Source organism: Elephas maximus, chromosome 2 (assembly GCF_024166365.1).
Source record: "Elephas maximus indicus isolate mEleMax1 chromosome 2, mEleMax1 primary haplotype, whole genome shotgun sequence".
Classification (NCBI taxonomy): Eukaryota; Metazoa; Chordata; class Mammalia; order Proboscidea; family Elephantidae; genus Elephas; species Elephas maximus.
In genome coordinates, this window is record NC_064820.1 from 202,891,996 (window position 1) to 203,036,174 (window position 144,179).

The window sequence follows — 144,179 nt, forward strand, 5'->3', positions numbered from 1 at the left end:
TTTTGGCTCTTCAGCCCTGATGCCAATGGTCCCCCCTGGTGGCCTTCGGATGAGTTACACCACCTTCCTAAAGGGAAGTTACTAGCTGGTCCTCTTCTTGTACAAGGAATCCCCATACCCCATTGCCATCAAGCCAATTCCGATTCACAGTGACCCTATAGCACAGAGTATAACTGCCCCACGAGGATTCCACGGAGTGGCTGGTGGATTCAAACTGCCGACCTTTTGGTTAGCAACCATAGCTCTTAACCACTGTACCACTAGGGCTCCTGTGCTAAAGGATAGTAGGGTCTATCACATAGTATCTCCTCTAATTTCTCCAACAACCTTTTGCAGCAGAGATCCTCATCCCCATTTCACTGAGGAAGAAGCTGAGACTCAGAAAACAGAAGCGACATCTCCAAAATCACCCATCTTGGAAGTGTTGGAGTCCTGGTGATGCAGTGGTTAAGCAGTCGGCTGCTGACCAAAAGATTGGCAGTTCAAATCCACCATCTGCTCCTTGGAAACCATATGGGCAGTCCTACTCTGTCCTGTAGGGTCACTACGAGGTGGAATCAACTCGACGACAATGGTTTTGTTTTGTTTTCAGGTTTTGGAGGTGTCAGGATTAAACTCCAGACTCCTGTCTGAACCCCAGCCCTGTCATCTATACCAGTGGTTTGTAAATCTGACTGATAGCCAAAATCACCTGGTGATCCTTTGCACGCTAGAGATGAGGACTTCAGGATCACCCACATGCTGTGGCTCCTCCCGCTCCCAAGGAAAGGCGACATTCAAAATTGGCAATCATGGGAAGACTGGCCACCCAGAACTGAGGCTAACCTGGAGCAGGAGTGGGCTCTGAAGGCTCCCACCTGCTAAACCAGGTCTTATCCCATTGGATGCTGGATAGTGGGGAGATCCTGCAGACCCCAAGAAAGGGGCTGAGGCTGCGGGGGACACTTGGGGGGCTCAAGGCAACACCTATTTACCATCCGCCCAACAATCCTGAGGTTTTAAATATTTCAATATTTTAATAACTGATACAATTTTTTTTTTTTTTAAAGACCAACATGGAAGCATGCAGGGAACAGAAGAGGAAACAACAGCAATAAAACTTTGAAAGCCGGAAAGCACATACTTGAGTGGTGACTGAGTGTGCATTGACTAAATGGCTGCTGCTTTTCCAAGACACTGTTAAAATGAGAGCAAAGGAATAAAGTTCTTATGAGCCCCTGTCTTAGTTTCCTAGTACTGCTGTAGCAAAAATACAAGTGGATGGATGTAAAAAACAGAAATATATTGCCGCACTGTTTTGGAGGTTAGAAGTCCAATTCGACTAGAAGTCAGGGCATCGGCTCTAGGGGATGGTCCTTCCTTGTTGGTAGCCCTGGGCGTTCCTGGCTTGTAAACAGTTCCTCATGTGGTCTCTTTGCCCTGTGTCTGTGTCTTTTTATAAAACACCAGTCAGAAGGGAATAGGTTTCAGACCTACCCTACACCAGTATGACCTCATTAACCAAACAAAAACATTTCCATATAGGGTCATATTTACAGATACAAGGATTAGAACTTCAATTTCATCCACAACAGCCCCTAACACAAATAAAAGGGGAAACAACAGTTAAAGGTTTCCACAGATGCGTGGAGTATGGGAGTGGTTGAGCTGGGCTGAGGCAGCGCCTCCTGGGATCCTCAAGGCCGCCCAGCCATGGAGGAGTCCTGGTGATCTTCCCAGCTGCCTGGCCAGAGAGACAGTGCCAAGCTGGCCGAACCTAGGAGGAAGGTGTCCGCATTCCATATGTGATCCTCTGGGCAGAGTCAGCCCTGTGGTGGCAGCTGCCAGTCAGCAAGATCCACCCTAACCTCCGGTTGACATTTTAGTTTCTTCCTCATGCATGTGGATATAAGAGCAAGGGCCACCTGATACTTGAGGAGCGCCAGCTTCCTGAAAGGGGAAGAACAAGTCAAAGAGACCCAAAACATGACCCAGAGGGACAGAAGGGCAAATCCAAGTATGGAAAAGAAATTGAAAAAGAAAATTCTAGTTTGAATCCTCAGATTACAGATGGTATTGAGTATTTTATCCTCACATAAAATATCTGCGACTTGCTTCTTCTACTCAATATTGTTTTTGAGGTTGATCATAAATAAATAAAGTCATTAATTTGCTCTAAATTATTTTGCATGTATGTTCCACAATTTATTGAATAACATTTAGGCTGATTTCTTTCTCCACCACCTTCCAGCCCCCCACCATTATAAATATTGCTTAGTAGCCCCGTGCTCTTCGTAAGTTACTGTTAACTTTGCTGGACTTGTTTACAGATACTTACTCTGTTTATAGACACTTATTTGTAAAGTGGAGATATCAGTAGAATTTTCCACATAGGTTTGTGATGAGATTAAATGAATTAATAAATGTAAACCCTTAGAACAGTGCACTGGTTCTCAACGGGGTGATTTTGCACGCAGGGGACAGTTGGCTATGTCTGAAGACATTTTTGGTTGTCACAACTCTGGTGGAGGTGGTGGGCTACCGGCATCTAGTGGGTAGCTGGAGGGCAGGGATACTGCTAAATATCCTATAATGCACAGGACAGACTCTCACAACGAAGAATTCCAGTCCAGTTGTGGTCGAGTCGATTCCTACTGATGGCAACTCCACGTGTATCAGAGTAGAACTGTGCTTCATAGGGTTTTCAGTCGTTGACTTTTTGGAAGTAGATAGCCAGCCTTTCTTCCAAGGCAACTCTGGTGGACTCGAACCTCCAACCTTTGGGTTAGCAGCCAAGCATGTTAACCATCTGCACCACCCAGAGACCCAGCTCTAAATCCTAACAGTGCCAAGATTGAGAAATCCTGCATTACACATAATAAGTACTCAATACTCATTAGTTATTTTTTAAGAGCTGCAATTTAACCATTTGTTAAAAAGCATAAAGTGAAATATTGTTTATAAAGTAACATTCATGAGAATAAACCAAACCTATTGCCATTGAGTTGATTATGGCTCATAGTGAACCATAAGGCAGAGTAGAACTGCCCCTTAGAGTTTCCAAGGAGCGGCTGGTGGATTCAAACTGCCAACCTTTTGGTTAGCAGCTGCGCTCTTAACCACTGTGCTACCAGGGTTCTATTCATGAGAATATTATATATTAAAGACTGTTAAATACTACTAAAGGAAAATGCAGAAATATTCTTAAGAATTTTTTTTTTTATTGCACTTCAGGCGAAAGTTTACAGAGAGAATTAGTCTCTCATTCAAAAAGTTATACACAAATTGTTTCATGACATTGGTTGCAATTCTTGCAGTGTGTCAGCACTCTCCCCCTTTCCACTCCGGGGTCCCCGTTTCCATTAGACCAATTTTGCTTTCCCTTTCTGCCTTCTCATCTCTGTTTTTGGGAGGTGTTGTCCATTTGGTCTCATGTACTTGATTGATCTAAGAAGTACGTTCTTCACACGTGTTATTGTTTGTTTTCTAGGCCTGTCTAATCTTTGGCTGACGGGTGAACTTCTGGAGTGGCTTCAGTTCTGAATTTCTGATGTCTGGGGTCCATAGTCTCGGGGGTTCCTCCAATCTCCGTCAGACCCTAATTTGTGAAATTTTATAAAACAAAAAAATTGAATATAAATGCACTAACCTCTCACTTCTAAAAATAAAATGATTAATAGATGCCAGAATAGTACAAAGAGGGAATTAATAAAAATAAAAAATAAATTAACAAAATACAAGACAAAAGTAACTTCCAAAAATAACTTTTTTTTTTTTTTTTAATGCCAGTAAAGCAGACAAAGGGGTCCTGGTGGCACAGTGGTTAAGTGTTTGCTGCTAACCAAAAGGTCGGCAGTTCGAACCCACCAGCTGCTCCTTGGAAACCCTATGAGGCAGTTCTACCCTGTCCTATAAAGTTGCTATGAGTTAGAATTGAATCGATGGCAACTTTTTTTTTTTTAAGTAGATAAAACTCTGACAAGTCTGACTTTAAGAAGAAAAAAAGCTAGAGACAGAAATAAGCAATATTAGGAATAAGGATAGAGATATAACCACAGATACATAGGAAATTAAAAATTATAAGAATTCTGTTTAAAATAGAGTATTAACTACACCTATCTGATTTCACTCATCCCATTTCTCAAAACCCCGTGAAAACTATAGTAAAAGGATGGGGAGAGGTAAATAAACCCACGAAACAAAAATGGGGAGACCAAAGAGGGACCAATAGGAATAAAATTTTGGAAGCTGGAAAGTAGATACTTACTTGAGCTGTAACTGAGTTAGACTCCAGATAGTATGAACTGAGCCAGGAGTGGAGAAATTTGAGAAACTACTGGATTAAACCCTCAAAATCCAGCCCCTGCATCACAACCTAGGCCAGAGTTGTGGGGATGGATTACCTAATAAGCAAGGTATGCACGAACTCACTTGTACTTATTTACTAATCTGTAGTGCACAATGAAAAACAGGTGAAATTGTGCACTACAGATTAGTTAAGTAAGCATAAGTAAACCAGTGTGTGTGTACCTTGCTTACCGGTTAATCTGCCCCTGCCAGAGGGCCATAAGATCCACCACCAGCAGCAGAGCAGTGATGTCCCGAACCATCCCCACCTACCCTGCTCCACAACTGGGGGTACTGGCAGGCCCTGCAGTGGCAGAATCAACAAAGCCCCATGTCTCCCTTCCCTCCGTGTAGTGGCATAAGTAGACCCAGGCCCAGGGACTTCTGCCTCCTCCCACAAAGTTCACCCAGCAACAGCAGGCAAACCAGCGAAGTACCTTCTGGCCCCACAGAAGGTACCAGCAAGGACTGAGTGAGCCCAGGAGCACCAGATGAACAAAGCATTTGAAGGGCTCCGAAAACTAAAGTGTCATGGGAACAAAAGCCCTCCAAAATAGAACCTACGCATTAAATAGGGTGACTGCCTGCTAAAACAGAAGATTTAAATAGGATCGAGAATCTCCTACACACTAAAAAAATATACAAATGGCCAACAAGTACATTAAAATATGCGCAACATCATTAGCCATGGGGAGAGGTAAGTAAAAGACCAAAAAACCAGAAAGCAACTAATGTTGGCAAGGATGTGTTGAAACTGAAACTCTTACCCATTGCTAAGAGCCCCAGTAGTGCAGTGGTTAAGCACTTACTTGTTAACTGAAAGGTTGGTGGTTCAAACCCACCAGCCACTCTGTGGGAGAAAAATGTGGCAGCTCTGCTTCTGTAAAGATTACTGCCTTGGAAACCCTATGGGGCAGTTCTACTCTGTCCTATAGAGTCACTAGGAGTTAGAATCAACTTGATGGCAATGTGGTTTTTTTCTTTTTGGTATTGAGTTTTAAATCAAACAACCCAAAAGGCTGCCCTAAATCTGGACTTCCAGTCACATGCATCAGTAAGTATCCTTATCTAGAAAACATGTTTGAGGTTGTTTTGTTTTGTTTTGTTCTGTTATTTAAGGCCAAAGCATTCTAATTAATTCAACTGCTTGTCTTTGGGAAGTGGGGCTGGGGTGCAGCCAGGACCTGAGATATCTACTTTCTTCTCCATGCTTTTCAGATTTTTTTTTTAACTGTGACCACAAATCATTTTATAACAACAAAAAGGTGATTTAATCTTAGAAAAAAATAGCATATTTAAAAATATTCCCTAAGGTGAGTCTGCAGGGAGAACATCTTAGCCCTGAAATGGGGGTGGCACCTTTGTCTTCCTCATTCTTAGGTATCCAGCATCTTCTCCTGACTCTGCGGACTAGAGGTGAAACCAGGCTGAGATGAGTGTCTGGAGAAGCAGACACCAGGGGTCTGCATATAGCTTGAGAGTGAATCTCTGCTTCTTTTTGCCATTCAACAACTATTCCTCTGTCTTCCCCGATTTTTCTCTAGGAGCCCCCAACTCTTTCCATGTATATGTTGGGTGAGGTTGGAGATAATCCAGCTTGAGGAGTAGGCACACGATTTATTCCCGGCCAGGGTATGACATTCCTCTGAATATGGTGTTTGGCGTGAGATGGAAATGAGTTAGGCCCAGGATGTTTGTTCAGCTATTGAGGGAATCTCTCTGTTTTCTGCTAGGCAGCCATTTTGTTTCTATTTGGCGCCTGATGATAAAGGAAGTGAGCAGAGCTTAGAGGCATTAGCCCCCAAGTCAAGTCACACCTGAAACTGTAGACTCTTCCTGGCTTTTTAAAGCTATTTAAGCCCACTCATTTCTTTTTTCTTAAAACCACTTGAGTTTTCAATCAACTGTATGCTAATATTGTGGACCCAGAAGCAAAGGACCCAGTGGCATCTGAAATTTTATCTGTTGTACTGGGCCCTACCTGAAGAAAACTGTGGCCTAGAGGCCTCAAACTTAGAGAATGGGAGACAGAAGGCCAGAATGTGCCCATGTCCTTGGCACTGGGCAGGTATGAGGAATTTTGGTCATCAGTGCTGGTCCTTGGCCATCAAGTCTCCTCTCCCAGGGAAGAAGTGTCAGACTATCAGAGCTGAATGATTCTTCAGGACTCCTATTCCAGGCCAACCAAGGAACACTGAGCATGGCTTGGCTTCCCAAGTATCTTTCCTGCTGGGACCTTCTACTTCAAGCATTCTGGCCATTGCAAATAAACCATGAGGCCTGCTCAATTCAGCACTCTCCTGTGAGTTTCAGTTATTGTAGTCAGCCTGATCAACACTTCCTATCTCTAAGGACCCTGGCAACTCCAGTTTCTGGACTCCAAAAATTATGGTCTACATTCTACATCGGCCCTTGGTTGGAATTCTAATGCTCCAGCCATGTCCAAACAATAGATTCCACAGCAAAATCGATGATCATGACTCCACCTGGTTGTTAATCTTCATTTTTCATCTATCCATCCATGTTTCCATTTATTGAGCATCAAATTAGAATTATTTTGATTGCAAGTGACAGAGTTCAACTCAAACTAACTCAAGCAAAAAATGAATTAATTGACTCACACCTGGGATAGGTCCTAGACTCAAAAGAAAATTAATGAGCATCAGGATCTCAGGACCAGGTGCTGCGCAAAAAACGGCAGCATGTGGGCATCTGACCTCTAACTTCACAAGGCGGAAGAAGAATCAAGATCAACATCCCAAGGCTGATTCCTATGAGGCAGAGATCAGACAGATCTCCTCTCTCCAAACTTTTTACCAATTCTGATACCAGCAGTCCCTCCCACAGCACTCTCTACTTCTCTGCTGGGCTTGATAATTTGTTGCAATGGCCACACAGAACTAACAGACCATACTCACAGTTATGAGATTAGGGAAGTAACAGGTTACAATTCAGGATCAGGAATGACTCAGGCTATAGTACTTCAATCAGGGCAGCCTCTCCTCAGCTGCGCCTGCAGACAGGTCTCTCTGCCCCTTGACCCAGCCTCTGCCCTGCTCGGCTGCCATTAAGTGCCCAGAGGCACCCCACTCAACCAATAAGCCCAAAGGTACTCAGCTCTCTCACTCCATGGATCAGCAAGCCTAGCTCTGCTGATAAGAGCCCAGAAGTACCCCCACTCCACCAGGAGGCCTCCTGCCTGAAGACACTCAGCTCTCTCGCTCTGTGGGTTGGCATACCCACTGTAACCGCCTTACTCTGTGGGCTAGGAAGCCCACTGCACTGTCTCGCACCAGTCTTCTGGTTCTGCTGTTGCCAGATCTCACCATCTTGTGCCACCTCTGGTGTTACGGCTCTGTCTGTCTCCTGAGTCTTGGAAGTTCTCAGCACAGGGACCCTGGGTCCAAAGAATGTGCTCTGCTCTCATTTCTTCTTCTTGGTGGTAGTGATGTCTCCCCTTTCTACCTCTGGGATGGCTCATTTTAAGCCTAGTAGGATGGCAAAATGCACTAATTCACTCATTAGGTTCCACACACCTTATTTGCATGGTCCCATCCCCACAAGGGTGCCATACACTTTATTTGTATTATTAACAAGCTCTCCAATCCCCTCGGTGGGCCACAAGCACCTTATTTGTGTAGTCTCACTCAATCATTTGGTGGGAGTTACAAGACCATGGCGAGAAAGGCCATGTAAAAACAATCCATCGCACTGGACACAGAGACTCAGTGTCACCAAGACAGCCTCTCTGAATCATTCTCTCATTTCTCCATGTGGTGGGAAGAAGGTGGCTGGCTGCCATAGATTCATACTGCCCAGTTTAGCACCCTAGTGGAGCAGAAACTCTCTCCCAACATCCACATATCGATTTGATTGGTCCTGCTTGGGTCACATGCTCATTCCTGGGGCTGAGAGGCAAGGCTCTTAATAGAAGGAATTGGGAAAGCCTGTGGGAAAAAAAGATGCAAAAGCAACCCCAAATGGTTGCATGGAGACACAAACACGAGTTAGACAACTGTCCCCACCCATGAGCAGCTCATAGCCTAATGGGAGAGGTGGAGAAGTAAATGATAACCACAGTCTGGCAAGTGCTATGACAAAGGGACAAGGGGCTGGGTAGCCTGAAGGAGACAGCAACTTCCAGGGAATCCTTCACAGATGAGGGCTGAGGTGAATCTGACCCCCTTCTTCTGATGACCACCCCAACTTTCCTTGAGAAAACATCTTCCCTGACTCTGAATATCTCTGGTTCATATAGATCTGACCTCTCTCCTAGCTTTAGGATGGAGATAGGGCTCAAGCCAGACTAATGAGACTGCCCTGGGTCTTTTGCTGGAACTATTAGGAAAAGTCCCCCATGCATCTGTCAGTTTGTCGTACTGTTGGGGCTTGTGTGTTGCTGTGATGCTGGAAGCTATGCTACTGTATTCAAATACAAGTAGGGCCACCCATAATGGACAGGTTTCAGCTGAGCTTCCAGACTAAGACAAACTAGGAAGAAGGACTTGGTGATCTACTTCTGAAAAGAATCAGCCAGTGAAAACCTTATGAGCAGCAGTGGAACACTGTCTGATATAGTGCCAGAAGATGAGCTCCTCAGGTTGAAAGGCACTCAAAAAATACAACTGAGAAAGAGCTTCTTCCTCACAAAAGGGTTGACCTTAATGACGTGGACAGAGTCAACCTTTCGGGATCTTCCTTTGCTGATGTGGCATGACTTAAAATAAGAAGAAACAGCTGCAAACATTCAATCGAAACCTGGAATGTATGAATCTAGAAAAATTGGAAACTGTCAAAAGTGAAATGGAATGCATAAAGATCAAGATCCTAGGTATTAGTGAGCTGAAATGGACTGGAGTTGATCATTTTGAATTGGACAATCATATGGTCTACTATGCTGGGAATGACAACTTGAAGAGGAATGGCAGTGCATTCATCATCAAAAAGAACACTTCAAGATCTATCCTTAAGTACAATGCTGTCAGTGAAAGGATAATATCCATATGCCTACAAGGAAGACCAGTTAATACGGCTATTCAAATTTACACACCAACCACTAAAGCCAAAAATGAAGACACTGAAGATTTTTTACCAATTTCTGCAGTCTGAAACTGATCAAACGTGCAATCAGGATGCACTGATAATTACTGGTTATTGGAGTGCGAAAGTTGGAAACTAAGAAGAAGGATGGGTAGTTGGAAAATATGGCCTTGGTGACAGAAATGATGCCAGAGATTGTATGATTGAATTGTGCAAGATCAATGACTTCTTCATTGCAAATATCTTTTTTCACCAACAAAAATGGCAACTATACATATGGACTTCACCGGACAGAATACACAGGAATCAAATCCTCTACATCTGTGGAAAAAGATGATGGAAAAGCTCAATATCATCAGTCAGAACAAGGCCCAGGGCCGACTGCAGATCAGGTCATCAATTGCTCATATGCAAGTTCAAGTTGAAACTGAAGAAAATTAGAACAAGTCCATGAGAGCCAAAGTACGACCTTGAGTATGTGCTACCTGAATTTAGGCACCATCTCAAGAACAGACTTGACGCATTGAACACTAATGACCAAAGACAAGACCAGTTGTGGAATGACATCAAGGACCTTAGCCATGAAGAAAGCAAGAGGTCATTAAAAAGACAGGAAAGAAAAGACCTAAATGGATGTCAGAAGAGACTCTGAAACTTACTCTTAAAATGTAGAGTAGCTACAGCAAAAGGAAAAAATGATGAAGTAAAAGAGCTGAACAGACGGTTTCAAAGAGCGGCTTGAGAAGACAAAGTAAAGTTCTGTGATGACATGCGCAAAGACCTGGGGATAGAAAACCAAAATGGAAGAACACATTCAGCATTTCTCGAGCTGAAAGAACTGAAGAAAAAATTCAAGCCTCAACTTGCAATAGTGAAGGATTCTGTGGGGAAAATATTAAACGATGCAAGAACCATCAAAAGAAGATGGAAGGAATACACAGTCACTATACCAAAAAGAACTGGTAGATGTTCAACCATTTCAGGAGGTAACATACATCAGGAACCAATGATAGTGAGGAAGAAGTCCAAGTTGCACTGAAGACACTGGCGAAAAACAAGACTCCGAGAATTGATGGAATACCAATTTAGATGTTTCAACAAATGGAGGCAGCACTGGAAATGCTCGCTAGCCTATGCCAAAAAATTTGGGAGACAGCTACCTAGTCAACCAACTGGAAGAGATCCATATTTACACCTATTCCTAAGAAAGGTGATCCAACCAAATGTGGAAATTATCAAACAATATCATTAATGTCCCATGCAAGCAAAATTTTGCTGAAGATCATTCAAAAGTGGCTGCAGCAGTATATTGACAGAGAACTGCCTGAAATTCAAGCCAGATTTAGAAGAGGATGTGGAATCAGGGATATCATTGCTTAAGTCAGATGGATCCTGGCTGAAAGCAGAGAATACGAGAAAGACGTTTATCTGTGTTTTATTTGACTATGCTAAAGCATTCGACTGTATGGATCATAACAAATTATGGATAACATTGTGGAGAATGGGAATTCTGGAACGCTTAATTGTGCTCATGAGGAATCTGTACACGGATCAAGAGGCAGTCGTTCAAACAGAACAAGGGGATACTGCATGGTTTAAAGTCAGGAAAGGTGTGTGTCAGGGTTGTACCCTTTCACCATACCTATTCAATGTGTATGCTGAGCAAATAATCTGAGAAGCTGGACTATATGAAGAAGAACAGGGCATCAGGATTGGAGGAAGAATCATTAACAACCTGTGTTACGCAGATGACACAACCTTCCTTGCTGAAAGTGAAGAGAACTAGAAGCACTTACTGATGAAGATCAAAGACTACAGCTTTCTGCCTATGAGAGACACACCTTAGACTTAGAGACAAAAACAAACTAAAATTCAAAGGATGGAAAAAAATATATCAAGCAAACAACAAGCAAAAAAGAGCAGGAGTAGTAATATTAATTTCCGACAAAATAGACTTCAAAGTTAAATCCACCACAAAGGATAAAGAAGGACACTACATAATGATTAAAGAGACAATTGACCAGGAAGATACAACCACATTAAATATTTATGCACCCAATGACAGGGCTGCAAGATACATAAAACAAGCTTTAACAGAACTGAAAAGTGAGATAGACACCTTCAAAATTATAGTAGGAGACTTCAACACACCACTTTCGGAGAAGGACAGGACTTCCAGTAAGAAGCTCAATAGAGACACGGAAGACCTAATTGCTACAATCAACCAACTTGACCTCATAGACTTATACAGAACACTCCACCCAACAGCTGCAAAATATACTTTTTTTTCTAGCACACATGGAACATTCTCTAGAATAGACCACGTATTAGGTCATAAAACAAATCTTTGCAGAATCCAAAACATCGAAATATTACAAAGCATCTTCTCAGACCACAAGGCCATAAAAGTGGAAATCAAAAACAGAAAAATCAGGGAAAAGAAATCAAATACTTGGAAACTGAACAATACCCTGCTCAAAAAAGACTGGGTTATAGAAGACATTGAGGAGGGAATAAAGAAATTCATAGAATGCAACGAGAATGAAAACACTTCCTATCAAAACCTCTGGGACACAGCAAAAGCAGTGCTCAGAAGTCAATTTATATCGATAAATGCACACACACAATAAGAAGAAACAGCCAAAATCAGAGAACTGTCCCTACGACTTGAACAAATAGAAAGCGAGCAACAAAAGAATCCATCAGGCACCAGAAGAAAACAAATAATAAAAATTAGAGCTGAACTAAATGAATTAGAGAACAGAAAAACAATTGAAAGAACTAACAAAGTCAAAAGCTGGTTCTTTGAAAAAAATAACAAAATTGATAAACCATTGGCCAGACCGAGTAAAGAAATACAGGAAAGGAAACAAATAACCTGAATAAGAGACGAGATGGGCCACATCACAACAGACCCAACTGAAATTAAGAGGATCATATCAGATTATTATGAAAAATTGTACTCTAACAAATTTGAAAACCTAGAAGAAATGGATGAATTGCTAGAAAAACACTACCTACCTAAACAAACACAATCAGAAGCAGAACAACTAAATAGACCCATAACAAAAAAAGAGATTGAAAAGGTAATCCAAAAACTCCCAACAAAAAAAGCCCTGGCCCGGACGGCTTCACTGCAGAGTTCTACCAAACTTTCAGAGAAGAGTTAACACCACTACTACTAAAGGTATTTCAAAGCATAGAAAATGATGGAATACTCCCAAACTCATTCTAAGAAGTCAGCACATCCCTGATACAAAAACCAGGTAAAGACACCACAAAAAAACCAAATTACAGACAGATATCCCTCATGAACATAGATGCAAAAATCCTCAACAAAATTCTAGCCAATAGAATTCAACAACATATCAAAAAAATAATCCACCACGACCAAGTGGGATTTATACCAGGTATGCAAGGCTGGTTTAATATTAGAAAAACCATTAATATAATCCACCATATAAATAAAACAAAAGACAAAAACCACATAATCTTATCAATTGATGCAGAAAAGGCATTTGACAAAGTCCAACACCCATTCATGATAAAAACTCTCAGCAAAATAGGAATTGAAGGAAAATTCCTCAACATAATAAAGGGCATCTATACAAAGCCAACAGCAAACATCACTCTAAATGGAGAGAACCTGAAAGCATTTCCCTTGAGAATGGGAACCAGACAAGGATGCCCTTTGTCACCGCTCTTATTCAACATTGTGCTAGAGGTCCTAGCCAGAGCAATTAGGCTAGACTAAGAAATAAAGGGCATCCGGATTGGCAAGGAGGAAGTAAAATTATCTCTATTTGCAGATGACATGATCTTATACACAGAAAACCCTAAGGAATCCTCCAGAAAACTACTGAAACTAATAGAACAGTTTGGCAGAGTCTCAGGTTATAAAATAAACATACAAAAATCACTTGGATTCCTCTACATCAACAAAAAGAACATCGAAGAGGAAATCACCAAATCAATACCATTCACAGTAGCCCCCAAGAAGATAAAATACTTAGGAATAAATCTTACCAAAGATGTAAAAGACCTATACAAAGAAAACTACAAAGTACTAGTGCAGGAAACTAAAAAGGACCTACATAAGCAGAAAAACATACCTTGCTCATGGATAGCAAGACTTAACATAGTAAAAATGTCTATTCTACCAAAAGCCATCTACACATACAATGCGCTTCCAATCCAAATTCCAATGACATTTTTGAATGTGATGGAGAAATAAATCACCAACTTCATATGGAAGGGAAAGAAGCCTCGGATAAGTAAAGCATTACTGAAAAAGAAGAAGAAAGACGGAGGCCTCACTCTACCTGATTTTAGAACCTATTATACAGCCACAGTAGTCAAAACAGCCTGGTACTGGTACAACAGGCGCATAGACCAATGGAAGAGAATTGAGAACCCAGATAAAAATCCATCCACATATGAGCAGCGGATATTTGACAAAGGACCAGTGTCAGCTAATTGGGGAGAAGATAGTCTTTTTAACAAATGGTGCTGGCATAACCGGATATCCATTTGCAAAAAAATGAAACAGGACCCATACCTCACACCATGCACAAAAACTAACTCCAAGTGGATCAAAGACCTAAACATAAAGACTAAAACGATAAAGATCATGGAAGAAAAAATAGGGACAACGTTAGGAGCCCTAGTACAAGGCATAAACAGAATACAAAACATTACCAAAAATGACAAAGAGAAACCAGATAACTGGGAGCTCCTAAAAATCAAACACCTATGCTCATCTAAAGACTTCACCAAAAGAGTAAAAAGACCACCTACAGATTGGGAAAGAATTTTCAGCTATGACATCTCTGACCAGCGCCTGATCTCTAAAATCTATATGATTCTGTTAAAACTCAACCACAAAAAGACAACCCAATCAAAAAGTGGGCAAAGGATACGAACACGCACTTCACTAAAGGAGATATTCAGGCAGCTAACAGATACGTGAGAAAATGCTCTCGATCATCAGCCATTAGAGAAATGCAAATTAAAACTACGATGAGATCCCATCTCATTCCAACAAGGCTGGCATTAATCCAAAAAACACAAAATAATAAATGTTGGAGAGGCTGCGGAGAGATTGGAACTCTTATACACTGCTGGTGGGAATGTAAAATGGTACAACCACTTTGGAAATCTATCTGGTGTTTTCTTAAAAAGTTAGAAATAGAACTACCATACAACCCAGAAATCCCACTCGTCGGAATACACCCTAGAGAAATAAGAGCCTTTACACGAACAGATATATGCACACCCATGTTTACTGCAGCTCTGTTTACAATAGCAAAAAGCTGGAAAAAACCAAGGTGTCCATCAACGGATGAATCGTTACATAAATTATGGTATATTCACAAAATGAAATACTACGCATCGATAAAGAACAGTGACAAATCTGTGAAACATTTCATAACATGGAGGAACCTGGAAGGCATTATGCTGAGTGAAATTAGTCAGATGCAAAAGGACAAATATTGTATAAGACCACTATTATAAGATCTTGAGAAATAGTATAAACTGAGAAGAACACATACCTTTGTGGTTACGGGGAGGGGGAGGGAGGGAGGGTGGGTGGGGGTGTTTTACTGATTAGTTAGTAGATAAGAACTACTTTAGGTGAAGGCAAGGACAATACTCAATACACGGAAGGTCAGGTCAACTGGACTCGACCAAAAGCAGTTTCCGGGATAAACTGAATGCTTCAAAGGTCAGCTGAGCAAGGGCGAGGGTTTGGGGACTATGGCTTAAGGGGACTTCTAAGTCAATTGGCGAAACAATTCTATCATGAAAACATTCTGCATCCCACTTTGAAATGTGGCTTCTGGGGTCTTAAATGCTAACAAGCGGCCATCTAAGATGCATCAATTGGTCTCAACCCACCTGGATCAAAGGAGAATGAAAAACACCAAGGTCACACGATAACTATGAGTCCAAGAGACAGAAAGGGCCGCATGAACCGGAGACTTACATCATCCTGAGATCAGAAGAACTAGATGGTGCCCGGCCACAACCAATGCCTGTCCTGACAAGGAGCACAACAGAGAACCCCTGAGAGAGCAGGAGAACAGTGGGATGCAGACCCCAAATTCTCATGAAAAGACCAGACTTAATGGTCTGACTGAGACTAGAGGAATTCCGGCAGTCATGGTCCCCAAACCTTCTGTTGGTCCAAGATAGGAACCATTCCCGAAGACAACTCATCAGACATGAAAGGGGCTGGACAATGGTTTGGAGAGAGATGCTGATGAAGAGTGAGCTACTTGTATCAGGTGGAGACTTGAGACTGTGTTGGCATCTCCTGTCTGGAGGGGAGATAGGAGGGTAGAGAGGGTTAGAAACTGGCAAAATTGTCACGAAAGGAGAGACTGAAAGGAGGGAGTGGGCAGACTCATTGGGGGGAGAGTAAGGGGGAGTATGGAGTAAGGTGTATAGAAGCTTATATGTGACAGACTGACTTGATTTGTAAACTTTCACTTAAAGCACAATAAAAATTATTAAAAAAAAGAAAAAAAGACTACAGCTTTCAGTATGGATTACACTTTAACATAATGAAAACAAAAATCCTCAGAACTGGAAATAAGCAACATCATTATAAATGGGGAAAAAGACTGAGGTTGTCAAGGATTTCATTTTACTTGGCTCCACAATCAACACCCATGGAAGCAGCAGTCAAGAAATCAAATGACACATTGCATTGGGCAAATTGGCTGCAAAAGACCTCTTGAAAGTGTTGAAAAGCAAAGATGTCACCTTGAAGACTAACATGAGCCTGTCCCAAGCCATGGTGTTTTCAATCGCCTCATATGCATTTGAAAGCTGGATGCTAAATAAGGCGGAATGAAGAATTGATGCCTTTGAATTGTGTCACTGGTGAAGAATATTGAATCTACCACGGGCTGCCTAAAAAATGAATAAACCTGTCTTGGAAGTACAACCAGAATGCCCTTGAGAAGAAAGCATATGTCTCACAAACTTTGGACATGTTATCAGGAGGGATCTGTCTCTGGAGAGCATCATGCTTGGTAAAGCAGAGGGTCAGCAAAAAAGAGGAAGACCCTCAACGAGATGGGCTGACACAGTGGCTGCAACAATGGACTCAAGCACAGCAACAATTATGAGGGTGGCGCAGGACCTGGCAGTGTCTCACTCTGTTGTGCATAGGGTTGGTATGAGTTGGAACCGACTGGGCGGCACCTAACAACAATTAGGAAAAGTACTTTCTCTATTCAAGTGGAGTCGCTGATAGAATCTAAGCCTGCAAGTGTTGTCGGCCACAATTCCTACCTGACCTTGAAGACTATGAGGGTTAAGGTTGGGTATCAACTTAACTCGACCATGATTCTGTGGTTTTGCAGTTGTGATGTAGTTTGGCAGCTCTGTGATGATGTTATCACCTCCATTGAGATCTGATGTAATGTAATTACCTCCAAGATGAAATGTTATGATCAGCCAGTCAGTTGAAAGGGAGCTTCCTTGGGGGTGTAGCCTGCATCCAATATAGGTGGACCTTGTGGCAAAGCTCACTGTCTTTTGCTCGCTCTGGATCCTGCAGCTGGCTCCTGTTCATCTGACCTCGAGTTCTTGGGACTTGAGCTAGTAGCTTACCAGCTGATCTTGGGATTCACCAACTTCTGCAGCCTTTGAGCCAGAGGCCTGCTGCCCTGCCAATCTTGGGCTTGTCAGCCCCTGCAGCTGCATGAGTCAGAAACCTTCAGCCTAATCCACGGATTTGGGACTTTACAGCCTCTACAACTGCGTGAGCCATTTCCTTGATATAAATCTCTCTATATGTATTTATACTCTTCACTGGTTTTGCTTCTGTAGAGAACCCAGCCTAAGATGAAGCCTGTTTGAGGAGGTAAGCAGAAAGGAGAGCCGAGTGGAGGGTGGGGGAATGAGATTGATCCTGATGACACCTATGTTGCCTCAACTTTTCAGTTATGTGACACTCCAAATCTGTCTTGGAAGAAGTGCAGCCAGAATGCTCCTTAGAGGCAAGGATGGCAAGACTGCGTCTTACATAGTTTGGACATGTTGTCAAGAGGGATCAGTCCCTGGAGGAGGACATCATGCTTGGCAGAGTACAGGGTCAACGAAATAGAGGAAGACCCTCAACAAGGTGGTTTGACACAGTGGCTGCAACAATGAGCTCAAGCATAACAAAGATTGTAAGGATGGCTCAGGACAGGGCAGTGTTTCGTTCTGTTGTGCACAGGGTCGCTATGAGTCAGAAGCGACTCGATGGCACCTAACAACAACTTGCAATGGGAGGTCTTGCCTAACATGAGAGGAATTTTGATCTGTATCTGAAAAGGTGAGTAGGCATTTGGTCAGGTTCTCTTCATATATTCTGGAAGACCAGGACATGCACAGGCAGGCCACCATTAGTGCCCTTCTTGTGGTAGCCAGTCTACTCAGTTTGCCCCAAATAAGTCCAACACTCCCCATGTGTGCATTCAGCTCCTTCACAGCTCTCTTGTCCCTCCTCTTGAATGTGGACTGGGGCTGTGACCGCTTTGACCAATAGAATACAGTAGAAGTGAAGGCCTGACTGTCCACTTCTTCCCTCTTGGAGCTCTGAGTCACCATGTAAGAAATCCAGGCTCACCTGCTGGAGAGAGCCCACGCAGAAAGGCCAGGAGGATGAGATACTACAATGAGAGGCTTCACTGGGTAGCACCAATGTGCCAGACTTCCAATCCAGCTACCATTTGAGGCATGGGTATGAAACACCTCAAGTGAGACCAGTAGAAGAAATGTTCAGCTGAACTCCAGAATTGTGATATAATTAAATTGTTTTTTGCCGCCAATACACACACACTCCGCAAATCAAATCACAAAAAGTAGCCCACTCTGGAAGGATGAACTGCAAAAAGGCTGGAGTACAGGTTGCCAGGGCTCAGAACACACATAAGGAGGAAAGGCATCACTTGGCCCCACAGCTTAGTGATACTTTATATTGGACACCTGCTGCATAACCCCAGTGTCCACTAGTCCTGGAGGCTGGATGTTGTGGGGGGATGCCCACAGGCAGCTGGTGCATCTGTATTTGTTCTTATCAACCCTTTAGCTCTACTAGGCTTTTGCACTGCCCTGCCTTTTCCCATTGTTCTCAGCACTAGGGGCCTATGCTGTTACTGGTGATTTCTTGCCAGATAGCAGGCAAGGACCATCACAAGGCCATGTTGGGAGAGGTAAGAACAAAACTCAAATAGCTTTTGTCCCTTAATCTTTTCATTGCCCTTCCAGCCTCCTGCCCCCCTACCCTGGGGAGTAGCCACTCCATTTCCCACACTAGATCAAGACAGGTTTCAGTGAGGGGTGTGTGCCTATCGATTTGTTGCTATTGCTAGTACCTGGAGCTGTTTCACTTTCACTTCTTAAAGGCTGATTTTCTGGGAAGGACCAGTAGCCCTTAGTTTGTCATCTAGGTGAGTGGGAAGCTATTTCTTTTCCCTCACGCCATGCATGCATCTCCAACGGACTCCAAGTATTTCTTGCCCCAATATGGTGGGCTTACTCAGAGCAGAGTGGGTGGCACCTAACAACAATTAGTAAAAGTACTTTCTCTATTCAAGTGGAGACGCATAGGGCGGGGCCTCAACTATCAGTCAACTAGTGTGGTGGGGTAGTGGTTAATACAGTGGCTGCTTAACCAAAAGGTCGGCGGTTTGAATCCACCAGCTGCTCCTTGGTAACCCTACGGGGCAGTTCTACTCTGTCCGACCCCTTGCCCTTGAATCGATTCTGACTCACAACGACCCTATAGGACGGAGTACAACGGCCCCACACAGTTTCCAAAGAGCAGCTGGTGGAGTCGAACTGCTGACCTTTAAGTCAGCAGCCGAGCTCTTAACCACTGCGCCATCAGGGCTCCGGTGCCAATTCTTTCTCTGCTAACCTTAGGTCACCACAGTTGGCCCTGCATACAGTTACTCAGGCTAGGACCGCTCCGCCCAAACTGTCTGTTAATTTACAGGGCTGAATTACTATTAATGGACTGAAACGGCTCACTAATTTTTCTGCATAATTGAGGCAGGAAGAATTAAGCGACTCTTCACGACCGAATTTCTAGTTTTGGGGCACCTTAAGGTGTTTCCACGTGATGGACAGAAAGCCTAAGGAAAAGGGAGAGGTGAAACGAAGGGGGGGGGTGGGGAGATCAAGGAAAAAGAAGGAAAAGAGGAAGCAAAAGTGAACAGTCTGAGACAAAAAGAGAAAAACAAACAAAAAAACCCCAAACCCACTGCCATCCAGTCAATTCCGACTCATAGCGACCCTATGGACAGCGCAGAACTGACCCAGAGTTTCCAAGGAGCGCCTGGTGGATTCAAACTGCTGACCTTTTGGTTAGCAGCGTAGCACTTAACCACTACACCACCAGGGGTCCCAAAAAAAGAAGGTAAATGGAAAACGGAAGAACGGAGAAAACAGAAGCGACCAGAAAGGAGAGCGGGAAGAGGAAACGGAGGGCAGGCGGGGGAGCGCTCCGGGCCGGCTCACCCTCCCCGGCGCGGGGGTGAAGGAGCCTGGAGAAGCGGCATGCGGGTGGCGGCCCCCGTCGGACGCCGAATGGTAGCGTCCGGCCACGGCGACCAATGGGCGACCGGGATGTTGGAGCGGCGGCCGCAGTCGGGGCGCTCGCTGGCTGGGGGACTGCGGCCGCCGCCATGATGCTTGTTTGCTTTCAATGAAAACGAGGGGGGCGCGGAAGAGGAGGCGTCGGCGTCGGTGGCGGCGGCGTCGGCGGCGCGGAGGCGAAGGCGGCGGTGGACGCAGCGAGGGGGGTAAAGCCGGAGGCGGAGAAGACAGGAGGGCATAGTGGCGACTAGTTGAGGCGGCTGAGGCGGGCAGCTGAAGCGGTGGCGCTCGGAAGGGGAACAAAGAGCGGCGGCTGAGGAGCGGCAGTGGCGCTGCAGCAGCGGGCGGGACTGGTATGGTGGTTCCACAGGTCAGACCCCGCTGCACTCAGAGGGAGGAGGCGGCGGCAGCGACGGAGGAAGGCGGCGCACCCCGAGAGGTGAGCGAGACGGCCCGAGGCCTGGCTGGCGCTGCTCCCCGCACTGGCCGCGCAGAGGCACCTGTCCAGTCTTGCCTTCGGGACCGGAGCCGGTGCGCGCCGGTGTCTGTCGAAAGCAACTTTTGTGGGTGGCAGTCCCCCCTGCTTGACCGAGCTGCTGGCTTTGGGGCTCCCCCCTTGACGCGCCGCGGTTGTGATCCCGCCCCTCGCCGGGCCGCGCCCCCGCGTGGATCTGGGGCGGGGGGGCGTTGATTGACGGCGGTGGCGGCGGCGCGCTGAGGGTCGGGGACTGGCGCGTCTGGTTTCGGGACCGGGCTCATGCCACCCGGAGGACGCGAGCCCCTGTCCCAGGACTCGTAGTCAGGGTGGGTGGTAACTTGAGCGGAGTGGCTGCGTTCATCTAGGATTGCGAGCTGGGGAAGTGTGGAACTTCGCACTACGCGGCCGCAGTTACCACAAAGCGGGAAACCAACTGTTACACCCCTCCCCCATCAATTATTTAAAATTAATTCAGTTGGGAGACAGACGTTTTTGGGGATGGGGCACAATGACATTGTTAACGAAACGCTTAGCATCAGTTGAAATTTCTTCCTGTAGTCTGTTGCTGAGGATTCGGAGATGGTCTTCCACGATACTAATTACTGGAAACAGTTTTCTCTAATAACCGGCATCATATCTTTTCGTCTTCTTATTTTTAAACCATAGTCGGTATATTCTTTGGAAACCTTCCTCCCCCCGCCCCGCAACTCTTTCACCTTCCCCAAAGGGCCTGTATTTTCAAGTGTTACTGCAAATGACAGCATTGTGAATGATCATATTGCTTGACCTTCTTGGATTTGTTATTGTGCTGAGCTGAAATTGTTTAAATAATTTGCTTGAATTTGAGTTCCCATGCTTACCTGTTTCCCGGATGGATTGGCTCATTATTGCTAGTGCCGAATTTTCTTGCCTCTTGATGTCTGGGAGTGTGAATTTTGGAGGGGAAGAGAGTGAATTATGAATAAGAGAAAAAAGGTGTGTGACAGGACTTAGTGTTTTTCACGTTACAGTAGAATTTACCGTTACAAAGCAGTTTTGTAAGCTGTAGGAATTGAAGTTTTGTAATATCAGATCAGTATCACAGTCTTCTGAATGTGATAAATTTTAGAATAAAACTTGCTTAATTTTTTTTTAGACTAGTGATGTAGTCCGGTCATCTTGCTTTAGACAAAATATTTGATTACCTACTGTTAAGGAAACTGAGACCTAGGAAGATTAGAGCGACTTGCCCAGGATACTATACTTAAAGAGGGTAGGACTAGGTTTTGTGTATGAGTGCATGAGATTGTGATAAAATTGCTGGAGATTTGTTTTAATGGACACATGTTATTTAAAGCAAGCATCCCAACCAGTGTGCCTTGCATATAGGAATGGGTTACAAGTGTGCTGAAGATACTGATCCCCTCAGCCCTTGTGTGCCAAAGGCTCTAGCTGTGAGCAGCGTTGACCATTTATCTCAGTATATCTTAGATATATTATCCTTTTATGCTGTGCTATGACAGAAAAAATGTTTATGCTTTACAGAACATAAGAAAGCTGAGTATAGTGAGATGCTTAACCATTAACCAAAATACATGCATATTATGAGTTCAATGGGCAAATTACTACAACACCTTCATTTACAGTCAGGACCAAATACTATCAGTTCACTTCGTGTCTGTTCAAAAGTTAAGAGTCTGAGATTTCTCAATAATTGTAGTCTTACTTTGCCACCAAGTTTCATCTACAAATAAGCATTCAAAAGGACTTTCTTAAGCTATGTTGCTGCTGATCAAGACATTTTTAATAATTATACAAGGGTAGAGTTCCAAGAGAAACTTCAGAGTCACACAAGAGAATTTATGTATTTGATCACATCCTCTTTTTTGACCATTTCATTAATCAGCTTATTCACTGGAGAATTAACCAGTCTCAGCTACCTTAACCCTTTCAGGACCACTTTTTGTACCTCTGGGGTTTATTGGGAAGCTGCTGACTCACAAATAATGTGTGCTGCTGGCAGGCAGGGCCCTATGCAACAGTTTGAAAGGAAAAAACAGGTGTGTACTGCAAATTACTGTTTTTACAGGGTATTGTGTGAGGTGGTGCTGAATCATTGAATTTTTGGCAGGAGAAGCATGAATTCTGAAAATTTTTATTTGGTACACATTATGTACCTCTGGATTCCAAGAGTACGATTTGTGGAATGAGGCATAAAACAAAAACTGTAATACCTACCAAAAATCCAGATACACTCAATGATTCATATTGCTCTCTATTATAGATTCATATTGCTCTCTATTATAGATTCATATTGCTCTCTATTTCTCTATTACTGAAAATGCATAGTATCAACAAAAAATTAAAAGGAAAAAATAATTAGGTCATGAAAGGGTTAAGGCATTTATTACTTTGGAAAAATCCAAATATATTCAGCTAAGAACATATTTTATCTAGAAGAGACTTGGATTTCTGGGGATGCAATGCTATTTACACTTTCTTTGTGAGTGGAACTTAATGTATTTAGAAAAGAAGGTTCCCATTTTAATTTCCAAATCCCCTCGCTTTCACAAAATTTTTTACTGATTAACTTTACATACTTTACCCACTATCCGCTTTAGGAAGGTGGCCGTTTTACAATGAAGTATGACTAATAAAAGCATTAATCAAAATACATATATGGAGTTAAGAAATGCTGAGTAAATCAGAAAATTGTAAACATATTGCACCCAGAGCCTGTATGCATTAGAGTACAATGGAATACACCATATTTTGGTATTTGAATAAGTAGTTAAAGAGGAGAAAGTAGTGTTATTTGGATCCAAGATGAAGATTCATTTTGGCTGCTTTAACTTTACCCTTCTCTGAACTTTATCTTCCCCTAATCCATTTATATTTTCTTGATAACATAAGTTGCACGTCAAGGAACAATATATGCTGGACAGTGTTGGACACCGAGAATTCAAAGATGAATTCTCACAGTGTATAGGCTTGATAGCTGTACAAAGTGCTGGGGAGAACAGAAGAGAGAATGGTCAAATTTGTGGAGGATGTGGGAACAGTTTTCAGAAAGTAACACTGGAGTTTGTCAAAATGAAAATGGAAGGTCATTTTAAGCAGAGGGAACAGTGCGTGTACTGAGGTGTCAAGTGTAGGGGTAAGGCCAGAGGTTAGTGTTACTGGAACAGTGGGAATGGCTTGAGATGAGCCTACAAAGGTGTGTCTTGCCTAGATTTTAAAGACCATGCTGCTTGCTAAGCTAAAAGTAGTTTATACCTTTATGCCATAGCAAAGGAGGGAACCGCATATTTTTACTAGGGGAGTAAGGTGATTTAGACATTACTTTTTTTTTTTTTTTTTTTGGCATCAGTGTGGAGGATAGATTGGGGGGCTTAAATGTAAAAATCAAAAGTGACGTTTAAGATAGTGTGGAGTTAGTAACTGAATATATTTAACTTGGATAGTGTCTTGTGTCAGTAGTCTCTTATGTAGGAACTTGAGGGCTCTTCCCTATTGCTCTGTAATACAGAGACATTTAAAATTACAGTGTTTTGGGAGAGATTAAAAGCAGTCAAAGTCATGAAAATTATAGAGTGGTACACACAGAAGTTCAGGCTTTGAAAACTTGTCTTCTTAGTTAGGCTTAGGCAGACTATAGAGGTTGAGCTGGAAAAATTGACCCTATGCCCACCAGATGTCAGAACCACCAAACCTAAAGACTATAAATATCCTGATGATCTGTGAGGATATGGGCTATAAGTGTTTTGTGAAATTTTGCAGGAAGGCTGAGTTTTTTTTCTCCAGTAAATTATTGAAATTTGAATATTAAAACTTTGTTAAAGCCTAAGAGCTTCTCATACATCTGTGAATTTACAATCAGTTCTGTCCTAAAGCAACATATGGGTTCCTAAAAGCCGTGCATTCTGCAAAGTCACACAGTAGAAGCCAGTTTATTGGAAAAATGAGATTGGGCCATAATACTCAAAAACTTTCAGTGACACATTAAACAAAAGGGAACCTAATAAAAATGGGAGCACAGTTTAACACATTTGATAGTTAAGAATGCATAAATACTTCAATAAATGTGGCAGTTTACCTTGAAAAAGTCCTCATTTGCTTGTGGAAGTGGGCATCAGAAGGGTTGCAGGTTGTGAGTTATTTTAAAGTGGTGGCAGGAGGGTTATCTGAAATCAGAAAGTTGTAACACCAGATGTGGATAAATGTGTCTCATAACACACATAGTGAACTGAGGTAGCTGGTAGATATTTGAGGTGTGTGTGTTCTGTGTATTTCTACACAGCTCATTTCAGCTGGGCACCATTTTCTGCCTTCACTTAGTACTTTTCATAGTCGAAGCTGTACATAGAGGAATAATTTGTATTATGCTCAAATTGTTCTGTGATAGATCAGTCATGTTGGAGCAAAATTCATATTTTCAAAACAGTGTTAGAGCATAACTATACTTGAACACAATTTTAAATTAGAGGTGTTTGCTGAACACAAATGTATCAGGTACCGTATATAGATTTGCTACCCTTATGGGGCTATGGTCTGTTGTCTCCTGTGGGTTTACAGTGATGTGGGGAGAAAGACAAATGGACCGTTGAAGTATTCATCAGGTTATATAGCAAATTAGTAATATACAAAACACTTTGGGCATGCTAAGGAAGTAGCAGTTAATTCTGCTTGGGAAACTTGAAGGAGTCATGTCAGAGGACCTTCTGCTGAGTTTCAAACGGTGAATAAGGGTTTGTCAGGCTGATGAGAACGTTCCAGGGAGAAAGAACATATGCAAGGTAAAATTGTATAAAACTAGAGTGGTGAAACATAAGATGTCAAGAATGTGAGGGACAAGGGGAGTGGCCAGAAAGTTTGTGAGTAATCCTAATGATGGGAATCCATTGATAGTTTAGGTGGAGGGAGATGGGGAAATTGTGTGTGTGACACGCTTTTTAGGAAGACACACAGAACAAACATGGAGGTTGGATTAAAGGGCTCAAGAAACTGGGGTTGGAGAGTTCATTTAGTTCATGTGAGAGATGATAAAGGCGTCAGCAGAGGGGATAGAAAAGCATAGGATAAATTTGAAAGATATCAGAATTAGGGACAGACAAGCTCAAGTCCCCAGTGAATTATAAAAATAGGAAGAAGTTGAGTATGATTCAGAAGTTCTTTAGCTTCAGGAAATGTTGGTAAGATTTAACTTGGGAAATAGAGGAAGAAGAGCAGATTTGGGAAGGAAATTGGAAGAGTTTGATTCTGTTAAGTTTGACATGACTGTAGGTTATTTAGGTAGAGGTGTTTAATAGGTATCTTTATAGACCAAAGAGTAGTGGGAATTTGATAGATTTGGTCATGCAATTGGCATTGGACGTAGGGGAATGCATGAGAGTACTTAGCAAGAGCGTGTGGACAAAGGCTTTTCACTCATTTGAGTGAGAAAAACAAAAAAGGTCCCCGTTAGGAAGCAGTTGAAAATTATGGACCCTGCTGAAAAGAATGAAAGTATGCATGTATACAAGTATAAATTTTACCCATGGATTACAGATTAATATAGGATAAGAGGAGAGGACTGAGAGAATCCTATTCTTTAACAGCCAATATTTTGTTTCTGACAAGATTGCAGGTAAAGTGGTCAAAGAGGTAGGAGGAGAACCAAGAGATGGTAACATTACAGATGCTAAGACAGTTAAGAGTGCTGAGAAAGAGGGAGTTTTCAGCAGTGACAAATGGTGCCAGAGTCTGAAAATGGGTTGATAGGATTTGGTTAATACAAGTGACAAATGGTGCCAGAGTCTGAAAATGGGTTGATAGGATAGATTAATACAAGCAGAACAAATTTTTATGGGACCAGGAAAGTAGAAGTCAGATTGTAGATGGGGCTAGGGAGCAAATAAAGGTTAAGATGAAGATGGTTATAGACTGCTCTTTTGAAGAGTTTAGAAGAGAAGGGAAGTTTGAAGAGGAGACAGGGTCAAAAAAGGTAGATACCTGTGTTAGTTACCAGCCTTCTGTTCTCTTTAAGACTTAGGAAATAAATTTGTAAGGTAGTCACTATGAGTCGGAATCGATGGCAACAGGTTTTTTTTTTTTTTTTTTAAATATTAATACGTATTTTCATACTTTCCCCTGATATGTTGATTGAAATGATTAGCTTTTGTTAAATTTTGTGTGTTATCAGAAATAGTGAAGGAAATTCTTCTTTACTGGAGGTGGAGATTATCTGATGTAAAATCATAATATTTGAACCTTTAGTCTTCAGTTACTAGAAGACTAGAATTTGCTTTTCATATTTACTGTTAGGTTTGTGCCTATGCCATACTCGGGAGCCCAAAGTTCAGTTATTTATTTGATGCATTTTAATGTAGAACAATAGCAAGGAGAGATTAAAAGCAGTCAAAATCATGAAGACTATACAGTGTTACACATGAAAGTTCAGGCATTGAGAACGTGTCTTCTGAATTACGCTCAGGCAGACTATAGAGCTTGAGCTGAAAAATCAGCCCTATGCTCACCAGAAGTCAGCTACCAAGCTTTAAAGGTTATAAATATCTTGATGGTCTGAAACAATAGGAATGGCTTGAGATGAGCCTACAAAATAGACTGTCTTTTTTTTTCAGAGTTATTTGCTACAAATATATACGTCATAAAGTAAACATGTGGAGTCTTAAAACAGAAATTAGGCAGTGGATACTGGTGATTCTCTAGTTACATTTGAATGGCCGTGTATAGATGTTTATGTGGGAGATTTTGTGTGGGGAGGTGTGGAGAGATAAACGGGGTGGGGGGGGAAGAGACAAGATATAAGGAGTCCCTGATAATTAAAGATCGAACAGAAGATACAGCCTCTTAAAATTAAGTCAAAGATTTTTATTTGCTCTCAGCTTTCTGAGAGGTAAATTTTTTTCTTCTGTAAGGTTTTGTATAGTTGTAAATAAACACGGCAGCATCATAAAGCAATGTCAGATTGAGCTGCCATATTTTAGATCTGTAGCTTTCCTTGTTTATTTTAATAATTAAAATTAACTGGAAAAAAACTATATAGTTTATTTGGGACATCTAAAGACTTGTCATTTGGTTTCTAGTTTTAGGAAAATTACAGAAACTCAAAGATTTAGAGGTATTGGAGCCCTGATGGCGCAGTAGTTAAGAGCTTGGCTGCTAACTGAAATGTCAGCAGTTATAATCCATCAGCTGTTCCTTGGAAACCCTGTGGAGTAGTTCTGCTCTGTCATACAAGGTTGCTATGAGTTGGAGTCGACTTGATGGTAACGGGTTTAATTTTAGTCACAGAAAGAAAAAGTATTTATTGAATGCTGATGATGTGATGGGCACTGCCTCGTATGTGTTATTTCATTTAATCCCACACCAAAATCATGAGGTAGATATTACAATCTCCATTTTATAAAAGCAGAAATTTAAGCATTAAAGATGAGCGCAAACATGTTGTTGCAGAGCCAGGACTTGATATAGGTCCTTTTGACTCTCTGGTGTGTGTTCTTAATGACATGGTACTCTACTCTCCCCACTTTCTTCATAATACAGTCTCATGGTACAATGGCATGGAATGGAACATAGATTTTTTTTTTTTCATCGTGCTTTAGGTGAAAGTTTACAGCTCAAGTTAGTTTCTCATACAAAAATTTATACACATGTGACCCTAGTTGCCTATCCCTAAATAGTGACACTCTTTCTTTCCACCCCGGATTTCCTGTGTCCATTCAACCAGCTCTTATCCCTTTCTGCCTTCTCATCTTGCCTACAGACAGGAGCTGCCCATTTAGTCTTAGCGTATCTACTTAAACTAAGAAGCACGCTCTTCGTGAGTATTATTTGTTTTATAGTCAAGCCTAATCTTTGTCTGAAGACTTGGCTTTGGGAATGGTTTTAGTTCTGGGTTAACGGAGAATCTGGGGGCCAGGTCTTCTGGGTATCTTCTAGTTTCAGACCATTAATTCTGGTCTTTTTATGTGAATTTGAGTTCTGCACCCCACTTTTCTCCTGCTCTGTTAGGGACTTTTCGGTCATGTTCCCCGTCAGGGTGGTTTGTGATGGTATCCAGGCACCATCTTGTTCTTCTAGTCTCAGGCTGATGGAGCCTCTTTGTGGCCCTGTTTGTCTCTTGGGCTAATATTTTCCTTGTGCCTTTGGTGTTCTTCATTCTCTTCGCTCCAAGTGGGTTGGGACCAATTGATGCATGTTAGATGGCCGCTCGCTAGCTTTTAAGACCCCAGAGTCCCCCACCAAAGTGGGATGCAGAACATTTTCTTAATAAAGTTTGTTATGCCAGTTGACCTAGATGTCCCCCAAAACCATGGTCTCCAGATCCCCACTCCTACTACTCTGTCCCTCTAAGTGTTTGGTTGTGTTCAGGGAACTTCTTAGCTTTTGGCTTAGTCCAGGTGTGCTGACTTCCCCTGTATTGTGTGTTGTCCTTCCCTTTACCTAAGATGATTTTTGTCTAACATTCTGGTTAACGAATTCCCCTCTCACTCCCTCGCTACCCTTGTAACCATCAAGAATGTTTTCTTCTGTGTTTAAACTAACTTTCCTTGAGTTCTTATAATAGTGGTCTCATACAACATTTGTCCTTTTCTAAATGAACAGTTTCAGTCAGGAAACCCTGGTGGCATAGTGGTTAAGTGCTACGTCAGCATAATGCCTTCCAGATTCATCCATGTTGTGAGATGTTTCCCAGATTCATCATTGTTCTTTATCATTGCATAGTATTCCATTGTGTGAATATACCATAATTTATTTATCTGTTTATCTGCTGATGGGCACCTAGGTTGTTTCCATATTTTTGCTGTTGTGAACAGTGCTGCAGTGAACGTGGGTTGCATATATCTATTCGTGTGATGGCTCTTATTTCTCTAGGATATATTCCAAGGAGTGAGATTGCTGGATCATATGGTACTTCTATCTCGAGCTTTGTAAGCAAGCACCAGATCGATTTCCAAAGTGGTTGTACCATTTTACATTCCTACCAGCAGTGTATAAGTGTTCCATTCTCTCCACAATCTCTACAACATTTTTTATTTTGTGTTTTTTGGATTACTGCCAGACTTGTTGGGGTGAGATGGTATCTCATTTTGATTTGCATTTTTCTAATGGGTAATGATCTTGAGCATTTCCTCATGTTATCTGTTAGCCGCCTGAGTGTCTTCTTTGGTGAAGGGCCTGTTCATATCCTTTGTCTACTTTTTAATTGGGTTATTTGTCTTTTTGTTGTTGAATTTTTGCAGTGTCTTGTAGATTTTAGAGATTAGACCCTCATATCGGGTATGTCGTAGCTAAAATTTTTTTCTCAGCTTGTAGGTTGTCCTTTACCTCTTTTGGTAAAGTCTTCTGATGAGCATAAGTGTTTGATTTTTAGAGGCTCCCTGTTACCTAGTTTCTCTTCTGGTGTTTGTGCATTGTTAGTTATGTTTTGTATTCTGTTTATGGCATGTATTAGGGCTCCTAGCGTTGTCCGTATTTTGCCCCCATGATTTTTTTTTTGTTTTAGATTTTATATTTAGGCCTTTGATCCGTTTTGAGTTAGGTTTTGTGCATGGTGTGAGGTATGGGTCTTGTTTCATTTTTTTGCAGATGGATATCCAGTTATGCCAGCACTATTTGTTAAAGAGACTGTCTTTTCCCCATTTAACGGACTGTCAACCTTTGTCAAATGTCAGCTGTTTATAGGCAGATGAATTAATATCTGGATTCTCAATTCTGTTCCATTGGTCTATGTGTCTGTTGTCCCAGTACCAGTACCAGGCTGTTTTGACTTCTGTGGCAGTATAATAGGTTCTGAAATCAGGTAGTGTGAGGCCTCCCACTTTGTTCTTTAATAATGCTTTAGTTCTCCGGGTCCTCTTCCCTTTCCATATGAAGTTGGTGATTTGTTTCTCCATCTCATTGACAAATGTTGTTGGAATTTGAATTGTGATTGCATTGTTTCTGTAGATTGGTTTGAGTAAAGAATTTACATTTTCAGAATGTTGAGTCTTCTTATCCATGAGCATGGTATGTTTTTCCATTTAAGTAGATCTCTTTTGGTTTCTTGAAGTTGTGACTTGTAGCTTTCTTTGTATAGGTCTTTTATGTCTCCGGTTAGATTTATTCCTAAGAATTTTATCTTCTTGGGGGCTATTGTAAATGCTGTTGATTTGGTGATTTCCTCATGGAAGTTCTCCTTGTTGGTGTAGAGAAATCCAACTGATTTTTGTGTGTTTATCTTCTATCTTGATACTTGGCTGAAATCTTCTATTAGTTCCAGTAATTTTCCTGTGGATTCTTTAGGGTTTTCTGTGTATAAGATCATGTCATCTGCAAATAGGGATACTTCTTCCTTACCAATTTGGATGCCCATTATTCCTTTTTCTTGCCTAATTGCTCTGGCTAGGACCTCCAGCACAATGTCAAATAAGAGTGGTGATGAAGGACATCCTTGTCTGGTTCTTGTTCCCAAGGGGAATGCTTTCAGACTCTGTATTTAGCATGATGTTGGCTGTTGGCTTTTTATAAATGCCCTTTATTATGTTGAGGAATTTCCCTTCTGTTTCTACTTTGTTGAAAGTTTTTATCATGAATGGGTGTTGGACTTTGTCAAATGCCTTTTCTGCATCAGTTGATAAAATCATGTAGTTCTTATCTTTTGTTTTATGTATGTGATGGATTGCATTGATTGTTTTTCTAATGTTGAACCATCCCTCCATATCTGATATGAATCCCACTTCGTTATGATGACTTATTTTTTTGATATGTTGTTGAATTTTATTGGCTAAAATTTTGTTGAGGATTTTGGTGTCTGTGTTCATGAGGGATATTGTTCTGTAATTTTTTTTTTTTGTGGTGTCTTTACTTGGTTTTCATATCAGGGTTATGCTGGCTTCATTGAATAAGTTTGGGAGTATTCCATCCTTTTCTATCCTCTGAAACATTTTTAGTAGTAGTGGTGTTAACTCTTCTCTGAAAGCTTCATAAATTCTCTAATGAAGCCGTCAGTTTTTTTTTTTAATCTTTCATTATAGGTTTATTTAGTTGCTCTATGTCTGTTTGTGTTAGTTTAGGTGGGTAGTGTGTTTCTAGAAATTTGTCTATTTCCTCTAGGTTTTCAGATTTGTTGGAGTACAGTTTTTCATAGTATTCCGTTATAATTCTTTTAGTTTCATTTGGGTCTATTGTGATATCACCCATTTCATTTCTTATTTGGGTTATTTGCTTCCTCTCCTGCTTTTCTTTTGTCAGTTTGGCAAATGAGTTATCGATTTTGTTGATCTTTTCAAAGAACCAGCTTTTGGTCCTGTTAACTTTTCAATTGTTTTTCTATTCTCTATTTCATTTTTCTTTCTTCTTCGTCGTGATGTGTTATCATTTATTTCTGCTCTAATTTTTATTATTTCCTTTCTTCTGCCTGTGGGCTTCTTTTGCTGCTATCTTTCTATTTGTTCGAGTTGTAGTCTTAGTTTTGATTTTGGCCTTTTCTTCCTTTTGGATGTGTGCATTTATTGCTATAAATTGACCTCTGAAGACTGCTTTTTCTGTGTCCCAAAGGTTCTGGTAGGATTTGTTGCCATTCTCATTTGATTCTGTGAATTTCTTTATTCAGTCCTTGATTTCTTCCCTGACCATGTAGTTTTTCAGCAAGGTGTTGTTCAGTTTCCATGTATTTGATCTTTTTCCTTGCTTTTTCTGTTACTGATTTCTACTTTTATGGTTTTATGGTCAGAAAAGATGCTTTGTAATATTTCGATGTTTTGGATTTTCTTAAGGCTTGCTTTGTGGCCTGCTATGTGGCCTATTGTGGAGAATGTTCCATGTGCATTGGAAAAGAGAGTATACTAGTCTGCTCTTGGGTGGAGTGTTCTGTATACATCTATGAGATCAAGTTGGTTGATTGTGGCATTTAGATCTTCTGTGTCTTTACTGAGCATCTTTCTGGATGTTCTGTCCTTCACCAAAAGTGGTGTGTCGAAGTCTCCTGCTTTTATTGTGGAGCTGTTTTCTCTTTTCAGTGCTATCAGAGTTTGGATTATGTACTTCAGAGCCCTGTTGTTGGATGCATAAATATTTATTATGGTTATGTCCTCCTGGTGTATTGACCCTTTAATCATTATATAGTGTTCTTCCCAATTCTAAGTGGTGGATTTTGCTTTAAAGTCCGTTTTGTCAGAGATTAACATTGCCACACCTGCTTTGTTTTGATTGTTGTTTGCTTGGTAAATATTTTTCCATCCTTTGAGTTTTTGTTTGTGTCTTTGAGTCTAAGGAGTGTCTCGTATAGGCAGCATGTAGGTGGATAGTGTTTTTTAATCCATTCTGGCATGCTCTGTCTCTTTATTGGTGCATTTAGTCCATTTACATTCAGCATAATTACTGTGAGTTTAGTGCTGTCATTTTGATGTCTTTTTTTGTGTTGTTGAGTGTTTCTTTGTTTCACGTGATTTTCTACGTTGTTTTCCTTTATGTATTCTCTTTTCATCTTTTTCATTGTTGTTGATTTTGTGTTTGCTGTCTTTGTTTTTCTTCTTTTTTATTTGACGTGTAGGATTGTTAGTTTCCTTTATGTTTACCTTGATACTTACCTCTGTTTTTATAAGTTTAAACCAATCTTTTATTTCTCGATATCGCTTTGACTTCCTCTCCATATGAAAGCTCTGCGACTACGTTATCTAGTCCCTCTTACTTGTTTTAATGTTGTCATCTTCTACATATTGACATCTGTTTCCCTGTTTTCAGTGTTTTAGCTTTGATTTATTTTTGTGACTTCCCTATTTGGGTTGATATCTGGTTGTTCTGTCCTATGTTCTAGTCTTGGCTTGTTATCTGATGTTATTGATTTTCTAACTGGAGAACTCCTTGTAGTATTTCTTGTAATTTTGGTTTGGTTTTTACAGATTTCCTAAACTTCTGTTTATCTGGAAATGCCCTAATTTTACCATCATATTTGAAAGACAGTTTTGCTGGATATATGATTCTTGGCTGACAATTTTTTTCCTTCAAGGGTTTATATATGTCATCCCATTGCCGTCTTGCCTGCATGGTTTCTGCTGAGTAGTGAGAGCTTAGTCTTATTGACTCTCCCTTGTAGATGACTTTTCGTTTATCCCTAGGTGCTCATGAAAGTCCCTCTATATCTTTGGTTTTGGCAAGTTTCATTATAATATGTCTTGGTGACTTTCTTTTGGGATCTACCCTTTGTGGGGTTTGTTTGATGTGCTTCTTGGATAGATACGTTCTCGTCTTTAACAACAATATCAGGGAAGTTTTCTGCCAACAAATCTTCAACAATTCTGTCCGTATTTTCTGTTATCCCTTCCCCATTCTAGTACTCCAGTCACTTGTAAGTTATTCTTCTTGATGGAGTCCCACATAATTCTTAGAGTTTGTTCATTTTTAAAATTCTTTTATCTGATTTTTACGCAAATAAGTTGATATCAAGTGCTTTATCTTCAGTCTCATTAATTCTAACTTCCATTGCCTGAATTCTACTCCTGTGACTTCCTGTTGAGTTGTCTAATTCTGAAACTTTGTTGTTAATCTTTTGGATTTCTGTTTGTTGTCTCTCTCTGGATTCTTGCAGCCCTTTAAGTTTGTCATTATGCTCTTGTATAACCTTCTTATGTTCCTCTGTTGCTTAGTTTGTGTTCCTGGCCTTGGTCTGCATTTTGCCTGACTTTCTTCCTGATCTTTTGAAGATCACTGTATAGTAATCTTTTGAATTCTACCTCAGGTAATTCCAAGGCCTTATCTTCCTCCAGGAGGATTCTTGGTTCTTGGTTTTGATCACTTGCTGAAGGCATCATGGTCTGCCTCTTTACGTGATTTGATTTTGACTTTTGTGTCCAAGCCATCAATAAGTTTTTAAAAATTTTTTATTGTGCTTTAAGTGAAAGTTTACAAATCAAGTCAGTCTCTCACACAAAAACTTACGTACACCTTGCTACATAATCCCAGTTGCTCTCCCCCTAACGAGACAGCCTGCTCCCTCCCTCCACTGTCTCTTTTCATGTCCGTTCTGCCAGCTTCTAACCCACTCTACCCTCTCATCTCCCCTCCAGACAGGAGATGCCAACATAGTGTCAAGTGTCCACCTGATCCAAGAAGCTCACTCCTCACCAGCATCCCTCTCCGTCCCGTTGTCCAGTCCAATCCCTTTCTGAAGAGTTGGCTTTGGGAATGGTTCTTGTCCTGGCCAACAGAAGGTTTGGGGGCCATGACCACCGGGATCCTTCTAGTCTCAGTCAGACCATTAAGTCTGGTCTTTTAATGAGAATTTGGGGTCTGTACCCCACTGCTCTCCTGCTCCCTCAGGGGTTCTCTGTTGTGTTCCCTGTCAGGGCAGTCTTTGGTTGCAGCCAGGCACCATCTAGTTCTTCTGGTTTCAGGCTGTTGTAAAACCCGACCTAGCCTCTGGTTTATGCAGGCCCTTCTGTCTCTTGGGCTCATAATTACCTTGTGTCCTTGGTGTTCTTCATTCTCTTTTGCTCCAGGTGGGTTGAGACCAATTGGTGCATCTTAGATGGCCACGTGCTAGCGTTTAAGACCCCAGATGCCACTCTCCAAAGTGGAATACAGGATGTTTTCTTAATATATTTTATTATGCTGATTGACTTAGATGTCCCCTGAAACCATGGTCCCCAAACCCCTGCCCCTGCTACGCTGGCCTTCGAAGCATTCAGTTTATTCAGGAAACTTCTTTGCTTTTGGTTTAGCCCAGTTGTGCTGACCTCATCTGTATTGTGTGTTGTCTTTCCCTTTACCTAAAGTAGTTCTTGTATACTATCTAATTCATCATCAGTAAGTTTTTATATTCATTTATTTTATGTTTACTTACCGTGACCTAGCTTCTTGTTTTGATATGCCCAAAAAGGCTGGTTGTGTGAGATGCTTTGATTATTGGCGTCTTTGAAGCTCTCATGTCCTGTCATCAGGTGGTTAGAGCTGTTACTATGTGAGCCCAGGAGTCTGTTTACTTTTCTTGTGTGGATTCAGCTCAGGTGTCTAGGTTGTCGGTCACAGAGTCGTGGTGCAGGTTCTCACCTATAGTCCTAGACAGGCAGGGGTGATTGGAGTAGGCACAGGTATCTCACTGCCGTAGGGGGTCATGTGCTGAGCAATGCAGGGGGCTGATGGCTGTACCTGAATGCGTGGGTGGAAGGTGTGTCCCTGTTCCCTAGAACACACAGGTGGGTGTGTTTTGCAGCTGGACTTTGGGCACCCAGTGCTGTTGGGTGTAAGGACTGGGAGGCACCACTTATTCTCAGACCCCCGTTGTGCATGGCTGGGTGGAGTAGGTGGAGCCACTAGTCTAGGCCCTTGACGTGGGTAGGTGAGAACCCTGCTTAAGGGGCAGGGCGGTGGCAAATGTTATAAATTTGCCACTCCCACTTAGCTGTTGCAGTTTAAAATAGGCTTCAGGTATATACCCTGTCGTACTGTGCTGATGAGGGCCTGTGCTGTTGAGATGGGCCCATACAGGTCTAGGCAGGGGTGAAAGGCATTCTGAGTCCCTGGAACCCTTATGCCTGTGCTTAGGCAAAGCGCTGTGCCTGCCCTGAGTTCCTGGCTTAGGGGAGCTGGCAGATTATTTTTTCTTGTTTGTTAATTCACTCCCTCTCCAAAGCTGGGAGAATGGCTTGGGGCATGTGATGGGTCCTACTTCTGGTCCAGGGGGTGCAGCAATCGCTGAAGCCAGATCGGGACTGGAGCAGAGTGGGGAGGGGTCAGGTAAATGGGAGAGAGGTATACTTCTCAAAGGGGGAAGGATTTTTTTGATCTGCATTGTAGGTTAGATTCTTGTACTTACCTTTCCCTGATTCAGTGCTGCTTTCCTCTGGTTCTGGAGGCTTGAGCAGTCTCTCCACTGCTCAGTTTCTCCCGACGTGGAAAGTGTGTCCTTTAGTGCTACTGCTTGCTTCAGCCTGTGAGCGCCAGCTGATCCAGCCTGCAGAGTGGCAGCCAGGTCAGGTCTGGCAAATCCTGGCAGCTTCTGAACTTTCTCACTTCCCTCGCCCCTCAGTCAGACTCCTCAACTTTGTCTTTGCTGTTATGGGCTCCTAGATTGTCATTTAAAATCGAGTCACCTGTTTTTTCAGGTCTTTGTTGTAAGGGACCACGGAAGTGTCTGACTACTCTGCCATCTTGGCTTCGCCTCCTGATAGAGATTTAATAATATAGGGAGACTGAATTGCTGCCCCAAATTTATACCACTTACATTAGTGATGGAGCTCTGGTGGTGTAGTGGTTAAGAGCTCGGCTGCTAACCAAAAGGTGGACAGTTGGAATCCACCAGCTGCTCCTATGAGGCAGTGCTGCTCTGTCCTATAGGGTCACTGTGAGTTTGAATCAACTCAGTGGCAGTGGGGTTTTTTTTTTTTTTAATGTTACTGATCTAATATTGATAATACTGATCTATTTTGATTAATATTGATTAACACTGATCTATTTTGGCATAATAGAGCTATCTGGTAGAATGTTGCTTAATATTTGTGATTCCCTTTGTGGTTTTGGAACGTAAACCTTATTAGAGTCCACATAAGAGTATTGTTCATGTTGGTCTAAAATCCAGCTTTAAGGCTTTTCACTATTTTCAGAAAAGGCTATTGCTTATTGCATCTGCAGTCAAAAAAGCAGTGTATAAATACCATGTGGATAGTTGTTTTAGATTTCAGTTCAAATTCACTGAAACATTACTCATTGGTGATGTCTAGTGTTGTTAAAGGCACTTCATGAACATTTCATGAATGTTTTCTTTCTACTTTTGAGGGGTAAAACTAGTGGATCAAAAGTCTGATTACTAATACATTGTTGTTAGTTGCCTTCAAGTTGGCTCTGACACGTGAAGCCTTAAGTATAACAGAACAGAACGTTCCTGGGTTCTGTGCTGTCTTTGTGATCTTTGGTATGTTTGAGTCCATTGTTGTGGCTGTTGTTCAGCCCATCTCATTTAGGGTTTCCCACTTTTTCATTGACTCTCTGCCAAACATGATGTTCTTTTCTAGTGGTTGGTCTTTCCTGATGATGTGTCCAAAGTAAGCAAGCTGAAGTCTTATCATCCTTTCTTGTAAGGAGCATTCTGGCTAAACTTCTTCCAAGACAGATTTGTTCATTCTTCTGACAGTCCATGGTATATTCAATATTCTTTGCCAACACCACAATTCAAATGTATCAGTTTTTCTGTTTTCACTAGTACATTAAAAAAAAAAAACAAAACCAAACCTGTTGCCGTCAAGTCAATTCCGACTCATAGTAACCCTACAAGACAGAACTGCCCTATAGAGTTTCTAAGGAGTGGTCAGTGGATTCGAACTGCTGACCTTTTTGTTAGCAGCTGTAGCTCTTAAGCACGGTACCACCAGGGATCCACTAGTACATTAAAAAAAAAAAAAAAAAAATTTTTTTTTTTTAGAGCCTCCCAAATGATTGTATATGTGAATTAGCGGTAGAATAATTGTTGAGTGCTTCAAAAGGCCAAAATTTCCACTAGATAATAGTAGCTAGAATATTATAATTCATTGTAAGAGAGTGGGGAACAAACAGATATGGAAAATCTGGCAGAAGGTAAAAAAAAAAATGAAAAGATTTATACTGACAGCCGTCATTTGGTGTTAAAGCTGTAAGCCTTTCTTATGCTGCTGCTGTTGTCGTTAGGTGCCCTCAAGTTGATATCAACTTATAGAGACCTCACATGACAGAGTAGGACTGCCCCATAGGGTTGTCTTGGCTGTATGTTTACTGAAGTAGATTGCCAAGTCTTTCTCCCACAGAGCCGCTGGGTGGGTTAGAACTGCCGACCTTTTGGTTAGCAGTTGAGTGCTTAACAGTTTGCACCACCAGGGCTCCTTTGTCTCATGTTGAGGGAAGAGATTTAGGATTGATGGCCTCCCTCTCTTTACCTTTTTATTCTTGGTGAGATTTTACCACACAAATTATGGTTTTGACTTAGTACTCTGCATATAGTGGACAAGGAGTCCCTGGGTGGCGCAAACAGTTAAGCATTTGACTGTTGGCAGTTTGAACCCAATCCAAAGTGGCTTGGAAGACAAGCCTGGCTATCTGCTTCTGAAAGATTACAGCATTGAAAAACTCTGTGGAACCGTTCTACTCTGCACACATGGGATCACCGTGAGTCAGGATGGCTCAACAGCTAACAACACAAATATAGTGATGTCATGGATTGAATTGTGTCCTCCCAAAATATGTGTATCAAATTGGTGACGCCATGATTCCCAGTATTGTGTGATTGTCCACCATTATGTCATCTGAAGTGATTTTCCTATGTATTGTAAATTCTACCTCTAAGATGTTAATGAGGTGGAATAGGCGGCAGTTGTGTTAGTGAGTCAGGACTCAGTCTACAAGATTGGATTGTGTCTTGAGGCAATCTCCTTTGAGATGTAGAAGAGAGGAGTAGAGAGGGGGAGGACCTCATACCACCAAGAAAGCAGTCCTGGGAACAGAGTGTGTCCTTTGGACTCAGGGTTCCTGTGTGGAGGAGTTCTTAGTCCAGGAGAAGACTGACGAGAAGGACCTTCCTACAGAGCCAACAGAGAGAGAAAGCCTTCCCTTGGAGCTGGTGCCCTGAATTTGAACTTCTAGCCTACTTTACTGTGAGGAAATAAATTTCTCTTTGTTAAACCCATCCACTTCTGGTATTTCCATTATAGCAGCACTAGATGACTAAGACAGAGTTTGGTACCTGCTCTAACAGATACCTAAAATGTGGAAGCAGTTTTGAAACTGTGAATGGATAGAGGACTCAGAAGGAAGTGAGGAGACTGTTAACACTGGAGATGGTGCAGATCGTGAGAAGCAGCAGCAGAGAACTGGCAGCAGCAGAACCAGAGCCAGGAGACAGCACTGGAGCCAACCCATGGAGCTAGAGAGCTGAGTGCATTTGTGTAGGAGGCTTCCTGGTGGAGTGGGGGTGTGTCCAGGCACTTATCAGTGGCGCTAGGCTTGCCGACCCATGGAGCAAGAGAGCTGAGTGCCATCCAGCCAATGTTTACTGGTGGAGTGGGGTGCCTCTAGGCACTTATTGGTGGAGCTACAGAGATTAGGAGCACTTCCCCCAACAGGGCAGATGGGGGTGGTGAGGCCTGAAAGGCCAAGACGCCAAGGACCCAGGAAACAGAAGCCAAAGAGACAAGTAGCGTAGGAAACAGAGCTGTCTCAGTCTCAAAGGGTGGGGCCACAACCTCTGGAGTTGTCATGGATTGAATTGTGTCCCCCCAAAATATCAACTTGGCTAGGTTATGATTCCCTTGTATGATTGTCTACCATTTTATCTTCTGATGTGATTTCCTTGTGTGTTGTAAATCCTATCACTATGATGTAACAAGATGGATTAGTGGCAGTTATACTGATGAGGTCTAAAAGATTAGATGGTGTCTTAAGCCAATCTCTTTGAGATATAAACGAGAGAAGCAAGCAGAGAGACAAGGGCATTTCGTACCACCAATAAAACAGTGCCTGGAGCAGACTGCGTCCTTTGGACCTGAGGTTCCTGTGCTGAGATGCTCCCAGACCAAGGGAAGACTGATGACGAGGACCTTGCTTCAGAGCCAACGGAGAGGGAAAGCTCTCTTCTGGAGCTGGCACCCTGAATTCAGACTTCTAGCCTACTGGACTGTGAGAGAATAAACTTCTTTTTGTTAAAGCCATCCACTTGTGGTATTTCTGTTATAGCAGCACTAGATGATCAAAGACAATTTGGTACCAGGAGTGGGGGTGCTGCTCTAACAAATTCTGTCTTAGTCATCTAGTGGTGCTATAACAGAAATATCACAAGTGGATGGCTTTGACAAAGAGAATTTTATTCTATCACAGTCTAGCAAGCTGAAGGTCTGAATTCAGGGCACTGGCTCCAGGGGAAGGCTCTGTGTCTCTGTCTGCTCTGGTGGAAGGTCCTTGTGATACATCAGTCTTCGCTTGGTCTGGGAGCATCTCAGTGCAGGAACCTCAGGTCCAAAGGACACCCTCTGTTTCTGGCACTACTTTCTTGGTGGTATGAGGTCCCCCTGTCTCTCTGCTCACTTCTCTGTTTTATACCTCAAAGAGATTGGCTTAAGACAGTATCTAATCTTGTATATCTCATCAATATAACTGCCACTAATCCATCCCATTTCATCATAGTGATAGGATTTACAACACATAGGGAAATCACATAAAATGGTGGACAATCAGAGAATACTGGGACTCATGACCCAGCTAAGTTGACAGATATTTTAGGGGGACACAATTCAATCCATGACAGATACCTGAAATACGGAAGCAGTTCTGAAACTGAATGGGTAGAGGACCAGCAGCAGCAGAGAACTAGGCAGTATGAGAGAAGCAGAGCAGCAGAGAACCAGCAGCAGCAGAACCAGGAGACCAGCGCCAGACAGCAGTAGAGCCAACCCACTGAATGAGAGAGCTGAGTGCCAGTGCTCAGGAGGCTTCCTGGTGGGGTGGAGTGCCTCTGGGCACTTATCAGTGGAGGCAGGCTTGCCAACCCGTGGAGCGAGAGAGCTGAGTGCCTGTGTGCAGGGGGCTTCCTAGCAGAGTGGGGTGCCTCTGGGCACTTACTGATGGAGCTAGACTTGTTGACCCACAGAGCAAGAGAGCTGAGTGCCTTCTGGCCAAAGTTTACTGGCCAACTGGGGTGCCTCCAGGCACTTATCAGTGGAGCTACAGAGCTTTGGAGCACTTCCCCAGGCAGGGCAGGTGTGGGCGTGAGGCCCGAGTATCCAAGAGGCCAAGAAACCAGGAAGCAGAAGCTGAAGAGACAACACAAGAAGGTTAGCTGCCTCAGAAGGTATGGCCTCAGCCTCTGGGGTTTCAAAGGGTGGAGCCATGGTCTCTGGTGTTTCTAAGGGTGGAGTTCCCACTGAGATGGAGGTGTGTCTAAAGCTAAGGGAGCAGAGTTGCTGTCCCAGTGGGCCTGAAGCCCACTGCTGTCCCAGAAGCCCAGAGCTGAGAGCCCTCCACTCAATCTGGAGAGTGTGGCCAATACATAGAGTCTGGAGGGCAGGGCTATTGTGTAAATTGTTTTAGAGAACAAAGGATTATTTTCAAAGTCTTGAGGGCTAATGTAATGTGTGCAGCTGACTTGCTTGGTGCCTGTTACACCTTTCCTTCCAGACTTTTCCATTTGTAATGGAAATGTCTAGCTTGTGCTCATTCTGCCATTGTACTTTCGAAGCAGATAACTTATATCCTGGATTTCACAGATGAAGAGGAATTTTTGGATTTTGGGCTTTGACTTGATTTAAGACTTTTGTTATGATATGATGGGTTGAATATGTTTTACATGCGGCAAGGACATGAATTTTGGGGGGCCAAAGGGTGGAATGTCATGGATTGAATTGCGTCCCCCCAAAATATCTGTCAACTTGGCTAGGTCATGGTTCCGTTGTGTGATTGTCTACCATTTTATCTTCTGATGTGATTTCCCTATGTGTGTTGTACATCCTATCACTATGATATAATAAGGTGGATTAGTGACAACTATACTGATGAGGTCTAAAAGATTAGTGTCTTAAGCCAATCACTTTGAGATATAAAAGAGAGAAGCAAGCAGAGGGACACAGGGATCTCATACCACCAAGAAAGCAGTGCCTGGAGCAGAGTGTGTCCTTTGGACCTGAGGTTCCTGTGCTGAGATGCTCCCAGATCAAGGGAAGACTGATGATGAGGACCTTCCTTCAGCGCGAACAGAGACAGAAAGTGGCCTCCTCCAGGTGGCACCCTGAATTTGGACTTCTAGCTTACTGGACTGTAAGACAATAAACTCTTTGTTAAAGCCATCCACTTGTGGTATTTCTGTTATAGCAGCACTAGATGACTAAGACAGGAGTTTCTAAGGGTGGAGTCACCAACACTCATATGGACTGGGAGAATGGGGCTGCCTAAAGCTGAGGGAGCACATTTGTCATTCTAGTGGGCCTGGAAGGTGGAGCTGAAGCCCAGAGCTAAGGGGCCTCTGCTCAGAATCTGGAGAGTGTGGCCAATGCTTAGAGTCTGGAGGGCAGGGCTATTGTGTTAATGGTCTCAGAGAACGGAGGATTATTTTCAAGCCTTGCGGGTTAGTGTAATGTGTTCTCCTGACTTGCTCGGTGCCTGTTATGCCTTCTTTCCCTCCAGTTTCTCCCATTTGTAGTAGAAATACCTAGCTTGTGCCTGCCTGTTCCACCATTGTACTTTGGATAACTTGTATTCTATATTTCACAGATGAAGAGGCATTTTTGGATTTTGAACTTGGAGTTAACACTTTGGCTATGCTGTGATGGGGTGGATGTCTTTTGCATGTGGCAAGGACATGACCCTAGATACTTCACCAAAGTAGGATGTAGAATATTTCCTTTATGAACTGTGTTATGCCAGTTGACTTAGATGTCCCCCGATCTACTTAATATGTTCTTTTGATCTGTATTTTATATTTGAATTAAAATATAGAAATTAAATTTTTGAAATTAACAAATATTGGTATTTATTTTGAATTGAAATTTGTGGATGACCTGCATTTGGTTACTTCTGTACTTGTATTTTGAGTTGATTTATTGGGTCAAACCAAATAAAATTATTGATATTGGGCCATTTTTGGCCTTCGAAATTGGCAGTTTCCTGTGAGTTCAACCTAATGGTTGGACTGTTGCAACACACCCTGTACTTCTCTCTGTCTGTATCTTATATTTGATTCTGTGTTATTGGGAACATGCACATGGTTAGAAATGTGTATTTAACAGCAGCCTTTAATAAACTGTCAGAGTCTGTCCATTATGTGCCAGCTGCTGGGGATGCAGGCGGGCATTACAGTCTTTTCTTTTTAGAACTTAGTATTGCCTATGACATCTGATGTTTAGTTTTCTATATTTTTGAGTAAAAATCTCTGTTTTTGCAGAGCTTCATTGATTTGAAATTTTATAGTTAAGCCAATTTGGACTGAAACTTCTTTTTGTACTACTTGCAAAAAAGATTTGAGAAAATTTTATTTGAAGTTTTTTGGATGGGAGGGGAAGCATTGGCTATAGAAAACTTAAGTTTCTTAGAAATAATACTAAGACATTATTTTCTTTCTTCATTCTCATTCTCTCATCAGTATACAGTGGAGTTTTCCAGAGGCTAACAAAATGATGTGTGATATCGGATTGAATGCAGAGCAGATAAGAGAATCCAACTTTCTTCTTATGTCAGATATTAAAGACATTTACAAAAATGTAAAACAATGTCACTCATCTCCCTAAATTTTATTTCATTTTTGAGAATAATTACTCTTCATAAAAATGTACTTTATGTTAATATGTGTTAGGCTTATTTTTTTTATCAAGTTAGTAAGCAAATATTTTTTAATTTCTAATATGGTAAGAATTGATAGATGTAGCCCACATAAACCAAAGCCCTTTGAGGTACTTGTTAATTTTTAAGAGTACAAAAGGGTTCTGAGGTGATAGTTTGAGATCTGCTGTCTTAAGGGTGTTGGGGAAGGTATGGGAGTAAAGAGTACAGGAGAGGAGGGTAGCTTGGAAAAGGTGATATATCTGTGAGTTAAACGAGAGTGATTGTGGTCCCAGCAACACAGTATGTGGAGAATGAACATAAGGTCTTGGTTTTGTCAGTGACTAAATTGCAGAGTCATGTGAAGCAGTGATGTACTAGAAAAACTGCAGCTTTGGAAGTAGTTTGCCCCAGGTTCAAATCCCAGCTCTACTACTTGCTAAGAATTTGTGACCTTGGGCAAGTTATTTAAACTCTGGATCTCAGTTTCCTCATCTACGAAATGAGAATAGCATCTACTTCATGGGTTATGAGAATTAAATTGAGTTATTATAGGTAAATTATCGTATAGTGTTGGAAGCACAGGCTTTTGAATTAGACTTGGGTTAGAATCTCAGTTGTGCCACTTGGTATTTCTGTGACCTCAAACAAGTAACTCATTCTCTGGACCTCAGTTTCTTTATCTGTATAGGGAGAATAATCATATCTACTTACAAGAGTATTGAGAATTAAATGAGATAATGTGTGTAAAGTACCTGTACAGCGCCTGACAAGTAAGTTTCAAAAATTAAGTTCTCAAAAAATATTAGCTATTATGTGCCTAACGCAGTGCCTGGCGGATAGGTGATCAGCACGTTTTTTTTCCATTACCCTGAGGTTTGCTCTTACTTTGAAACAGCTTGTCACTAAGAGTAGGTTTATACAGTTTAGCTTCTTCGTTCTTCCCCTTGCATCTTATCCTAGAACCAATGGTCTTAGCTCCCTTGGTCACTAAGGTCTTTTTCTGTCTGGTTCCTCTAGATTTTGCCTTCAAGATTAGAAGCTTAGATATTAGTTTGTCTTATTCCTAATGAGATGGGCATTGCTTCTGTTATTACAGAATGCTTGCTTTTTTCACTATCATAGCTTTTCTCTTCGAATTCATATAAGCACTCACTGAGTACTTACTATTTGTCAGACTGTGGAGATATAAACATATTTATTACAATACAAACTCAAGGATCCTATATTACAACGGTAGGTGAGTGAAACATATAAAAAAAAATTAAGGTACAGTTAATGAATACTACAGTAGAAATAGTTTCAAGGTTCAGAATAGCCCAGAGCAGGAATGATAAGCTCCTTTGGGAGGGATAGAGAAGAAGATTGTAAAGGTCTTTTTGAAGGTGGTGATATTTGAGTTTGAGATTGAAGGATGACTAGGGAAGAAGGGAAGATAGGACATTTTGGGCAGAAGCAACAGCATGTGCTAAAGTATTGAGGTTTGTGAGAGGTAAGAATTGTGGAGACCCAGTTGATGAGGCTAGAGAGGCACACAGGGATCAGGTCATAAAAATACCTTAGATGTTGTGTAAATAGGTTTCCTTTATTTAGTTCAGTACTTGCTTGTGCCTCTTGCATCAGGTGCCATGCCAAATTTGAAGGGAACAAAGGTAAATTAGGTGTGGTTTCTGGACCATCAAGTAAGTGCTGGTATTTTTAGGAAGATCACTTTGAATGATATTTAGGGAGGAAGGGGAGAGGGAAGAACACAGGTCTGAGACTGTTGGAGTAGCTCAGTTAAGGAAAAAAAACAAACAAACCCCAGTGCTTCAAGTCGATTCTGACTCATAGTGACCCTATAGGACAGAGTAGAACTCCCCCAGAGAGTTTCCAGGGAGTGCCTGGTGGATTTGAACTGCTGACCGTTTGTTTAGCAGCTGTAGCACTTAACCACTGTGCCACCAGGGTAGAAGAAGAGAGGGAAGAACACAGGTCTGAGAGTGTTGGAGTAGCTCAGTTGAGAGAAGATGGAATTTAGGCAAAGTGGATGAGAGAAAGATTTAGGAGGTAAAATGGACTAGAATTAGAGACTGGATGGGAATGCTGTGGTTAGATGGAAAAGAGTCAAGGATGATATATTTCTGGCTTGGAAAACTGAGTGGGCACTATAGAAAAAAGGGCAGATGTGGAGACTAAGGTTGATAATTTTACTTTTTATCGAGATCTCTTTGATACCTAGTTTCTTTTCCTAGCTTCTTTTTATTTTATCCTTCCTATGCAATTTATATACCCTGCTTTGAAAGATTAATCATGGGTTGTAAGATACCTGCCCTAGTATCATCAGCTATTTATTACAAACAACAGCAACACCAAAAAACCTGTTGCTGTCAATTGCTACTGGTAGCGACCATATAGGATAAAGTAGAACTGCCCCATAGGGTTTCCAAGGAGCAGCTGATGGATTGAAACTGCCAGCCTTTTGGTTAGCAGCCATAGCTCTTAACCACTGTGCCACCAGGGCTCTACTCTTTACAATATAGTAATCACAAAATCCACATTGGAGATTTGTTGTTGTTGTGTGCCATGGAGTCCATTCAGACTAATAGCAACCCTATAGGACAGGGTAGAACTGCCCCATAGGGTTTCCAAGGAGGGGCTGGTGGATTTGAACTGCTGAGTGGTTACTAGCCTGAGCTCTTCACCACTTTGCCAGCAGAGCTCCCGTTTGGAATTTAGGTTTTGTTTTTTCGACAAGAATAGTCCTTTTTTTTTTTTTTTTAAATTGTACTTTAGGTGAAAGTTTACACCTCGAGTTAATCTCGCATACAAAATTTTATACACATATTGTCATGTGACAGTAGTTGCAATCCTTACAATGTGACAGAACACTCCCCCTTTTGACCCTGGGTTTCTTGTGTCCATCCAGCCAGCTCCTGTCCCTTTCTGCCTTCTCATCCTCCCTCTGGACAGGAGCTACCCCTTTGGCCTCATGTATCTGCTTGAAATAAGAAGCACACTCTGCATGAGTATTATTTTTTATAGTGTAGTCTAACCTTTGTCTGAAGAGTACTCTTCAGGAATGGTTTTAGTTCTGGGTTAACATTGTGTCCCGGAGCCATGACTTCAGGGGTTTCTCTGGTCTCAGACCATTAAGTCTGGTCTTTTTATGTGGATTTAAGTTTTGTTCTGTTAGGCACTCTCTGTTGTGTCCCCTGTCAGGGCGGTCATTGGTGGTAGCTGGGCACCATCTAGTTCTTCTGTTCTCAGGCTGATGGTTTATGTGGCCGTATTGTCTCTTGAGCTAATATATTCCTTGTGTCTTTGATGTTCGTGATTCTCCTTTGCTCCAAGTGGATTGGGACCAATTTATGTATCTTAGACGGCTGCTCGCAAGCTTTTAAGACCCTAGAGGCCACTCACCAAAGTGGGATGCAGAACATTTTCTTAATAAACTTTGTTGTGTCAGTTGACCTAGATGTCCTCCGAAACCATGGTCCCCAGACCCCGGCCCCAGCTATTCTGTCCCTCCAAGTGTTTGGTTGTGTTCAGGAAATTTCTTAGCTTTTGGTCTAGTCCAAGTGTGCTGACTTTCCCTGTATTGTGTGTTGTGCTTCCCCTTCACCCAAGATGATTCTTGTCTACTATCTAGTTAGAGAATTCTCCTCTCCCATCCTCACTACCCTTGTAACCATCAAAGAATGTTTTCTTCTTTGTTTAAATGTTTTCTTGAGTTCTTATAATAGTGGTCTCACACAACATTTGTCCTTTTGTGACTAATTTCACTCAACATTATACCCTCCAGATTAATCTATCTTGTGAGATGTTTTGCGGATTCTCCATTGTTCTTTATGGTTGTGTAGTATTACATTGTGTGTGTGTACCGTAATTTATCTGTTGGTCTACTTACTGATGGGCACCTAGGTTGTTTCCATCTTTTTGCTATTGCTAACAGTGCTGCAGTGAACATGGGTATACATGTATCTGTTCGTGTGATGGCTCTTATTTCTCTAGGGTGTATTCCAAGGAGTGGGATTGCTGGGTCATATGGTACTTCTATATCTCGTTTTTAAGAAAGTGCCAAAATGATTTCTAAAGTGATTGTACCATTTTGCATTCCCACCAGCAATGCCTAAGTGTTCCAGTCTCTCCACAACCTCTCCAACATTTATTATTTTGTGATTTTTGGATTAGTGCCAGCCTCGTTGGGGTGAGATGGTACCTCATTGTAGTTTTGATTTGCATTTTTCTAATGGCTAATGATCATGAGCATTTCTTCATGTATCTGTTAGCCGCCTGAGTATCTTCTTTGGTGAAGTGCCTGTCCATATCCTTTGCCCATTTTTTAATTGGGTTGTCTTTTTGTTGTTGAGGTGTTACAGTATCTCGTAGATTTCAGAGATTAGACCTTGATCGGATATGTTGTAGCCAAATTTTTTTTCCAGTCTGTAGATTGTCTTTTTACTCTTTTAGTTTAGTGAAGTGTTTTGATCAGCGTTAAGTGTTTGATTTTTAGGAGCTCCCAGTTATCTAGTTTCTCTTCTGGTGTTTGTGCATTGTTTGTTATGTTTTGTATTCTGTTTAAGCCATGTATTAGGGTTCCTCATGCTGTCCCTATTTTTTCCCCCTGATCTTTATTGTTTTAAATTTTATATTTAGGTCTTTGATCCATTTTGAGTTTGTTTTTGTGCATGGTGTGAGGTCTTGTTTCATTTTTTTGCAGATGGATATCCAGTTATGCCAGCACCATTTGTTAAAGAGACTGTCTTTTCCTCATTTAACAGACTGTGGGGCTTTGTCAAGTATCAGTTGCACATAGGTGGATGAATTAATGTCTGGATTCTCAGTTCTGAGCCATTGGTCTATGTATCTGTTGTACCAGTACCAGGCTATTTTGACTACTGTGGTAGTATAATACATTCTAAAATCAGGTAGTGTGAGGCTTCCCACTTTGTTCTTCTTCTTCAGTAATGATTTAGTTATCCAGGGCCTCTTCCCTTACCATATGAAGTTGGTGATTTGTTTCTCTGTCTCCTTAAAAAAAAACGTCATTGGAATTTGGATTGGGATTGCATTGCATCTATAGATCACTTTGGGTAGAATCGACATTTTCACAATGTTGAGCCTTCCTATCCATGAGCATCGTATATTTTCCCACTCATGTGGGTCTCTTTTGGTTTCTTGCAGTAGTGTCTTGTAGTTTTCTTTATTTATGTCTCTGGTTACCTTATTCCTAAGGGCTATAGTATTGATTTGGTGATTTATTTTTATTTATTGTGCTTTAAGTGAAAGTTTACAAATCAAGTCAGTCTCTCATACAAAAACATATATACACCTTGCTATGTACTCCTAGCTGCTCTCCCCCTAATGAGACAGCACACTCCTCTCCACCCTGTATTCTCTGTGTCCATTCAACCAGCTCCTGTCCTCCTCTGCCTTCTCATCTTGCCTGCAGACAGGAACTGCCCACATAGTCTCATGCGTCTACTTGAGCCAAGAAGCTTACTCCTCACCAGTATCATTTTCTGTCTTATAGTCCAGTCCAATCCCTGTCTGAAGAGTTGGCTTCGGGAATGGTTCCAGTCTTGGGCTAACAGAGGGTCCGGGGACCATAACCACTGGGGTCCTTCTAGTCTCAGTCAGACCATTAAGTCTGGTCTTTTTATGAGAATTTGAGGCCTGCATCCCACTATTCTCCTGCTCCCTCAGGGTTTCTCTGTTGTGTTCCCTGTCAGGGCAGTCATTGGTGGTAGCCAGGCACCATCTAGTTCTTCTGGCCTCAGGCTGATACAGACTGTGGTGTATGTGGCCCTTTCTGTTTGGGCTCATATTTACCTCGTGTCTTTGGTGTCCTTCATTCTCTTTTGGTCTGGGTGGGTTGAGACCATTTGATACATCTTAGATGGCCACTTGCTAGTGTTGAAGACCCCAGAGGCCATTCAACAAAGTGAGATGCAGAATGTTTTCTTAATACATTCCCTCCAGACCCCCGCCCCTGCTACTCTGGCCTTCAAAGAGTTCAGTTGTATTCAGGAAAGTTCTTTGCTTTTGGTTTAGTCCAGTTGTGCTGACCTCTCCTGTATTGTGTGCTGTCTTTCCCTTTACCTAAAATAGCTCTGGTCTACGCTCTAATTAGTGAATACCCCCCTCCCTCCCTTCCTTCCCACCCTGGTAATCATCAAAGAATATTTTCTTCTGTGTTTAAACTTTTTCTTGAGTTCTTCTAGTAGCGGCCTCATACAATATTTGTCCTTTTGTAGCTAATTTCACTCAGCATAATGCCTTCCAGATTCCTCCATATTATGAGATGTTTCACGGATTCATCGTTGTTCTTAATTGTTGTGTAGTATTCCATTATGTGAATATATCATTATTTATTTATGGTGATTTCCTTTTCAGAGTTGTTCTTGTTGGTGTAGAGGAAGCCAGGTGAGTTTTGCACGTTTATCTTGTATGCTGATACTTTGCTGAAATCCTCTATTAGTTCTAGTAGTTTCTTGTGGATTCTTCAGGGGTTTCTGTGTATAAGATCGTATCATCTGCAAATAGAGATACTTGTTCTTTACCAATTTAGATGCCCTTTATTTTTCTTGTCTTATTGCTCTGGCTAGGACCTCCAGCACAATGTTGAATAAGAGTGGTGATAAAGGGCATCCTGTTCTGGTTCCTGATCTCAAGGGGAATGCTTCCAGACACTCTCCATTTAGGATGATGTTGGCTTTGGCTTTGCATGTTGTTGTTAGGTGCTGTCTTAGTCACCTAGTGCTGCTATAACAGAAGTACCACAAGTGGATGGCTTTAACAAAGAGAAGTTTATTCTCTCACAGTCCAGTTGGCTAGAGGTCCAAATTCAGGGCGCTGGCTCCAGGGGTAGGAAGGCTTTCTCTCTCTGCCGGCTCTGGAGGAAGGTCCTTGTCATCAGTCTTTCCTTGATCTGGGAGCATCTCAGTGCAGGAACCTCAGGTCCAAATTCAGGGCGCTGGCTCCAGGGGTAGGAAGGCTTTCTCTCTCTGCCGGCTCTGGAGGAAGGTCCTTGTCATCAGTCTTTCCTTGATCTGGGAGCATCTCAGTGCAGGAACCTCAGGTCCAAAGGATACCCTCTGGTCCCCGCACTGCTTTCTTGATGGTATGAGGTCCCCTGTCTCTGCTCACTTCTGTCTTTTGTATCTCAAAGAGATTGGCTTAAGACACTATCTAATCGTATAACTGCCACTAGTCCATCTCATGTCATCATAATGATAGGACTTACAACACATAGGGAAATCACTTAAAATGGTGGACAGTCACACAGTACTGGGACTTATGGCACAGATAAGTGGACATGTTTTTGGAGGACACAACTCAATCCACGACAGGTGCCGTTGAGTTGATTCTGACTAATGGTGTCCCTATGCACAACAGAATGAAGCACTGCCTGGTCCTGTGCCATCCTCCCAGCTTTTGCCATGCTTGAGCCCGTTGTTGTAGCTGCTGTGTTAATTTATCTCATCGAGGATCTTCCTCTTTTTCGCTGACCCTCTAATTTACCAATCATGATGTCCTCCAGGGACTGCTCCCTCCTGACAACATGTCCAAAGTATGTGAGATGTAGTCTCGCCATCCTTGCTTCTATGGAGCATTCTGGTCATACTTCTCAGACAGATCTGTTTGATCTTTTGGCAGTCCATGGTATTTTCAGTATTCTGTGTCACTATCACAGTTCAGAGGAGTCAGTTCTTCTTCAGTAGTCCTTATTCATTTTCCAGCTTTTGCATGCTTGGCTTTGCATAAATGCCCCGTATTATGTTGAAGAATTTCCCTTCTCTTCCTATTTTGCTGAGAGTTTTTATCATTAATGGGTGTTGGACTTTGTCAAATGCCTTTTCTGCATCAGCTGATAAGATCATGTGGTTCTTATCTTTTGTTTTATGTATGTGATAGATTGTGTTGATTGTTTTTCTGATGTTGAACTATCCCTTGCATAGCTGGTATGAATCCCCCTTGGTCTTGATGAATTATTTTTTTGATGCGTTGTTGAATTCTATTGGCTAGAATTTTGTTGAGGATTTTTGGGTCTATGTTCTTAAGAAATATTGGTCTGTAATTTTCTTTTTTTGTGGTGTCTTTACCTGGCTTTGGTATTAGGGTTATGCTGGCCTTATAGAATGAGTTTGGTTATGCTCTGAAATGCCTTTAATAGTAGTGGTGTTAACTCTTCTCTGAAAGTTTGGTAGAATTCTCCAGGGAAGCTGTCAGGGCTGGGGCTTTTTTTCCTTGGGAGTTTTTTTAATTACCTCTTCAGTCTCTTCTTTTTTACAGATTAATTTAGTTTTTCTACCTCGCTTCATGTTAGTTTAGGTAGTTAGCATGTTTCCAGAAATATGTCCATTCCTCTAGGTTATCAAATTTTTTGGTGTACAATTTTTCGTAATATTCTGTAATGATTCTTTTAATTTCAGTTAAGTCTGTTGTAATAACACCCATCTCATTTCTTTTTTGGGTTATTTGGTTCCTCTCCGTTTTTCTTTTTTTTTTTTTTTGGTTTGGCTAGTGGTTTATCGATTTTGTTGATCTTTTCAAAGAACCAGCTTTTGGTCTTGTTAACTCTTTCAGTTGTCTTTCTGTTCTCTATTTCATTAAATTCTGCTCTAATTTTTATTATTTCCTTTATTCTAGTGCCTGAGGGCTTCTTTTACTGCTGTTTCTATTTGTTTGAGTTGTAGTGTTAATGTTTTGATTTTGGCCCTTCTTTTTGGATGTGTACATTTATTGCTATGAATTGAACTCTGAGTGCTGCTTTTTCTGTGTCCCAAAGGTTCTGGTAGAAGTTGTTTTCATTCTCATTTGATATCTGTGAATTTCTTTATTCTGTCCTTGATTTCTTCCCTGACCCGGTCATTAGTTTTTGAGCAAGGTGTTGTTCAGTTTCCATGTATTTGATTTGTTTTCCTTGCTTTTTCTGTTACTGATTTCTACTTTTATTGTTCGAAAGATACTTTGTAATATTTCAATGTTTTGGATTTTCTTAAGGCTTGCTTTGCGGCCTAACATGTGGCCTATCTGGAGAATGTTCCATGTGCATTGGAAAAGAGAGTATACTTGTCTGCTGTTGAGCGGAGTGTTCTGTATATGTCTATGAGATCAAGTTGGTTGATTGTGGCATTTGGATCTTCTGTGTCTTTTGAGCATCTTTCTGGATGTTCTGTCCTTCACCGAAATTGGTGTGTTGAAGTGTGTTACTATTATTGTAGAACTGTCTATTTTTCTTTTCAATGCTGTTAGAGTTTGTTTTGGAGCCCTTTCATTGGGTGTGTGAATATTTATTATGGTTATGGCCTCCTGTTGTATTGACCTTTTAATCATTATATAGTGTCCTTCCTAATTCTTAGTGGTGGATTTTGCCTTAAAGTCTATTATTTAGAGGTGAATATTGCCACGTCTGCTCTGTTTTGATTGTTGTTTGCCTGATAATTTTTTTTTTCCATCCTTTTGAGTTTTCATTTGTTTATGTCTTTGAGTCTGAGGTGTGTCTTGTGTGGGCAGCATATAGACGGATAGTGTTAATCCGTTCTGGTACTCTGTCTGTTCATGCATTAATGCATTTACATTCAGTGTAATTATTGATAGGCATGAGTTTAGTGCTGTCATTTTGATATACGTGTATTTTTTGTGTGTTTTTGTTGACAATTTCTTTGTTCCACTTCATTTTCTGTGCTGAGTCATTTTTCTTTATGTATTCTCTTTTCATCTTTTTCATTGTTGTTAATTTTGTATTTGCTGAATCTTTATGTTTTTCTTCTGTTTTATATGTAGATTTGTTATTTTCCTTTGTGGTTACCTTAATATTTACCTCTGTTTTTCTAAGTTTAAGCCAGTCTTTCATTTCTTGATATCACCTTAACTTCTCCATATGAAAGTTTTATGACTACAGTATTTAGGCCCTCTTGCTTGTTTTAATGTTGTCATCTTTTACGTATTGACATCTCTGTTTCCCTATTTTAGTGTTTTAGCTTTGACTTATTTTTGTGACTACCATGTCTGATTGCTCTGTCTTGTGTTCTAGTCTTGAGTTGTTATCTGATATTATTCATTCTCTAGTTGAAGTACTCCCTTTAGTATTTCTTGTAATTTTGGTTTGATTTTTACGAATTCCCTTAACTTCTATTTATCTGGAAATGCCCTAATTTCATCTTCATATTTGAGCAACAGTTTTGCTTGATATATGATTCTTGGCTGGGAGTTTTTTTCTTTGAAGGCTTCACATATGTCATCTCATTGCCTTTTTGCCTGCATGGTTTCTGCTGAGTAGTCAAAGCTTAGTCTTATTGACTCTCCTTTATAGGGGGCTTTTCGTTTATCTCCAGGTGCCCTTAAAATTCTCTTTATGTCTTTGGTTTTGGCAAGTTTGATTATGTCTTGGTGACTTTCTTTTGGGATCTACCCTGTGTAGTGTTTGATGAGCTTCTTGGATAGGTATCTTCTCGTCTTTCAAGATATCAGGGGAGTTCTGCTAACAAATCTTCAACAATTCTCTCTGTATTTTCTCTTATCACCCCCCCCACCCCCCCGTTCTGGTATGCCAGTCACTCGTAGGTTATTTCTCTTGGTAGAGTCCCACATAATTCTTAGGGTTTGTTCAACTTTAAAACTCTCTTATCTGATTTTTCCTCAAATAATTGCTTTCAAGTGCTTTATCTTCAGTCTCACTAATTCTGACTTCCATTGCCTCAGCTCTGCTTCTTTGACTTTGTATTGAGTTGTCTAATTCTGAAATTTTATTAATCTCATGGATTTCTGTTTGCTGTCTCTCTATGGATTCTAGCAGCCTGTTAAATTTGTCATTTTGCTCTTGAATACCTTTCCTAAATTCTTCTGTTGCTTTGTCTGCATGTTCCTTGGCTTGGTCTGTGTTTTCCCTGATCTCCTTCCTGATCTCTTGAAGAGCTCTGTAGAGTAATCTTTTGAATTCTACCTCAGGTAATTCCAAGATCTTATCTTCTCTGAGATGTTTCTTGGTTCTTTGTTTTCCCTGCTCGCTGGAGCCATCATGGTTTGCCACTTTGTGATTTGATATTCACTTTTGTCTCTGAGCTATTAACGAGCTATTAAATTTATTTATTGTATGTTTGCTTACCGTGTCCTAGCTTCTTGTTTTGTTTTGATATGCCCAGATAGGCTGGTTGTGTGAGTTGTTTTGATTACTGGCGTCTTTGAAACTCTCACATCCTGTCACCAGGTGGTTAGAGCTGCTACTAGATATGTGAGCCTGGGAGTTCTTTGACTTTTCTTGTGTGGATTCAGCTCAGGTGTCCAGGTCATCGGTCATCAAGTGTGTGGTGTAGACTGTCACATTCCATCCTAGACAGGCAGGGCTACATAGGGGTGACTGGAGCAGGCAAAGGTATCTGGCTGCAGTAGGGAGTTATGTGCGGAGCAAGGTGGAAGGCTGAGTGCCTAGGTTGAAGGCTTGTCCCTGTTCCCTAGAGTGTGTAGGCAGGTAGGTTTTGTAGCTGGACTTTGGATACCCAATGCTGTTGGCTGTAAGGACTGGGACCAAAGTAGAGCTGGAAGTATCCTTGGACCCCTGTCGTGGGTAGCTAGTTATAGTGGGTTAAGCTTAAGCTGCCAACCCTCAGGACTCTGATGTGGGTAAGTGAGAACCCCGCTTAACTAAAGGGCAGGGTGATGTTAGATGTCACGAATCTGCCATTCCCCCTTAGCTGTTGCAGCTTAAAATAGGCGTCAGGTATATACCCTGCTGTACTATGCTAATAAGGGCCTGCGCTGTTGAATGGGACCACACAGGTCTAGGTAGGGGTTAAAGGTATTTGAAGTCCATGGACCCCTTATGCGTGTGCCTAGGCAAAGGGGCAGTGCCTACCTGCTTAAGGGGTGTGGTGATTTTTTTTTAAGGCAGGAGAGTGGTTTGGATTTGGTTTACCCTGAGGTCCCAGCTTAGATGAGCTGGGGCTTTCCTTTTTTGTTTGTTCATTTGTTTATTTGTTCCCTCTCCAAAGCGAGAGATTCGCTGGGGCACTAGGAGTTTCACTTCCAGCCCGGGGGGACAGCAATGGCTGAACACTGCTGCATCGGCACCGACAAGTAGAGCTGGAAACAGGTGATTGAGGGAACGAGAGGCACTCCCAGAGGCAAAAGGGTTATTTTGACCCCGTGTGTTAGGTTAGATGCTTCCACTTAACTTTTGCAGATCCAGCAGCTTTTCCTCCTGGCTCCAGAGGCTTGTGCAGACTCTCTGCTGTTCAGTTTCTCCCAGTGTGGTAAAAATGCGTCCCAAGTGCTACTGTTCGTTTCAGCCTGTGTACACCAAATGGTCCAGCCTGCAGGGTGCCAGCTAGGTCAGACTGGCACTTTGCTACTTCTGAACTGTCTCTCTGTTCCCCTGCTGCTCAGTCCAGTTCCTCAACTTTGTCTTTGATGTTCAGTACGCCTAGATTATCATATATAATTGATTTACTTGTTTTTTCAGACCTTTGTTGTAAGAGGGACCAAAGGAGTCATCTGACTATTTGGCCGTCTTGGCCCCGCCTCAGTCATTTTTTTTTAAAGGGTTAGTTTGCCCTTAAAAATTTTTTTTTTTGGCCACAATACCTTGATAAATGTTTGACCACTAAGGATGGCTCCTGAATGAGGTTTATCATTAACTGGCTACTACATGGTGGAAACTTGGGTAGAAAGAGAAGGAAACAAGTTTGATGAAATTGAGAATTAAGATGATTTTGATTTAAAGTGAAATATAGAAGGACCTTAACTGAATCGAGGCTTAAAAAGGCTTAGAGCTGTAGTCCAAGGGAGCTAGTTGGTTTTTCTTAGAGTCCCATCATACACATGTTTAACTTGTCAATTTCAACGAATACATTTGCCAAAAACAGAAGGTGAATAATTTAAAGAATGTGATAGGCCTGCCATCCCAGTCATAGTTACTGTGGAAGCAGACTGCCACATCTTTATCCTTTGGAACGGCTGGTTGGTTTGAAACGCATACCTTTTAGTTATCAGCTGAGGGTTTAACTACTGCGGCACCAAGGCTCCTTATCCATAAAGATAACAACCTTGAAAGTCCCCTGGGACAGTTCTGCTCTGTCCTACAGAGTCGCTATGAGTTGGAATTAACTTGACGGCAGTGAATTTGGTTTAGTTTGAAGTCCAGATTGTAAAGGACTTTGAAGTTTGAACTCTGGGTAGACAGGAAGGGCCACCTTAGGTTTTTAAGCAGGAGAGTGACATGAGCAGGCATATATGGGGAAGATAATCCACGGTATTGTGGGGGTTGGATTGCGTGGATAGAGTCCAGAAATTCAAATAGAAGGTTGCTTAATAGTTGAAGTCAAAAAATGAGGAGGGTCTAAATTAACTTTGGTAACAGGGAAGATAGGGAAGACAAGTTAAGACATCCTCAGGAGGTAAAAATTAAAATTTAGTGAAAAACTGGTTAATAGCTGTTAAAAAATTGGATTAGAAGTAAATCGGTGCAAAGGTTAGTGATGCTACCTTTTCATACATGCCCTAACTTGTAGTAGCTGTGAGAGGAATCTGATAAGTCAAATAAACGGGTATTTTTGCACAGGAGTTAATTTTGTTCCTTTTTCTTCTCTTCCTTTCCTCTACATCCTCCCCCCACCCCCCGTTACGTTTGGGAAAGAAGTAAACACAAAGAATGGAAGAGAAAATGGTGAGCATGTAAAAGAAAAGAGAGATGTCAAATTCAGCATTTTGTCATTTGAGATTGGCAATAATCCAGCCTCATTTTCCTTGAAAAAATTTGGCCAATATAATTAATATAAATTATTTAATTCAGATTGACTTTTTAAAAAAATGTTTGTTTTTGTTGTTGAGAATATACATAGCAAAACATATACCGATCCAACGGTTTCTACGTGTACAATTCAGGGACATTGATTCCAATCATTGTGCAATCATTGTACACTCTCCTTTTCTGAGTCGTTCCTCCCCCATTAACATAAACTCACTGGCCTCTAAGTTTCCTATTTAATCTTTTGAGTTGCTGTTGTCAATTTGATCTCATATATAGATAGTTCTTAAAAGAACACAATGCTCAAGGTGGACATATTTTACTAGTTAAGCCAAACTATTGTTTGGTTTTAAGAAGACTTCAGGGGATATTTTTGTTTTAAGATTTAAAGATTATCTCAGGAATTCATCCACCCTCTGTGGCTCCTGAAAGCCTGAACTCTTTGGGAATTTGAAATTCTGTTCTACGTTTTCCCCCTTTTGATCATGATTCTTCTAGAGAATCTTTGATCAAAATGGTCAGTAATGGTAGCCAGGCACCATCCAGTTCTGGTTTCATGGCAGAGGAGACAGTTGTTCATGGAGGCAATTAGCCACACATTCTGTATCCTTCTTCCTCTATTGCCCCAGGTAGATAGAGACCAACTGTTGTGCCTTGGATGACTGCTTATAAGTTTTTAAGACCCCAGGCACTACGCAGGGAATTAGGAAGTATAACAGAAGCACACGTTATTGGGCCAATGAACTGTGATATCCCATGAAACCATGACCGTAAGCCTCCAAACCAAGGAACCAAATCCCTTGAGGTTTTTGGTTGTATATAAGCAGCCTCAACAGCCACTTTTTTTTGTTTTTTTGGATCGTTGTTGTAAATATATCTTTCACACAGCTTTTGCCAGTTCAGCTTTTTACAGGTGTTCAGAGTGGCTTTTAACAAAAACGTGTTTTCATACATGGCCAAAATAATATTATCATATAATTCTTCAATATTATAAATACAAGCTAGGTACTAAATGCCTCTTGTCCAAAAAATGTCCTTCGTTGCTGACTTGTGGACCCAGTGTAGGCATCATTCACTGCATCTGATTACATCCCTTAAAAAATTCTTTTCAAATCCAGAACATTCATGACACCAGCTTGTTGAACGAAGCAGACCGGTTATCTTGCAAAAAGTCCCACCTGCTTTGCTTCTTTGGTGTCATCTGGTCAGTTCCTCTAGTTCTTAATCAAGGCAAATATTGATGCATACTTCATATTTCATCACGTAAGAGACAAAGTATGTGATTGTCCCACCATTAGTGATGCTAAGATTGAAGGAAGTAATAATTTGTTTCTCCATTAAACATTTTCTATCTTATTATCAGAATGTAGTCTGGGTGGTGGTGTTACTTAAGCATTGCATAAGTGTCAGTGATTCAGCTAATGGTTTTAACCCAATTTATTGTTCTTACTTGAATAAGGAATTACAAAATGATGTTGCTTTTTTTTTTAATTCTTCATTTAGTAGCTATTATACTTTTGTAACGTAGGCCTTTCCTTCAACTTGGGCTGCTTGATTACTCTGAAATACAGTTTCTACTGAAAAGATAAATGCTTAAATCTTTATCTTTCAATTACCAATTTTCATAGTTTAATAGCTGCCTCAAATGGTGGCTAGCTTGCACTGCTGTGTTTGTCTGTCTCTCTCTTTCATTCTTCTCTTTGCCGTAACTACTGCATGATTCCTCTGGTATTTACCCATCTTTTACATCACTGCCTGCTCTGTTTTTTACAGCACAGATATGATCATGTTTTCCCTCTTCTATTTTGGCTTTTTTTTTTTTTTTTTGAGGGACTCAGACATTTATTCATTAAGTGTGTTTTATCCGTTGCAATTATGACTTTTTTGCTCATGTTGTCACAACTTTGGCCAGTGGGGATTCTTCCCACCTGGCTTCTGTGTCACGTTGACATGATGAGTCTGTGGGACTTAGCTTTTTTGTCTTATGCTCAATTTAAGCATTTTTCTTCCCTAGACTTGGAATTGGTCATTTTTACAAAGAACTTTGCTTTCTTGGTAGTAGGGATCAAAATTAAGGATTGAAAAAATCAAACCCATTGCTGTGGAGTCAGTTCCAACCCATGTAATTCCAGAAGTAATGCTGCTTTTAGCACATATCAGTGGGTAGTTAGAAACAAATTAAAAATTAATGAGTTTATATTGATATTCTCCAGTCAATTTTAGTATTGGTGTTTGTTTTCATTTAATTTCCTTGATTTTTTTTTCTCTTACTCTGAAAATCTTGATTCTTAACATCATGAACGGTGCTTGTTTGCTTAATCCTACAATATGAAGTAAATAAATATAATACCAACAGCCTACTAATGTCATTATTTTCATAGCTGTATGATTTTCCGTAGTGTGGCTGTACAATAACTTACTTATTCATATGTCATATGATGAACATTTGATTCCGATTCTTAGTGGCTCTATTGAACAGAGTTAGAACTGCTCTGTAGCGTTTCCAAGGCTGTAAATCTTTACGGAAGCAGAGTGTCACATCTTTCTCCTGTCGAGTGGCTGATGGATTTGAACCACCAACCTTTCGGTTAGCAGCTGAGCACTGTGCCACCAGGCTCCTCCCCAGTAACTTACTTATCTATATATTCTTATTGATGAGCATTTAGGTTATTTGTACGTTTTCTGACATAAACAATGCTGTAGTAAAGAGTAATTTTTTTTTAGAAAAAGCACATGGGTTGTATGTTTTCTTATTGACTATCTGAAAATGTCCTTTTGTTTGTCATCACACCTGACCAAGTGTTTGAGTATAGAATATTCTTTAATTCAGGTAAAATTTACATGAAATGTTCAGACCCTAAGTATACAGTTTGAGTTTTGATAAATATACGTACTATATAAGCCATACTCCAGTCAAGATATTGAATATTTTCATCACTCCAGAAAATTCTTGTCACCCCTCCTAAGCAACTACTGCTGTGGAGTGGATTCTGACTCAGAACGACCCTATAGGACAGAGTAGAACTGCCCCATAGGGCTTCCAAGGCAGTAAATCTTTACGGAATCAACACTGCCACATCTTTGTCCCTTGGAGGTTGGTGGGTTCAAACTGCCGACCTTTCTGTTAGCAGCTGAGTGCTTTAACTTGTGCCACCAGGGCTCCTTTTATCACCATAAATTCATATAAATGGAATCTCTTGGTTCTCTTTAATTTGATATAATGTTTGAGGTTCATCCACATTGTTGTGTGTTCATTCTTTTTTTATTGCTTAGTAGTATTCACCTGGATGTATCAAAATTGGTTATCCGTTCACTGTTGGTAGACGTTTGAGTTGTTTTCTGTTTTTGGCAGTTGTGAGTAGGGCTGTAAGGAGATTTATGTGCACATCTTTTTGTGGACATACATTTTTATTTCTCTTGGGTAAATACCTAAGGGTAGATTTGCTGAGTTACAGAGTTGGTGTGTATATAACTGTATAAGAAAGCATCAGTTTTCTGAAGCGATTGGACCATTCTCCCCTCTGACCAGCAGTTTATAAGAGTTCCACTTGCTTTTTTAATCATTTGTCAGTTGTTGCCTTAGATTTGGTGTGCTTATTCCATTTTTTAAAATTTTATTCCATTTATCTTTAAGGTAATTATTAATATGGTTGAACTTAAGTCTGCCACTTGCTATTTTCTGTTTGGCCCATCTGTTTTTTTTCCCCCCCTCTGTTTTTCCTTTCTTCTGTTCTTTTGGGTTAACCAAATTATTTTTAGTATCCTATTTTAATTCCTTTATTTTTTTTAGCTATACCTTTTAGTATTTTTGCTGTTAATTTAAGGATTATAATATACATCCATGTCTAAGTAGAGCTGATATTAAGCTACTCCTTCACATTAAATGTAAAAACCTTACAACAGCAATGTTCTACTCCCCTTGCACTGTTGTCTTTTGAGCTATTGTGACATGTATTTTAAAGCTACATACTTTATAAACTTAAAAATACATATTGTAATTTTTTGCAATGGACAGAGTTCCTTTAATAGAACTTTAAAAAAGAACATATATTTTTCCACGTATATACCATCATTTTAGTGTTCATCAGTCCTTATAGTTATTATCCAGGTCATTTAGCCTTGAGAATTACCTTTAGCATTTCTTATAGTCCAGGTGTAATGGTGATGAAGGTCCCTAGGTGTTAACCTACAGGGTGGTGGTTTGAACCCACCCAGCGGTACAGCGGAAGAAAAAGCATGACGATATGCTTCTGTAAAGATTATAGCCGAGAAAACCCTTTGGAACAGTTCTGCTCTGTAACACATGGAGTTGCCATGAGTCAGAATTGACTTGACGGCAACTAACAACAACAGCAACAATGGTGATGAATTCTTTCAGCTTTTGTTTATCTTTTGTCTTTATGTCTCACCTTAATTTTTTAAAGAATATTTTCATGGGATATAGAATTGTAGATTAACCTTCCCCTGCCCTCACTTTTGTTTCTTTTTCAGAACTTTAAATATGTCTTTCCATTGCCCTCTGGTTTGCATTGCTTCTATTGAGAAGTTTCTTGACATTTTTTAAAGTAATTTTTCTGCCTCTCTTTTCTCTTAACTGGGGCTCCTATTACATGAATCATTCTCAAGGTTGAGTAATTTTGACTGGTCTTCCAGTCCACTCACCCTTTCTTTAACGTCCAATCTGCTGTTAGGTTTTTTTTTTTTTCCTTTTTGACATTGTATTTTTTAGTTCTAAAAAGTTTATATTTTGTGCTGAGATTCCTCATCTGTTCAGTGATTATAACCATCTTTTCCTTTAAGTCATCAAACAAATTTTACTAGTTGCTTTACAGTTCTTGCTATTAACTTCAACATCTGGGTCATCTTATGATCATTTTGTATTAACTGCCTTTTCTCTTGGTTGTGGGTCATCATTTGATTAATGGATATTACGGGATTATATGTTACAGAGACTCAGGATTGTGTTGTTTTCCTCTGAAGTGTTGATTTCTATTCTACTGGGCAGTTAAATTTGATCTTAGTCTTAGGGCAGATCTCCTCCTCCTAGTGCTAGTATGTGATCTTTATTCCTAAGGTGAGGCCTTTTTTGAAGTTTTTCAAAGGGAAACTGGAACGTGTAAACCTGGCCCTTCTAACTTTGCAAACTCCAAACTTTTTCACCCTTGTGGGCAGCCAGAGAAATTTCTTCTCAGCCTTTTCAACCTGCTAGCACCTTTTCACAGGGCACCTTGGAATCTCCATGCATGTATAATTCAGGGGTCATTCAAAGAATTGAGACATTTCTGTGCAGATTTTAGGGCAACTCCCTGGTTTCCAGGGTTTCCCCTCGTTAGTTCAGGTGGTCTGGCAACACTGAATTTTATCTTTGTTACCTCAGGCTAGAAAACTGCGTCTTTGTGCTTGATTTCTTGTTGCTACATGCTTCCTGGACTGAAAATTACCTTCAGGGGAAATGCTGAATAGATAAGGCTCTCACTCATTACAGTTCAGGGCTCTCACTGATTGCAGTTACTTTCTTTCAAGGGTCAAATCCCATGTAGTTTCTGTTTGTTTTGGGGTGGGGGGCTCTCTGGTTCCTTCAGAGAGTTGTTAAAATTTGTTCAAATTGATAATTGTTACCTGCAGAGGATTAATCCAATTCAAGCTCTTCTGCCATTACTAGAACCAGAACTCTATAGAATTTTAAAGTCATAATCCTTGCCCTTCAGCACTCTATAAATGTTTCATTGTCTTCCAGCATTCAGTGTTTGTTATGGATTGAGTTGTGTCCCCCAAAATATGTGTTGTAAATCCTAAACTCTGTGCCTTTGGTTATAATCCCATTTGGGAATGGATTGTCTTTGTTAAGTTAAATGAGGCAAGATTAGTGTAGGGTGTGTTTTGAGTCAGTCTCTTATAAAATATAAAATGAGCAGATCAAGCAAGCAGAGATGCGGGAAAATTGATGCCAAGCCACATGGAAATCTCCAAGGAACCAGGAGACAGAAGCTGGAGAGACAATGACAGTGACCCTGTTACCGGAGAATGGCCTCGGTTCTTGTCTTCAGTGTAGGAAAGAATTCAAACACGGAGACAAATAGTGCCAAGCGGAGACAAATAGTGCCAAGCGAGCAGAGGTTTATTAGCAAGCAGGGGGTTAGCAGTAAAAGTACACTTGACTAGGAAGTGTCAAGTGGGCTACTCAGAGAAAGAATCGAAGTGCCCTGATAGTCCTTTTCTTATGGTTTTATACCCTTCTTGTCTCTTATCTGTCTCTGGTAACATTTAAAAGCCAGGACAGGAATGCCTGTGGAGGCTAGTTCCTTGGCTTAAGGTTTAACTATGTAGGGACCATCTTAATGAGGAATGTCACCACTTCTTGTCTCTTCTTCTTTCCAAGTGTCAGCTCTCCCCCTCCCCCTTACAACCCCAGACCTGATAGAGAAAGCCTTCCCCTAGAGCTGACACCCTGATTTTGGACTTCTAGCATCCTAAACTGAGAAAATAAATTTTGTTTGTTGAAGGCATCCACTTGTGGTATTTCTGTTTTAGAGGCACTAGATAACTAAGACAGTGTTATAGATGAGAAATCACTGACAGTGATTTTCTTTAGTGTGTAGTTAGCTTGTTTAAACCTACAGATTAAGTTCTTCTTGTATTTTAGGAAAATTTTATTCTATCATTTTTGAAAAATCAAATCAGAGATGTCATTGATAGTAAAATACATCATTATTTTATATACCTCTAGGATAAAAAATCTGCAATTTAATTTTTAATTTTTTTTTAATGAAAATGTATACAGCTAAACATACATCAGTTCAGCAATTTCTACAGGCAAAATTCAGCGACATTGATTGCATTCTTCAAGTTATGCAACCGTCCTTGCTATCTTTTTTGAATTATTCCACCTCATTAACATAATTTCACTGCCCCCTAAGCTTCTCCTCTAACCTTTTGAATCGCTGTTATCAGTTTAATCGCATATGGATAATTCTTTAAAAAAGCACAATGTTATAAGGTGAACATTTTTTACTAATTAAGCTAACTAAACTATTGTTTGGTTTAAAGATGACTGCATGGGATAGTCTTTGTTTAAAGTTTAAGGTTTTTAAAGATTATCTCGGCAATAATTTTGGGAAGTAACTACAAGTTTAATGATTAACACCATAGATTATAGAATGCATTCCCACTTAAGAGATATTAAAAATGAAAATTTGCTTCTTAAAGTTGATAAAATACAGTGTATCTTTGGATATTGTTTTTTCACTTACTGATTTGAATGGGTTTAAGATGAAAGAGGGAAATAGGAGACAAGGCACATACAGCTCTATTGAGGATTTTTGCTGTAAAGAGAATGAGGGGCAAAAAGGGTGGTAGCTAGAGGGGTAAATGGAGTCAAGACTTTTTAATAGGGGAAACAATGCTGTGTATATGTGCTGAGGGAAAAGGCCTTGTAGGGAGGGGAAAATTAATTAAGGTAGGACAGAATTCCTGGAGTAATGTCCTTAAACAGGCAAGATGATACAGTAGGATTCAGTGCATAAGGGGATTAAGTGCTTAGAGAGCAAGCAGTTTGTCAATAGTAAAAGAGTTCAGTAGGTGGGAGATCATAGAAAGCCCTCTTATAGTTTCTTGTTTCACTGAGAAAATAGAAGTAAGGTCCTTAGATGAGGGGTCAAGTGGGGGAGGAGATGTTAGATGTTTGAAGAAAGAAGTTGTACAGGAGATGGATAGACTAGGAAAATTTACAGTATAATTTCTGGGCAGTGTTAAGAGCCCATTTGAGGTAATTTCTGACTGGCTAAAAAAAAATTTTTTTTTTTTACTTTTAGTTCACGTTTGTAAGTTTTTCTCCACCTGTGTCTAGCTTTGTAGATTGATAAAGTAGGTAGAAAGTTGGTTAACCCAGGGTTATGATTTATCCAACTGAATAATATAAAATGAGAGGGGCGAGGGATTTGAAGGAAAATGCAAGAGAGTGATATTTCGTTTCACCTAAACATTGCAATGTACGTATATAATGGATAAGGATTAAGAAAAGAAAAAATCATATGCAAAATGACCGATACTTCTTTAATATCATCGAACATTTAGGGATATTATTGGTGAAGTCAGGTGGATCTTGACTGAAAGCAGAGAATACCAGAAAGATGTTTACCTGTGTTTTATTGACTGTGCAAAGGCATTCGACAGTGTGGATCGTAACAAATTATAGATAACATTGTGAAGAATGGGAATTCCAGAACACTTAATTGTGATCATGAGGAACCTGAACATAGATCAAGAGGTAGTTGTTCAAACAGAACAAGGGGATACTGCATGGTTTAAAATCAGGAAGCGTGTGTCAGAGTTGTATCCTTTCACCATTCTTATTCAGTCTGTATGCTGAGCAAATAATCTGAGAAGCTGGTCTATGTATGAAGAAGAATGTGGCATCAGGATTGAAGGAAGACTCATTAACAACCTAAGTTATGCAGATGGTACAACCTTGCTTGCTGAAAGTGAAGAGGACTCAAAGCACTTATTGATGAAGTTCAAAGACTGCAGCCTTCAGTATGGATTACACCTCAACTTAAAGAAAACAAAAGTCTTTCACATGGGCCAATAAGCATCATCATGATAAATGGAGAAAAGATTGAAGTTGTCAAGGATTTCATTTTACTTGGATCCACAATCAATACCCATGGAAGCAGCAGTCAGGAAATCAGATGATGTTTTACATTGGTCAAGTCTGCTGCCAAAGACCTGTTTAAAAATCTTTAAAGATCTCACTATGAGGACTAAGGTGCACCTGACGCGAGCCATGGCATTTTCAGTTGCCTCATATACATGTGAAAGTTGGACAATGAATAAGGAAGACCTAAGAAGAACTGATGCCTTTGAATTACGTTGATGAAGAATATTGAATATACCATGGACTGCCAGAGAAAACAAGTCTGTCTTGGAAGAAATACAGCCAAAATGCTTCTTAGAAACAAGGATGGTGAGACTTCGTCTCACGTACTTTGGACGTGTTATCAAAAGGGACCAGTCCCTGGAGAAGGACAGCATGCTTGGTAAAGAAGAGTCAGTGAAAAAGAGGAAGACCCTCAGCGAGATGGGTTGACACAGTGGCTGTAACAACAGGTTCAAACATAGCAACGATTTTGAAGATGGTGCAAGACCAGGCAGTGTTCCATTCTGTTGTACATAGGGCCACTGTGAACTGACTTGATGGCACATAACAACGACAATATTTAGTCCATTTTCAGTTTCCCCGATTCTCAAAAATGTCTTTTTAAACTTGATTCGTTCAAATCAGAAGCCAAATAAGGTCTACACGTTACAGTTGATTGCTGTATTAATTTCCTAGGGCTGCCTTAAAAGTACCAGTAACTGGGTAACGTAAAACAACAGAAATTGATTCTCGCACAGTTCTGGAGGCTAGAACTCTGAAATCAAGGTGTCTGTAGGGTCATACTTCTTCTGAAGGCACTAGGAGAAGAATCCTTGCCTCTTATTGTTTCTGGTGGTCCCAACTGTTTCTTGACTTGCGGCAGTATAACCCTAATCTCTGTGTCTTCACCTTCATATAGCTGTTGTCCTGTATGTCTGTGTTTCTTCTTTTTATAAGGACACCAGTCGTATTGGATTAAAGCCCTAATGACTTCACGTTAACTAATTGCATCAGCAGAGACGTTATTTCTAATTAAGGTCACATTCACAGGTACTGGGGGTTAGGATGAGGAATGTATCTTTTTGGGGGACACAAATCAACCAATAATTGCTGTAACTCTTAAATTAATCCATACCATTTTCTTCTCATTCCTCATTTTTCATGCCATTAATTTGTCGAAGAAACTGGATCTTTTGTCTTACAGAACTTTTCATATTCTGCATCAGGCTGGCTATATTCTTGTGGTGTAATTTTTAACATGTCCCTCTATCCGCCTCATTCTCTGTAAACTGTAAGCAAATCTAGAGGCTTGATTTGATTAGAGTTTTTTTTTTTTGGTGAGGAGGCAAGAACATAGGTAACATTGTGTCCTTCCTATTTATCATGTCATGAGGCATATGATGACTGGGTGTCCTAGTGATGAGATTAATATTGGATTCAGGTGTTAGAACCGGACCTAGCCATTAAAAAAAAAATTTTTTTTTTCATTTAATGGTTCTATTAACCATTGATAGTCATTGTCTAGATTCATTATTTCATTAGGGGTTGCAAACTTAAGATTTTCTAGTTATGTAACTACTACATTTATCAGCTGGAATTCTATTAAGAAGAACATTTGCTTATCACATTGGCCAGAAGTGCAGGATAAATGCTTGATTCTTTCCCTTTATGTTCCAATATTCAGGTAATTGAACTCTTCTTTCTACCTTTTTTTGATTAAAATTATGAATTCATACAGTTCGTAATGACTCATTGTCATCATTCTTTTAATATTCACATTGTTTTATCTTTGGCCAGTGATAGCCTTTTCACATTGGCAACTATATCCTTCACAACCACAATGCCTTAGCGTCCCGGGCTTATTTTGTATCTTTCCTGTCCCAGACCTGAAATCATCTATTTTCCCAAGGAGCGCCTAGTATTAAGAGACCATAATATGGGTGTCTACTTTTTAAAAAGTTGTTGTTAGATTTGGTTATTTGATTCTTCAGAATACTGATTGGTTTCTTTTCTTAATTCAACAGACATGCCCAAAGAAAAATACGAGCCCCCTGACCCTCGGAGGATGTACACGATTATGTCCTCTGAGGAGGCAGCAAATGGAAAGAAATCACATTGGGCAGAGCTTGAAATAAGTGGTAAGACATGGAAGCATGAATTTATGGTATGGAAAGTAAGATATGATAGAAAATTAAGTTTTTTAATATTAATACACAAAACAAGCAGTGATTGTATTTCACAAATATATCTTAGAAGCAGGAACATTCAGTGGAAAGAATGTGTTTTAAGCCAAAGCTCAAAACCTATTCATCTCTTACTATCAGTGTATTCATCTTTTATAAAATGGAAATATTAATATCAAAGATGAAATGAAAATAACACATGTGAAATGCCTAGTATTCAAAGGTTTATTCTGATGTTTAATTCTCTGATAAAGTAGGATTGAGTTTTTATATTATCAAATAATAGATTTCCAGGAGAATAGGAAAGGCCTGTTCTAGTGTAGCGTTTTGGGATAGATTCATGTCTCCTTATTTTCTTCATTTGCTTTTCAGCCTGGGTCTCTGAGGACAGCCTTCTTCAGAAACACAAAATCTGAAGAGTTTGAAGCAGATCTTAAAGTTCCTTTGTACAACTAATGCGGTCTAGACGCAGTCAGAGTAATACATGAGCCCCCAGACCCACAGAAGATATCCTTTCCCCAGCATCCCTGCCAGTGGGCATTCAGCCTGTTCCTTAATACTCCAGAGGTGATGAAGGGATATTATTACTTCTTGAGGCAACCCTAAAGAAATTTTCTCTTAGCATTGGTCTAATATGCCTCCTTATACTTTCCTTCCAGCTTGTCATGATTTTTGCCTTATGAAATAATACCCAAAAAGTTTTCTTCCATCTGACTGCCATTGATTTTTTTTTTTATTTAATGCAGTAAACATACTGAGCATATATTATGTATAGAATATTTTTGTCAGGTGGTGTCCTAGGCATATGGAAGATAAAAAAATAGATAGATGAAAACACACAGTTACTATCCTTATGCAGCTTATGATATATTAGGGAGTGAGAAGAAGGGAGTGTACAAGTATAAAAAAAAATTATAGATAAACTCTAACTGCCAAGCCTAAGAATAAAAGTCCTATAAAAAAAACAGCCCACTGCCGTTGAGTCGATTCTGACCTATACAGGAGGCAAAAAGGAAGTAATGAAAATAGCATTCTTCCCTTGACAGCTCAAAACTCTGGTTCACCTATTGGGTGACTTTAAATGTCTTCCATAGTAGAGGTAGGTACCCACGTGGGTCTCCTCTTTTCTCTCTTCTTATTTCTAGAGTACTGGCATTAATTAAGCTGAGTTCAAGTAAATAAAGTAGATTTGTAGTGGTGGAGAGTGAAAAATCCTTCTTCTACCTCTCCTGTAAAATTTGACTTGCTGTATCTGGGGAGCCCAAAGAGAAATATGCTCTCTCATTTACTTTGTTGTTGCTAGGTGCCATTGAGTTGGTTACAGCTCATAATGACCCTGTGTGTGGCAGAACAAAACACTGCCTGATCCTGTGCCATCCTCACAATCATTGTTGTCTTTGAGCCCATTGTTGTAGCCATTGTGTCAGTCTACCTTTTTGGAAAAAGGTCTTTCTCTTTTTCACTGACCACCTACTTTCACTGGCCAGTTTTTTCAGAAATAGAGCACCAGGTCCTCCTTCCTAGTCTGTCTTTGTCTGGAATCTTTGCTGAACATGTCCACCATGGGTGACCTTGTTGGTATTTGAAATACCGGTGGCATAGCTTCCAGCATCACAGCAGCGTGAAAGCCATCACAGTTTGATGAACTGACAGATGAGTGGTGGCCTAATTTACTAGTTATCGTTAAAGCTCAGATAGTCCCCACTCCAGTTTTCCATTTTAGTTTCTGCAGGATTGGTATTTAACTGTGTCTTTTGTCTTTTTTTTCAGCCTGTATTAGCAGCTTTTGAATTACAGATCCTTTGCTTGTGGGGAAGTTTCCCCTTTCTCAACATAAGGATAAGCTAGAAACATACTCACTCACTTAGGTCAATGAGATTATATCTCTGAGGCTAAGGAGATTCTCCTTCACTCCCCTCTCCCACTACCTCATTTCGGGGACTCCTTGGCAGTTTTGAGTCTCTTGCTTATTCTAAATTTTCCTTGGGTACAAGATCGAAGTGGGATACAAGATAGAGTAACGTTTTTGACAGTCATATTGCTACCAGCTATCCTCATGGAAGACACACTACTGGTTGAATAGGTCTATAGAATGAGACCTTGTAATTAAAAAAGCCACCAACAAGAAGGTCACTTTATTGTCTTAATCAGCCCTTAATACATAAACTCCTGTGTCTTGAAGTTAGGCTGAATTCATTTCATGCCAGGATAGTTACTATTTTATGTACATGATTTAGCATCAGTTCCTTAAGGTCTTGTAATAAAAAGTCCTAGGGATCTGAGGTTGTTGAATCTTGGACCTGCAGTTATCACATGTGCTGTTCTGCACAACGGGCTCAAGCATAACGATGATTGTCAGGATGGTGCAGGACCAGGCAGCATTTCATTCTGTTATATGTAGGGTTTCTGTGAGTAGGAACTAACTCGACAGCACCTAACAACAGCAAACCGCCGACACAAGAAATCAAATCCCGTGAGGTGTTTGGTTGTATATAAGCAGCATCAGCAACTGCTCTTTGTTGTTGCTGTAAAACTATGTATCACACATTTGCCAGTTCATCTTTTTTTAGGTGTATACCTTAGTGCTATATAAGTTACATTAATTGGCTGTACAACCATTGCCCTTAATCAACACTAGATTTCACTACCGTGAACAGAAACTCTGCTTCCTAAACAGTGGTTCCCCTTCTACCCCTCTTTTCCTCCCCTGGTAAAGGCACCAGTAAACTTTGGTCTCTATACATTTGCCTGTTCTTGTCATTTTATGTAAGTGAGGTCATATAATATTTGTCCTTTTGTAATTGGCTTATTTGACTCAGCATGTTTTCAGGGTTCATTTGAAAGTCAGTTTTGCCTAATGTTAAATTCTCAGTTCATGTTATTTCCTTAAGTATCTTAAATATGTTACTCCAATTTTTGTGTGTTTGTTTTATGGAGGGGTGTCTGGTGTCAAGCCTTGGTGATAATCTAACTTTTTTTACCGCTATGAGTCACTTTCTGTTTTTGCTTACATGCCCAAAGGATTTTTTTTCTTTGTTAAAATCAGTTGTTTTACTAGAATATTCCTTGGTGTTGGTTATTCTGTGTTGATATTCTCAGCCTGTTCTTTCAGTGTGTAGTTTGAAATGTTTTTTTCAGTAAAATTTTCTTGAATTACAATTTTTAGTATTTGTTCTGATCCCTTGCTTTGATTTTCTTCTTCAAAGAAGTCTATTCTCTGTATGTTGTATATTTGTCACTTTCTCTCTAATCCTTACTTCTCTCTTCATTTTTTGAGGGGGGAAGGGATGATTTAAAATTTTTTCCTCCTTTGATATTTTTCTAAAAGCATTCTCTTTTGTGGTTATTTACTATTAAGTTCTTCTAGTTTAGCTTTTCTAAATCTGATTTATGTTTTTCTTGTATTGTTTCTGTCATTTGTTAATATCTATTAGCATATTTTGAAATAGTAGCTAATGTAGATTTGTGGGCATGCTGTGGTATGCTTTCATTGTCTGTAGAGAGTTACTCAGGTCCTTATGTTCTTTTTTCTTTAATAACTTTTAATATGTATATAATAACTTATGGGATTTGACTTCAATAGTTTTCTGCTGCTCATTTTTATTTCAGTTTAGTTTTTCTGAATTTTTTGAAGGAGATGTGATTCAGAATAGTTTTTCTAGCTTCAGCACTCCCTCTTCTGTTGCTTTCATAGATTGTTTACAACTGTGGGAACTTGCTTCTTAAGACTTTCTTGTTCTGTTCTCTTCCCCTTTATCTGGAACTTCTCTTTCCTTCATCCCTTTCACTTCTGTCCAGCTCAATTTTAATTCCATTCTTGGCATTTTTTTCTCAATATGGAGCCCTGGTTGGTCAGTTTGGAGCCCATTGTTCCACACTATTAGATTTACCACAGATACTTTGCAGTCACTTGTTGTTGAATTGGGTAGACTCATCTCATTTGCAGCTGATGTTCTCAAATTGGTGCTTTCCAATGGATACATGTTAGTTTCCCTGCCCTTGAGTTCCGTTAGACACATTTGCATTTAATGTGATTATTTATATGTTTGAGTTTAAATCTGCTGCCTTGCAGTTTCTTTTCTGTTTCTCCTATCTCTTCTTTGTTGCTTTTCTCATATTGGTTTCCTTTTTTTTTTTTTTAATAGACTGAGTATATTTTAAGATTCCATTTTTTCTTCTTTGTTGGCTAATTAGCAATACCTCTTTGTTTTGTGTAATTAATGGTTGGTTTAGTGTTTATGGGGCCCTGCTGGTGCAGCTCGATTGCTAACCAAAAGGTCGGTAGTTCGAATCCACTAGCTCCTTGTAAACCCTGTGGGGCAGTTTTGCTCTGTCCTGTAGAGTCACTATGAGTCAGAATTGACTAGATGACCAATGGGTTTTTTTTTTTTTTTTTTAGTTTAAGGTATTTATCAGTTAATAAATCTTTAACTTATCAAGTAATATAATACCACTTTCCATATAGTATAAGATTCTTACTACAGTGTACTTCCTCTCCTGGTGTTTGTGCTTTTGTTGTCATTTATTTTATGTATAAATGTCACAATACTTTGTTATTTTTCCTTTAAACAGTCAGTTAATAAAGTCTTTTTTATTTATTCATATATCTTACGTTTCCAGTGCTCTTTATTCCTTTCTGTATAGGCAGATTTCTGTCTGTTATTTTCATCTCACTGAAGGACTTCTTTTAATATTTCTGGTTATACTAGAGATCGGCTGTTCCCCCCCCGCCGCCCCCCTAGGGTTTTTGTCTGAAAATGGTCTTTATTTTGCCTTCATTTTTGAAAGATAATTTTATTGGGCATAGGATTCTAGGTTGACAGTTTTTATTCTTTAGTATTTTAAAGATGTTGCTGCACTGTCTTCTTGTTTGCCTTGTTCCTGATGAGAAGTCTGCTGTCATTCTTTGGTTCTTTTATAGAATACCTTTTTTTTCTGGCTTTTCTTTTTAAGATTGGTTATAAGCAGTGCAATTATTATGTGCCCTTGGGTGTTGTTTTTTGTTTCTTTTGTTGAACTACTTGGATTTGTGGGTTTGTAGGTTTTATCTAATTTGGAGAATTTAAGGCCACAATTTTTTAATCAGTTTTGATTTTGTTTTTGTGTGTGGTGTGAGTCCTGTTTGATTTTTCTGCATATGGAAATCCAGTTTTCCCAACACCATTTATTGAAGAGACTTCTTTCCCCATTGAATGAACTTAGCACCCTTGTCAAAAATCAGTTGAGCATATATGTGTGGGTTTATTTCTGGACTTTCAGTTCTGTTTCATTGGTCTGTGTGTCTGTTGTTATACCAGTACCAGGCTGTGTTGATTACTGTAGCTGTATTTATATGTTTAAAATCAGGAAATGTGAGACCTCCTCCTTTGTTCTTCTCTTTCAACATTACCCATAGCCGTCGAGTCGCATGTGACTCATAGTCACCCTGTATGACAGAATAGAACTGCCCCATAGGGTTTCCAAGGAGCGGCAGGTGGATTTGAACCGCCGACCTTTTGGTTTGCAGCTGAGCTCCTAACCACTGCGCCACGAGGGCTCCCTTTCAACATTAGTTTTTATTATAGTGTCTTCTCTTCCATTACTCTTTTATCTGATTATTCTGTATACAAAAATTATTGTTTTCTGTATATTAATTTTGGTCTTTATTATGCCGTAAACTTTTTAAATATAACTTTTATTCAGATATATTTTACATACTATACAGTTCACCCATTTAAAGTGTAAAACTCAGTGGTTTTTAGTATATTCACTGAGTTGTGCAGCCATCACCACAATCTCTTTTAAAACATTTTATCACCCCTTAAAGAAACCCCACCCTCACTAGCAGTCACTTCCCATTTCCATCCAGCCCCTCAGCCTAGACAACCACTAATCTACTTTCTGTCTCTATAGATTTGCATATTCTGGATGTTTTGTATAAATGGAATGATATAATATGTGGTCATTTGTGACTGTCTTCTTTCACTTAGCATAGTGCTTTCAGTGTTCCATCTTTTGTAGCATTTGTCAGTACTTCATTCCCTTTTACTGATGAATAATATTCCTTTATATGGGTATACCACACTTCTTTTACCCATTCATCAGTTGATAGACATTTCAGTTGGTCCCACCTTTTGGCTGTTAAGAATAGTATTGCTATAAACATTCATATAAGGATTTTATGGGGACATATGTTTTCATTTTTCTTCAGTATGTACCCGGAAAAGGAATTGCTGGGTCACATTGTAACGCTATGTTTAATTGTTTGAGGAACAGCCAGACTGTTTCCCAGTGCAGCTGCACCATTTTACATTACCACCAGCAGTGTATGAGGCTACTGATTCCTCTACATGCTTGTCAACACGTTATTATCTTTTTTACTTTAGCTGTGCTAGTGTGAATGAAGAGGTATCTCATTGTGGTTCTGCTTTGAATTTTCCTGTGATGGCAGTGATGTTGAGCGTCTTTTCATGTGCTTATTGGACATTTGCTTATCCTCTCTGGAGATGCTGTAAACTCTTGATGATGAAAAAATTAATGCAATGATTTGGGGGACCCCTCCTGGGTCTTGCCCTGTGCATCCTTTGTTTATATACTTCTCTGTTACATTAAAGTTGTTATCACAGTTATGGTGTTTCTGTGAGTTTTGTGGATATTGTAATGAATTATCGAACTCAGTAGAGAAAGAGTGCTGCGGGATGGCTGATGTCAAAAATAAACGGGAAAGTCAGAAAGTGGTTGGTATATTTGATCTCTGATAGGTACCAGTTTCATGCTGATTCTTGTAGTCAAAGTTATCCCTCATGAAGTTATAGAAGTCATCACTTTTCAGGAGCAAGGATGTATTTGTAAGATGATAACCTTTTTATCTTTCATTGTAGGGAAACAGGTATAAAAGAGAAATATGCAGTTAAAACTATGATGATTCTAACCTTTAATTTCTTTTAGAATGCCTATTAATTTGGAGGAGCTTAAGGGGAAAAATGTTTGAAGATTTATAGATCCATTATCCCCCCGCCTTTGGTTAAATGAAATTATGGTTGCATTTATAGTTTAATCCATTTCTGTGCCCCCTTTTTTTTTTTTTTAAGAATTTTATTAAATAATTAATTTTTGTTGTTGAAAATACACACAGTAAAACATACACCAATTCAACAATTTCTACCTATGTCGTTGTACACGTGTAGTTCAGTGACATTGATTACATTCTTCAGGTTATACCACCATTCTCACCCTTCTTTTCTGAACCTGTTTATTTTGTATATTAATGTATACCCGGTTGCCTGGAATGATGTAATGGTACTTATATCTGGGTGGTAGAATTTGGGTACTTTTGAACACTGCTGAGTTATTTAATACGCATATTTATTTTAAAAATGAGGTAGATTTTTTAGAAAAGTACAGAGAGTGCAGCTAGTTCAGATGTTAGTGATGGAACTTTGTTCTAAAAATTTCCTTTTCCTATGGTGAAACACTTATTAAATGATAGAGCTAGAGCTACTTAGTGGTAAAACACAAAATAACATGTGAAGTCTCCTGACCTGAATGTATCAGTCTTTTCTTCCACATTACACTGCAGTGTTCATTTTATTTTGAGCGTAAAATTCTCACCTTTCTCTCTTCTTTTATCTTTTTCCTAATACTCGCCTTAGTCTTTCCATTCTTAGGTTTTAGGCTTCTTACTTTCAGTTTTAATTTTCTTTTACTTAAATTAGAGCTGTTAATTTGAACAAGCTGTATCCTTCCATGTAAATATTCAGTGAAGGTGCCTTTGCAGTTGCGTTTACTTCCAATTTGTTAACTCACATGCTTCGGTATATTAAGTTTCCTCAAGAACTTTACTATTAAGTTAAGCATTGTTGTGGTATTATTCTGCCATGTGTTCTCCCTAGTACCCTTTGTGTAATTTAATCTGGTTTCTTTTCTTCCTCTTAATCCAGTTTGCAAGTCTCATTATAGTCTTCCTTCCTTTTGTGAGATTGTAATTTCCCTTGCCCCCAAGCCAAAACCAAACCCAGTGCCACCGAGTCGATTCCGACTCATAGTGATCCTATAGGACAGAGTAGAACCGCCCCATAGAGTTTCCAAGGAGTGCCTGGCAGATTCGAACTGCCGACCCTTTGGCTAGCAGCTGTAGCACTTAACTACTACACCACCAGGGTTTCCATTGCTAAGAGTCTGAAATCATGGTCTTTAACTTCATCAGGAGTGTGACTTGGGAAAAGCTTAAACTCACTTTTTCCAATTAATTCCCCTATTTCTTCCCAAATGTCAGAGTTTTTTTCAGTCTACATTTCTTCTTCCTTGTTATTTTTTTCTACTCTGTAAATGTGCAGGTAGTGATTTTGATTTCTTGGTAGGTATGCTGGTAAAAAAAAAAAAAAAAAAGTGCGAGGCAGCTTACTGAGAGGTCGGCAGTTTGAACCTACCCAGTGACTCCACAGCAGAAAGACCTGGTGGTTTGCTTCAATACAGATTACAGCCAAGAAATCCGATGACACAGTTCTCCTCTGTCACGTGGTGTCACTGTGAGTGGGAATCGGCTTGACAGCACTCAGCAACAACATTGATCATGCCTACTTTCTTTAGTGTTTGCTAATCACCCCTCTGATTTCAGGGAACACTAATTAGATTCCTCTTGTTCTTGGTATTTAGTAATAAAGGATTCTAGTTACCTTAGGATGAAGTCACTTTTTTAACCTGTGACCAGGACACTCCCCAGCTATCCTGAAGTCACTAAGCTGCTTAAAATCGAATGCAAATGTGAAAATGTACAATTTTATGGAGAAGAAATAAATACATATCAGATTCTCAAAAGATGACTCTTTTTTGCTCATTGACCTTTTCCAAAAGGTTATTGTTGTTGTTGTGTATAATTCCTGGGATTTTGATTGGGGGTGCATTGAGTCTTCACAATATTGGGTCTTTCTGTCAATGAACTCTATTTAGATCTTCTTTGATTTCTTTCATCAGAGTTTTGTAGTTTCCCTCATGTAGATTTTTTACATATTTCGTTAGATTTATATCTAAGGGTTTTTTTTCGTTTTGTTTTTTGGTGCTAATATGTATAAATTTTTTTGTTTTTAACTTCAAATTCCAGTTGTTCATTGCTGGTATATAGGAGCAATTGACTTTTATATACTAATATTCTTAAATGAATAATTTCTTTTAAAGGAGCAGCACAAAGCTGGTTCCTGTGAAGTAGAGGTTACAGATGTCTCAAGTGTCCAACTTTTCCAAATTGCTATACCACTCTATCGTTTCTAACGTCAGCTACTCCCCCTCCCCTCAGTATTCTTCCTCTCGTCTTTGGGTTCCATAATTCACTGCAGAAATCTCACAGAATTCACGAACTATACCAAGAAAATGGCTCAGACAATTGTGGAGGTTGGCAAGTCCCAAATCCTTGGGTCAGGCATAGGCTTCTCCTGACTTACGTGGCTGCAGAGGCTTACAAACCCCAGTGGGCAGGCCAGAAGACAGGCTGCTGGTGCACAAAGTTGGGGAAGCTGATGAATAATGTCAGATGATAGGCTATAGGGCTGCAGAAGCTGGCAAACCCCAGAATTGGCAGGTTAGATGGCAGGCCGCTGGCTAAAGTCCTAAGAACCAAAGATCGGATAATAACAAGCCAGGTGCAGGATCCAGATGCAGATAGAACCCTACCAGAGCACCCACATACGTATGCTGGATGCAGACCACACCCCAGGGAAGGGTGTGACTTGAGTAAGGGTGGAACTTGATCCTCCTGCAAGGCTGTCACTCAAGATATGCCCCACACTTATCCTGCCTCATTAAAATATAGAAATTAGGCTTTACAACATATAAAGTGGAGGGTAATTAAGATAATTACATCAGATCACGAAAGGGAGGGCAGCAGCACGATACTAACCAAACCAACACACACCAACCACTATACCTTGTTAGGGTTCCGTACACCTTATTTGCATGGTCCCACTCAGTCATTGTGTGGTAGTTGCAAAGACTATGACTAGAAGGACCATAATAAGTAATTCACTGCACCACAATCCTGCTACCTTGCTATAATTGTTGATTCTTCGGGATTTTCTACATAGAAAATCGTATGTGTGAATAAAGACAGTTGTATTTCTTCCTTTTCAATCTGTGTACCTTTTATTTCTATTTCTTGTCTCATTGTATTAGCTAGGATTTTCAGTAGCTGTTGAATAGGCGTGGTGAGAAGGAACATCCTAGCCTTGTTCCCAGTCTTGGAGGGATAGTGTCTAGTTTCTCACCATTTAAATAGGATGTTAGCAGTAGTATTTTTTGTGTTTTTTTAATCAAGTTGAATAAGTTTCCCTCTGTTCCTAGTTTGCTGAAAGTTTTGTCATTAATGGATGGTTAGATTTTGTCACATGCTTTTTCTGCATCATTTAATATGATCACAAGTTTTCTTTAGCATGTTGATGTAATAAATAACATTAATTGATTTTCAGATGTTGAACCAACCTGCATATGTGGAATAAATCCCGCTTGGTCATGGTGTATAATTCTTTCTATACATTGTTGGATTGCTAGTTTTAAAAAATATAAATTGTAGTAAAACATGCATAAAACAAAACTTAACCATTTTGCTCATTTTTAGGTTCACAATCGGGAACATTAATTACATTCTCTGTGTTGTGCGACCATCACTACTACGTTGTTTATAAAATTTTCCAACACCAGAAATTCAGTACCCCTTAAACAATAACTTCTCATTCCTCCCTTTCCCTTTGTCTCTAGACATTTGCCTATTCTAGATATTTCATAAAAGTGAGATCATATGTCTGTTGTATGTGATTTATTTCATTCAACATAATGTTTTTTAAATTCATCCATGTTGTAGCATGTGTCAGAACTTCATTTGTCATTATGACTGTCTTAGTCATCTGGTGGTGTTATAACAAATACCGCAAGTGAATGGCTTTAACAAAGAGATATTTATTCTCTCGCAGTCTAGTAGAATACAAGCCCAAATTCAGGGTGTCAGCTCCAGAGGAAGTTTTTCTCTTCTCTCTTGGCTCTGAAGAAAGGTACTTGTCATCAGTCTGGTCAAGAAAATTTCAGCACAGGAACCCCGGGTCCAAAGGACACATTATGTTCCCAGTGCTTCTTCCTTGGTGGTATGAGGTCCCCCGTCTCAGTGCTCCCTTCTGTCTCTTACATCTCAGAAGAGATTGGCTTAAAACACAATCTAATCTTGTAGATCTCATCAACATATAGCTGCCAATTCCATCTCATTAACATCACAGAGATAGGATTTATAACGTATAGGAAAATCACATCAGATGATGAAATGATGGACAGTTACACAGTACTGGGAATCATGACCTAGCCAAGTTGACAGACATTTTGGGGGGACACAATTAAATCCATGACAATGGCTAAATAATATTCCATTGTATGTGTATACCACAATTTGTTTATCAGTTCATCTGTCGATGGACGCTTGGGCTAATAACTTTGTTGAGGATTTTTGCATCTGTGTTTGTAAGAGGTATTTAGTCTGTAGTTTTCCTTTCTTGTAATCTCTTTGTCTGGTTTTGGTATTAGGGTAATGCTGGCCTCATAGAATGAGTTAGGAAGTGTCCCCTCTGCTTCTGTTTTCCGGAACAGATTATAGAGAATTGGTATCGTTTCCTCCCTAAATGTTTGATAGAATTCACCAAGCACCAGAAACTATCTGGGCCTAGTGTCTTCTCTTTTGGAAGGTTATTAATTATCGATTCAGTTTATCTTCAGATTATCTCCTTTCATGATTTTTTTTTTTAAGTGTACTTTAGATGAAAGTTTACAGAGCAAATTAGTTTCTCAGTAAACAATTAATACACATATTGTTTTGTGACACTGGCTGCCAACCCCAGAGCATAGCCAGCACTCTCCCCTTCTTGACCTTGGGTTCACCATTACCAGTTTTCCTGTCCCCTCCTGCCTTCTCGTCCTTGTCCCTGAGCTGGCGTGCCCATTTAGTCTAGTTTTGTTTTCTGGGCCTGTATAATCTTTGAAGGGTGAACCTCAGGAGTGACTTCAGTACTGAGTTAAAAGGATGTCCAGGGGCCGTACTCATTGGGTTTCTCCAGTCTGTGTCAGACCAGTAAGTCTGGTCTTTTTTTGTGAGTTAGAATTTTGTTCTACCTTTTTCTTTCAGCTTTGTCCGGGACCCTCTATTATGATCCCCATCAGAGTGGTGGTAGCCGGGCACCATCTAGTTGTGCTGGACTCAGTCTGCTGGAGGCTGTGGTAGTTGTAGTCCATTAGTCCTTTGGACTAATCTTTTCATTGTGTCTTTGATTTTCTTCATTCTCATTTGTTTTAGATAGGGTGGGAGCAGTGGAGACTCTTAGATGGCCACTCACAAGCTTTTAAGACCCTTATACCTTATAACAGAGTATTCCCAGTTTCCTCCCATCCCTTATTACATTACTGTCATTCATTTCATTTTCCGTACTGTAATCACCGAATACATTGTTGCTTTTATTTTTTACACAAATTGTTATCTATTAGATCAGTTAAGAATAAGAAAAATTTGAGATTTACTTTACCTTCATTTATTCCTTAACACTGTATGTAGATCCAATTTTCTGACCTCTGTATCATTTTTTCTTTGAAAATCTTCAGTGTTTCTTAAAAGGCAGGTCTACTGGTGATAAATTAGTTTTTGTTTGAAGGATAATTTTACTGAATACAGAGTTCTATGTTTGTGCCTGTTGTCTTTCAGCACTTTAAATATTTCACTCTACTGTCTTCTTGCTTGCACGGTTTCTAAAGAGAGCAGTCTGATACAGTTCTTACCCTTGTTCCACTGTAGGTGACTTTTTTCCTCTGACTTCTTTCAAGGTTTTCTCTTTGATTTTCTGCAGTTTGAATATGATACACCTAGTCATAGATTTTTCAGTATCCTGCTTTGCGTAGTGGTTAAGTGCTATGGCTGCTAACCAAAGGGTCGGCAGTTCGAATCCACCAGGCGCTCTTTGGAAACTCTATGGTGCAGTTCTACTCTGTCCTACAGGGTCGCTATGAGTCGGAATTGACTCGACATCACTGGGATCGGGGGGTATCCTGCTTTGTGTTCTGTGAGCTTCCTAGATCTCTGGTTTGGTGTCTAGCATTAATTTTGGGATATTCTCAGCCATTATCACTTCAAATGTTTCTTTTGTTTCTTCTCCTTCCAGTATTCTCATTATGCATATGTCATACCTTTTCTAATTCTCTCACCAAAGAAGAAACAAAAAACAACTTATTGCCATTGCGTCGATTCGAACTCATAGTTCTTGGATATTCTCTTCTGTATTTTTCATTCTTTTTTCTCTTTGATTTTTAGTTTCGGAAGTATCTTCAAGCTCATTTTTTCTTTCCTTGGCTTTGTTCAGTCTGGTGATAGCATTCTTCGTTTCTGCTACAGCATTCTTGATTTCTAGCATTTGCTTTTGATTTTTTCTTAGAGTTTGCATCTCTCTGTTATGTTGCAGATTTATTCTTCCATGTTGTTTGCTTTTCTCATTAGAGTCCTTAGCATATGGGTCATGTTGTTAGGTGCTGTCAGTTCTGACTCATGGTGACCCCATATGTATAGAGCAGAACTGCTTCGTAGGATTTTCAAGGCTGTGAACTTTTAGAAGCAGATTGCCAGGCCTGTGTTCCAAGGCACCTCTGGGTGGGTTCAAACTGTCAATCTTCAGCAAGTCACTCGCTTAACCATTTCTGCCACCCAGGGACTCCATGTTATCATAGTTATTTTAAATTCCTGGTCTGATAATTCAAAAACTTCTCTCATATCTGAGTCTGATTCTGATGTTAGATTTGTCTCTTCCAACAGTGTTTTTGGCCTTCTGGTATGCTTTGTAACTTTTTTTTGATAGCTTGCATGATGTATCAGGTAAAAGGAACTGAGGTAGATAGGTGTTTAGTATGAAGTTTTATGTTTATCTGGCCAGGAGTTTCACTGTATTTACTGTTTATTGAAATTTTGCGTGATTATTTATAATTTCCTCAAGTGTCCTTGTTTTTTTCTCCTCTGTTTTCCTTGGGTTTCCATAGAGACTCGTTCTTAAATAGGTTCTGAGTCTTGCAGCTCTTTTTAGCCCTGTCCCCTGTTAATATACAGGAGCCCTATTTTTTTATTTGATTTGATTTTTTGCAGACTTTTTTGTTGTTGAGAAGATACACACCAAAACGTACACCAATTTGACCATTTCTACATGTACAATTCAGTGACATTTATTACATTCTTCGAGTTGTGCAACCATTCTCACCCTCGTTTTCTGAGTTGTTCCTCCCCTAGTAGCATAAACTTGCTGCCCCCTAAAGTTCCTATTTTTTGATTGGCTGTTGTCAGTGTGATCCCACATAGATAGATCTTAAAAGAACATAATGCCCAAAACCTGTTGTCGTTGAGTTGATTCTGACTCATAGTGATGCTATATGACAGAGTAGAACTGCTCCATAGTGTTTCCAAGGAGCAGCTGATTAATTTGAACTGCTGACCTTCTGGTTAGCAGCTGAGCTCTTAACCACTGTGCTACCAGGGCTCCATAATGCTCAAGGCAGACATTTTTTTACTGGTTAAACTAGACTATTGTTTGGTTTTAAGAAGACTTAAGGGGATATTTTCAGTTTAACTTTTAAAGATTATCTCAGGGTAATAGTTTCAGGGGTTCATCTAGCCCCCATGGCTCTAGAAAGTCTGGAGTCCATGAGCAGGAGCCCTATTGATGTGGTAAGTTCTGGTGGAAGAAAAGCATTTTATAGCCCTATAATTACATGTAAGTCTTTTAGTGGGCCTGTTTCTCTGGGCCAGGACCTTCACAAGTACGTCTCAGTTTTTTTTTTTTGGTCCCCCACCTACCTCTTTAGATAAGACAGAGTCTAGAGGGGCTAGAGTTGGGTATTTCCCTTTCCCCAGGTTGATTGTTGTTGCTATTAGGTGATGTCAAGTTGATTTTGACTCATAGCAACCCCATATGACAGTAGACCTGCCCCGTAGGCTTTCTTGACTGTAATCTTTATGGAAGCAGATCACCAGGTCTTTCTCTTGCAGAGTCGCTGAGTGAGTTCAATTTGCCGACCTTTCAGTTAGCAGCCTAGTGCTTAACTGTTTACACCACTAGGGTTCCTTTCAGGTTGGTTAGGCTTTGGTAAAACTCAAGTTAGGAAAAAAAACCAAAAACCAAACCCATTGCTGTTGAGTTGATTTCCAACTCATAGTGACCCTGAAGGACAGAATAGAGCTGCCCCATAGAGGCTCCAAGGAGTGCCTGGTGGATTGGAACTGCTGACCTTTTGGTTAGCAGCCGTAGCGCTTAGCCACTACACCCCCAGGGCTTCCTCAAGTCTGGTAGGCTCTGGTAAAATAGTTTTGCCTTGAAGCCAGGCCTAACAAGGGGAATAGAGAGTTCTGGTACAGTAAAACCTGTAAGAGCCAGAACTTTTGCAAGGCAGAAACCTGTTAGAGAAGGAAAACTCAAATTTATTTTCCAATAGAAAAGTGGTAAGATTTCACTCTGTCAAAGGTGGAAAACTTGCGAGACCCAGAAAAACAAGGCAGTCCCAACGAGACTCAGCTCTCACAGACTTCACTGTGTTTTTCAAAATGGTAACTTATTCCCTTACCCTGTTGGACGGGGGAATTTTACTGTGATCTTCAGAGTGAATAGCCTGTGGAACTCCTGTAGGTAAAACTCAGTAAAGTGGGGGAAGGGGGGGTCTGAAGGCTGTCCCTCCTCTTCCCCATTGCTTCGCCATTTCCTAACTCCCAAGCTAGTCCACACTGAGCCTCCAGCAATTCATCATTTACAGTGTAAGTGTCCTGACATGTCCTGGCTCCAGCTGTGGGCTTTTGTTCCTGGTAAGCTGTGTCTGTATCTAGCTTTTTGTCTCTAGTTTTGAGGGTAGCAGTTTGCCCTGTGATTTCAATCTCTGACGGATCTAGGAAGAGTTGTTGATTTTCAGTTTGTTCAGCTTTTTTCTTGTGAGGATGGGAGTGACAACCTTCAAGCTCTTTACATGTCAGTCCACAACTCCAAGATTGTTTTAAAAAATGAATCCTTTTTTATCGTGCTCTTAAAAATAAAAATGCAATCTAAGTATTGTTTTTTTTTTTCTTTAATTTAATCTGCTAGGTGCAGAGTTTATAACATAATTATAGCAGTGAATTGTTGTAGAACAGGTAAGGTTTTCCCTGTTACTTCCCACAGTTCCTAGGATAATAAATTATTTTTATTCATCAAAACTGCTAAATCTTATTTAATCTAGGGACCAAATTGTAGAGAACATTGTATAATCCTCCTCCTGCGTTTTTTTCTCTTACAGGGAAAGTAAGAAGCTTAAGCTCATCTTTGTGGTCACTAACTCACTTGACAGCTTTGCATCTGAGTGACAATTCCCTGTCCCGCATTCCTTCAGACATTGCCAAGCTTCACAATCTGGTGTATCTGGACCTATCCTCTAATAAAATTCGTAGTTTACCAGCAGAACTCGGAAACATGGTATCACTCAGGTATACAGATTCAACTTAGAATGTAACTGTAAGCTCCCTAAAACAAAATAATGATATTAATTTGTTATGAAAAACACTATCAATTTAATGATAGTTGAACAAAAGTACACAAAACTATATCTTTTGTGTAAAGTTTTCTGGAATGATTGAATGTCAGCTAGGAATATATCAGGTAGATCTATTGCCTGAAATTTTTTTATTATGTCTATTCTTGTACCAGAATTTTTAGATAAAGTGGGGTAAACAAATATAAGGCACTTGCTAAGTCACACATACACACTCACCTATGACAGACATTTCTCATCATTGTGCTGCTTTTTTCCTGCTAAATCCTGGGGTAGTGTAGGATTCTTAACACAGGGTCCAGGAAACCATGAAACCTTTTTGCTGTCCCAGGGCTTGTGTGCATGACAACATTAAAGCCTGGACTTGAAAGAAGCTAAATTAATTGCATTTACCCATTACCTGTTGCTGTTGAGTTGATTCTGACTCATAGCAACCCTATAGAACAGAGTAGAACTGCCCCATATGGTTTCCAAGGAGCGCCTGGTGGATTTGAACTGCCGAACTTTTGGTTAGCAACTGTAGCTCTTAACTATTACGCCACTAGGGTTTTCCTCAATTGAATTTGGGGGATTATATATATTAAAAAAAAAAAAAAAAATTTTTTTTTTTTTTTATATAGTCAGGTGTATAGGACAGAGCATAGAATTCAGAGTCATAGTTCAGATTGGAATCTTGACTTTGCCATTTACAAGTTATTCAGAACCAGTTATTCAGAACCAGTTTTTCTTGTTTAGTTATGGCCTCACCATCCTCTGGTTTGCTCAGGAGTAACCAGTGTTCATTTAAATTTTAAGAAACAAAGATTACAGAAATAGTTCTTTACACTTAAAAATTAATAAATGTAGAAAATTGCAACTGTTGCAATGTTGGGTGTCTGGTTATTTTCCCCTCTACTGAAGATTTCTTTGATATTTATATTATGACTTTCTATGCAAAACGAATAATTAAAATAATCATTAGTAGTTAACATGTCGTTTATTACTTCTAAGATGAAACTTTAATAAATTTGGCAAAATAGGAATCATAAATGTAATTGTGCAGCTGTCACAAGCTCCTTTGAGTTGGTACTATATGATCATTTGAATTCTCTTTTAACAGTTCTCATGTTAGGCTGTTTTTTTTTTTTTTTTTTAATCATTTTCACTTTCTTAAACCTGTACAGTAGATCCCAAGTATGGTAGATCCTGGAGTCATAGGGTACTCTGTGGACTGGTACCAATTTGTAAGCTGTGTTTCCAGTCTGCAGTGAGATAAATACAGCAATTGAGAGTGACTTTATACCTATTGAATCTAATAACTTTTAAAAATCAGGGTATATATTTTATGTCTTTTTCTGATTTCATTTTTATAGTAACTTATTTTTTTTTCCCTGTATTTTCTCAAAGTATCAGTCTGTGACAGTTTGATCTTTTACCACGTATAGTTTGAGAACACTGTGCTAGACAATGGACTATAATAATGAAATTTTGTCATTCTTAGAAATTTATATTCCTAGAAATTGTATATTTTAGCTGTTAGTTAAAAGTTAATGTGTCTTTTGACTTCCTGTAATTTTTACATCAACAGGGAACTCCATTTAAATAACAACCTGTTACGAGTTCTACCTTTTGAGCTGGGAAAACTGTTTCAGTTGCAGACTTTAGGCCTGAAAGGTAATGACTCCATGTTTGTGCTTTTTATGGTGTGTTTGAATCTAGAGAAGCAGTGAGAGAGAGAATGATTTTGCCAGAGGATTTACAGGCTCACTTATTCCTAAACCTCATCTGTTTCTTAGATATATCCCAGTGGTTGTCTTTCTTGCCTGTCTAGCTGTGGGCTGTACTAGTTTTTGTGTTCTTGATTCTTTGGGAAAATTCTTTTGCGTATGGCCTAGCCTTGCTTCTGTAACCTCTGTTTTTAATTAATTCTGTGTTCTGGCAGTACATTTCTGAGGCCATACTTCAGGTACTTTATCATGTAAACAACTTTTTTTCCATATATTCAAATCTTAAAAAATAGATTCGAGCATATTTTCTGAAACTTGATGTATGAGAATTTAATTTATTAGAGTGTGGGGACATTTATTGGTGCAGTAAGAACTATTAGGAAATATTGTTTTAAATCCAGCAAGATTTAAGTCACTTAACAACGTGTTAGTACTTGTAAATTTTTTATCACATTAAGTGAGTCTTTGACAGGTCAGCAGCCATAGCACTTAACCACTATGCTGCCAGCATTTCTCACAGTTTAGGAGGCTAAAAGTCCAAATTCTGGGCACCGACCCAAGGAGCAGGCTTGCTTTCTCTATCAGTTCTGGAAAAGATCCTTGTTTATTTTCAGCTTCTATTCCTTATTTCCTTGGGATGTATCTTTCCCTCCATTTGTGCTTGCTTCTCTGTGCCTGTCTGCTTTTTATATCTCAAAGGTGATTGGTTTAAGACACAGGGCTGACATGGCCTCATTAACATAACAAGGAAAACCCTTTTCCCAAATGGGATTACAACCAACCAAACCATCAAGTCAGTTCCAATTCACAGCAACCCTATAGGACAGAGTAGAACTGCCCCATAGCGTTTCCAAGGAGCCACTGGTAGATTCGAACTGCCAGCTTTTGCTTAGCACTTGAGCTCTTAACCACTGTGCCACCAGGGCTCCACAAGTATAGGGGTTAGGATTTACAACCTGTATTTTTAGAGGACATAATTCATTCTGTAACACCAGTCTTGGGTAGGTATGTCCAACTTATTCTATAATTGATTCCTAGGAAGCTAACAAGATCAGGTCATCATGACTTACACACTTATTTCTTAAAAATCCAGTTACAAAATGAAGTTTTATTTCTGTTAATCCATTTCATATCATAAAAATAACAATATTATTCACAAAAACCCAAACTAAATGAAAAAATACAAATATATTTTTACAAAAGTGTGTAAAACCATATTTAGCAAATATAATCTTTGAAAATGATTCTTTGTAAAGTTTTTTTCTGCATAGCCTGGACTGGCTGAGGCTTTTTAAAAAGGAGGACAGTGAAAAGTGACCCAAAGATGCCTATTACTATACTATTTCCCTATTGTAGGCCTAAGTTTTTTTTTTTTTCTCCCCATGTTTAAAGATCAGAAAAATACAAAGTGTAGCAAACTGTGTTCATATCCTGGCCACCAAAATTAACAAATATCATTTTGTCACTTTAGTGCCATTTTTTTAATGCAAAAGAAATAGAACATTACAGAATGTTGAGGGCCTCTTTGTTTCTCTTCTTGTCCTTTTCTCATTGCAGAGATATCTACTATTGTATGTCCTTCCAGTTCAAGGTTTTATAATTTTATAGTATATTTCTTATGAACCTTAATCCATATTTATTCCGTTAAGAACCCACAAACTTTATTAGAAGTTAGGGTCATCAATCACAAATTTTTATACTAATTTTAAGGTACATAAAAGCCTTTGAACATGAACACTTGGGAAGGGGTAGTCTTTATGGTACCTTTGTTTTCAATAGTTCCCAGATGGTGCAAACAGTTAACAGACTTGGCTGCTAACTCAAAAGATTGGAGGTTTAAGTCTACCCAAAGGCACCTCAGAAGAAAGGCCTGGCAATCTACTTCTGAAAAAATCAGTCATTGAAAGCCCTGTGGAGCACAGTCCTACTGGGACATACATGGGGTCGCCATGAGTTGGAATGAACTCTGCAGCTGGTTTTGGTTGTTTTCAGTGACCCTGGCACTTTCATTCAGAAAGATATAAGTTTTTATGTTTCTTCCTTGGAAGTATAGTTTCATAGACTTTTTTTTATCTCAGATATCTTGTTGTACAGTGTTACACGTCTGTCTGTAATAGCCGTCTTCTTTTCACTGATATCAGCATCTTTGGACAAACCCTATGTTATTTTCTTGAGCTTTTGCAGCTTATACTTGAACTCTGATGTTGTGCCAGCTACTTCGCTATCTAAAGCAACTATGTCATCCTTGCTGTCTCTGGAAACTTGTATCATTGATTTCTCATGGTACCTATTAATTATTTGGAAAAGAGAACATACATTAAAGTCATTACTTAGTTCAAAATAATGTCTATTTGCTATAATACATCCACGCATAGCCAAAATGTTTGTCTCATGAATGAGTTCATGTTATTTTCTTTTAAAGTTGATAGCATGGAGCTAGCTATCATGTTTTACTTTTTTTAAACATTTTCCCATGCCCTTCAGAATTGTGCTTAGAGTGAAAGAAAGGACTTTGACCTTAGATACTCATTCCTTTTTTTTACTTAGTGTTTATTTTGCAATACTTGTAGATTCAGATGTGATATAAAAAATAATGCAGAGTGATCCCTTGTACTCCTTACCCAGTTACCGTCAGTGATAACATCTTTCAAAATTATTATTACAATAATTGCCACCAGGATATTGACATTGATATGGTTAAGATATACAGAACATTTCCGACCTATAAAGGCTTATTATTATTTTTTTTAAATCTTCTGTCCTGTGACCTTGCTGAACTTGCTTCTAGGGGTTCTAGGAAGGTTTTTTAGTTCATTTGTTTTAAGATTTCTTGGATTTCTATATAGAAAATCATGTTACCTGCAAATAGGGACAGTTTTATTTCTACCTTTCCAATGTATATGCATTTACTTTTCTTATTGCACTGACTAGGACTTCCACCACTATCTTGAATAAGAATGGTGAGCACAGACATCCTTACTTTGTTCCCCATCTTAGAAAATATTCAGTCTTTCACCATGTAGTGTTAGCAGTATATTTTTTGAAACGCTCTTTATCAAATTCCCCCTTCTAGTTTTTGAAGAATTTTTTATTATGATTGGGTGCCAAATTTTGTGAATTTTTTTCCTACATTGATTGATACAATCATGTAATAATTCCTCTTTAACCTGTTAATGTAGTGAATTACATTAATTGATTTTTGAATATTGAACCATACTTGTATCTCTGAAATAAATCAAACTTGGTCACGGTGTATAATTCTTTTTGTAGATTGGTGCTAATTTTTTATTCTCTTAGTTATTTTAAAAATTTTTGCCTCTGTATTCATGAACAGTATTTGTAGTTTTCTTTTTTCTACTTTCTTTGTCTGGTTTTGGTGTCAGCGTAATACTGGCTTCATAAAATGAATTTGAAAGTGTTCCCTCGTCATCTGTTTTCTAGAAGAGATTATATAAAATTGGTGGTAAACAAAAACAAGAGAAAACCAAACTTGTTGCCATTGAGTTGATTCTGACTCACGACAACCCTATGTGTTAAACAGTAGAACTACTCCATAGGGTTTTCTTGGCTGTGATCTTACAAAAGCATGTTGACAGGCCTTTCTTCTATGGAGTCACTTGGTGGGTTTGAACCACCAACCTTTAGGTCAGTTGTTGTTGTTAGGTGCCTCTGAATCGGTTCCGACTCATAGCGATCCCATGCACAGCAGAATAAAAGACTGCCCAGTCCCGTGCCATCTTCACAATTGTTGCTGTGTTTGAGTCCATTGTTGCAGCCACTGTGTCAAGCCATCTCACTGAGGGCCTTCCTCTTTTTCACTGACCCTCTACTTTACCAAGCATAATGTCCTTCTCCAGGAACTGGTCCCTCCTGATAACATATCCAGAGTAAGTAGTCTCACTGTCCTTGCTTCTAGGAGAGCATTCTGGCTGTACTTCTTCTAAGACAGATTGGATCATTCTTTGAGCAGCCCATGATTCTTTGTCAACACCATTATTTAAAGGCATCAATTCTTGTTTGGTCTTACTTATTTTTCAGCTTTCGCATGCATATGAGGTGATTAGAAAATACCATGGCTTGGGTCAGGCGCAACTTAGTCCTTAAGGTGACATCTTTGCTTTTTAACACCTGAAAGAGGTCTTTTAGGTTAGTAGTCAAGGGCACCATTTATGTTTTTAGAATTCTTTAGCAAGACCACTTGGGCATGGAGATTTTTTTTGAGGGGGAGGGAGGGTAATTTGTAAATTATGAATTCAGTGTCCTTAATAATTGTTGTTGTTAGGTGCCGTTGAGTTGGTTTTGACTCATAATGACCCCATGTACAACAGAATGAAACACTGCCTGGTCCTGCACCACCCTCATGATCCTTATGTTACACTTGAGCTCATTGTTGCAGCCACTGTGTCAGTCCATCTTGTTGAGGGTCATCTTCTTTTTCACTGACACTCTACTTTACCAAGCATATGTCCTTCTTCAGGGACTAATCCTTGCTGATGACATGTCCAAAGTATGTGAGATGAAGTCTTGCCATCCTTGCTTCCAAGAAGCATTCTGGCTGTACTTCTTGCAAGCAGATTTGTTTGTTCTTTTGACAGTCCATGGTATAGTCAATATTCTTCGTCAGCACCATTATTAAAAGGTATCAATTTTTTTTCTGTTTTCCTTATTCATTGTCCAGCTTTCATATGCATATGAGGCAATGGAAAATACCTCGGCTTGGGTAGGGCTCAGCTTAGTCCTTAAAGTGACATGTTTGCTTTTTAATACTTTAAAGAGGCCTTTTGCAGCAAATTTGCCCAAAGCAATGTATTATTTGATTTCTTGACTGCTGCTTTCGTAGGTGTTGATTGTGGAGCCAAGTAGAATGAAATCCTTGACGAGTTCAGTCTTTTCTCTGTTTATCGTGATGTTGCTTATTGGTTTAGTTGTGAGGATTTTTGTCTTCTTCATGTTGAAGTGTGACCCATACCGAAGGCTATAGTCTTTGATCTTCATCAAGTAGGTGCTTCAAGTCCTCTGCATTTTCAGCAAACAAGGCTGTGTCGTCTGCATATCGCAGGTTGTTAATGAGTCTTCCTCCAGTTCTGATGCCACATTCTTCTTTATATAGCCTAGCCTCTCTGATTACTTGCTCAGTGTACAGATTGAATAAACATGATGAAAAGATACAACCCTAATGCACACCTTTCCTGGTTTTAAACCACTCAGTATCCCCTTGTTCTATTCCAGGGATTGCTACTTGGTCTGTGTGCAGGTTCTGCATGAGCACAATTAAGTGTTCTGGAATTCTCATTCTTCACAGTGTTATCCATAACTTGTTATGATCCACACAGTCGAATACCTTTGCGTAGTAAATAAAATGCAGGTAAGCATCTTACTGGTGTTTTCTGCTTTCACCCAGGATCCATCTGACATCAGCGATGATATCCCTCAGTCCACATCGTCTTCTGAATCCGGCTTGAATTTCTGGCAGTTCCCTGTCTTTGTACTGCTGGCCTTGGAGAAGGAACAAATTAACAAATGGGAAAAAATAATCTGCCGGCTCCCCCGCTATGCCGGGAACTCAGGGCAGAAATAGCTCCTTTGCCTAGGCACAGGCATAATGGCTCCACAGACATTGAATGCTTTTCACCCCTTCATAGACCTGTGTGGGCCTATTTCGACAGCGTAGGCCCTCATTAGCACAATACAACAGGGTATATATCTGAAATCTAACTTGAACTGTTTCAGCTACATAGTAGGGAGGCAGATTCGTGACGTTTGACACCACTCTGCCTCATATGGGTACGAAAGCTGGACAGTGAATAAGGAAAACAGAAGAATTGATACCTTTTAATAATGGTGTTGATGAAGAATATTGACTATACCAGGGACTGTCAAAAGAACAAAAGGGTCCCTACCTACCCACAATAGGGTTCTGAGGACTGGTGGCTCCACCTACAACACCTGGCAACCCACAACAGGGATCCAGGAATAAGTGGTGCCTCCCAGTCCTTACAGCCAACAGCATTGGGTGCTCATAGTTTGGCTGCAAAACCCACCCACCTACATGCTCTAGGGAACAGAGACTCGCTTTCGTCATAGACACTCGGGCAGTTGTTAGCCCCCTGCCTTGCTCAGTATGTGACCCCCTACTACACCTAGATACCTGTGCCTACACCAATCACCCCTACTTATCTAGGACTGTAGGTGAGAGCCTGCACCACACACTTGGTGACTGACTACCTGGACACCTGAGCTGAATCCATACAAGAAAGGTGAATGGACTCCTGGGCTCACATACCTAGTAACAGCCTAACCACCTGAGAACAGGATATTAGAGCTTCAGAAGCTCCAATAATCAAACTAGCTCACTTGAGCAGCCTATTTGGGCATATCAAAACAAAAAACAAGAGGCTAAGACACAGTAAGCAGACATTAAATAAATAAATGTAATAACTTATTGATGACTAAGAGACAACAGTCAATATCAAATCACATAAAGAGGCAGACCATGATGGCTTCAGTAAGTTCCCAAAACAAAGAATCAAGAAATCTTCCGAATGAAGAGAACTTCCTGGAATTACTGGAGGTAGAATACAAAAGATTAATATATGGAACTCTTCAAGAGGTTAGGAAGGATATCAGGCAGGCAGTGCAAAGACAAAGCATTAGAGGAACTTAAGCAGATTAGACAAGAGTACAATGGCAAATTTAATAGGCTGCAAGAACCCATGGACAGACCAAAAGAAAAAAAAAAAAAACCAAATCCACTGTTGTCAAGTCGATTCTGACTCATAGCGAACCTACAGGAGAGAGTAGAACTGCCCCATAGAGTTTCCAAGGAGCGCCTGGTGGATTCAAACTGTCGACGTTTTGGTTAGCAGCCATAGCACTTAACCACTACGCCACTAGGGTTTCCATGGAGAGACAGTGAACAGAAATTCAGAAGATTAACAAAATTTCAGAATTTGAGAGTTCAACAGCAAGTCATAAGAGCAGAATAGAGGCAATGGAATTCAGAATTAGTGAAATTGAAGATAAAGCACTTGGCGCCAGCGTGTTTGAGGAAAAATCAGATGAAAGAATTTAAAAAATGAAGAAACCCTAAGAATTATGTGGCACTCTATCAAGAGGAATAACTACAAGTGATTGGAGTACCAGAACGGAGGGGGATAACAGAAAACACAGAGAGAATTGTTGATGATTCGTTGGTAGAAAACTTCCCTGATATCATGAAAGATGAGAAGATATCTATCCAAGATGCTCGTCAAACCCCACACAAGATAGATCCCAAAAGAAAGTCACCAAGACATAATCAAACTTGTCAAAACCAAAGTGAGAATTTTAAGAGCAGCTAGCGATAAACGAAAGGTCTGCAAAGGAGAGTCAGTAAGACTAAGCTCTGACTATTCATCAGAAACCACGCAGGCAAGAAGGCAATGGGATGACATAAATAAAGTGTTGAAGGAAAAAAGTTGGCAGCCAAGAATTATATATCCAGCAAAACTGTCTCTCAAATATGATGGCAAAATTAGGACATTTCCAGACAAATAGATGTTTAGGGAATTTGTAAAAACCAAACCAAAATTACAAGAAACACTAAAGGGGGTCTTCTGGTTAGAGAGTCATTAACACTAGATAACAGCACAAAACTAGAACACAGGACAGACCAACCAAATATCAACCCAGATAAGAAAATCATAAAAATAAATAAAAGCTAAAACACCCAAAATAGGGAAACAGAGACATCATTATGTAAAAGATGACAACATTAAAACAAAAAAGAGGGACTAAAAAATCATAGCTCTTTCATAGGAGAGGAAGTTAAGGCAATATGAAGAAATAGAAGATTAGTTTAAGCTTAGAAAAATAGGGGTAAATATTAAGGTAACCACAAAGGAAGCTAACAACCCTACACATCAAAATAAAAAACAAGAAAAACATGAAGACTCAGCAAATACAAAATCAACAACAATGAAAAAGAGGAAAAGTACATAATGAAAAACAACTCAGCACAGAAAATTAAGTAGACACACTCTCAACAACACACACAAAAAAAGATATCAAAATGAAAGGTTTAAACTCACACCTGTCCATAATTACACTGAATGTAAATGGACTAAATGCACCAAAAAAGACAGCAGCAGAATGGATTAAAAAAAACACAGTCCATCTATATGCTGCCTACAAGAGACACACCTTAGACTTAGAGACACAAGAAAACTAAAACACAAAGAATGGAAAAAAATATATCAAGCAAACAAGAAAAGAGCAAGAGTGGCAATATTAATCTCTGACAAAATAGACTTTAAAACAAAATCCACCACAAAGGATAAGAATATAATGATTAAAGGGTCAGTATACCAGGAGGACATAACAATAATAAATATTTATGCACCCAAAGACAGGGCTCCAAAATACATAAAACAAACTCTAACAGCATTGAAGAGAGAGATAGATAGCTCCACAATAATAGTAGGAGTCTTCAACACACCACTTTAGGTGAGGCGAAAGGCAGAACATCCAGAAGAAGCTCAATAAAGACATGGAAAATCCAAATGCAACAGGCAAACAACTTGACCTCATAGACATATACAGAACACTCCACCCAACAGCAGCCAAGTATACTTTCTTTTCCAATGCAAATGGAACATATACTTTCTTTTCCAATGCAAATGGAGCGTTCTTCAGAATAGACCACATATTTAGGCCATAAAGCAAGCCTTAACAGAATCCAAATTTCTTGGCATAGACGAGTGAGCGCTTAAGCACTGCATCTGTTTGTCGAAACATCTCAATTGATGTTCTGTCCATTCCTGGAGCCTTGCTTTTCACCAGTGTCTTCAGTGCAGCTGGGACTTCTTCCTTTAGTAGCATTGGTCCTTGATCATATGCTACTCCCTGAAATTATTGAGTGCCAACCAGTTCTTTTTGGTACAGTGACTCTGTGTATTCATTCCAACTTCTTTTGGTACTTCCTGGGTCATTCAGTATTTTGCCCATAGATTCCTAGGCTTAAATTTTTTCTTCAATTCTTTCAGCTTGAGAAATGGCGAGCATTTTTGGTTTTCTAATGCCAGGTCTTTGCCCATGTCATTGTAATACTTTACTTGGTCTTCTTGAGCTGCCCTTTGAAATCTTCTGTTCAGCTCTTTTACTTCATCATTTCTTCTGTTTGCTTTAGCTACTCGATGTTTAAGAGCAACTTTCAGAGTCTCTTCTGACATCCATTTTGGTCTTGCCTTTCTTGTGATCTTGTTTTCTTCTTGTATGATATCTTTGATGTCAGTCCACAAGTCATGTGGTCTTTGATCGTTGGTGGTCACTGTGTCAAATGTATTCTTTAGATGGGGTCTAAATTCAGGTGGGACATACTCAAGGTCGTATTTTGGCTCCTGTGGACTTGTTCTAATTTTCTTCAGCTTCAGCTTGAACTGCATATGAGCAATTGGTGATTAGTCCCTGGTCTTGTTCTAAGTGATGATATCGAACTTTTCCATCGTCCTTTGCCACACATGTAGTCAATTTGATTGCTGTGTACTCCATCTGGCAAGGTCCAAAAGTAGAGTCCCTGTTTATGTTGTTGAAAAAAGGTATTTGCAATGAAGAAGTCATTGGTCTTGCAAAATTCTGTCATGTGATCTCCAGCATCATTTCTGTCATCAAGGCCATATTTTCCAACTACTGATTCTTCTTTGTTTCCAGCTTTTGCATTCCAAAAGGCAGTAATTATCAATGCATCCTGATTGCATGTTCGATCAGCTTCATACTGCAGAAGCTGGCAAAAATCTTTGATTTCTTTTATCTTTGGCCTTAATGGTTGGTGTGTAAATTTGAATAGTCATATTAACTGGTCTTCTTTATAGGCATATGGATATTATCCTATCACTAACAGCATTGTAATTGAGGATAGATCTTGCAGTGTTCTTTTTGATGATGAATACAACACCTTTCCCCTTCAATCTGTCATTCCCAGCATAGTAGACCATATGATTGTCCTATTGAAAATGGTCAATATCTAGTCCATTTCAGCCCACTAATGTCTAGGGTACTGATGTTTATGTGTTCCATTTCATTTTTTACAATTTCCAATTTTCCTTGATTCATACTTTGTGCATTCCTTAATGTATCTTTGCAGCCTTTTTTTTTTTTTCTTTCTCATTTTGAGCTGTGCCACATCGGCAAATGAAGATCCTGGAAGTTTGACTCTGTGCAAGTCATGAAGGTCAACTCAACTTTGTGGAGGCACCTCTTTCCCAGTTGCCTTTCGAGTGCCTTCCAACCTGAGAGACTCATCTTCTGGCACTATATCAGTGTTCTGCTGCTATTTATAAGTTTCACTGGCTAATTTTTTTTCAAAGTAGACTGCCAGATTCTTCTTCCTACTCTGTCTTAGTCTGGAAGCTCAGCTGAAAACTGTCTACCGTGGGTGATCTTGCTGGTATATGAATACTGGTGGCGTAACTTCTAGTATCACTGCAGCATTCTAGCCCCCACAGTATGACAGACAGGCACGTGGGGGTTAATAGTTTAGGGGTATTCATATTATCTTTTTCATATTGGATGAGTTATAGTTTATTTTTCAAGGATGTGGTTGATTTCATCTGTTTTGTTAAGTTTGTGTAGAGTTGTTCATAGTATTCCTTTATCCATTTGATGCCTATAGGGTCTGTAGTGATACCGCATTTCATTCCTGATATTTCTATCTTTTCTATTTGTTGCTTTGGCAGTCGTGGTAGAGGTTTGTCAATTTTATTGATGTTTTCAAAGAACCAGCTCTTTGTTGATTTACTTTATTGTTTTTCTGTTGTCAGTTTCATTGATTTCTCCTTTTACTTTTAGTATTTCCTTCTGCTTGCTTTTATTTTTTTTTTCTAGGTTCTTGAATTGAGACCACAGATGACTGAAGTGAAACTTTCCTCTTTACTAATTTGTGCATTTAGTGCTATAAATTTGCCTCTCAGCCCTGCTTTTAGCTGTGTCCTATAAATTTTGATATTTGTGTTTTCATTTTCATTCGGTTCAGTGCATTTTTATATTTCCCTTGAGACTTTCTTTTTGACCAGTGGATTATTTAAACGTATATTGTTTAATTTCCAAGTATTTGGAGATTTTCCTGTTTTCTTTCTGTTACTGATTGTTAGTTTTATTCCATTATGATTGGAGAACACACACTATATAACTTCAGGCCTTTTGTATTGGTTGAAGTTTGTTTTACGGCCAGGATATAACCTATTTTGGTATGTGTTTCTTGGGCACTAGAGAAGAATGTATAGTCTACTGTTACTGGGTGGAGTGTACTATAAATGTTTATTGTGTTCTGTATATCAGTGTAACATCTATTGAACTGATGATGTTGAGTTCTTCTATTTGCTTGCTTGTTTTCTGTGTAGGTTTATCAGTTGTTGAGAGAGAGGTGTTGAAATTTCCAACTATAATTGTAGATTTATGTATTTCGCTTTCAGTTCTATTAGTTTTTTCATTTTTCCAAATATTTTACCCTTCTTGTTTACTGGATGCACATTTAGGATTACTGTGTCTTGGAGGATTATGCTTTATCATTACATAATGTTGCTCCCTGTCTCTAATAATTTTATATCTTCTGGAGTTCACTTTATGTGATATTAATGCAGCTACTCCTGCTTTCCTTTCATTACTGTTTGCTCCTGGTTTCCTTCAATGAATGTTCGCATAGTGTATCTTTTTTCCGTCCTTTTATTTTGAACCTGTTTGTATTGTTATGCTTGAAGTGAGTTTTTGTGGGCAGCAGGTTGGGTAATGTGTTTTAATCCACTCTACCAATCTCTGTCTTTTAATTGGTATATTTGGACCACTTACATTTATTTTTTTTTGTTCGTTTTCTTTTTGTTCTTCCTATTTTTGTTTCTGTTTTCTTTTGTAGAGCTACTTGAACATTTTTTAGAGTTTCATTTTGATTTGTCAGTAGTATTTTTGAGTGTGTCTCTTTATGTGGTTTTTTTAGTGATTGTTTTACGTATTACATTATACATACACACAAACACATATATGTATATATTACTGATCACAGTTTACCGGTGTCATCATTTTGCCAGTTTGAGTAAAGTGTAAAAACCTGAACTTTCTTTATGTTCTTTTATCCTCTCTCATTTATAATTGTCTTAAATGTATTCTCTGCATATATTTAGAACTACATCTGTTATAAATTTTCATTTATTTCTTTATAAATTATTTTTAGTCCATAATCATGATTTCTCATTGCGGTAAAGTCAATTCCGACTCATAACGACCCTATAGGACAGAGTAGAACTGCCCCATAGGTTTTCCAAAGAGCACCTGGTGGATTCGAACTCCTGATCTTTTGGTTAGCAGCTGTAGTTCTTATCCACTATGCCACTAGGGTTTCCCAAAAGGTCTGCTGTTCGAATTGTGCTCCTTGAAAACCCTGTGGGGCAGTCCTCATCTGTCCTGTAGGGTCGCTAAGAGTTGGAATCGACTCGATGGCAACGGGTTTTATGAGAATCATGATTTAGAAAATTCAAGAGAAGGCAAGCCTTCTTTTCTTTGGCCAAAAAAAGGTTTTTTTTGGAGGGGCAAAAAAAAATTGCCTGTATTTTCTGTTTATTGTATTTTATTTTTTGAATATTCCAGCTTTCCTTATCATTTTCTATTTAGACATCTTCCATTAGTGGTTCTTGTAACATAGGTTTGCTGGCAACAAATTCTTGATTTTCCTTCCCTGAGGATATCTTTATATCCTTTTCCCTCTGAAGGATATTTTCACTGGGTATAGGATTCGGGGTTGACAGTTCTTTTCTTTCAGCCTTGAAAAATATTGTGCCACTTCCTTCTGGCCTCCATGATTTGTGATGAAAAATCCTTTGTCATTCGAATTGTCCCCCCCGCCCCTGCCCCCAATAGTGTTGTTTTTCCCTTTAAAGTGTTTTTTTTTCCCTGTCTTTAGTTTTCAGAAGTTTAGTTTTGATGTGGAATCCTGTTTGGGGTTTGTTCAGGTTTTTGAATCTGTAGGTTGGAGTACTTTTTCATCCCTGTTCTCTTTGTCCTTTCCTTCCAGGGTTCCAGTGACACAAATGACAGATCCCTGAGATAGTTCTGTTTTTTCCCCCCATCTTTTTTCTGTTGTTTGTGTTTGGTGATTTCTAATTTGCTTTTTAGTTCACTTGTTCTTCCCCCTCTCCCTACATTCTGCGTTGAGCCTATCTACTGAACCTTTGATTTCATTTGTTGTCTTTTTCATTTCTAAAATTTCCATTTGTTTCTTTATATCTTCTGTTTACATGTTGAGAATTTTTTTCTTTGCTGCGTCTTTGTATTTTTTGTTTTTTATTTATTTCAATTGTGTTTGTAATTTCTTATTGAAGCATTTTTATCATGGTAGTTTTATCTTTGTCAGGTAATTCTCACATTTCTTTTATCTTGGTATTAGAATCTCTTATCTTTTTTCATTCAGTTTTAAATGTTCCTGGTTCTCCCAATTGAAATTGGGATATAGTCATATTATGCTATGAGACTGGATCTTATTTAAACCTTCTGTATTTAGCTGACATTTTCTGACACTACTATGTTGGGGGAAGTCTGGGTTCCCCTCAGCCTCTGTTGACTCCTGAGACACAGACTTCTCATTTCAGGGCTGATATGGAAGTCTAGGCTCCTCACTTTGCCTTTGCTGGTATGGGTAGGGATGGGGCCACACCTTCTTTAGTGTTTCCTGGAGTAGAGCAATTATTGCTTAAAGGTTTTATCCTGATAGGCTGCCCTTTCCTGGCCATTTAGCTTTTGTTGGGACATTTTTTTTTTTGCCTGCATCCATCTGGTGTTCCGTGTTGCTTCAGCTCCATGTGTGTGTTGTATGAGGCAAAAAGTAAACCTAGAGAACTCATCACCATGTTGTCCTTGGATCCTGAGGCCTCTAGCCAGTCAGCTTTCTCCACATTCCAGTCTTCTTATGTTTATTTTATACTAATGTTCAGTGTTTTTAGTTGTACGTAGCAGGAAGGGTAGAGAAAAGTGTATCATCTTTAACCAGGTATCTCTCATTCACTTTTGTTTCTTTCTTCTGAAGCCACAATATCATGCTTTAATTCTAGAACTTTTTTGTTGTTGTTAATTTTGCCTTGTATGTATTTATTTTTCTAGGCAATGATGAGCAGATTTAATTTAAAAGAACTCCAAAAAGCAAGCAGACTTTGGGGGAAATATACCATTTGGCTTTGATTGCATTTATTAGAGAGTTATAAATAGATGACTATTGAGATGGTTTTTGATTTATACAGAAGGGTTTTAGAGGAAGGATTACATAGTTACATAGTGTAAGTAGTCAGTTGTCACCTGTAAGTATTTTTTGTTAGTTGCTGTTGAGTTGATTCTGACTCATGGAGACCACATGTGTGCAGAGTAGAACTGTTCTGTAGGGTTTTCAAAGCTGTGACCTTTCAGAAGCGGACTACTAGGCTTGTCTTTAGAGGCACCTCCAGGTGGGTTCAAATCAACATTTTTTGACTAGAAAGTAATAAGGCAGCACCAGTTTAGGTCACATTAGAATGTGCTACATAACTGGTACTGATGGATTTTAATTGACTTCATTTTCTCAAGCCATCCCTAACACGGGGTCCAGGTAATTTCAAGTTTTCACTGCACATGTATCACAAGATTGTGACTAAATGAAAATATGAAAGAGCTTTGATAGCAATAAAAAACTGTGTACATGTAAGGAAATGGTACTATTGTAATTTGTCTTCCTGTAAAAGCATACTTTGCATTTTTTGAGCACTGTTTTACTTGTTATAATTCCTAGAATCCTAGAATTCTAAAATTTAAAGAGATCTTAAAGGTCAACTAACTTGGATTTTCTTCCCATCCATGTCATCCACCTTCTTCTGATGATACTCCACAACCTCATGGGGTGATAGAATATCGTTAAATATTATTTCATTTTAAATAGTTACAATGTTTACCAGGAGTTCTTGGGTGGTGCATATGTGTAACAAGATTGGCCGCTAACTGAAAGACTGGTGCTTTGAGTCCACCCAGAGGCACTTTAAGGAAAGGCATGGCTATCTACTTCTGAAAAATCAGCCGTTGAAAACCCAGTGGAGCACAGTTCTACTCTGACATCCATGGGATCACCGTAAGTCAGAATTGACTCAGAAGCAACCGGTTTACTGGTTACTGTTTACCAACCTCTTCTATTCTGAGTTTGCCTTTCCTGTTCTCATTCTGCCATTTGAGTCAAGTTCTTCTCTGGGCTGTGATCATTCTTATATCCCATATCCTTTCATTTTTCTTCATTTGACATGATTAAGAGCTTTGAACATTTTAGTTTCTTTCTTCAATCTATAGAATTTATCTAATCTCTCTTAAAGTAGGGCTGTGGCATCCAAAGCATGACACACCACTTGTGTAGTATGGATAGGAACTTTGGTCTTCTGATCAAGGTACTGTTAGTCCTCATATATACCTGTACTAAGCAAGGGTCATGGTGGGTACATCCTGCTTTCATTACTAACTGTGCTAAGGATCAGCATGAATCCAATTCTCAAAGGGTGAAAAGAAATGCAGCCCTCAGCTTCCCACTTCTCCATCCTCATCGCCAGCCCCTCATGTGGCTCACCTGCTCCCCAACCCTAGCCACCTAGAGCTGGGTCAGAGCTCACAAGTTAGATGGGCACTGTTTTTCAGACCAGCTGCCCATGCAGCATTTCTCAGACCATAGCCACCCAAACTAGGTCAGAGTTCATCTCTTAGAAAGACACTGTCTTTCAGACTGCCATACAGGGAGATGCCAGCCTCTGCTGACTCTCACTGCCCTTGTGAGCTTGTTAATTTGCTAGAATAACTCACAGTATTCACAGAGTATACCATACTTATGGTTACAGATTTATTACAGTCAAAAAGGGTACAAATGGAGAGTCATATAGGTTGAGGTCCAGGAGTCACAGCGAAGAGCTTCCATGTCCCAAAGAGGGTCGCACCACCCTCTTCTGTGCTTGGTCACCATTCAGGAGGCTCCATCTGAGCCTTAGGCCTCAGGGTTCTTATCAGCCTTACCATATGGCCGTGTCTCATGAGGTTTGGTCAGCATCAGGTCCTCATGTGGTCCCTTTTGGTCTGGTCAGCCCCCATTGATTAGCCTCAGAGGTGGTCCAGCTAGAACAAACTGAAAACAAAGACAAGATTGCTTTTTGCAAGGTGATTCCATACCTTGCAACACCTAAGAAATCCTGAAAGGATTTGAGACTTAGAGATTTATGTAAATCATTGCATTTGGCACTTAAAACACAGTTATTGAATTTACAGATGGCTCAAGGCCCTGGGATTTTTCTCCCTCCCATAGTAAGTTAACTCTTAAGCCAAGTCTACCACATCTTGTTACTTTATTCAGTAGGTTCTTTAAATATCCAAGTGCAAGATGGCATTTGTAGTTAGAGTGTTTTCTCATGAACTTCGGCACATTCTTGAATTTTGATGGTCTGGTTCATTATACCAGCTGTCATCTTTCCCTTCTCTAAGCCCTCTTCCTGCCCCCTCAGTCCGTTTTCACTCGCTGTTGATTGTTATGCCATCTATGTTATTGATAGGGTTGACCAGGCAGGATCAAATACAGAGCACTAGTAGATGTTCTAGGTAGATAACAATCATTAATAATTACCTTTTGCGAATATATCCATCGAATAAGCTTTGAATCGTTTTTATTCTTCACATCAAAAACTGAAAAAAATATTCTCTGTAGTTTGGTAGGTTGGTAATAATGTGTAATAACTATATACATTGTTACAACTGATCTGATAATTTTGGTACTTATTAAATTTAGAAATATTTTAATACTTCTTTCCATTTCGTTTTAACCTATTTTTAAACTATTTCCAGGAAATCCACTTACCCTGGATATATTGAACCTCTATCAGGAACCAGATGGCACAAGAAGGCTACTGAACTATTTGCTTGATAATTTGGCAGGTACTGCAAAAAGAAGTAAGTGGTCGTTTGTTTAAATTATTTTATTACGAAGACATATAAGGATATTGCTTAATTTTGTATTGTATATTCAACTAGTTTCAACAGAACAGCCACCTCCAAGATCTTGGATTATGTTACAAGAACCAGACAGAACAAGGCCAACTGGTTGGTAGCCTTATTTTTTTCCTTGGTCTCTATAAACATGATACTATTGTTGACAGGATGTAGATTATAGGCATCATTAAGGTAGAATACTTAAGGTTGATTGGGTTTGGAAGGTAATAATAAATGACTTGATTCTTGCTTATGTGGTATAAAGTATGCTATACAGCTGTGCTTCTCAACTGGGGGCAGTTTTATCCCCCAGGGGACTTTTGGCAATGTCCGGAGACATTTTTGGTTGTCACAACTAGGGGGTGAAGGGGGGAGAGGGCAGACTGCTGGCATCTGATGTGTAGAGGCCAGAGATGCTGCTAAACATTCTGTAGTGCATGGAACAGTCCCTCACAACAAAGAATTATCCTGCTCAAAATGTCAGTAGTGCCACTGCTATAAAGTATTGATTAAATTCAGTTGTATATAAATACGCCAAACTCATTCTTTCTTGGAAGTTTCCAAACCCTAACACAAATCCATGTTCCAAGTGTATTTGACACTACAAAATGATAAGACAGCCAAAACCCTCACTTGAGAGAGAAATTGAACTAATGACCTCTCATTTCTTCTTAACCTAAATTCTGTCAAAATATTTGGGGAGCTTCCATGGTGTGTATAATAGGATTTGATCTGTGATAGCCATTTCTTTTGCATGTATTACAGTAGTTGGTTTTAAACTTCCCAAAAAGTGGCTATTGAAAGTCCTGTGGAGCATAGTTCTCCTTTGATACACATGGGGTCACCATAAGTCAGTCAGCTCAACGGCAACTGGTTGGTTCTATAGAAGACAATTAGACATGCTAGTAAGCAGACCGCTTTTCAAGTTTCCACATTCTACGTTAATGTTGGTGGAGTGGTGGGAGGAGGGTAGAAATGAGAAGCCTTGGTCTTAGATGTGGAAGGGCTCAAGATCTTAGTCTTACAGCTTCCAAACCTCCTGTATGTACCTCTGTAGCAGGTAACACATCATATGGTAATTTGTTCACATATCTATCCTCCTTTTGCTATCCATCTTTATTTATGTCCCCCATGTCTGGTATATAGTGGCTTACTAGTGAATATGTAGCTTGTCAGTGAATATGCACTGAATGAATAAGTCAAACTTAAGCATTTAAATGAAACTATTACTGAAAAAATTTTTTTTTTCCTGCCACATGTGTGAATAAGTAAAGTTATCTTTCCTACAGCCTTGTTTTCTGTCATGTGCTATAATGTTCTTTGTGATAAATATGCAACCCGGCAGTTATACGGCTACTGTCCATCATGGGCACTAAATTGGGACTACAGGAAAAAGGCCATTATTCAAGAAATCGTGAGCTGCAATGCTGATATCATAAGTCTTCAGGTAAGTTATGCAGACGAGTTTCTGTTTAAATTGCACAAATCCCCCATCATTAATAAAAGCAAGCAGAAACTTGGAGTACATTACACGGACAGATTTAAAGTCCCAGCTTTAGCAGTTCTTAAAACAATAGCTTTTTCAGTTTTCAGTGAACCCTGGGAGCATTGTCTACCTGTTTGTTTCTCGGCACTGTGCTTCCAAATTAAGCAAATGGGCTAAGTTGAGTTTTGAGCATTTGTTGTGGCAACTAAATATTCACCTTATGTCCCTCAAAACCATTTTTTTAATTGGGTGGTAGTGTTATTGAAATTGTTACTACATTGCCAAGATAGAATTTTGCTTTATCACTAGTGTTACTAATTTACATGACTTCAGCCAAGTTACTTTCTCCCTGTGTGCCTGAAATCGTGATCTGTGAAGTGCGTCTTTCCACTCCTTTACTCCAAAGAACTAGCAATTAGTAACTATAATATGGCAAGTAGGTGTTCTGATTAGTTTCAGATAAATTACATTGGAAAGATGCTACGTTATTTATTCAGCAAATCTGTCCTCTGAAATTATTTTAAGCTCTCAAACTGTATATAATGTTAATGCGTAGAACTAATTTTTGTCTTATGAAATAACCTTGCCATTTACAATTTTTAGGAGGTTGAAACGGAACAGTATTACAGTTTTTTTCTGGTAGAACTGAAAGAACGTGGCTATAGTGGATTCTTTAGTCCTAAGTCTAGAGCTCGAACAATGTCAGAACAAGAAAGAAAACATGTTGATGGCTGTGCAATATTCTTCAAGACAGAAAAGTAAGCCATTTTATTTTTAAAAAAGAAATTTTTTTTCAATATTTGCAAGGCTGGGACTAAGATTGTGGAAATTAGTTGGCAAGTAAGAGAATGAGACACCAAATTATTTCTCAAGAAAAAAACTCTATCGACTTGGGTTTTTTGTTTCTTTTTTAGTCAGAAATAATTTTGTTTTGGAGACATGTTTAAAGTACTGTTGTTTCTTCAGGTGTTTACTAGGGTTTAACTCCAATTGTTAATTGAAGCACCATGTAGCTAACATTCCCTCTAGGGTGGTAGAGGGACTCTTAAACACATAGTTTGGAAAAGAATTGTTTTTAAGAATTGCAAGTTGGAGTATTTCAACATGAAACCTAAACAGAAGATGACTACATTATCTTAGTAGTAAAGGTGTTTCAAGATGCTGTTTGTATCAGTGACAGACTGAGAACAACTTAAAAGTTAATATGGGAAGCTTGGTGTGAAGTGTAGAGGATTTTCCATGATGTGATTTAAGTGCCATCATATCTGTTAAGGAAATTTGGGAGCACTACATTTCCCACAAAGCTAATATATTGGTATTCCCAATTCTGTGTTTGTGTGTGTGTTTTTGTTTTTGTTTTAGATTTACTTTGGTTCAGAAACACACTGTTGAATTTAATCAGCTAGCAATGGCAAATTCAGAAGGGTCTGAAGCTATGCTGAACAGAGTCATGACAAAAGATAACATTGGAGTTGCAGTACTGCTAGAACTTCGAAAGGAATTGATTGAAATGTCATGTGAGTGATCCTTTCACTTCCTGTGAAATTGACCTCCCAAATTTAAATGTAAGGCTTAAGATCTTCTCAAAAAGTAGAGAACAGAAGATCCGTTATGTATTAATGGTCTTAACACCTGAAGAAACTCAGTGAGAATTCTAAATCTTTTAAAAATAGCATGTCCTTTTTTCTCTACTGTAAAGTTTAAGATGAGAAAGCATTGCCCAGAAAAGTATTTCAAACCTTAAAGGGCATAAAGCAGGAAAATATATATATACATTTTTTTTTTCTCAAGAATTTTTCACAGAAAAGAAATGTTGAAGTAAATACTAGTTAAAATAACTGTTCAGATATAAGAACTCCATACCCTTCCATAACTTCTTGATGACAGGAATACCCTGTAGGCTTCTCTTCCTGATTCTGAGTTTTAGATAAATGGACTACTTGTTTCAAGTTAAGAGTATATCTGGAATGACCTTATGTTAAGAACTTAAACTTCTTGTCACTTGAGGAGCAGTTGGAACTGGGATACTTAACCTGAAGGATAGAAAAGATGAAAAATAGAATTTAATAACTGTCTTAAATATAGCTAAGAAAGAAAAAAAAGGTAGATTTAATTTCGTGAGGTGTGATTTAGGACATTTAAGACCAAAAGTTTTACGGAGGACAGAGTTGTTTCAGAATCAAAGCTGCCCCAAGTAGAATGAACTGTCTTCATATAAATAGTGAATGCCTTTTCGTGGAAATGTTCAACCAGAGATTTAGATGTCTGTTTCTCTGGGAAATTGTTAGGTAAATTCTTTATTCTATGACTCTGAGATCACTAGCTTTCAGGTACTCTAAGGGTATGTGGGCTGATGGGTGGGTTTTTGTTTGTTTGCTTGTTTTCTTTTTATCTAATATAGCCGGAAAGCCACATCTTGGAACAGAAAAACAACTTATTCTTGTGGCTAACGCTCATATGCATTGGGACCCTGAATATTCTGATGTGAAGCTGGTACAAACTATGATGTTCCTCTCAGAAGTAAAGAACATTATTGATAAAGCCTCTCGAAGTCTCAAATCCAGTGTATTGGGAGAATTTGGAACTATTCCACTTGTCTTATGTGCAGATCTTAATTCTTTGCCAGACTCTGGTAAGAAAAGAATGTTTTTTATATAGAAAGACTTTTCAGCTCAAAATGTTTTTGTAATGTATTTCTGATAATTCCAAGTTTAGTCCATACAAAAATTGAGTTTGTAGTGGCAGTCATGAATCAGGTTAAAAAAAAAAAAGTTTTTTTTTTTTTTTTGTGTGTGTGAGATGGGGAACTATTTTGAAAATCAAACAGTATTATGAAAACCTAATGTGGAGGAAGGACATTAATCATCTTTGGTGAGCACGTAGGTGTTAACTTGAAATACCTCATTAAAGAACATACAATTGTATTCTATTATCTTCAAGTCCAGTGAAATCCAGACTCTAAAAAAGTTATTAGGTCAGCTTCTTTGGGATTCTACCATGTGTTAATATAATTACAGTTTAAATTTGGCCATATAATACAGAATCTCAAATTTTATTACTTTGGGTGAGTCTGATTAGAAAACTATACCTCAGGTGGAAATTTAGGCCCTTTATTTACACAGATCATGCAAGTAGTTTTAACAACAACAACAACAAAACAAGGGTCTTGATTTTTATCACAATAAAAATTCTGTAGACTACAGAAATCCTGATTCTTGAATTCTTCTCCAAAGATAGTACAGTGACTAAACTGTAGTCCTTATGATAATAAGCTAAAAGACACTAAATATTTTTCCTTTTTGTTTTCACCTCCTCGTTTAGTCTCTCTCATACACGTAAGGATACTTTTCTTGGGATTTTGCTTGTATGTGCATGCATATGTACGTGCGTGCACACACACACACTTTGGAGTGGTTAAATTCAATATCACATCATTGCTATCGTAGATATGAGCCATTAAGAAAATAGAAACTATGTTAAAAATTTTTTTCAGGAGTGTAAAGGTATCTAAGGTCTATGTCATCAAGTTACCTGGGGATTACTTCTACTGAAGCAGTTGAGGATTATTCTCTGGCAGTATCTCTATATACTTTCTGCTGTATATAGCTAAAACGATACAAGGGGCAAGTGCTCATCTTACGCTTAGAAAATAGTGCCCAGAAATGAAGTTTCTCAGTAAGTAACTGGTAGCATCCTCTTCCATAGTTTGTGATATTATAAAATGGCATACACGTTTCCCCCGCTACCCAAAAGTAGAACGTTCCTATGAAACCTTTCATAAGCCAAAATGGCATAAAGTGAAGAGGTAATTACCATTAATTTATATGGGAAGAATGTTTGAGCACTCCCTCACCTAAAAAGTAACCTACCAAATCATACTAAATAACACAAAACCTAAAATAACACCAACATATAGTAAGCAGGAATAATATAAATACACAACCTATAAACCCAACCTATATAAAGTAGAAATAATGTATGTACAGTGTAGTTTCACTTAACCAGAATTGGGAAGACAGCAAGCACACTGGAAGGCTGAGAGGTGGCAGTGGCGATGATGGTAGCTTTTCTGATACTTTAGGACATATCTTCCAAATGGACGCACAAAATAAATTGAGATAAAGCACAGGTGCTCGTAGACACAGTTCAAAGATATGGCGGCTCGATGCTCAGATGCACACTGCCTCTTTAATGGCTCACTGCAAAACAAATGCTGAACACTACTTCCACTTTTCACCTTTTTTCATAAGAGTGAAAATCCTCTTCAGGTTTCTTTTGGCTACTAAAAACAGGTACTATGTAGGCATTTCATAAAAGCAAAGTGGAGTAAAGCAAACCTTCAGAAAGTAGAGGATAACTGTATTCAGTCCTGATCTTGGAATTTTATACCAGTGATTTAGCATAAGCAGAAAGCTGTGCACTAAGAAGTTGATGGTGGTGTGACCTTTTAACAAAATTGAAACAACTCAAATTTTAAAAATAAGAGAACTAGTTTATCAAATATTATACACCAGCCCTGTTGCAATATGCAACCATTAAAAAAAGATAATTGAGAAGATACATATGAACATGAATAATATGGTATTAAATGGAAAGAATATTTTCAGTACACTGATTGAAGGTATGTGAAAATGGATTTGGACAAGTACTGACAAATGTAAAAAGACAAAATGAAGCATTTGAGAAAGTAAGGATATATGTGTTTAAAACTATTTACTATTGTATGATCTTTTTTATTTTTGTACTATATATTATAACTTGACAGTGAAAAACCTTATTATAGGTGTTGTGGAATATTTGAGCACTGGTGGAGTAGAAACAAATCATAAAGACTTTAAGGAACTGAGATATAATGAAAGTCTTACAAACTTCAGCTGTAACGGGAAGAATGGAACAACCAATGGAAGGATCACTCATGGTTTTAAATTAAAGAGTGCCTACGAGAATGGCCTGATGCCTTACACAAATTATACATTTGATTTCAAGGTGAGCTTTAAGATTGATGAGCTTTTTAAAACCTTCATTTTTCTAGAAAGTCTTCTAACTTCATATATCTTTAAAATATGGATGTGTATTCACATTGGAATTAAGCAATCTTGCATTAGTTGACACCAATATTCTTTTATTACCCCTCTATGGAATTCCAGGTGATGTGGTGTCTCATTCTTAGCTTTACAGACACTTATTAAGATAATTTCCAGGATAAGAAATCAGATGAAATAATGGTAGTAAATTAATTCCCGAGGTAGCTTTCACCTTTTTTTTTTTTTTTTAGCAATTACATTTCTTACATGCCCAATACTAATAGCTGAATATGTAGTTTCATGATACCTAATTTGTCGTCAGTTTGGGTGAGGTATTCCATCTCTCCTTTTTTAATTTAATTTAATTGAAACCGTATTCCTTCTAGTGCCAAAATGTTTTGTGTTAACTATTTTTAAATGCTTCTACAATATGTTTTATACTTATATGCCTTTTTACGCAGTTAACTCTTTACAGTATGGACCCTTTTCTCAGTGACTCTGTTGTCATTTTTAATATCATTGATTGTTTTGGGCTGTGTCACTTTCCTTCAACTGTCCTTTTTGGCCATGTTTGCACTTCTACTCTCTTAAATCCTAAGTTTTTGTTTCTGGCCTTCTTGTAAAGTAATCATTCATACTAGATTGTATATTAGAGTGTAATTAAGAGCTGAGGTAGAGTCTTAGGAGCCCATCTACCTTTGAGCATAGAGATTATGACCCCTGCTTTGTTCATCGAGTGCCCCCTTTTTCTCATCATTCTCACTGTGACACCAGTAGTTGAGGTTGGGCTGCTGAGTGAGTAATTTCCAGGAAAGTGAGTTAGTATACCATAACAACAGTAAGGTTGGTAACACTATTGTAACTGGAACTTAAAATGAAGGCCTCACTGTAAATTCTAATATTAAAGGAAAAAAGCCAAGCAAAACTTTTATTAGCATGTTGGTTTTATAGAATGTGAAGATAGTTGATCTTCACTGTACCTCCTGAGTTTCACTTTTCGTCATTAGAAAGTATAATTCATTGGTATAAGGTACAGTACATCATTGCTTGAATCTCTTCCCCAGTATAATTTTTGTCTGAAATTAGTTTATTGCTGTTAAAACTGTATTGGTAGGAAGTGCTTAAGTGAAAAATTAGGTATCAGATTTTGAAGGTAAATTTGAGTTTACCTTTCTGTGTATCTCATCTTCATGTAATACTAGAGTTAAAGTCCTCTGAGCTTTTCTTTCATTAATTGTTACCTTAATACTGAAGTCCATCCTGGATTGGAGTTGGAGTATGTAATGACAGATTAATGCTCCAGTGCTTTAAATTATTTCCCTTATTTCTCAGTATTGCCCTGACAAAGTGGTGTTGCTTCATTCCACTGTTTACATTCTTTCTATTTACTGATGATATTTTAGTCTCTGATCTCTTATCTCTTTTATCTGGTCTTCATATACTAGTCTCTGTTCCTTCAGTTTGGTCTTTTTTTTTTAGCCTAGCTTACAGTTTAGGCTAAAGACTGGCTGCCGGTATACAGGCTGTTACAGTCTAATGTGACAAAGGGTGTCACAGGAGCATGCAACCCCTAGCCATGGGAGGTCATGGAATGTTTCTCAAGAACTGATGCCAAAACTGAATCTTAAAGAAATTAGCCAGGTTAAGAGTTGGTAAGCAGAATGCTTCCTTAAAGCAGAGAGTACAAGCAGCTTATGAAAAAGCATTAGGAATTACAAGAGGCTTGGCATATTGGAATTCAGCATGGGTGAGGAGGTGGTGTTGTTAGGTGCTATTGAGTCGGTTCCAACTCATAGTGACCCTGTGTGCAACAGAATGAAACAAGGCCTGGTTCTGTACCATCCTCACAGTCATTGCTGTGTTTGAGCCCATTGTTGCAGCTGCTGTGTCAGTCCATCTCATTGAGGGTTTTCTCTTTTTTGCTGACCCTCTACTTTACTAAGCATGATGCCCATGTCCAGCAACTGGTCCTTCTTGATAACATGTCCAAAGTACATGAGACAAAGTCTCACCATCCTGGCTTTTAGGGAGCATTCTGGCTGTTCTTCCAAGATGGAAGGCGTCCTAAAAATATACAGATTTGAACTGAGGAGATAAACAGGCACTGGAGACAGAGATGTAGAAATTAATAGTATTAACTGGTCCTTAATTTTGGAAGGAAAGGCATTTTAGAACCCTTGGAGAAACTGATGAGACCTGTTTCTGTCATTCAACTTTAGTACTACAGTACTGTAAATAGTAATTTAACACTGGGAATAGATGAGTGTGTAGTATGAATAGGGACTGGAGTAGACTGTGGAGAAAACTAACATTTATGTGACAGAGGAATAACCAGAGATGGAAGAGGAAAACCAGGATGGTGTAGAAGCTATAATGCGAAGGAAAGAAAGCCTTTTGAGGGAAGAGGAGCCAGTGTGAAGCTTCAGAAAGATACTTGTGAGAGATGTCTCCCTGGAGAGCTAGGCAGAGAGACTAGAATGTGGTGAGTTGAAGAATAACTGGGAGATCCAGTAATAAAAAACAACTTCTACTCTTTCGAACAGAATGATTGAAAAGGAGGGGAGGGGATGATGCCCAAAGGGTGGGGGTGATTAAGGGATTTTTCTTTTTTTTTCATGTTGCTAGCATAGAGATAGGAAGAAGATGCTTGAATGTGCTTAAATGCATTTGGCGAAGAGCATGTAGATCAGACATGCCTTCAGAGAAGGTACAGAAGGGGGCAAAGCAATAATTACTTGTCTGTGTGCCAGACGCTCTGCCTAGGTGCTGCTGAGGCTATGGCAGGGTGGCTAGAGATACAGCCCTTCCTCCTGGAGCTGATGATCTGGTCGGGGAGACAGCTATCAAACACACAAATGTGTATTTTATCATTACACCCTGGGATAGTCATTATCAAGGGAAGAGAATTGGACGTGATGAGAGGAATTAAGTGGGTGGCTGGCGGAATTCAGGAAGGTCTTTGGAAAGTGAATGAACCTGATACTTAAACATTGAGTAGGAATTAGCTAGATGGCAAGTAGAAGAAAGTGTTCCAAGCAGAGGGGGCAGCATATATGGAGGTCCTGGGGCAGGAAGGAGCTTGGCGCCTTCAAGGAATTTTCCTTTTCAAAAAAAAAAATGGGCAGGGCAGGGAGGGATAGCATGGCAACGGGGTAGTGAGCAGGGGGAAGTGGCATACGTAAGTTAGGAATGAGAAGCAGAGGCCATATCATAAAGGGCCTTTTGGACTCGTGAGATTCTGTAAAGATCCAGCTAGGAGGATGGGTGAACGATTTCATCCCTAAACTCTTCATTAGTACTGGATTTGTCATTTAGGGGGCCATTTGGTTTATGTAGAACTGCCTCTTCTTACAAGCTAGGAAGTTTGTTTTGTTTCCCAAACTTGACTGTGCAGATGTGTCTTGAAAGCTCTCGGTATTTCAGTGATATCTTATGTGCGTTCCTTGTCTTTTTTTTTTTTCCCCCTCCTGTTTTTCAGGGTATAATTGACTACATCTTCTATTCTAAACCTCAACTGAACACTTTAGGCATCCTGGGACCTCTGGACCACCATTGGCTACTTGAGAACAACATCAGCGGCTGTCCACACCCACTCATCCCTTCTGACCATTTCTCACTTTTTGCACAACTGGAGCTTTTACTGCCTTTCCTACCCCAAGTCAATGGCATTCACCTTCCTGGCAGGAGGTAGTCAGATACCTTCAGAAGACAACCTCAATTTCATTTGTCAACTTGTAAAAATTTGAATACAGGGGAGTGAGGTATGGCCCTAGGGTTTTTTTGTTTTTTTTTTTAATGATGATTTGAATTTTCAGTCTGATTATTTGATAAGGAAGATAGTATGAAAGCCAGGTGCTAGCAACAGACAAATTCTGAGCCCAATATGCTTTATATACTGTTAGACAGGGATTGGTGTGTTTGTACCTATCTTTAATTTGTCACAAGTAATTTTCCTGTTTCTTCTATTCAATATAATATTTTCATGCCTTGAAATAGGAAAATGTCTGAACAGCATATTCTCTTTGCACAGAACTCTGTAGCACTACTTTTTTGAGGCCAGTAGTAACATCCAGAGATCACTCCTCCATACTTCACTCCTTTCTCAGACTCATTTGTAAAATACAGAATTTGAATTTAGCCTTTATGATTGTATATGATCTACAGAAGACCTGATTTGTGAAATTTTGTACTTTAAAAAAAAATCAGATTTGGAAATGATTGTATTGTAAAGTAAGGCTAATTCTTTTTACCTGTTTCATATGTTATAAAAGCCAGCTTGTAAAAGAAGTTGCAACAGACTTTCTCTGCTAATGATTTGCACTGTCAGGGTTTTGTTAGCCCTTTTGTACTACTTTATTTTTAAATTGAGAACATTGCTTTTTTAAATTTAAATCTGTTTAAAACTTAGGACATTGTCTGGGACCAGAGACAACTTATCCATGAATTCTTGAATTTTTACAAAAACTATCTACCAGGACAGATAAGCTGAGCAGTAAATGATCTGTAGGCATTTATGGACTGAATGTAATGGCTGATATATGTACATTCTGATGTTTTTAAAACTTTTTAACTTTTTTAAGTTAAAAAATTGTAGCTGCTAAGGTACAGCTTTTTAACTTCTTTTTGAGATCCTTCTTATCCTGTCTCCCCTGTGCCTGCCTACATTTCTTCTCACCAAGCACTGCCTGTGCATGCAGAGAAAATCTGTGCATCCTCTTTTGTATTTTTTAAAATATTGTTAAACATTTGTGACAATTTTACGAAAAGTGCTTTTGTATGAGCTATGGCTTTTTTTCCATTGTGAAGCATTGGATATCACATTTTGGAATGCGTTCAGACGGTGGGTCCTTGGGTCTTTGCTCACCAGACCCAAGCACTGCTTCTAGATGTCACTGCACAGTGCTGCTCATCACCCAGAAATACTACTATCATGTGAATCTTTTTGTTTTCCATGTATTCCTTAGTCTCTTTTTTTTTAGTCATTCCCTTTTTTTTAAAGAAAAATAATTTTCCGTTTATGAAGCAGTATAAATTAGATGTATTTACAAAACAGGTCCCTAAGGCAATTCTTCAGATCATTTTTAAAGTGACTAAGTCATTTCAATACGTCAGCCAAGTTAAAAGTTATATTGTACCCTGTATTTTGCTCATAGTGCCATTAGTAGGTCAGAGATTTAAAGCCAGCTTTTAACTTTGCAGAGTTAACTCAGATGTGTTCTGTTCTTGTTCATTTATTCTTCTCTCAAAAATCATATGAATTCAATTCAGAGGGAGTTTTGTCTAACTGCTTTTGTTTCAGCTGCAGGCAGGGGAGCAAAAGATACCATGTGAGCATTAAGAAAAAAAAATAGTTGAATGTTATTAACAATTTTTATATACAGAGAATGAGTCATTTTGGATAATGACTTAAAATTTATGAAAAATGTTCAGCACTTAAATGTGCCTATTACTCTGTTTTTAAGAGCAAATAAAATTACATGCTGTTAAAATTCAAAGATTCTTTTTTTTTTTTTTTGATTTTCCAGAGAGGTTTTGATCTTGAATCTTTGTCTGGGACCTGGTTTTTCCTTTGATATTTTTGTTTGTTTGTTTTGTTTTTTAAGATTTTGTTGTGATGCTTTTTTATGTTTTGATTTTTGTTAAGTTGTGCTGACACCAAACACGTCCAGTTTATAATCAGTACGTTGGGAAGCTGGTATTATTGATGTAGAACTGATATATAGCTTTTGGGGGGGGGGTTTATTTTATTTTTTTGTAAAGTGTGAATACAAAGTGTTTTTACTCACTTTTCCTGAACACTGTTGGTAATGTGCATCATGACAATTTCCAGTGAGGGTGAGCTGGAGCTGGTTGTACTGATCAGATGGAGGAAACTGCTTTTCCTATGATCTGCATTATGTAATAACAGGTCCAGAAAGCTTTATGGAACGGGGAGAGGGTGAAGCACTTACTCATTTTGTGTTTGTTAATGGCAGATGTTATTCTTTTCATAGATGCTGGAACTAGAGTGCACTTGTTACGTGATAAAGGTTTGAGCTTTACACAAAAGATTTTCATCTTGTATTATTGTCTGAATATATTTAATTTGGGAGCAGCATAATAAGATACAACGGCCTGTTGTATGTTGAAAATATTTGTTCTTGCCTATTTCAGGCATAATGCGTTCTGTGGGTCAGTTTGAGCAGCTTCTCCAACTTATTTAGGGGTTAGATAGTGATAAATGGAACCAAGAATGTAGATTTGCAACTGTAACCTTCAAGAAGTATTTTGAATCTCTAGGGAGTAGATGGTCACACCAAAATAGACTACAATAATTTTGTTAAGCAAAGTTTTGTGCATTAACTATTTTCTGTGTCCTGAATAATTTCTGATAACCCATACTTACTAAAATGCAATAAAAACTACATGTTTTCACAGTGCAGGTTTTTTTCAAAAATTGTGTAACTAAAGTGTATGTAATATGGTATTATCGCCATAATATAATTTCAGTGTTCTTGGTAGATAAACCCATCTTATGAATGTTTTAGAGAAAATTGGGGTATGTTTTCTGTTTCAAATATCAGAAATTTGGCGGCACTCAATTCCTTGTAAGTTTCTTGAAGTACAGTACATATGGTTTATTGTATTTGTGGTTATTTATGCTTTAAGAATTTAAATAATGTTCATCAAAATTAATTTATGGCATAAAGTTGTAGAAATAAGTTGTTGATTACAGCTTTTGTAGTCCCAGAAGATAGGCAAAAAACATATCCAAGAAGTGTGTTTTTGTTTTTATATTTTAGTTGATGACAACCAGGAATTTTGGGTTAGCACTTTGAAACCTAAGGACATTATTAAATTGGGTGGAATGCACTTCTAAATGTTGAAACGGAAATTTCAAAGTTCTTCTAAGATTCAGGTTTTCAAGAATAAATTCAACGTTTAGCGTTCCTTTTTTTTTTTTTTTTAACTATTTAAATTCGTAGAACCAGTTTCCATAGTTATTTTAGTTGGGGTTATATCACATAAGGACAAAAGCCAGCCTAGGGAAAACAGCTACAGCAGTTTGTTCTTTTAATAAAGGGAACAATTCAAATATCCAGTACAAATGCCGCAGATAATTTAAAGAACGCCTTTAGTGCAAATGTCTCCCCCAGGTAAACAGTATTTTAAGAGAGTTCACTTTGCTCTTCTTTTTGGTTACATAAATTTTAATTATGCAGATATCTCTGTATGTTAGTGTCTAAAATAGAATATCTGGTCTTTATTCACAGTACGTTATATTGTGTAATGCACTGGACTAACTCTTGTTTACCATTCATATATCAAAACCCAGCACAGTATCTGCACTCAGCTCAAAGAATGTTGCATTTGCCTCTGCAGCTCTTTGGTAAGGGTAATGGGAAACGGAAATATGTACAATAGGAGCTGGTGGTAACAAGGGCTTTTACTGTTCTTTTCAGTGGAACCTTCTTGGTCAAATTGTAACTCGCTAGTTATTATATTTATATACAGGGTCTCTTTTCTTTACTGATGTATTTTCCTACTCATAGCCAACCAATAAATTCTGTATCTGTTCAAAGTATTTTAAAAGTGTAATTTCTATAGTTGTAGTTCTGAGGTTTGAGTAGAATAAATGTTAATCAGCAGACACATATTTAAAATTTTAAGTCGTCTGGGACAGCATTATAGCTCTCCCTTTCAAAGGAAAAGTAAATGGGGACAGGGCCATTGTATGGAGAGATGGTGTAAACGTATGTATTTCGTTATTGGCTGTGTTATTCTGAATAACACTCATATCTTTGCCAAAGTTCAATTTTCTATTTAGGCCACTGATGGTCTTTTTGCATTTAAGATGTTTTTGTTGTTGTTACCATATACCTCGTAATATAAGAAGTGAGTTTGTGTGTCCTCCATCTTTTGGAAGGAGGTTGACATATTTAAAATAAATGCTTTTAATATAGCAGCAAATACTGTGTTGGTGGGGTTGTACTAATTCATTAAAATGTTTTATTTGTATATTTTGTTGTATGTATAAACTAAAAATGTGTGAATTTCCAGCTGTTTAGATACTGAAAGATGTTGACTTACAGTTGCGGAAAATTTTAAGTCCGTTTGTTTTTTTAGAAGCTACTTCTATTTTAATGTAGATACTGGAAAAAATCATTTACATTTAAATTCAGAAGACAGTTTAGATAAGATGGAGATTTGCTGAAAATTCAGTTTTTAAAGTAGGCATTTTTGAAACCTAATGCTTTATTATATAATTTATTATATAATAAAATTATATAATATATAATTTTACCTCTACCCATAAGACTCTGTTCCTCCTCATAATTGTCAAAAGATAAGTGTACGACTGCTCTGACAAGAATCACAGTAGAGAGTTCTGGACAGAGCAGGAGAAAAATATAGAACAAAATTCAAATTCACACACACACCAAGAAGACCAGACTTGTTGGTCTGACAGAGACTGGAGAAACCCTGAGAGTATGCCCTCGGCCTGCCCCACCACACAGCATTTTAACTCAGTACTGAAGTCACTCCCAAGGTTCATCCTTCAGCCAAAGATTAGACAGGTCTGTATGGCAAACAATAACACACATGAAGAATGTGCATTGTTCGATCATGTGTACAACACTAAATGGGCATACCAGACCAAAAGCAAAGACAAGAAGGCAGGAAAACTGGATGAATGGAAACAGGGAACCTGGGGTGGAGAAGGGGGGACTGTTGACACATTGCGCGGTTGGTAACCAGTGTCACAAAACAATTTGTGTACTATTTATCGAGAAACTAATTTGCTCTGTAACCTCACCTAAAGCATGCACAAAAGTGTAAAATTAGTGAAGTATGCCCATGTTACTGTATAAATGTAGCGGAACAAGTACCTAAGGAAACATGAACTGAAATATATTTAAAGTTTTTAGGTTTTAGATATAAATGTTATATAGAGAATTCCCTTCTTGAAGTATTACTTAGGCATTAAAATTTAAATTGATTTTAAAATAAGCTTCCATAAATATTGTGAAGATAATTTTAATATACAGGTTATATATTACATGAATAAAGAGATGTCAATCTTTTCATTTTCTTCAAATGACAAACTTCAAATCACTCCAATTATTAAATTATTTTGGGCCTGTCACAAGAAACTTTGCTTTATATCAGTGTGATCTGAAGCCGGCTGCAAGAGCACTTACTGCGGTATACATTTCAGCCTTACTAGCAAAATGAGGAAACCCTGGTGGTATAGTGGTTAAGAGCTATGGCTGCTAGCCAAAATGTCAGCAGTTCGAATCCACCAGGCGCTCCCTGGAAACTGTATGAGGCAATTCTCTGTCCTATAGGGCACTATGAGTCAGAATTGATGGCAGTGGGTTTAGTTTTTTGGTTTAGCGAAATGAGGCTAAGCTGCTGGGCTCTCAGAGAGCTGACTCTGCACAATTGCTTAATTAGACTTCTGGTATTTTGCCCCTCATGACAGTCCTAGCCAGCACAACTTTATTTCCTAGCATTATTTAATTCTTGAAAATACGGCATAGCTATGAATGGGATGGATGTAGAAGCTGATGTCAGTACATGGGTGGAGAGTCCACTAGTGGAATTGTTGGATACAATATGATGGGTGAAGTTAGAGTCTTTTGAACCTTGAACCACGTGCTAAAGTTTAAACTTTATCCTGGAGGTGGTGGTAGAGAGCCATACAAGGTGATGGGTGTAGCATTACCAAACTTGTGTTTTAGAAAGGTGGCTCTAGCAGGAGTGTGGAGGATGGATTAAAAGAATAAGACTAATTGATGTCAGTGTAGTTACCTGGCTTCTGGAGTGGTCCAGTTGACAAATGATAAGCTCAGAAGGCCTTGGAGGGCAGTGAGAACCTCAATTCCTGAAAAGATGGTGAGTTTTGAAAAAGCTGCTTGAGTGATTCTTAGTCCAGTCTACTCACTGTTTTCACTAGCCAGACTCTGACTCAGGATTTCCTGTGTCTTCACCACCAAGACATTGTTTTCCTTTATTAACCTGACAGAATGTTTACTCAAAAGAATTTTGCTTCTCAAGCTGCATCTTCATTTCTCATTGTCTTTTAATTTCGATGTTAGTCTGCAGAAGAGATCCAGTATGTCTCTATTGAACCACTGAGTAATTCCAGTGGAAAAACAAACAAAAAATAGCATTTAATGCTAATTTGATTCTCTAGCCTGTTTCCTTTAGAATGTTTATGTTATTGAAATGTTAAATGCAAAAGACTGCCTTTCATATGAGAAAACCCTGGTGGAGTAGTGGTGAAGAGCTAACCAGAAGGTCAGCAGTTCGAATCCACGAGGTGCTCCTTGGAAATCCTGTGAGGCAGTTCTATGAGGTCACTATGAGTCAGAATCGACTCGATGGCAGTGGGTTAGGTTTTGGTTTTTTGCCTTTCCTAGGTTACTGGTAAGACCAGGAATTAGAAGTGGGTTAATAGAACAAAACATAACAAATTGAAGGAATCCAAGAATTTTAAGCCTAGTCAAGTTTCTCCTCTTGGATTAAATCCCAAATCAAACCCATTGCTGTCAAGTCGATTCCAACTGATAGTGTCCCTCTAGGACAGAGTAGAACTGCCCTGTAGGGTGTCCAAGGAGCAGCTGGTGGATTTGAACTGCCAACCTTTTGGTTAGCAGTCAAGCCATTAACCACTATGCCACCAGGGCTCCAGGGGAAAGGATTGGATCTGTGCTATTCAATATAGTGACCACTAGCCACATGTGGCTTTCGAGCACTTGAAATGTGGCTAGTGTGACCAAAATATTTTCCTGTTTAACAGAAGAATTTTGATAGGACATTTCACGTAAACTTGCGTTACATAACATGGTGTTGTGTGGAACACATGATCAGTCAGTATCAAAGAATTGATTCTAATGATATATGACTACTCACCAAAGTAACATTATAATGTTTATTTGGATAGTCAGTATGAGTTACTGTGATACCTATGAAAGTCACAATTGGTATTTAAATTGAGATACCATTTTCACTAATGTAATTAATTTTTCTAGTTAAACAAGTGCGGACATTTTACATTTAAAATCACTAGTGAAGTGGCCTTGAGCAGAGGAGCAAGTAAGACAACCTTGGGCTTCTCATAGAATACCTTATCAGGAACTCACAGACCGTGGGTGTGATGGGAGGAGGGGGAATAACTTAAGCCTGTCAGTTACAAATTAAGCTACTGGTTACCTGTAGAATACAGGGCCTTTCTAACAATATTAAAGATCACTTTTTTAATCACTGTAATCTTTGCAAATATTAAAGATCACAGATAATTCAGAAAGTGAAGAATTGAAAGAACTTTTCTTTAGCTTTATATGAGTTCTGTGATATAAAAGACCTTGTCCAGTTAATACATTGGGTACAGTTTGTCTTAAAAGACTTCCAATTTTATAAAAAATGAATTCTCAGGCTGAAAATTCAAATAAATGGCATAGATATTTCTTAAATCTTTCATATCTGCCAAAGAACTTCAGGTAGATGTGAAAAAAATTAGTGTATCACTACAGGCAGTGCTCCAGTTAGCTCGGAAATCTGAATTTACTAGAAATTAAAATGAAACTGATGTCTCTTTTAATGTTTTGTTCCACCCTATGATGCACATTGAAAATAGTTGTGCTGAGTGTTCTGAAGGAGAATCTTTGAGAGTGTCATGGACACAGTTGTTAAAATTGTTCGGTGTATAGGTGGAGATCAATGCATCATCACCAGTTTTGAAATTGTTCAAAGAAATAGTAGTTTAATGATGATGTCTTTATTCATTTTTGTTGGTTGAATTGTAGAGAAGTTTTATAGATTACTCTTATTTCCAATTTAAGATTATTTTGAAACGGAATGCTGGCCAAATATTAAATAATCAAAAGCAAAAATATGGTAATGTGATACATATTTTCTCACTACTATATCGTATGAATGAACAAAAATTGAAGCTTCAAGGAAAGGAAAAGCTTATTTGTGACCTTGACAGATAGGTTCATGAATTTACATTGAAATTGAAACTATAATACCAATCAAGAATACTGATTTTACAGTTTTTCTGACATTATTTATAGATTTTAGTTGTAATTGACAACATTTTGTAAATTGGCTGCCTGAACTACAAGAAAAATTTGAACATTTTGGTAAGTTTTTTTTTTTTTTTAGAGTTGCCCTTCCAAGTATGCAGTATGCCTTTGAATTTATTAATAGCCTTGAGTTGGCACAAGAATTTACTTACACAGGTATGTTCGTAACTTGGAGAAAAACTCATAAGCTTTTGCTGCTACAAAGTTAAATCAATTCTAAGAAGTGAAACCCACTTTTCATATGGATCAAAAAAAAGTTTTAATGATTTTTTGGAACTTAATGGAAAACTTTGAAGTGTTTGAACCTATTTTTAAATGATATATTGAGTGAAATCTAGTGCAAAAATCATGAAAAGAAAGAAAATATTGCTCTAGAAGATATTTAATGTAAACGAGAGTAGTAAAGAAGGAATCAAACCAAACCAAAACCAAACCCATTGCTATCGAGTCAATTCCAGCTTACAGTGACCCTCTAGGACAGAGTAGAATTTCCCCAAAGGGTTTCCGAGAGCAGCTGGTGGGTTTGAACTGCCGATGTTTTGGTTACCAGCTGTAGCTCTCAACCACTGTGCCACCAGGGCTCCGAAGAAGGAATAAGAGGGCCAAAAAAGACATGACACAAAAAAGGGTAAAATGACCTATAATAAGTAAACAGATTGAATTAGTAATGAAAAAACTACCCATAAAGAAAAGCCCATCGAAAAGGGTGCTAAGAGCATTGATTGGGAAGAGAACAATCTCTTCAACAAATGGTGCTGGGAAATTGGATCTCCACATGCAAAAGGATGAAGTTGGATCCCTGGTTCCTGCCTTACACCACATATGAAAATTGATTGGAAATGAATTGTTTGTTGTTAGGTGCTATTGAGTCAGTTCCAATTCATAGTTGCCCTAATGTACAACAGAATGAAACACTGCCTTTGCCATCCTCACAGCCCTTTCTGTGCTTGAGCCCATCATTGCAGCCCCTGTGTCAGTCCATCTCGCCATCTTGTTGAGGGTCTTTCTTTACCTGACCCTCTACTTTACCAAGCATGATGTCCTTCTCCAGGGACTGATCCCTCCTGATAACGTGTCCAAAATACATGAGACAAAATCTCCCCATCCTTGCTTCTAAGGAGCATTCTGGCTGTACTTCTTCCAGACAGATTTGTTCATTTTTCTGGCAGTCCCTGGTATATTCAATATTCTTTGTCAGTACCACAATTCAAAGGTGTCAGTTCTTCTTTGGTCTTCCTTATTCATTGTCCTGCTTCCGCATGCATTTCGGTGGGTGGAAATACCATGGCTCGGGTCAGGAGTACTTCAGTCCTCAAAGTGACGTCTTTGCTTTTTAATACTTTATAGAGGTCTTTTGCAGCGGATTTGCACAACGCAATATGTCATTTGATTTCTTGACTGCTGCTTCCATGGGTATTGATTACGGATCCAAGTAAAATGAAATCTTTGACAACTTCAATCTTTTCTCCGTTTATCATGATGTTGCTTATTGGTCCAGTTGTGACAATTTTTGTTTCCTTCATATTGAGGTGTAATCGATACTGAAGACTGTAGTCTTTGCTCTTCATCAGTAAGTGCTCAAGTCCTCTTCACTTTCAGCAAACAAGATTGTGTGATCTGCATATCACAGGTTGTTAATGAGTTCTCCTCCAATCCTGATGCTGCATTTTTCTTCATATAGCCCAGCCTCTCAGATATTTGCTCAATGTACAAGGTTGAATAAATGTTATGAAATGATACAACCCTGATGCACACCTTTCCTGGTTTTAAACCACTCTATATCCTCTTGTTCTGTTCCAACAATTGCCTCTTGGTCTGTGCACAGGTTTCAAATGAGCACAATTAAGTATTTTAAATTCTCATTCTTTGCAATGTTATCCATAATTTGTTATGATGCACACAGTTGAATGCCTTTGCATAGTCAATAAAACACAGGTAAACATCTTTCTGGTGTTCTGTGCTTTCAGCAATGATATCCCTCATTCTGTGTCATTTTCTGAATCCAGCTTGAATTTCTGGCAGTTCCCTGTCCAAGTACTGCAATCGCTTTTGAATTATCTTCAGCAAAACTTTGCTTGTGTGTGATATGAATGATACTGTTTGTTAATCTCCACATTCTGTTGAATCACCTTTCTTTGGAGTGGGCACAAATATGGATCTCTTCGAGTCAGTTGGCCAGGTAGCTGTCTTCCAAATTTCTTGGCATAGATGAGTGAACACCTCCAGTGCTACATTCGTTTGTTGATACATCTCAACTGATATTACGTCCATTCCTGGTGCCTTGCTTTTCACCAATGCTTTCAGAGCAGCTTGGACTTACTCCTTCAATACCATCAACTCTTGATCTTGATCATATTGCTATCTCCTGAAATGTTTGAACGTCAACCAATTCTTTTTGGTTCAGTGACTCTGTATTCCTTCTATCTTCTTTTGATGCTTCCTGTTTCATTCAATATTTTGCCCATAGAATCTTTCAGTATTGCAACTTGAGGCTTAAATGTTTTCTTCAATACTTCGGGCTTGAGAAATGCCATGCATGTTTTTTCTTTTGGTTTTCTAACTCCAGGTCTTTGCACATTTCATTGTAATAGTTTACTTTGTCTTCTTGAGCCACCCTTTGAAATCTTCTGTTCATTTCTTTTACTTCATCATTTCTTCCATTCACTTTAGCTGTTCTACATTCAAGAGCAAGTTTCAGAGTCTCTTCTGACATCCATTTTGGTCTTTTCTTTCTTTCCTGTCTTTTTAATGACCTTTGCTTTCTTCATGTATGATGTCCTTGATGTCATCCCACAACTCACCTGGTCTTTGGTCATTAATGTTCTGTGTGTCAAGTCTGTTCTTGAGAAGGTCTCTAAAATGAGGTGGGATATACTCAAGGTTGTACTTGTTTTAATTTTCTTCAGCTTTGAATTGAACTTACTTAGGAGCAATTGATGGTCTATTCTGCAGTTGGCCCCAGGCTTGTTCTGACTGATAATGTTGAGTTTTTCTATTGCCTCTTTCCACACATATAGTTGATTTGATTGTTCTGTATTCCATCCAGTGACATCCACATGTATAGTCGCCATTTATGTTGTTGAAAAGAGGTATTTGCAGTGAATAAGTCATTGATCTTGCAAAATTCTATCATGCAATCTCTGACGTAATTTCTATCACCAAGGCCGTATCATCTAGCTACCGATCCTTCTTTGTTTCCAACTTTCACATTCCAGTCACCAGTAATTATTAATGCATCTTGATTTCATGTTTGATCAATTTCAGTCTGCAGAAGTTGGTGAAAATCTTCAATTCCTTCATCTTTGGCCTTAGTGGCTGGTGCGTAAATTTGAATAATAGTCGTATTAACTGGTCTTCCTTGTAGACGTATGGATATTATCCTATCACTGGCAGTGTTGTAGTTCAGGATAGATCTTGAAATGTTCTTTTTGACAATACAACGCCTTTCCTCTTCAATTTGTCATTCCCAGCATAGTAAACCACATGACTGTTCAATTCCAAATGGCCAATACTAGTCCATTTCCACTTACTAGTGCCTAGGATATTGGTTTTTATGCATTCCATTTCATTTTTGATTATTTTCCATTTTCCGTGATTCATACATAACATATTCCACTTTCTGATTATTAATGGCTGTTTGCATCTATTCTCATTTTGAGTGGTGCCACATCAGCATATGAAGGTCCCAAAAGCTTTAGTTCATCCATGTCATTAAGGTCAACCCTACTTTGAACAGCAGCTTCTAACCAGTCTTACTTAGAGTGGCTTCCAACCTGAGGCACTCATCTCCCAGCACTATATCAGACAATGTTCTGCTGCTATTCATAAGGTTTTCACTGGCAAATTTTTTTCAGAAGCAGACCACCAGGTCCTTCTTCCTAGTCTTAGTCTGGAAGCTCCACCGAAACCTGTCTACCATGGGTGAACTTTCTGGTACTTAAAATACCGGTGGCATAGCTTTCAGCATCATGCCTCAAGCAGCATGCAAACCACAACAGTATGACAAACTGACAGATGTAAAAGTGGTTTAGTGACCTAAATGTAGGAATTAAAACCATACAACTCTTTGAGGAAAATATTAAGGTAAGTCTTCAAGACCTTGTTTTTGAGAATAAATTCTTACAACACCAAAAGCAAAAGCAACAAAAGAACCAGATAAATAGGACTTTATCAAAATTAAAAGTTTTGTGCATCAAAGGACTTTACCAACAAAGTGAAGTAATAACCTAAAGAATGAGAGAAAATATTTGGAAACCCTATCTGATAAAATTTTAGTATCCAGAATACATAAATAACTACAGTTCAACAATAAAAAGACAACCCTGTCAATAAATGGGTGAAAGGCTTGAATAGGCGTTTCGCCAAAGATGACAAATAGCCAACAAGTACGTGAAAAGATGCTCAACATCATTAATCATTTTAAAAATGTGAATCAAAACCACAATGACAACTCAGCAACAAAAAGATAATTAAAAATGGGCAAAGGACTTGAATAGACATTTCACCAATGAAGATAGACAAATGGCACATGAAAAGATGCTCAATGTCATTAGTCATTAGGGTAGTACAAATCAAAACCACGATGAGATAGCACTTCATTCTTACCAGGATGGCTATTATCAGGAAATATAAAATAAGTGTTGGAGAAGGTGTTGAGAAATTGGAACCCTCATACTTTGCTGCATGTAGATATCCAGTTGTCCTAGCACCATTTGTTGAAGAGGCTATTCTTTCCCCATTGAATATACTTGTCACCCTTGTCAAAAATCCGTTGGCCATAGATGTATAGGTTTATTACTGGGGTCTCAATTCTATTCCCTTGTTCTGTATGTCTGTCCTTATACCAGTACCACACACTTATTTTGATTAGCTTTTTGTAAGTTTTGAAATTGGGAAGTGCGAGCCCTCCATCTTTTTTCTTCTATTTCAAGATTGTTTTGGCTATTCACAGCCTTTGCAACTCCATATTAATCTAAGGATTGGGTTTTCCATATCTGCAAAAAAGGTTGTTGGAATTTTGATAAGAATTACTTTGAATCTGTAGACTGCTTTGGGTAGTATTGACATCTTAACAATATTAAGTCTTCAAATCCATGAACATAGGATGTCTTTCTGCAAGTATTTTTATTTCTAGTTTCCTTTTTTATTTCCCCCTCTTACAAACTATTCTGCTTTGAACATTCTGGTAGGTGTTCATTGGTGCAGGTGTTCCAGACTTCCTGTAAAATATAAATCTTAGGGATAGTGTTGCTGTGCGATAGGCATGGCTGTGTTCAATTTTGCTCAATGTGCTTAACCCTTTCCAAAATGTTTCAGTTTACACTCTCACTGACAGTTCACAGGATTGTTTTCATTGCTCCACAGCTTTGCTAATGCTTGTCTTATTTAGGCTTTTTTTTTTTTCTTCAAATTTTTGACAATCTGGTGGTTATGAAATATTTCATTGTGGTTTCAATTTACATTTTACTGGGCGTCTTTCCATATTTGCTGTTTCATGTTATTATTATTTATGTCTACTGGGGATTTTGTCCTTTTGTTATCAGTTCATAGAAGTTCTTTACATGTGTCGGATACTTACCGTTTATCAGTTATGTATATTCTCTCGGTTGTATTTTTAAGTTTTTATTTTTAGCTTTATATTTTGAAATGTTTCTGACACCTACTGAAGTGGGAAGAACAATTTAGTGAACCTGATTTATCCATCACCCAGCTTCAATTATCAGTATGTGGCCAAGTAGAACCTCACCTTTTGTGCACACCCTGGGTTATTTTGTAGCAAATGCCAGACATCCTATTTCATATTTTGGTATATATTTCAAAGTGTTAAGAACTCTTTTTTAAAAAATGAAAGCATACTATTATTCCACCTAAAATATTAATATCATCAAATACCCAATCTGTGCTTACATTTCCCCAGTTGTCCGAAAAATTTAGTGATCCCAGGAGTGGATGGGTATGAGTATGGCTCATCTCTGATTTTGTGTAAGTCATAGCTATTCACTATAAGGACTATGATGTTAAGTCCAGTAAGCAAAATTGTCCCAATTGAAGTAATTTTCTGGCTAGTTCTGGCTCAAATATTTCATTTATAAATTTTTAGACAGTTAAGACAAAAATAGGAAGTTCGTGTCATTTGGCTAATTACCTAGTTGTGTGTTCATATGGTGGATGTGTTTAGTTATACTAAAAGAATTAAACAGGAGGACAGAGCTAACATGGCATTATAGACAGAAGCACCACACCTTCCCTCCATGGCAAAAACCCAAAAAACTAAGTAAAACAGAGACAAGAGTCAATCCTGGAACCCTAAGTGTCAAAAGAAGAGATAAAGAACTCAATCAAGCACTGGATGGAATAAGAAACTGACAGAGGACAGAGAGAAAGGAGAGATACAGAGTGGAGGTCCCCTATCAGCTAATGCAGCATGGATTCGCCATCTTGGACTCCTCAGCCACTGAGATTGATGGACAAGAAGTATGGGAAGACAGCTTCAAGGAGCTCCCAGCATCAGACAGAGCACCTGGTAACCAGCAATACATGCTTTCCCACCCCCCAGCCATCTTCCCCCTGCTTGGCCTCCACAGCTTCCTGGTGGGCTATGGTCACTCAGTGGGGGAGGCACTGGGTCCATGCTTCTTGGATTCACCCTTCCCACACTGGCTGACTTCTTTGGTGCCAATTTTTATTGCTATTGTTGCTTTTCTTAGCTTCTTTTGGTTTCTTCTCTCTTTCACCTCCTTCCCTTCCTTTCTCTCGAACACCTGGCTCCATGTGCCATCTCTGCTTCTTCTCAACAGGCTGTGAAGCCCTGCTGGGCTGGGGAACCCCTCTACTCTCCATGCTGCCTTTCTGTTTTTCTTCACTTCTCGGTTTTTTGTATTTCTCTACTTTCCTTCTTTTCCTGTATCCTGAATACCTGGCACTGTGTGCCATCTCCACCCCATCTAGACAGGCTGTGCAGTGCCGCACGTCTGGGGAGCCACTTCCTTGGTCCTTGCCACCACCCAGTGGGCTCCCTTAGGGTACCTTTTTTTCCCCTCAACTTCTTGTCTCCCTCTACTTTCCTTCCTTACCCTTCTGCTGGACACCTAGCACCATGTGCCATCTCTGCTCCTCTATGACAGGCTGTGCAGTGCCACTCATCTTGGGACTCCCTTTTGGTGGGCCCCCTTGGGGCATTTTTTTCTTTCTTCTTTTTTTCTCAGTTTATTGTATTTCCCTTCCTTCCTTCCTTACCCTCCTCCCGAACACCTGATGCTGTGTGCCATCTCCGCTCCCTCTTGACAGGCTGCACAGTGCCACTCAGCTGGGGACCCGCTTCTTGTGGGCTCCCTTGTGGCATTTTTTTCTTGACTTTCTTTTTTTCTCAGTCTCTTGTCTCTGTCTACCCCCCTCCTTTCCTTCCTCCCAACCACCTGGCATCTTTTTCTTTTCTTTTCTTGGTTTCTTGTCTCTCTACATTCCTCCCATTCCTTTCTCCCAATCACCTAGCTGCATGCGCCTTTCTCTCTCCTTTATTTTAAAAATTTGGTTTCTTATCTCTCTCTCCCTTCCTTCCTTTACTTTCTCCCACCCATCTAGCAGTGTGTTGCATATCTGTCCCTTCTTGACAGGCTGTGCCTCACTGCCTGGCTAGAAAGCCACCAGCACAAGGCTTCCCCAGGTCTGCACTGCTCCAATGGCAGACTCCCTTAGCACTTTTTTTTTTTTTTTTTTGGCTCCTGTTTCTTTCTCCTCTTTCTCTTCTGTCCCACATTCACTTAGCTCCACACATCACAACCTCCTCCCTATCTGCCTATCTACACTGTACACTGAACATCACGCACCGAGCAGCACAGGGACGGTATACCAGAACCTGCCCTGCACTGACCCTTGGCCTCACCCTGTCGACCTCAGTAAATGCTACAAACAACCCATCCCAGCCCCTCCCCTTCTGCTGAACCTGCCCTGCTGCACCAAGTTGAACGACTGGCCCTGCCCATTGTACAAGGAGGTTAGAAGTATTGTCCCCACAGATGAGAAAACAACAAAGAATGCCCAGCCCGCATGCTCAGACATAACCAAATAAAACAAAAAAGCTGGATGAAACAAACAGATCTACAGCCAATAAATGAAGAAAATAACTACTGAATGTCCCAAAGACAGCAGACAATATCAAAACATATTACAGCACAGAATGCTTCCAGTAGGTATCCAAAATAAAACATCAGATGACCTTCGAGTAGAAGAAAAGGCACTGGAACTAAACGATAAGGAATTCAGCTCTCTAATATTCAGAGCTATCCAAGAGTTGAAGGAAAAAGCAGACAAAAATGAGGAAAAAATAGTCAAAATCATGAAAAGTCAGACAAAATCATGGAAAAGACAGACTAAAAAAATGGAAGAATTCAGGAAAATAATACAGGAAAAAATACAAAATAAATTCACAACTAGAAATCATACAAAAATAGCAATTAGAAATCCGAAGGATAAACAAGATTTCAGAAATGGACGGTGTCATAGAAGCTCTGAGGAGCAGGTTTGAAACAAACCCTTGGATACCACTTTGAGGAAAAATCAGAGAAAGGAACAAAGAAAAATGAAGAAACCCTGAGAATGATGTCAGATACAATCAAAAGCAAAAATTCACGAGTGATCGGAGTTCCAGAACGGGGGGAGAAAATGGAAAACACAGAGAGTATCACTGAAGAATTGCTGACAGGAAACATCCCTAATATCATGAAAGATGAAAACCTGACCATTCAAAAAACAAAGCTCAACAAACCCCATATAGGATAGACCCCAAAACAAAATCACCAAGGCATATCGTAATTACACTTGCTGAAACCAAAGACAATGAAAGAATCCTGAGAGCACCTCGAGAAATATGAAAAGTCACATACAGAGGGAAAACAATAAGACTACACTCTGATTACTCGGTAGAAACATACTCATCACATCATATCATAGCAAAAGTCTTAACTCCAAGTCCAAAATCCAAAAATTCCACTTCATCTGTGAAATCTAGAATTCAATCATCTGCTTCCAAAGGTACAATGGCAGAACGGGCATAGGCTAGACATTCCACTACAAATGAGGGAAATTGGAGGAAAAGAGGGATAACAGGCACAAAGCAAGTCAGCAGAACACATTACATTAGCCCTCAAGGCTTTGAAAATAATCCTCTGTTCTCTGAGACAATTTAAACAATAGCCCTGTCCTCCAGACTCTAGGTATTGGCCATACTACGGATTCTGAGTGGAGGCCCTCTGCTCTGGGCTTCAGCTCCACTTTCCAGGCCTACTGGGACGGCAACTCTGCCTCCTTGGCTTTAGGCACGCCATTCTCCTAGTCCATCTGAGTGGTGACTACACCCTTAGAGACATCAGAGGCCATGGCTCCACCCTTTGGAACCCCAGAAGTCATGGCCATACCTTTTGAGACTGAGGCAGCTCAGCTTCTTGTGTTCCTTGTTTTTTTTTTTTTTACTTAATTTTTATTAAGCTTCAAGTGAACATTTACCATTCCAATCAGTCTGTCACATGTAAGTTTACATACATCTTACTGCCTTCTCCCACTTGCTCTCCCCCTATTGAGTCAGCCCTTTCAGTCTCTCGTTTCGTGCCAATTTTGCCGTCTTCCCTCTCTATCTTCCCATCCCCCCTCCAGTCAAGAGTTGCCAACACACTCTCCAGTGTCCACCTGATTTAATTAGCTCACTCTTCATCAGCATCTCTCTCCCCCCTGCTGACCAGTCCTTTTCATGCCTGATGAGTTGTCTTCGGGGGTGGTTCCTGTCCTGTGCCATCAGAAGGTCTGGGGAGCATTGCCTCCAGGATTCCTCTAGTCGCAGTCATACCATTAAGTATGGTCTTTTTATGAGAATTTGGGGTCTGTATCCCATTGGTCTCCTGCTCCCTCAGGAGTTGTCTCTTGTGCTCCCTGACAGGGCAGACATCGATTGTGGCCGGGCACCAACTAGTTCTTCTGGTCTCAGGATAATGTAGGTCTCTGGTTCATGTGGCCCTTTCTGTCTCTTGGGTTCTTAGTTGTCATGTGACCTTGGTGTTCTTCCTTTGCCTTTGCTCCAGGTGGGTTGAGACCAATTGATGTATCTTAGACGGCCGCTTGTTGGCATTTAGGACCCCAGATGCCACATTTCAAAGTGGGATGCAGAATGTTTTCATAATAGAATTGTTTTGCCTGTTGACTTAGAAGTCCCCTCAAACCATGTTCCCCAGACCCCAGCCCCTGCTCCGCTGACCTTTGAAGCCTTCATTTTATCCCGGAAACCTCTTTGCTTTTAGTCCAGTCCAATTAGACTGACCTTCCTTGTATTGAGTGTTGTCTTTCCCTTCACCCAAAGCAGTTCTTATCTACTGATTGATCAATAAAAAACCCTCTCCCTCCCTCCCTCCCCCTTTGTAACCACAAAAGTATGTGTTCTCCGTTTTTTCTATTTCTCAAGATCTTATAATAGTGGTCTTATACAATATTTGTCCTTTTGCCATGACTCATTTCGCTCAGCATAATGCCTTCCAGATTCCTCCATGTTATGAAATGTTTCACAGATTCGTCACTGTTCTTTATCGATGCGTAGTATTCCACTGTGTGAATATACCACAATTTATTTACCCATTCATCCGTTGACGGACACCTTGGTTGCTTCCAACTTTTTGCTGTTGTAAACAGAGCTGCAATAAACATGGGTGTGCATATATCTGTTTGTGTGAAGGCTCTTGTATCTCTAGGGTATATTCCAAGGAGTGGGATTTCTGGGTTGTATGGTAGTTCTATTTCTAACTGTTTAAGATAACGCCAGATAGATTTCCAAAGTGGTTGTACCATTTTACATTCCCACCAGCAGTGTATGAGAGTTCCAATCTCTCCGCAGCCTCTCCAACATTTATTATTTTGTGTCTTTTGGATTAATGCCAGTCTGGTAGGTGTGAGATGGAATCTCATCGTAGTTTTAATTTGCATTTCTCTAATGGCTAATGATCGGGAGCATTTTCTCATGTGTCTGTTGGCTGCCTGAATATCTTCTTTAGTGAAATGTGTGTTCATATCCTTTGCCCACTTCCTGATTGGGTTGTTTGTCTTTTTGTGGTTGAGTTTTGACAGAATCATGTAGATTTTAGAGATCAGGCGCTGGTCTGAGATGTCATAGCTGAATATTCTTTCCCAATCTGTAGGTGGTCTTTTTACTCTTTTGGTGAAGTCTTTAGATGAGCATAGGTGTTTGATTTTTAGGAGCTCCCAGTTATCTGGTTTCTCTCTTCATCATTTTTGGTAATGTTTTGTATTCTGTTTATGCCCTGTATTAGGGCTCCTAGGGTTGTCCCTATTTTTTCTTCCATGATCTTTATTGTTTTAGTCTTTATGTTTAGGTCTTTGATCCACTTGGAGTTAGTTTTTGTGCATGGTGTGAGGTATGGGTCCTGTTTCATTTTTTTGCAAATGGATATCCAGTTATGCCAGCACCATTTGTTAAAAAGACTATCATTTCCCCAATTGACTGACACTGGTCCTTTGTCAAATATCAGCTGCTCATACATGGATGGATTTATATCTGGGTTCTCAATTCTGTTCCATTGGTCTGTGTGCCTGTTGTTGTACCAATACCAGGCTGTTTTGACTACTGTAGCTGTATAATAGGTTCTGAAATCAGGTAGAGTGAGGCCTCCCACTTTCTTCTTCTTTTTCAGTAATGCTTTGCTTATCCGGGGGTTCTTTCCCTTCCATATGAAATTAGTGATTTGTTTCTCTATCCCCTTAAAATATGACATTGGTATTTGGATTGGAAGTGTGTTATATGTATAGATGGCTTTTGGTAGAATAGACATTTTTACTATGTTAAGTCTTCCTATCCATGAGCAGGGTATGTTTTTCCACTTAAGTATGTCCTTTTGAATTTCTTGTAGCAGAGTTTTATAGATTTCTTTGTATAGGTCTTTTACATCCTTGGTAAGATTTATTCCTAAGTATATTATCTTCTTGGGGGCTACTGTGAATGGTATTGATTTGCTTATTTCCTCTTCGGTGTTCTTTTTGTTGATGTACAGGAATCCAAGTGATTTTTGTATGTTTATTTTATAACCTGAGACTCTGCCAAACTCTTCTATTAGTTTCAGTAGTTTTCTGGAGGATTCCTTAGGGTTTTCCGTGTATACGATCATGTCATCTGCAAATAGTGATAGCTTTACTTCCTCCTTGCCAATCTGGATACCCTTTATTTCTTTGTCTAGCCTAATTGCCCTGGCTAGGACTTCAAGTACGATGTTGAATAAGAGCGGTGATAAAGGGCATCCTTGTCTGGTTCCGGTTCTCAAGGGAAATGCTTTCAGGTTCTCTCCATTTAGAGTGATATTGGCTGTTGGCTTTGCATAGATGCCCTTTATTATGTTGAGGAATTTTCCTTCAATTCCTATTTTGGTAAGAGTTTTTATCATGAATGGGTGTTGAACTTTGTCAAATGCCTTTTCTGCATCAATTGATAAGACCATGTTGTTTTTATCTTTTATTTATGTGATGGATTACATTAATGGTTTTTCTGATATTAAACCAGCCTTGCATACCTGGTATAAATCCCACTTGATCAGGGTGAATTATTTTTTTGATGTGTTGTTGGATTCTATTGGCTAGAATTTTGTTGAGGATTTTTGCATCTATGTTCATGAGGGATATAGGTCTATAATTTTCTTTTTTTGTAATGTCTTTACCTGGTTTTGGTATCAGGGAGATGGTAGCTTCATAGAATGAGTTGGGTAGTATTCCGTCATTTTCTATGCTTTGAAATACCTTCAGTAGTAGTGGTGTTAAGTCTTCTCTGAAGGTTTGGTAGAACTCTGCAGTGAAGCCGTCTGGGCCAGGACTTTTTTTGCTGGAAGTTTTTTGATTACCGTTTCAATCTCTTTTTTTGTTATGGGTCTATTTAGTTGTTCTACTTCTGAATGTGTTAGTTTAGGTAGGTGGTATTTTTCCAAGAATTTGTCCATTTCTTCTAGGTTTTCAAATATGTTAGAGTACAATTTTTCGTAGTAATCTGAAATGATTCTTTTAATTTCATTTGGCTCTGTTGTGATGTGGTCCTTCTCGTTTCTTATTCGGGTTATTTGTTTCCTTTCCTGTTTTTCTTTAGTCAGTCTAGCCAAGAATTTCCTTATTCCCTCCTTGATGTCTTCTATAACCCAGTCTTTTTTCAGGAGGGTATTATTCATTTTCCAAGTATTTGATTTCTTTTCCCTAGTTTTTCTGTTATTGATCTCTAGTTTTATTGCCTTGTGGTCTGAGAAGATGCTTTGTAATATTTCCATGTTTTGGATTCTGCAAAGATTTGTTTTATGACCTAATATGTGGTCTATTCTAGAGAATGTTCCATGTGCGCTAGAAAAAAAAGTATATTTTGCAGCAGTTGGGTGGAGAGTTCTGTATAAGTCAGTGAGGTCAAGTTGGTTGATTGTTGTAAGTAGGTCTTCCGTGTCTCTATTGAGCTTCTTACTGGATGTCCTGTCCTTCTCCGAAAGTGGTGTGTTGAAGTCTCCTACTATAAATGTGGAGGTGCCTATATCACTTTTCAATTCTGTTAAAATTTGATTTATGTATCTTGCAGCCCTGTCATTGGGTGCATAAATATTTAATATGGTTATGTCTTCCTGATCAATTGTCCCTTTTATCATTATATAGTGTCCTTCTTTATCCTTTGTGGCGGATTTAAGTCTAAAGTCTATTTTGTCAGAAATTAGTATTGCTACTCCTCTTCATTTTTGCTTATTGTTTGCTTGATATATTTTTTTCCATCCTTTGAGTTTTAGTTTGTTTGTGTCTCTAAGTCTAAGGTGTGTCTCTTGTAGGCAGCGTATAGATGGATCGTGTTTCTTTATCCAGTCCGTGACTCTCTGTCTCTTTATTGGTGCATTTAGTCCATTTACATTCAGCGTAATTATAGATAAATAAGTTTTTAGTGCTGTCATTTTGAAGCCTTTTCATGTGAGTTGTTGGCCATTTCATTTTTCCACATACTTTTTTGTGCTGAGACGTTTTTCTTGGTAGATTGTGAGATCCTCATTTTCATAATGTTTAACTTTATGTTAGTTGAGTCGTTACGTTTTTCTTGGCTTTTTTCTTGAGTTATGGAATTGATATTCCTTTTTGTGGTTACCTTATTATTTACCCCTATTTTTCTAAGTAAAAACCTAACTTGTATCATCCTATATCGCCTTGTATCACTCTCCATCTGGCAGTTCAATGCCTCCTATATTTAGTCCCTCTTTTTGATTATTGTGATCATTTATCTATTGATTTCCATGATTCTCTGTTATGTGTATTATTTTGTTTATTTATTTTTTAGAATTAATCTTAATTTGTTTGTTTTTGTGCTTTCCCTATTTGAGTTGCGTTGATATCAGGACGTTCTGTTTTGTGACCTTGTATTGTGCTGGTACCTGATATTATTGGTCATCAGGCCAAACAATCTCCTTTAGCATTTCTTGCAGTCTTGGTTTAGTTTTTGCAAATTCTCTAAACTTGTGTTTATCTGTAAATATCTTAATTTCTCCTTCATATTTCGGAGAGAGTTTTGCTGGATATATGATCCTTGGTTGGCAGTTTTTCTCCTTCAGTGTTCTGTATACGTCCTCCCATTCCCTTCTTGCCTGCATGGTTTCTGCTGAGTAGTCTGAACTTATTCTTATTGATTCTCCGTTGAAGGAAACCTTTCTTTTCTCCCTGGCTGCTTTTAAAATTTTCTGTTTGTCTTTGGTTTTGGCAAGTTTGATGATAATATGTCTTGGTGTTTTTCTTTTTGGATCAATCTTAAATGGGGTTCGATGAGCATCTTGGATAGATATCCTTTCGTCTTTCATGATGTCAGGGAAGTTTTCTGTCAGGAGTTCTTCAACTATTTTCTCTGTCCCCCGTCCCTGTTCTGGGACTCCAATCACCCGCAGGTTATCCTTCTTGATAGAGTCCCACATGATTCTTAGGGTTTCTTCATTTTTTTGAATTCTTTTATCTGATTTTTTTCAGCTATGTTGGTGTTGATTCCCTGGTCCTCCAGAAGTCCCAGTCTACATTCTAATTGCTCGAGTCTGCTCCTCTGACTTTCTATTGCGTTGTTTAATTTTGTAATTTTATTGTTAATCTTTTGGATTTCTACATGCTGTCTCTCTATGGATTCTTGCAACTTATTAATTTTTCCACTATGTTCTTGAATAATCTTTTTGAGTTCTTCAACAGTTTTATCAGTGTGTTCCTTGGCTTTTTCTGCAGTTAGCCTAGTTTCATTTGTGATGTCTTTAAGCATTCTGTAAATTAGTTTTTTATATTCTGTATCTGATAATTCCAGGATTGTATCTTCATTTGGGAAAGATTTTGATTCTTTTGTTTGGGGGGTTGGAGAAGCTGTCATGGTCTGTTTCTTTATGTGGTTTGATATGGACTGCTGTCTCCGAGCCATCACTGGGAAACTAGTTTTCCCAGGTAATCAGCTAAAAAAAAATGCAGTCAGATCCCTATCTGAATTCTCCCTCTGGCTCTGGGTATTCGGATGTTAATGGAGCCGCCTGGGGAGGGTGGGGGTGGGATCAGAGAGCTAGGAGTGTAGCACCTCAGAATATAGAGCTGATCCCCGCTTTCACGCTCCGCCCGCACCCGCCAAAATCCCGGCGGGACGGCTCCCTGGCTGGAACGCTGCTCTCCCCGCTCCAAGACCGGTCACTTCCTCTTGGGGACTTCTCCCTACGGCGCGCCGCTCCGCTCGAGTGAACTGGGTGGGCGTCGCCCGCACGAACGGCTGGGCCCGCCCCTGGGGTCTATTCAGGGGAACGCGCTCACGCCCCGCCCGCGCCCACCAAAATCCCAGCAGCACGGCTCCCTGACTGGGATACTGCTCTCCCCGCTCCGAGAGCAGTCACTTCCGGGGACTTCTCCCTCCAGTGCGCCGCACCGCTAGCGCGAACTGGGTGGGCGTGGCCCGCACAAACGCCTGGGCCCGCCCCCGGGGTCGCTTTAGGGAAATATAGCTGATCCCCACGCTCGCGCCACGCCCGCTTCCCGCCAAACTCCCGGCGGGACGGCTCCCCGGCTGGGACGCTGCTCTTCCCGCTCCAAGATCAGTCACTGCCTCCCGGGTGCTTCTCCCACTGGCTGCGCCACTATGCCGCCCACGCCAACTGGCTAGGCTCCCTCCCGGGATGAGTTCGGGGGGTAGGGCTGGGCCCCTTGTCTGTGCCGTCTGCCCCCCTGGGTTCTGCCCCAGATCGGGCTCCGAAGGTCACCTGCCTGGTACGCTGGCTCCTGGTTCTGAAAACGATCGCTGTCTGCCCATATTTGTTCGTTCTCCGTCTCTAAGTCTGTGTTTGTTGTTCAGAGTTCGTAGATTGTTATGTATGTGATCGATTCACTTGTTTTTCCGAGTCTTTGTTGCAAGAGGGATCCACGGTAGCGTCCACCTAGTCCGCCATCTTGGCCCTGCCTCCTGTTCCTTGTTTCTTCATCTTCTGCTTCCTGTTTTGTTGGCCTCTTTGCTCCTCAGGCCTCACACCCACATCTGCCCTTCTGGGGCAAGTGTTCCAAAGCTTGGTAGCTCCACTGATAAGTGCCTGGAGGCACCTCACTCCACTGGGAAGCCTTCTGCACATAGGCACTCAGCACTCTTGTGCTGTGAGTAGGCAAGCCTAGCTCCACTGATATGTGCCTGGAGGCACCTCTCTCTGCCAGGAAGCCTCCTGCACACAGGCACTCAGCTCTGTCACTCTGTGGGTTGGCTCCAGGGCTGTCTGGCGCTGTTGTTCTGGGTTTGCTGTTGCCGGTTCTCTGCTGCTGCCACTTCTCTGCCACTGCAGGTTCTCTGCTGCTGCTGGTCCTCTGCTGCTGCTAGTCCTCTGCCACTGCCACTCCTCTATCCATTCGAACTTTCAAATCCACTTTCACATTTTAGGAATCTGTTAGAACAGCATCCCACTCTTGGTACCAAATTCTTAGTTATCTAGTGCTGTTATAACAGAAACACCACAAGTGGATGGCTTTAAAAAAGAGAAATTTATTTCTTCACAGTAAAGTAGGTTAAAAATCCAAATTCAGGATGTCAGTTCTAAGGGGATGCTTCCTCTGTCAGCCTTTTCATCAATCTTCCCTGGACTAGGAGCTTCTCTGTGCAGGGACCCTGGGTCCGCAGGATGTGCTCTGCTCCTGGTACTGCTTTCTTAGTATGAGGTCCCCAAATCTTTGCTTGTTTCCCTTTCCTTTTATCTCTTGTAAGATAAAAGGTGGTGCAGACCACACCCCAGAGAAATTCCCTTTACATAGGATTAGGGATGTGACCTTAGTAAGGGTGTTACAATTCCACCCTAATCCTCCTTAACATAAAATTACATTCACAAAATAGAGGACAACCACACAATACTGGAAATCACAGCCCAACCAAACTGATACACACATTTCTGGGGAGACATAATTCAATCCATGACAACAGTCTACAAATACAATGCAATCCCAGTCTGAATGCCAGCAGCATTCTTTAAAGAGATGGAAAAACTAATCATTAACTTTATATGAAAATGGAAGAGGGCCCAGATAAGGAAAGCACTACTGAAGAAGAAGAATACAGTAGGAGGACTCGCAGTACCTGACCACAGAACCTACTATACAGCTACGGTAGTCAAAACAGCCTGGTAGTGGTACAATGACAGATACATTGACCAATGGAACAGAATTGACAACCCAGAGGTAAGTCCACCCACCTATAGTCACCTAATCTTCAACAAGAGCCCAGAGCCCATCAAATGGGGAAAAACCCATCTTTTTTTAACAAATGGTGCTGGCAAAACCAGAAGCCCATCTGTGAAAAAATGAAACAGGACCCATACTTCAAACCATACACAAAAACAAATTCAAAATGGATCAAAGACCTAAATATAAAATCAAAAACTACAAAGATCATAGAAGAGAAAATAAGATCAATGCTAGAGTCCCTAATACATGACATTAACAGAATACAAACCATAACTAACAACATACAAACACCAGAAAACAAGCTAGATAACCAGGATCTTCTAAAAATTAACACTTATGCTCATCAAAAGACTTCACCAAAAGAGTTAAATGAGAACCTACAGATTGGGAAAAAAAATTTTGGCTATGACAAATCCAACAAAGTTCCAATCTCTAAAATCTGCAGAAAACCCAATTCCTCTACAACAAAAAGACAAATAATCCAATTAAAAATGGGCAAAGGAAATGAACAGACACTTGACCAAGAAGACATTCAAGTGCCTAACAGACACATGAGGAAATGCTCAAGATCACTAGCCATTAAAGAAATGCAAATCAAAACCACCAGAGAAACTATCTCATCCTGGCTTTACTGAAGTGAATAAAAAACCAAAAAAGCCCAGAAACTAACAAATGTTGGAGAGGCTGTGGGGGGACTGGAATTCTTATGCACTGCTGGTGGGAATGTAAAATGGTACAATCATTTTAGAAAATGGTATGGTTCTTCCTTAGAGAGTTAAAAATAGAAATACCGTAAGACCCAGCAATCCCACTCCTAGGAATATGTCCTAGAGAAATAAGAACCATCACAGGAATAGACATATGCATACCCATGTCCATTGCAGCATTGTTCACAGTAGCAGAAAGATGGAAACAACACAGATGAACATCAAGAGATGAATGGATAAACAAATTATGGTACGTACACTCAATGGAGCACTAAGCAATGACAAAGAACAATGAAGAATCTTTGAAGCATCTCACAACGTGGATGAATCTGGAGGACATTATGCTGAGTGAAATAAGTCAACCACAGAAAGGCAAATATTGTGTGAGACCATGACTATACAAATTCATGAAGAGACGGGGCTGAGATGGCAGAATAGACAGACACTTCCAACGATTCCCTCTTACAGCAAAGACCCGAAAAAACCAGTGAAACAATTATATTTATGACAAGCTAGGAGCCCTGAACATCAAAGGCAAAGTTAGAAAATGGACGGAGCAGCAGGAGATGGGAGAGCTGGTTCAGAAGCAGAGAGGAGTTGCCGGACCTGAATTGCTGGGTTCCCTCATGCACCATTACTGGGAGTCGCTGTGGCAGGACGGTAGTAGCGTTAGGCTGCAGTTTCCTCAAAGAGGAGCAGCCAGCTGCACAGCCTATTCACACCTCCGGAACCAGAGAAGGATGGTGCTCTCGGCAAAAGCTAAGTACTTGCATATATTGTACCTCGTCCCCTGCCCCCAAGCCAGCTTCAATGGCTGTTGATTTTCCTGGGCCTGAGATAGGCCCTGTTGAGCACCTGGAGCCATCCTTCTGGCCTTGGAGAAGGAATAAATTCACAACTGGAAGAAAAGATAATTTGCCAGCTCCACTAACCTGGAGAGCTCAGGACAGAAGTGGTACCTGTCCAGGCATAAACAGTCCATGGAATTTGAGTACCATTCCCCACTGCATTGACCTATGTGGGCCTATTTCAGGAGACTAGGCCTTTGTTGGCAGACTATAACTGTTTCAGCTGTGTGGTGAAGAGGTGGGTGTTTGATGTTTGACAACACTTTGCCTATTAAACAGGGTCCTCACCTACCCACAACAGGGGCCTAAGGACTGGTGGCTCCACTCAGGTAACCCAGCCACCCATGACAGGGGTCCAGGAATAATTGGTACCTCCCAGTCCTTACAACCAATAACATTGGGTGCCCATGGTCCACTTGCAGAACCCATCCACCTGTACACTCTATGGAATAAGGACAAGCTTTCCTCAGAGACACTTGGGGGATGATTCTCAGCCACCTGCCTTGTTCAGAGATTGACCTCCTACTGCAACCAGGTACAAGTACCTACGCCAACCACCCCTGCCCCTGTAAGACTGTAGGACAGAGCCTGTACCACACATTTGATGATCAGCTACCTGGACACCTGAGCTGAAGTCATACAAGAAAAGTGAATGGACTCCTAGACTGATATACTTGATAACAGCTCTAGCCATCTGGGGACAGGACATCAGAGCTCCAAAGGTGAAAATAAGCAAGCTAGCTCACTCAAGCAACCTGTTTGGGCATATCAAAACAAAACAAAGCAAGATGCTAGGATAGAGTAAGGAAACATAAGATAAACTAATACAATAAGTTATAGATGGCTTGGAGACAACAGTCAATATCAAGTCACATAAAAAAACAAACTATGATTACCTCAACAAGCTCTCAAAACAAAGAATCAAGGGATCTTCTAGATGAAAGTGCCTCTCTGGAATTACTAGAGGCAGAATACAAAAGATTAATAAAGAACCCTTCAAGACATCAGGAAGTAAATGAGGCAATACAAAGAACAAGCCAAGGAACACAGAGATAAAGCAGTTGAAGTAATTAAAAGGTTATTCAAGAACATAATGAAAAATTTAATAAGCTCCAAGAATCCATAAGGAGACAGAAATCAGAAATTGAGAAGATTAACAATAAAATTAAAGAATTAGACAATAGAAAGAGGAACAGAATTGAGCAACTGGAAGGCAGAAGTGGTGAACTTGAAGATAAAGCACTTGGCATGAATATATTTGAAGAACAATCAAATAAAAAATTAAAAAAAATGAAGAAACCTTAAGACTCATGTGGGAAATATCAAGAGAAATAACATATGAGTGATTGGAGTACGTGAATAGGGAGGGAAAATAGAAAATACAGACAGAATTGTTGAAGATTTGTTGTGAGAAAACTTCCCTTATATCACGAAAGATGACAAGATATCTATTGAAGATGCTCATCGAACTCCACATGAGGTAGATGTCAAAAGAAAGTAACCAAGACATATTATAATCAAACTTGCCAAAACCAAAGATAAAGAGAGAATTTCAAGAGCAGCTAAGGATAAACGAAAAGTCACCTACAAAGGACAGTCAATAAGAATAAGCTTGGACTACTTGACAGAAACCATGCAGGCAAGAAGGCAATGGGATGACTTATATAAAGCACTGAAGGAAAAAAATTGCTAGCCAAGAATCATATATCCAGTAAAACTGTCTCTCAAATATGAAGGTGAAATTGGGACATTTCCAGATAAACATAAGTTTAGGGAATTCATAAAAACCAAACCAAAACTACAAGACATACTAAAGGGAGTTCTTTGGTTAGAAAATCAATAATATCAGGTATCAACCCAAGACTAGAACACAGGACAGAGCAATCAGATGTCCACCTAGACAGGGAAATAACAAAAATAAGTCAAGATAAAAAAACACTCAAAACAGAGAAACAGCAATGTTATTATGTAAAAGAAGACAACATTAAAACAAGAAACAGGGACTAAAATGTAGTCGTAGATCTTACTGAGAGCAAGACAAGGCGATACAAAGAAATAAGAGTTAGATTTAAATTTAGAAAAATAGGGGTAAATATTAAGGTAACCACAGAGGAGACAAAATATCCTAAGCATCAAAAGAAAAGAAAAAAAATAGAGACTCAGCAGAAACAAAATAAAGAAGAAAGAATATGAGGAAAAGACAATATATAAACTACTCAGCACAAAAAATTAAGTGGGAAAAAGAAACTGTCAACAACACACACAAAAAGACATCAAAATGACAGCAGTAAATTCGTACCTATCCGTAATTATGCTGAATGTAAATGGACTAAATGCACCAATAAAGGGACAGGGAGTGACGGAATGGATTAAAAAACACTACCCATCTATATGCTGCCTACAAGACACACATCTTAGACTTAGAGACACAAACTAAAACTCAAAGGATGGAAAAAATATAACAAGCAAACAACAATCAAAAAACAGCAGGAGTGGCAATATTAATTTCTGACAAAATAGGCTGTTAAATCCACCACAAAGGATAAGGAAGGACACTATATAATGATTAAAAGGACAATATACCAGGAGGATATAACCATATTAAATATTTATGCACCCAATGACAGGGGTACAAGATAAATAATACAAACTCTATCAGCACTGAAAAGTGAGACAGACAACTCCACAATTACAGTAGGAGACTTCAACACACCACTTTCAGTGAAGGACAGGACATCCAGAAAGAGGCTCAATAAAGACACGGAAGATCTAAATGCCACAATCAGCAAACTTGACCTTATAGACATATACTGAACACTCCACCCAACAGTAGCCAAGTATACTTCTTTTCTAGTGTACATGGAACATTCAG

The 144,179-nt window shown here is 39.4% G+C and overlaps 1 protein-coding gene across 3 annotated transcripts; it reads left to right on the plus strand.

Moving 5' to 3' along the window:
* The first annotated feature begins 20,078 nt into the window (after positions 1-20,078).
* Positions 20,079-116,913, plus strand: CNOT6 (CCR4-NOT transcription complex subunit 6). 3 transcript variants are annotated; one of them, XR_007516204.1, is made up of 13 exons: positions 20,082-20,404; positions 68,058-68,171; positions 84,507-84,693; positions 86,326-86,411; positions 103,313-103,417; positions 103,499-103,567; positions 104,746-104,903; positions 105,546-105,700; positions 106,305-106,459; positions 107,344-107,574; positions 109,726-109,928; positions 112,290-112,448; positions 113,445-113,534. XR_007516204.1 is itself a non-coding variant. In XM_049874564.1 (12 exons), exons 2-12 carry the CDS (start codon positions 68,060-68,062, stop codon positions 113,655-113,657), a joined length of 1,674 nt encoding a protein of 557 aa, XP_049730521.1. In that variant the 5' UTR covers positions 20,086-20,404; positions 68,058-68,059; the 3' UTR covers positions 113,658-116,913. The 3 variants fall into 3 exon arrangements, 2 of the variants coding, with proteins under 2 accessions (XP_049730522.1, XP_049730521.1); XM_049874564.1 differs by lacking the exon at positions 112,290-112,448 and having other exon boundaries at positions 20,086-20,404; positions 113,445-116,913; XM_049874565.1 differs by lacking the exons at positions 84,507-84,693; positions 86,326-86,411; positions 112,290-112,448 and having other exon boundaries at positions 20,079-20,404; positions 113,445-116,913.
* The last annotated feature ends 27,266 nt before the right edge of the window (positions 116,914-144,179 follow it).

Bases quoted from the DNA above. Each gene is read 5' to 3' on its own strand.
- CNOT6 (XM_049874564.1), top strand. From the start codon at position 68,060: ATGCCCAAAGAAAAATACGAGCCCCCTGACCCTCGGAGGATGTACACG. The intron at 84,694-86,325 runs GTATACAGATTC...TTACATCAACAG, and splicing joins GGAAACATGGTATCACTCAG to GGAACTCCATTTAAATAACA. The intron at 109,929-113,444 runs GTGAGCTTTAAG...CCTGTTTTTCAG, and splicing joins ATTATACATTTGATTTCAAG to GGTATAATTGACTACATCTT.